General features: G+C 52.5%; 1 protein-coding gene across 1 annotated transcript; it reads left to right on the forward strand.

Moving 5' to 3' along the window:
* The first annotated feature begins 21,746 nt into the window (after positions 1–21,746).
* Positions 21,747–93,202, forward strand: LOC122369671 (roundabout homolog 2-like). Its single transcript, XM_043344577.1, has 13 exons — positions 21,747–22,098; positions 67,658–67,954; positions 82,489–82,642; positions 83,054–83,187; positions 84,908–85,174; positions 85,675–86,160; positions 86,501–87,060; positions 87,408–87,639; positions 88,038–88,514; positions 88,999–89,231; positions 90,288–90,441; positions 90,802–91,623; positions 91,890–93,202. Exons 1-13 carry the CDS (start codon positions 22,014–22,016, stop codon positions 92,000–92,002), a joined length of 4,014 nt encoding a protein of 1,337 aa, XP_043200512.1. The 5' UTR covers positions 21,747–22,013; the 3' UTR covers positions 92,003–93,202.
* The last annotated feature ends 8,560 nt before the right edge of the window (positions 93,203–101,762 follow it).

Consider the following 101,762-nt stretch of genomic DNA (forward strand, 5'->3'; position numbering starts at 1 on the left):
TATCTTTGAGTGTCTCCCATCTAAAGTATTTATGTGGGTTAGGAATCCTTCGCAAGCTTAGGTCTCCTTTTGTGTCAAAGGCAGACGACCGTCCAGTCTAGGGGACCAGACCATGGGGCAGTGTCTAGAGGCCGGAGATGTCTTGTGTTCAGTTTCAGATGGACTCTGAAAGAGTGTCCCGTCCAGATGTCGACCGTATCTACATATTACGGATGCTTCCCAGTTCTGGGCGATGCCTTTAGCGACAGTCCCAACTCTGACCGTGAGTCTGGCCTGGGTGACCGTCCAGTCGGACCGCTGGCCTGGTCTCAAGAGCGACCGTCCAGCCCCGGGACCGGGACCGGACCGAGCGGACCACTCCGGGACCATTTGTCACAGCTCGTTACCGATAGTGTCAGACGACGTGGGCCGGCAGCCGGCGAGATTCTGATTTATCGACAACACGCCAGCACAAAAACGCAGACACAGTTCCTGGCCGGTCGAGCGGACGGCCGCCGCCACCGCCACTTTGTTCTCGTTAATGGACACGCTCGAGACGGCTTCTAATTAAAACAATAACGCTGATAAATACCCCGACAGTGGATTGGATGGTGTGAAAAAATGCCGCCTGCCTGTGAGCCGCGGGATAAATGCGACTGTGATGGGTGCCAAGGGGTTGGGTTGCCATATGGGCTCGTTTTTGCTCCTAAATGACCGATGACGAACGTTCATTTCATGGACACAACAAACATGACGCAAAGCTAAAAGGTACCGTTTCTGATTCATGCTAAATTCTACAAAAGACGTCAATTTCTCTAAACCCACGAAACCTACTAATTAGAACAGCAACGACTCCCCACGTCTTCCCAATGTCACATTTATTCACGAACAACAAATCCAACCTCGGGTCGTGAGTGAGCGGAGGGATCAGGGACAGGGGGATGGGCGGTGCTATATAAACACCTCGTTTTTGCGGCTGTCTTCTTGCGCCGTGACTATGAAAGGTGTTAGAGGGTGTATGGCTCCATTGAGCGTTCATAGCGCTGGGGCTATGGTGAGAGGCCATCAAGGTGCGGCGCTGAGGAGCGCTCCAATTAGGGTCACCTGAGCTGGTGATTTACAACAGGCGCTATTGGTACGCACCGCACACCACGCGCGGTCATAGGAGGCGTCAGAGCGAGAGAGAGAGAGAGAGAGAGAGAGAGAGAGAGAGAGGAGAGAGAGAGAGAGAGAGAGAGAGAGAGAGAGAGAGAGAGAGAGAGAGAGAGAGAGAGAGAGAGAGAGAGAGAGAGACAGAGAGAGAGAGAGACAGAGAGAGAGAGAGACAGAGAGAGAGAGAAAGGAAGAATTGAGAGAAGGAGAAGAGACAAAGAAGAGAGGTGAAGAGGGAACAACGAAAAAGAGATGAAGGGGCCAGGGGAGAACGAGAAGAGAGATCGAGAGAGAAAAGAGGGAGAGAGGAAGAAGAAGAAGAAGAAGGAGCAGAAGAAGAAGAAGAAGAAGAAGAAGAAGAAGAAGAAGAAGAAGAAGAAGAAGAGAGAGAGAGAGAGAGAGAGAGAGAGAGAGAGAGAGAGAGAGAGAGAGAGAGAGAGAGAGAGAAGAGAGAAGAGAGAAGAGAGAGAGAGAGAGAGAGAGAGAGAGAGAGAGAGAGAGAGAGAGAGAGAGAGAGAGAGAGAGAGAGAGAGAGAGAGAGAGAGAGAGAGAGAGGAGAGAGAGAGAGAGAGAGAGAGAACTCATAGGCTTTTTCGTGATGTTTTGAGTTTGGTTCATTATTTATATATGCACTGATACGACTCTCCCGGTTAGTGCGCACTGCGCGCGCCCTTTCATCGATCTCCTTACTCACCACTACAGCGCTGGTGTTGTGTGATTTGACTACTCACATTTCATCTCATTGGCTTATGGATGAAGAGGTGAGATAAAGGAAAACGATTAGTCTGCGCCCAAGTGCGAGAGTCACCAATCAATAATCAATCATCTCGCTGCAGATAACCCTGACAGAACAATAATTACTTTCTTTGTGGTGATGTCTAGCTATCATTAGACGCTGTATCTGAGACACCCATAATGAAAAGGTCCCGCCGCGTATAGCATCTGGAGGCTCAACAGAAGCAATTACAGTCGGAGTGGGCACGCATATAGCCGCCGATGATCTGATACCCGATGGTCCAAGTGGAATAGTGAGTAGCGCACGCCGTAAACGCTGATGGTATAGGAGATAAAAGGGTTGCTTGCACTTGAAATGACCTGTGCTTTGAGATAAGAGATCACTGCATTTAATTGTCAATAAAAAATAATTTAGAAATGGCTATTGCAAATTTATAAAACTGCCTTTTCCTAACCAAAGAGCGCTTTCTTTTCACTGTCGTTTTCTAAAAGTTTTTTTTTTACACCTTATTATAAACGGCGCAGAATCTTCCTTATTATAAACGGCGCAGAATCTTCTGAGGCGATTATGCTTTGTTTGATACAGGTACAGCATTATTCACTGCATCAAATTAAAGTGACTTTTTGTTGACGAAAACAGTTTTTGTGAAGTTCCAAAACAACGGAGTTCCATCAAAGCTATTAGCTTCATGCCGCCACCATGCCAAGCTCACCACCAGCCCGAACGTTGAAGCAAAATCACTCATCAGTGAGCACTGAGCGATTGTCCCTCTGAGTCATCGTCCCCGATTTCCATCCCCTCGACTCGGGTCCAACTGCACCGCTGCGGAGCAGGGACGCACTCTGCCGGCCGTAATCAGGCAATGTGCTGGAAGAGAACATGATAGAGCCTCAACTCTCGGTCTGCGGGATAGTCCTCTGCTGGATCGCCGTCGGACGATCCATCGACGACCTCCGTCGGACGCTGACGAGCGCCTTTGTGATGGAGATGTGGGTTGAATGGATGGAGGAAAACATGGGATAGAGGTACGCATTCATTTGCTGCGTTACAATGACCGAGAATGAGAACGTCAGGTATTACAGCAGCGACGTGAAGGACGTGACGTGACGACGTAAAGTCTTTACGGCATCGAAGTCTTTGACTGTCATTGATTTGCTTTGCAATATGAGGTATAGTTTGTGCACGACAGCGTCTGACGAAGCAGACCGACCCCCCCCCCCCCCCCTACACCTTAGAAGCTGGCAAACGCCGCACACATGCGAGGGTTAATGTCTGATAACTTGTGATCTTTTCTGCCATTTGTGCTCGGTTGCCATCTGCTCCTTTGCCACCCCTTGAAACCACCGCTGTCAACCATTCTAAGCTCTGACACTCTGTGAGTGCCATTCACAATTTGCACGGGCCCCAGACCATGCCCCTGAGAGACCCCACGTCTGTCCGCGTGGGCCGGGGGTCCTGCTCTGAGCGTCTGGGGGTGATACCATCTCTGACAACCCCCCCCCGAGCTTGACCAGGCCGGGGCTGATGGTATCGGCGATGGCGTCTGTTTGGAAGGGGTTCCACCGCCGCCATCCGTCATTAGACTGCGCCGAGCGCGTCCGGCCAGACGCACGCGCGCGCACGAACGTGCGTGGCGGCGGCGCACGCACGTCCGGTGAAAGGGCGCGGGCGCGCGGCATGGGACGGTGACCTGTGACAAATGCCAGTACGGAGAGACGACAGACGTCCGCCGGAAGGATTGGCACATGTGGGGATATACGTGGAGACTGTCAGGGGCACCAACAGCGCATCGCATGGCTGGGGACAGGTGTTACAGACTAATGACACGGATAAAAATGATCAAGCGGTTGGAGTTGAAAATAGGCTATTTTGACCAAAACCAAGAAAAAGAGCAAATGACAAATGACATTTAGTTCTCTAGAAAGTTTGCAAAAAATCAATTTGAATGCAATCCAATAAAATGGGAAGATTATAAGCTAGACACCTATGGAAGTTCAAGAGATTTGTTTTCCTTTCCAAAATAGTTGCAAATTTTAGTGAGCAGTGTTTCATAAGTACTCAGCTTCATGTTTTTCTAGCGCATTTATCCCACCTTTTTCTTCCGTCTGCAGTCAGCCAGACCGAAAAGTCACTTCTCTGACCTCTATCACAGTTCCCCGTGCTCCACCGACCGCTCCCGCCGACCTCTCACGGTCCATCTCTTCTTCCAACCGTTCACAGACCATCTCTCCCGGCGCGGCGCCGGCAGACGCCACTAGTCCCCTACATGTCTGTGAGTGCTGGATGCACGGTCGCCCCGCGGCGCCCGCCGTCGACCGACCGCCCTCCGGAGCCATGTGTCACAGGGATGGGTCGCGGGCCGTCTGCCCGGCCCAGACGGGTCCACGGAGGTCCCCAAAATCGAGCCGGCGTCTGGCCGGTGAGCGATGGCGGCAATTGACACCGTCGTGACGAGCTCCGATGATCGTCGAGCGTCGGCCGCCGTCCGCGACGATGGTCTGTTCGAGATGACTGAGCAGTGATGCTCTGGGGTGAGCTTCGAGTGAGCAGTATAGTTAGTTGGTGAGGAGCAAGGTCTTCGTGGCGTTCGGGAGGCCACTGGCGGGTCTCGGAGGGCATTTGGGCAAACGAATCCCTCCCCTCCGCCTCGGAGGCACCTGTATTCGCGAAATAAATCACGCGGGTAGACTGCATCTTATAATTTCTCTTTAGGCTCCATCAGTCACATCCCTATAGGGCTATAGGCTTGCCGAATTCGCTTTTCATCATCTGCGACTGCAGATCATGTCAAGCCTGCACTGAACACACAGTCCTGTCTGGTTTCGTTCTGGTGATGTGTTTGTAATCTGCAGGACAAAGACCGAGCCGGGCCCATGATTCAAAGCAGCTGCATAGAGTCCCAGTGCTTCACCTTAAAACCTTTGTTTCGCATTATTAGATGATTTCATCACGAAAAAGACAGCCGTCTGAAGAAAACAACTTACGGATGGTTTTCAGAACAGCAGTCAGAAGTCAGAATTGTGCTACGTAAACATGAAGACAGGAAGAAGTGAGACTTGAGAGCGACTACCTATGCTAGCAAATCGCAGCACTTCTGAGATCTCAGTGTTGATGACAATTCAGTGTGAAGGAGTGAGGTAAAACAGCATTGAAAGCAAAACAGTGAACACAGGCACAAAGAGGCAGAAAAAGGGCAAGATTGATTACACAACCTTGAACCTGCCGTAACGCTAACAGACTGCGTAGATGACGGACGTGACGTTTATTTGTAAGCATGCGGATCCGGTTAATTTTGACGTTTGCTATATGTCTCTGTCTGCATGGGGAAGATGTGAGCGACTTGAAACCCGCTGCCATTATTTCATAAGACTTGTAAACAAGACAGACCGTCAAAAATCATTCTAACCTCTGACTGATGTGACGTGCTCGACAGTCTGCATTCGGAGAAATGTTGATTTTGAATTCAGACGTGCCTCGGTGGCTTTGTCAGTTTGCTTCTTTGACCCCTTTAGTCTACCCACAAAGGAGACTGAATAGTCGCATCATCTCCACTTCCGCTCACACAAAGCCAGACCGCAGCAGCCCTTGTCAAAACACTTGATGAAAAGACATAGCTGCTCTCCGTGCTCTCCTCGGCTCTCCCCCTCTCCCCCGGGAGGTTGGGAAGCCACTGACCCCTCCCCTGACCCCAAGGGTCCTTTTGCGGGCGAGCTGCACTCTCAGGCACTCACCGCCTCAGCAGACACCCTCTCGGCACTCCATCCATCGGCCGCGGAGACACCCCTCGGCACATGACCCCTCGGTGGAGCTCTATCCTCACAGCCGCCGCCTCGGCCCTCTCCAGGCCGTTTAATCGCCCCCATAGATCAGAGGAGCGCCAGGCGTCACCGCCAGCTCCGCCGCCCGCCCACTCAGCCTCCTCCAGTGGCTGTTTGTCCGCGGAAGTTTGGCCTCCCCCTCCACCCCCCTCCCGAGAGCGGCGCCCCGTCCCCCGGGGGGAGAGCACACTAATGGTGCTCTCGCGGGCTTTATGTGCCAACTTTCGCCGGTTCCCCCGAGCCGTGGCGGCACCACGACGACGGCCAAAGAACGAGTGACTCATTTATTAGTGAGACGGATCAATTCCACCAGGATTGTGTCTGACGGATGCTGCGCGCTTGTTGACTGCGGCAGTTGCGGCGACGGCGACGCGGTGCGCTGAGGCGGTGACAAACGCGGCGCAACTGCGGCGCCGCCTGGGGCTGTGCTGATTTGTGGCGCTGGGAAGCGGAGGGGTCGGCTGTCTGAGGCGGGACGGGCGGCCGGCTGTCTGTGGGGTGTGTTTTCATGACGTCTGAGACAGGCCGGAAGCCACTTTAAATGTTGCTTGCCCCAACGACATAGCACCGTCGGTTCTGTTAGAAAATTGAAGATGGGAAGGTCTGCAAAAGCAATCAAAATGGCGGAAAATAGGAGCGTTTTTAAACAGTAGCGCAGTACCTGAGCCGATGATTCCAGGTCAGGTAAGACTTCTAAAAGTCTGCTTACTATTTTTCAGTGAAAATATTTAAAATTTAACATTTTACAGCACCACAAAAAAATGCTAAAATTGCTGCCATGGATGCAAAGGATCCGACCGATTCCGTTGCCATTCAACCACATTATCTAGCGCGGTAACCACTGCCCATCTTCGTGCTTTCGACCAGCGGCAGTCCCCAGATTTGGCCCATTCCAGTGGAGTCATATGGGGACGTGTCATCAGAAGCTCTAGCAGTTCACCAATAGCCGACTGTGCCGGGCTGCCTCCGTGTGCGGAATGTGGCTCAGCGGGAGCCCTGCTCGCCTCTGATTGCTGTCAGGACCCCCCTCGAAGGAATTCCGAGATGGCATCGCCGTCATGGCGGACTTTCTGGAAAATCTGGACATGTTTGCATGCAATGTCGGCATTTTCAGGCTCCAAGGCCGCACGAGCGCTCAAAAGTGTTAATATTTGAGCCAATTTGTTTCAAGTTGAGCAAATCAATTGAGGCCACATGTTTTGCCGTCGATGGCTTGGCGAGGAATTGTGCTCACGCCAACAGGCCAGCTTTCAAAGGCGAACGGGGCTATGTTTTCCTCCTCTCGTTGATGCTTCCGCGCGCACTGGCTGATTGCGGTTGGCTCGGAGGATTTCCTGCCACGCAGTAAGGCGTGTCAGTCCTACCCGGAGCGCAGGGGCCCCAGGCTCCCTCGGCAGGGGGGGGGGGGGGGGGAGGCTGCCTTAGGCTGGACCGTGTTCATCTGAGATTGCCGGCTGTGGGCTGCGGGTGGCCGCATGGCATCGCTGCTGGACTGTGATGTCCTGACGGCCAGACTGGGCTTCCAGGTCTGGAGAATTTGCAGATATCAGCAGGAAGATCACTCGCGGTATCGGACCGGACAGCTCACTTCAAATACTGACCTTTGAAAACAAAAGTTAAAAAATCAAAATTGGGGATGCCTCCTAGAAAAGCAGACCCAAATTCAGCAGTGAGGTCGCACTAGTCACAGTATGTATGCCCCGGCACTCCAACCCTAGCGGTATGATTTAGTGGCGGTATCTGCCAGCTATCTCGTTGGTATGCGGCGCACCGCGCGGCGGTGTTGCTCCGTGGCAACTGTGGGCCGCGGTTCCTACTATACATACGATGGGCCCCGGTCCCGACTCAAATGGGGTGTGATAGGTGAGTCAGAGCTGACGAGGAGGTCTGTCCTGCACTCACTTGCTGTGCTGACCGTGGTGCTGTGGAGAGACACACCCCAACACTCCCACCTAACTGGCCACCGGGCTCATCGGAGAAGCGTTATACCATACCGCCTAAATCTCACCAGTTTGACTGACAGAAAAACAAGGAAACATTTATTGAAGGAATGCTGAGCTATATGTTACTGCTGTGCTCGTATGCATCTGCATATGTGGGATTAGTGGCGCGACACGAGATAGCTACAGGGCGACACGTGAGACGGAGATAGTGGCACTGTATGCAGGTGTGAGGGGGGACACTGTCAGTTTGGGCGCAGTGGGGATGGGAGGGGGCGGGAAGAGGGGAGGGCGGTGTGTGCGTAGGGATAGCGAGTGAACGATGTTTACGAGGGACGGGCGCGGGAGACGGTGACGGGAGGGGGCTGACCAGTGTGAGCAGCGACGGCCATGGTGACGGACGTAGAGTGAAAATGGTCATCATTTGGTGTTCGTGCTTATAACTATTTATGGTGACAGTGATGGTGGGTTGGTGACAGCGCCCGATACCTGAGGTGTGGCCGTGACCTTATAGCACTAGCGGGCGCCATACTACAAGCGTGTAGCTGCGTGCACGCTGAGGTTTGCCGCATCACCGACTGCAGCGACATGACAGGTGGGTGCGACTGACGTCGGCAGTGGTTCCCCTCAGTATGATGTGCGTGTATGTCGGCCTGTTGTCGACGCGTCGGAGCCAAGGTACGGGGCAGTTCGAAGGCACACGAGAGGCCTGGTTTTGATGGAGATAGAGAGGGAATGGGAGAGAGAGAGAGAGAGAGAGAGAGAGAGAGAGAGAGAGAGAGAGAGAGAGAGAGAGAGAGAGAGAGAGAGAGAGAGAGAGAGAGAGAGTGGGGGCGAGGTTGGTAACCGGCGTGGTGCATGTGTGTGGGCGCTCGGGCCGAGCCGAGACTTCCGTCTATAGACAAAGAAATATTCACAGCTTGCCTGGTATGCTGCTGCGCTCAGGTTGAGAGGGAAGAGTGGCTTGCCTGGTATGCTGCTGCGCTCAGGTTGAGAGGGAAGAGTGGCTTGCCTGGTATGCTGCTGCGCTCAGGCTGAGAAGGAAGGGCGCCTGGCTCTTACCCGGTAGCCGTGTGGCCGAGGGACTCGTATCCGGGACTTGCCTGGTATGCTGCTGCGCTCAGGTTGAGAAGGAAGGGCGCCTGGCTCTGTTAAACGTTACCCACCAGCATCGTACCTTGGGTGAGTTGGGTCGGAGTGGTGGTGTGATGTAAACTCGCTCAGCAGTCCAATAAGGGCATGTCACGGGGCTGTCGCAGGTAACGATCAGCGGAGCGGCAGCGGCACCGCGTCCCACTCGCTAGCAGGCGGCCGGCTGTGTTGGGGAGGTGGCGCACAGCTGTGCGGCCCGGGGCGCCGGGAATTAGACCGGGGAAGTGTTTACACAGGCGCCGAGTGGGCACTCTGGCCACCAACACCCGGGTTCGGTTACACGAGGACGGCCGTTGCCGGGGAGGGGAGGGTGGGGAGACACGCACGCAGAGGTCGGATACCGGGGGGAGGGGGAGGGGGGAGGGCGAGATGGGGAGGGGTGCGGAGGGCGGGGCGCCGGGCGCATGTGAAATCAGGGCAGTGTGCGGCTAGCGGTGACAGTGCTCGCTGGGTGACAGTGACATTGGTCCAGCATGGGCAGTGAATGTCCGGGTTTTCCGCGTGGCGGTGGACACCCGTGCGAAGGCGACTACCAGTTACTTAACGTCACGCAGGCCCTGCTGCGCAACAGCATTGCACCGGGCACACGCAGGGCGTACCGGACGGGGCAGACGTGTTTCATTGAGTTTTGTGAGCGGTACGGCTTGAGTGTCGTGCCGGCGACGGAAGCCACCCTCACGTTTTTTGTGGGACATATGCGACTGATGGGTTTATCGTTGGCCAGCGCGCGACAGTATCTCGCCGCGGTCCGACGCCTGCACCTTCAATCTGGCTGGCCGATGGCCGATGCCCTGCCGCCTTACGTCACAGCGGCATTAAGGGGCTTTGAGCCGCGAGGCGCACAGCCGGCCGTGCGTGCGCGTCATGCGCTCACCGTGCAACATTTACGCCGGTTGAAAATACGGCTGGCGGCGACACTGGCGTCTCCATGGGACCAGCGATGCGTGTGGGCGGCGTGCACGCTGGGGTTTTATGGTGGCCTGCGCAGCAGTGAATACCTGGTCACCGGCCTGGGGCGTGGTGCGCGCCGGGAGGACGTGCTGTTTACCGCGACCGGGTGCCGTATCCGTGTCGCTATTCAGAAGAACCGGCAGCATGGTCCCGCGGTGTACATCGACTTGCCGGCCACCGACACATCTACTTGTCCGGTGAGAGCCTTGTGGTATTTTTGCCAGGCTCATGACGGGACAAGGTCGGCTAGCTCTGCTCTGTTCCGGCTGGAGTCGGGGGCGCCTCTCACACGGCGGCGGCTTAACAGTCTGCTTCGACAAGCCCTGGGACCTGGTTTCTCATCGCACTCACTGCGCATAGGCCTGGTTACCACCGCGGCGGCAGCGGGCGTCGGGGACGACGTGCTGCAGCGGCTCGGACGCTGGCGTAGCGGAGCCTATGAGGGCTACGTGCGGGGACAGCGGCACACTGTGACGGCGGCGCTACTGGCCGTCGCGAGGTGTTAATTGGCAAAATCGACCCGGCGAGCGGTGTAGGGCAAGTGACAAGTCCCAGGGACACGAGACGACGGTTCGCTGACGATTGTGCTCTTTGTTCACACAGACATTCGACCTCTCAGCGGGGCCAGCGACGAGCAAGCTCGCATCGACGCACGTCTACGCGCTGAGCTCGACGGCGTCCAGCCGGGAAGCGCGGCGCCGGTGCACCCACACGGACCGCCTGTGGCCGGCAACAACAGGGCACCGAGCAGCTGGGCCCCACCGGCAGCTGCTCTACAACAGACGGCTGGCAGCGCCTGGTGGCCCCACGACCCGGCGGGCTTGGGACCGCCGGGACCAGGGCCCGCCGCCGGGCAGTACGGGTCGGGCCACCACGTGGCGGCACTGCAGACCGGTAGCCAATGGGTCCCAGTCCCAGGAGGAGTTGGAGCCGACAGGGCTGTTAAAGGCCGTACGTTCCCGTCGCGTGTGCTCATCCTCCTTGCGGGCGTCTTACCATAACCGCCGCCCGCAGCAAACACGCTAAGGGAAACGACGACAGGAGAGGTAGGATTTAGGTCAAAAGGGGGAAGCTGGGGATGGCGGGCGGGGACATGATGACCATTTTCACTCTACGTCCGTCACCATGGCCGTCGCTGCTCACACTGGTCAGCCCCCTCCCGTCACCGTCTCCCGCGCCCGTCCCTCGTAAACATCGTTCACTCGCTATCCCTACGCACACACCGCCCTCCCCTCTTCCCGCCCCCTCCCATCCCCACTGCGCCCAAACTGACAGTGTCCCCCCTCACACCTGCATACAGTGCCACTATCTCCGTCTCACGTGTCGCCCTGTAGCTATCTCGTGTCGCGCCACTAATCCCACAATAGGATACCCTATCGCTGATTAGTGCGCGTTCCACTCGTTCGCTCCATCATTGCTTACGAACCTCACCTTTTGGCTGTTAAAGGCCGTACGTTCCCGTCGCGTGTGCTCATCCTCCTTGCGGGCGGTTATGGTAAGACGCCCGCAAGGAGGATGAGCACACGCGACGGGAACGTACGGCCTTTAACAGCCAAAAGGTGAGGTTCGTAAGCAATGATGGAGCGAACGAGTGGAACGCGCACTAATCAGCGATAGGGTATCCTATAAGGGTAATGAATGTTGGAACAAAATAAAAATGTACAAGACACCAGCGACCACTCGCCAATCTGAGACACCAGCGACTATACGCATACAGGGATATAATTGAATATTTAAGGCTGTGTTAACCCTATTCCTGGCGGGCTCCGCCGGGACAAGAAACTGGCGGGGGGGGGGGCCGATTCGGCCCCCCTTCAGATCTCAAAAACTACACATCGCAGCGACAAACGGTAAACGGCATCGGATACGCACGGTCAAGATCTACAATTTTTACAAAGGTCATTTTCAGGTCAGGTCAAAGATGACGTCACAGGGGTCGAAAAAGTCAAAATGGCGGCGCTAGATATGGAGAGAGTTTTTTTCTCGAATAACTTTCGAATTAGTCAAGATAGGAACAAACTAAGGGCATCATCGTGATCCTCTCGTCAATCCGCATCGAATGATTATATATGTTGACCTCGAAAGGTCAAGGTCAAAGGTTGACCTCAGGTCACGTGACCTCGAGGTCATCATGTATATCATTCGATGCGTCTTGACGAGCTGAACACAATGAGACCATCCACGCGTCTGTATCTTGTTCCTGTACGGAGTTATTGGCCAAAAACCTTTGGTGACCTTTGATGACGTCACATGACCTCACAGCTGCCCAACAGCAAAACAGACCTCAAGGTAGTGAAGGTTGATCGTATATGAAGTCATGTATGGTATATGGGGCCATTCCGACCCGTTTAAGTGGTAAAAACAGGGAGTTGATTTTCCCCCATTGACTTATAATGGGGAGGTCGCGAAACTGACCTGACCTTAGGTCACCGATATCAAAATTCCGAGATTTACAAATTGCACATACAGGGTGGACCAAAAAGGATGGAAACATTTTAAACTCTCATAAAACATGCAATATTGCATGCAGGTGACTGAAAATGATACCAAACGAGAGTATATTTTGTGGGAATTCATAATGACATCATGCTCAGCTGCTTTCTCTCGTTTTCAGTCTCTCACAGCAAATGTTCAAGGAGACCACCTTTGCGAGACAGGCACAGAGCGGCCCGCCTGACGACTAACCCGATAGCCCGACGACACATGTCCTCTGGGTATGACTCGCACAGCCTTGATGATCGCTCTCTTCAGGCCACAGAAGCTTGCTGGACCTTCTTTGTAGACCTGGCCCTTGAGATGACGCCACAGGAAAAAAATCCATAGGGGTCAAGTCAAGTGAGCAGACGGGCCAGTTCCGACTGGCACCGCGGGATATCAGCCGGTCACCAGAGTGGTTCTCGATCCACTTGAGCATTGTTTTGCTATGCGAGGAGAAGCATCGCCTTGCTGGAACCACATGAGGTCCAAGATACTGCCATACGTCGCTTGATCTCACTTCAAGAACTTCTTTAGCGTCGCTTGGTAGGTCAGCCACGTCGCACCCTGGAACCGAAGTGGAACTGGCCTGTCTGCTCAACCGACCTGACCCTATGGATTTTTTTCCTGTACGGTCATCTCAAGGGTCACCGGTCGTGAAAATTCACTAAAGCTTAAAGAAGGTTCTGTAAGCTTTAGTGACCTGAAGAGAGCGATCACCAAGGCTGTGCGAGTCATACCAGAGGACATGTGTCGTCGGGCTATCGCGTCAGCCGCGAGGCGGGCCGATCTGTGCCTGTCTCGCAAAGGTGGTCTCCTTGAACATTTGCTGTGAGAGACTGAAAACGAGAGAAAGCAGCTGAGCATGATGTCATTATGAATTTCCACAAAATGTACTGTCGTTTGGTATCATTTTCAGTCACCTGCATGCAATATTGCATGTTTTATACGAGTTTAAAATGTTTCCATCCTTTTTGGTCCACCCTGTACTGGTACCCTAACTAAAGCCTGAAGAGAAGAAATTGATCGGTCAAAAACTCTAGCTCTGGCGTGATTGCAAACTTTTCTGAGGTAGGGTCACCAAACCGCCTCTGGTGACCTGACCTGAGGTCAGATCAACTCAAAATTTTCAGACATGTTGCGTAGAAGCCTTTTAGGAAAAGTCAGAAAATTTGAGCTTCCTAGCTCAACGCGTTTGGGAGAAATAACCAAAAAACCTCAGGGGGGGGCTCCTGAGGCCCCCCCCGCCAGGAATAGGGTTAAAATCAAACTGAACGCTACAAAACCTGGAGACTGGAGTGATGCCCAATGTCACATGCAGCTTCCCTGGTGCAGTCGAATAATGCCACTTCTCTCAACTTTCACGTAGCTCTCATGTCTTTTGGACAAGTCAAATAATCGCTGCGAGGAATCTGTCATAACTCAGCCCAACTACTTCCCAGCAGGACTCGGCTACCGGAACGGCATAAATATTGCGGCCGCACCGAGCTCGCTCGTAAAGCGGCGGGACATTTCTCTTCACCGGCAGTGACGCAAACAAAGCGTCCAAACTGAGCGCCAGCGGCTAAAGTATGGCCCGGCAGGCTACAAATTGAATCAGGACCGCTTCAGTCAATCGGAAACGCTTCCTCGCTGCAGAGAACGAGGGAATGAATGGAGACGAAGGAACGGGTACGGCGGGTGCAGTTCAGTGCCTGGAGGGCGAACGGGAAGCATGTGTACTTTTTATTTTTTTTATGTCAAAACGGTGCACAATCCTTCATATAAGGCCTACAAGAGTGTCAGATCCATGTAGGGGTCAGTCAAACATAGGTCAGGTTCAAGGTCAGGTCAACCAGGTAGGCACACATCCCCGAAAATCAAAGCATGTGTACAAAGCATGTGTACTTACCTACAAACTACAAATACCACGGGGGTGACAGATGTCTGCTATGGGAGGGTGCCTGGTGATGTTTAGAATGTGTGTAGCATGCTCGAGTGTGAGCTGCTACCGTGCTGCTGGGTTGATGTGTGCTGATGGATGGGTGTTCCGATCAATAAACGTGGAAAAAAAAACTACAAATACCGAATCGTTTGTGTATCTAGTCGTTGTAAGATCCAATTGTTATTTGTTTATAGGCTTATGTTGAGGCTTGAGAGCATCTAACTGAACACGCCACACAAACAGCAAACATTAAGTAGGCAGAGCCAGGAAAAGACCCAACAGCAGGTAGCGATGACGATACTTTCCGTCCGCTCTCCGTTTCTTCCGTCCTCTCTCTCTCTCTCTCTCTCCTCTCTCTCTCTCTCTCTCTCTCTCTCTCTCTCTCTCTCTCTCTCTCTCTCTCTCTCTCTCTCTCTCTCTCTCTCTCTCTCTCTCTCTCTCTCTCTCTCTCTCTCTATCTCTCTCTCTCTCTCTCTCTCTCCTCTCTCTCTCTCTCTCTCTCTCTCTCTCTCTCTCTCTCTCTCTCTCTCTCTCTCTCTCTCTCTCTCTCTCCCACCACTTCATCCCACTCCTATCCAGCCGGCGTACCTACCCGATCTGTTTGTCCTGTGTGGCGATGAATCGGCGCCGCAAGGCAGACGAAACGCTCTAAAGCGGGCCATTAGAACACCGCCATCAATATCCATCAGAGGATTAGGCAAAAACTCGCCGAGTGGAGATTCGTTAGGTGCTGTAAAGAGATCTGAAGAGGGTGTTAAGTGGCCGATGTGCGTCCTCCGCCGGCTATCACAGGCGATGCGGGATAACTCGGAGCCGCTTCGCAAGGTGGGCCAAACATCCAATTGATGGAAAGTCGTATATTTGTATCTAGAGAGAGGTTTTCAGAACAGACGCAAATGAGATGGAAATGAAAATGGAAATTGGACCAGCGAGATGAGCAAAGTCCCGATTGTCTCGCCTCTCTTACTCACACCTTGCACCAGCAGTGCGACTGGAGCATTCCGTGCTGCCGGAGGCGGACAGCACTGCCGGAGGCGGCTATATTGTCTTTGGTGGTCTGTCTCTGCAGACATCTTTGTTATAGCGCTCGTGTCCCACTGGATCTGCACAGTAGAGTAGAGCGAAGTGTCGAGTCAAGAGGCAGCCCTCTGTCATTGCCGGCTGCCCGTCTCGGACGCAATAACACGCAATGCGAACGCGCTATGGGGAAGCCACGGGAAGATAAATGTTGTGATTAGGTGACCCGGCCGACCGCTCTGCTGGCCACGGGCACAAGATAATAGTTTTACAACTGATAATGTGTCCTGTGCTTAGCAGGGGCGTCGTTTTGTATAGGCCTGGGAGTGCCCGAGCACTACCAATGTTCAGCTGAGCACTACCAATGTGTTGTTGAGCACTACCAACATTTTTCTTCACTTATTGAGAAAATTGCATTCAAACATGTCATACAAATAAAATGAATGAGGTTCTTATGTATAAAATCAACATGATAGCAAGTAACTTCAATGGTAAGTGGTAACTATTGATGAAAATTAAGCAAGTAACTTCAAAGTAACTATTGATGAAAATTGATGAAAATCTATAGACTTACTCCACAAGTAGATTGAATTTGAATTGGTTGACCAATTCAATCTTCTTGTAGCGTACCTATAGGTACGCTACAAGAAGATAATTTATGGACTTATAAGTCCATAAATTTCCATCAATACCTAGGTATCATTTTCACTTTCCACATCATGTCATTACGTCAAGTAATTTCAAGTTATGTGGTACCTACCTACCTACCTACCTACCAAGTTTCACAATAGACGCTTAGTGCCAGAGGCAGGTTCCAACACTAAAACAGTTTCAAAACTGTCTGGAATTCGTCACGTGAGGAGAGTGAATTGACTGGCTACAGTCAAAGCAATGCTTATAGAATTGGCGACAACAAAACTATTAGGCAGTTGCACAATGTGACGCTGTAGAAATTGCGCATACAACTGGAGTTTTACCTGCAATGATCGAAGTAATGGGCGAATCATAAAATCAGACATCGAGGAATGAAGAAGAGAATAGATGAACATAAAAGAGACGTTCGAAACCACAAAGATACAAGCTCTTTCGTTATTCATATAGAGGAACAAAACCATTTACCAAAGTGGAAAGACGCAAGAATTCTATGGAGCGGAAAAGGGAAAAATCGACGAAAACTGATCGAGGCTGCGGTGATTGAATGTTTGCCAAACATCAACTCAAAAAGAGGAGATTACTCATTGGCACCAATTTTGGGTAGAATTTTATGGAGGGAACAGAAAGTTTTGCCACGTGAATAGGTCATAACGTTTGAAATATCAATCTCATCGCTCGCGTTCACCCCACTGAACTCTAATATATACTGGAAGGAGCATTGGTGACTTGTTTTTGTCTATCGATTTCCGCCATATTGTGTATACCAGAAATATAAATTGCATGTACGGTAGCAGAGGTGCAGTTAAGTGAGAGGTACATTACTCAAAAGTGCTGCTGCTTCATGCTTGCAGTTTGATTGCAGTGATCAACTTTTCAAGACTTTGGTATACACAACATGGCGGAAATCGTTAGACATTCTGGCCCATATACGGCCAAGGCGAGTGCCTCCCCCTGGTTCACCCACATTGAATCGTGTGTGTTCATTATCTGTATTGTATCAATGTATTGATAAAGAAATAATCGAAACGCGTTTACATTGAATACAGATAAGAATTTGATATTGTTTTTCATTAAAGTAAACAATTATCGAGGTGCAGAAACCAATGCGGATTTTACAACCTCAGCAGCATGCAGCGGCTATGCCCAAATAGTCGCTGCTCGATGCGGTAAAAGAATTACTGATGACGCTCAATGTTGTTCAGCAACCAATCTTGGCACCGTGTTGTCTCGGGTGCCGTCCAGGAGATGATTCTGGCGACTGCTGGTCCGTATTGGTCCGGTGCCTGGCGACTGTTGGTCCGGTGCCTGGTGACTGGTGGTCCTTGTTGGTCCGGTGCCCAATCATCGTCCTCGTAGACCATTCACCACTGATAGAGTCTCCGCATCACAGACGCCATTCTTTGAGTCCATTCAGGCTCGACACGCCACCAGCCGCGCCCATTGGGAAGCACGCCAGCCGTCCTGCGTCACAAGGTCAAATAGTGTTTAGGGCTGAGAGATGATGCATTTCGTTTTTTCTTCAATAGGTATGCGGGCTATAAAAAAAAAACAGAAAAATGTCAACATATTAAGAGTATATAAATTGGCAATCTAAATTTTCTGGGAAAGTTCTCAGTCTGTCAAAACCTGGGCACTAATGACTATAAAATAGGCCTTTTTACTCCTGAAACAAATTAAACTACTTCTAATAATTTTAGTGTACCCAGAAGTTGACAACTTCACATGGGAATAGAAGTATCTTCTTTTTGTATTCAGCGCAAACCAAATGGTTATCGCGGCTCTAAATTCAGAAATACACAGCGTATTTAACCCTATTAGTGGCAGGGGGGGGGGGGTTGTTTTTATCCACCCCTCAGGTTTTTCGGGAATATCTCCGAAACCGCTGAAGCTACGATGCTGACATTTTCTGACTTTTCCTAAAACTAAATTAGGCACATTCTCTGAAAATTTCAAGTTCATAACTTTCCCAGGGGCGGCTCCAGAGCACTGGGAATTGGGGGGGTCCTATTCGTGAAGCGAGTCATTTGGGCGAAGATCACGATGCTGCACCAGTTTTACGAACAGTGAATGAAATGTATCATGTGATAACATATACAAAGTTATTGTGCATCCTCTTTTGACACGTTTTTGCTATAATAGGCGGATCCAGGCGTCCAAAAAGGGGGGTTATTTTTTACCTCCCAACATAGGTGCCCTGACACCGCCTATGCATGACCAATACAATTTTAGTCGTTCTCTCATAAGAAAATTGTAACATAACAAGACCATTGCCACCCTTTTTAGAAACAGTACCAACAAAAACCTTATTTACTATACTTTTTGTGTACCCCCAATCTCAATGATCTGTATCCGCCTATGATTTTTGAAAATGCATATTTTTAGGATCCATGTGAATTCCTGGTTCATTCTCTATCGATCGGCAAAAGTTGCGTTAAGATTGGTTCAGAAACTTGGCCGTGATAAACAGTCTAAAATATATCTGCAATTTGCCCGTTTTTACCCCCCTCTACCCCCTATTAACATTTTTTTTTTTTAAGAAATGTAGATCTCGTTGAGCCACATCGAATGCCGTTTGAATTTTGAAAATCGGCTCGTTAGATCTCGAGATATCAAGGGGGGGGGGGTCGTAAACAGCCCCCCCCCCCTGCCACTAATATGGGGTAGCCAGGAGCCTGCCACTAATAGGGTTAAAGACTTTTATTCATGACAGACAAAGTTTGAACCCTCCGAATCCTGTACAGGTATAGCTCCTGCCAAGAGGCACACATCAGCACCGCCGCAGGGCAACTACCAGCTATGAATTGTAGGCCGCGCCTTTCGCTACTAACTCCCCAACTGACATTGCAGGCAGTGCGTGCCATTTTCAAACAGCGCTGCGAATCGTAAATAACCGGTGTTGGGCGCGGCCGTGTGTCATCTCTGCCGGTAGCCGCCGTCCGAGGGGCCATTAGTGGGCTAATTGACTCCTTTCTGGGTCGGTGGGTGACTGGCCAGTGGTGGATCGGGCGCCGAAACGGTCCGTCACCTCTGCGTAAGAAGCGCCGACCGCCTCTGCATAGTAATTACATGGTGCGGCCGCCGATATACATGAGTCCACCTCTCACCGCCGGCGGCTCTTACACAGATCTGCAGCGCCGCTCTGGTGCCGATGGTGCTGGTGGTGCTACTGTCGCTGGCTACTGGCACTGGTACTGCTGGTGCTGCACTGGTGCCACTGGTGATGCTGGTGCGGCGGGCACTAATACTGATCATTGATGGTGTTGCTGGTTCTCCCACTACACGAGGTTTCAGCTATGCTGACGTCACTATCTTAGAATTATTATGGCAGCTGATATTGTTCCACTGCTCCCAACTCAACTACCATCTATGCGCATGCTGTCTATAAGTCACTCTTACAAGTCTTACACAATATATGGTATGCGGACCTTTTTGTAGGCAGGTGCCGAGTCGGCACTTGCAACATGTGAAAAGCCGAACAAGATCAGGGCCGGTAAAATATTGCCAATTTTAGCCTAATGACTATCATTCTGCATACATCTAATGACCGTCATTAATTATGGTAGAAAGCGCAAATACGCAGGTTCTCCAAGGAACGTGATTGGACCTTGTGAGAGCATGTTTTCTGTGTGTGTAGGTGGATAAGATCGCTTATAGACTGCTGGTAGTTTCCCTCATAGATCAGGCCATGTCTTGATAATTTGACCCTAAAATTAGCACAATTATCTGTCTAAGAGATGCCTACAGCTCAAGCAATAACCCTGGTCTAAGTAGGCTGATCACAAAGGATTCAAAAGTTCATTTACGTGCCTGCAAAGTTCAGGGAAGGTTGCTAGTTATTTTCATTGACACAGAGCTATTTCTATATCCGCGATATCTGTCGCGCTATTCCAGTCCATTCACGGGTGGGTGCGTTTCACGTTCACGGACTGGCTGGGCGCACATTTTTCCTCCCAGTGTGCTAATCACGCCATGAATTACAGTCCCCGCCGGGTGATCAGGTACCCACGCGCACCCTCGACAGCGATTTGGATGGGTGGAGAGTCGCCGACGGGGGTAGTGTGGTCCTCCGGGCAGAATTACAACTTACGAGTTACGACGCACTTCTAATTAAAACTGCGCCCAGGAGTTAGGAATTCATGGCCTGGCAGTCAGATCTGGTGTGTTGCATACAGCGCTTCTGCGAGGGATTTACAAAAGAAGAAAAAGAAGAATGAATAGCTCGAATGTTAGGATTGACGGATTGACAGAGCTGGAGCCCGCGCCAAGTAGATAGGATAGTTGTTTTTTGTTGAAACTGCTCGAAATTGAAATGTGTGCAAACGATAGGTAAGTGCAAATAATGCAAGGCAAAATTGATCGCGCAGGCGCTGTCTGAATATTATTTTGCCTAAATCTGACCACCGATTTAACATCGTCCACATAACCATAATTTCTTAATTTCAAGAATAGCATAGTATTAAAAAATCCGTCTCCCCGATCTCCCACTGTCCAGACATAATCCAGGCTCTGTCGTTCCCGCGGTGTCCTTCCTCTGAGGTCTACACAGAGCCATTTCGGCTGTCCAGTGGTCCGAACTGGCCCCAAGTGGACCAGAAAATCCCCCTTAGACCGGCTCGGTGGGCAGACCTGCCGAGTTGGCGGCACTTGGCCGGGCCTTCGACAACAAACTGTCGTGGAGCTTCGAGAAGAGCTGCAGCTAGCCAGCCGGACTGAACGGCAGCCGACCGAGCAAACTTGGGATCAGCAGCACAACGGTCGGGGATGAGGGTTTGGCGCAGGGCCGCGTGGTCTTCCGCTACTGCTAAAACAACTGTGATAGAAGTTATGAATTGTTTTACACCATGCGTACATCAGGCCAGGCCTTGTCGAATCTGCTTCATTTCGCCTCAGATGCATCTTTTTTATTTATTGTACATATTTTATACACTGGCAAAGCCGCCCGACATATTTTTCATTCACTTTCCAATTGATCATTGTCGTCAATTTCTCAATTCACCAAGAACACGTAGGCCCTCTTCCCATTTAATTTCCACGTTTCTCACATTTCACTTCGCCTAAAATAAGAGTTAGCATTATTAGCAAGAGATAAATAAATTTACCAATTTATTGAACAGTAGCAGAATCTAGCCCGAATCAATGGATCTGACGGTTCATATGAATCGGCTCCCAAATTAGCGACATTGTGAGATATTTCTCTGAAAACCATCCCGGGGCGCAGCCAAGAAATCGGGCCGGGTCCACAGCAGTGGACCCAATCGGCCGGACCTTGACCACAAGAGGTGCCGGCTGACAGCCGTGGCCACCCCACAGAGACTAAATTAGCCCGCTTGTTGGTCCACGAGGAATTTCCAGGGTAGCCCCGCGAGAGAAAATGTTACAACATGGGCCGTGATGAAACGGTGGTGCCTGGCAATGCCGTCCCCAGAGATTGAGGACTTGACTTGTGGTTTGTGAAAAGATGAATATTTAGGAGAAGATTCTAGGATAGATAGGCACAACAAGCGTTCAACAGTTGACGATGTTATTTTATCCATATGCGTAATAACGTTTATCCCTTCGGCGCTGGTAAACGATCATATTTTCATTGATTTTAAATAGCAGCAGATTTTCTTCTCTTTTAGGTAGCCATACGCTGTTGTCATCACGTTTTCATGAGGGCATATTTGGTCACACTTGGACTTGGTGCGATTTGGTCAAATTAAATTGCAATTGGCAGTTAGTTTTCAGGTTGGGTTGCACTAGTTGCTTATAAATCTGACGAGAGAATCGATGAACACAAATGAATGGCTCGGAAGGACACGAGTAATCCCAAGTCTCATTCAACTTCTAGCTCTTCGTATCTAACGACCCCCGTCCCCCTCCCCCCGAAACCATTCAGTCACCGACCGTCCCGATCGAGTTGGCCCAGTAGTTCCTCCGTCTGCCGCTGGGCGGCGCTGGCGGTTTCCAGTCGCCGTCGGAGTGCCAGTCGGTGTTGTGGTCGCCGGCCGCCAGTCGGTCTTCGAGTGCCTGTGGGGACCGCATGTACTCCTGTACCGCGGGTGATCAGTGTGGGATACCTCTGGGAGTGTGCGGGAGTGCTGTCCAGTCACGGACCGGCAGTGAACTCAGTCTGACTGACTGAGCAGTGACTGAGGACTGATCGGTGTTAGCTCGGTCACCAGGCGAGTTTCCCACCGGTAGCCGGACGGTGATGTCCGATCAGTGACTCCAAAATGACGTCGGCTGGAAGTATCGACGACCGTCCACGCCGGTGGCTGGTGACGTTCGTCCTGCTAACGCTGGGATCCTCCGTACAAGGTAGGTCAGAGTTGCTGGCAAATGGGAAGGGGTTCCTGTTTTGGAGCCTGAAACACGACCGTTTGACTTTCGATCCCAGAAATCAGAGACGCCGGTGAAAACAGGGCGCCGGAGGGCATATTAGTCACGTGACATTTGGAGCTTCTCCTCCTTCGTGGGCCTTCTACATGCTAAACGTTACGTGTGAATTTCACGAACCTTGATCAAATCGCCCCAGGCGCCCTGTTTTCACCGTCGTCCGAAATCAAATCAGAATGACGCAAATATCCAACTGGAAATCAAACAATTTTTTTTTCTGGACCCACAATCAGGAAATGCATGTAGAAGAGCTCAATCACCTGTATCGAAGATGACAATCGACAGAGCCGCGATATCGTTATGCAGAATGCCTCTGAGAATCGAGAACACAATAGATTCGTTATGGACTATAGGTACTGTCTGACAATAGACATTGATTAGATAAGAGACGTCCTTGGCATCTTGCATGCGTTATTCCAAACCATTTTCAAGCTGATTTTTGTCACAAAACATACCATGTCAGCTTTGTAGAATTTGTGTCTTTGAAGGTCCTAAAACGACCGATTCCACCAATTTGTGTCTGATCGATTTCAGTCCCAACTCCCAGCTTCTCGGAATAAGGTCCTTATCGACAACGGATAGCATTTTATGTTTATGGACATATTTGAATTTTTGTAAATGTCTATTTTATGTCAACTTGACTTTTAGCATATTTTACAACTTGCAGCACATACCTCCCCTATTTTTCTTCTGTGATTACTTGCATAAGCAAACCGACAAGATATCACAGTTTTGACGTTACTACACAAGTCAAAACATGATCCGTTGTTACCTGTCACCCCGGCTGACACCTGTCACAACCAGTCACAACTGTGACTCGTAAACAACGTCCGAGCACCGTCCCGGCCGTCGTCCTGTGTCCGTCGTGTCTCAGCTCCTGTCGCGCATTTAACCAACATAGCTTGGAGGCTATTCAGACTGCCAAGCGCTAAGTCACTGCTTCTTCTGCGAGAGCTGCCAAGTTGCTTAGAGCGCCGGGCGTGGTTAGTGCAGGTTAGTGCTGCAGCGTTCGCTCCAGGTGTCCGGGTGAGTGTCCGTTGCTGTCCAGTGGTGTCAGACATTGTCCGGCGGAGGCGGTTACTCTGGATTAGAGGGACCCACCGCAGAGCTCGGCTTTGAACCGCTCGAGGACTTCGAGTACGTCAGTGCGTCAGTCCCAGGCGGGCGGTTAGTGGTGGCCACTCGTAAGATCCGGATGTATGTAAGAGGGTGGACGGGGGCCGTGTCAGTCATTCACAGATGCGTTCGGCTGATCGGGACACGGACTGGGGCACAAGGTTGCTGTGGCTGAGAAGATAGTTCTTTGACGAGCGACAACGAAATGGGGATAATGGGATGAATCGCTTGGCAGGGATATTTGAGCGTCCGGGCGGTTGAAGAGTGATTGTGAGCTGACCGGAAACAAAGCACTTGAATCAAAGCGTTGGAAACAATGTCATTTAAATATTCAATATTTAAAAGAATAGAAAGGTCGAAATTGTGCCACATGCTTCATGGTTATGCAACGTCTTGAACATGAGCCCAATGCATGCATTACATTATGCATAGTAGTGTGGCCGTCTGATGACACATAGCTCCAATTATCGTCGTCTGTTTCCATTGCTCACGCACATTGGACCGATCGAGTGCATCGCCAGAGCAGCGATGGCCAGCCCAGCACCCCAGTCGGCGAACTTGGCGCCCGTCTGGGAGGGAGAGGTGCCCATTTCACAAATGACATCGATCGACGCAGGCCGGACCGGGCCGGGCATCGATTCCTCGCGCGACCGACGCGGCCGGCCCGACGGGGTGTCGACGGGTGCCGCCGGGGTGCCGGGGGTGCCTCCGGGGTGCCGGGGTGCCGCCGGGGTCAGGCGGCCGATGACTGCACGAGTATCGCCCATGGCCGGAGCAGAAATATCGCCGGTCGATACTCGGAGCATTTGTGGTGCCTCTGGCGTATCACTAGCTGAGGTGGCGAACACGCTGTGGCCTTTGTGTGCGGTGAAAAACGGCCGGATTCCAGTGATGCTATCGGCTTTGTTTAGTTGTTAAACATGGCGCACTGATAAACATCTTTTAAAGGTTTGAATTAATTGGACCTTCTTTATGGGACTTTTGAAATCAAACATGCAGCTTGTTTCGGCTTTCTGTACAATCTACATTATACAACATCATTTCGTGTTGTAATTTACCATCAATGTTGACAAATTGCCTTTTTAGCTATACCTTCTTCATCTTTCATTCCTTTCGCAGTATTCAAGCATAAATAATTACCTTTTGGGCGCTGCAGAACATATACCGAGTGCTATATAAAGCACAGCAGCAGCCCAATAAGACGGCTATTTCTGGAAGAATGGGACCTTTCCTAACGCATTACTTCCATCACGGCCTCCCATATGCAGTGACCGAAATATCCGCACGCGGCAGCCGTCTCTGTGGGTTCCGTGTACCGCTAATGAGGTGCACAGTGGGAGGGAGGCACCGAATGAATGAAAACGCGCCGTAATTAGGCCGGGGTCGTTAGTTTTCCGAGAGTGGGACATGGCGTCAGGCATCTGCGCTACCATGTAGGTGTCTTGGTGATGTAAAGGTGAACGTCGAACGTGTCAGCGGGTACGTGGAGGTATGAACGTGACCTATACCTACGGGAACGTGACCTATACCTACGTGCAAAGGTTGAATCGAGCAGGTGTATATTGTGCAGCATGGTCACGTCTTACACGACAAATTGAAGGAAAAATGGCGTGCAAACTTTTCGATAGAGGAAAAGGAATACAATTTTGGAATGCACTTCTTTATAATAGGGCCATTCTGCTTGAAAATGCTATTGAAAATAATATGAAGTCTCTTCTTCAAAAGGATGAAGTAGTTTCATTCCAAACCCCTTCCATCTCCCTTTTGTTGGCGGCTGGTGCCCGCTCCTATATATTGAACAGTCTGTTTATTTTTCCCAGCTGCCGGCTCAATAATCGCCCGCGGTGGCCCATGCCGGTGAGGTCTGTCTCACACTCACCTCTCGCTGTGTTGTGTCTGCACTCCCCGACTCCCTCCCTTGTTGGTGCGGTGGATGGCTGGAGTCGGAGGGAGGGCGAGCCTGGCCGCGTGGCCGACGCCGACTGCTCCTCAGTCAATACATCCATTTCCGGTGCTCCCCTCCCCCTGCGGGTCACAGACGTAGCCCTCCCCAGCGGTCATAGACCCTGCCGATGGAGGAGGGCTGGTGATGGTTTGGTGTGCTGTGTGCGCCTATCACCGTTGCAGTCTCCAAAGTGTTTGACTGGTGTGCGCCGCTTCAACTCCGCTAAATCGCCCGAACTCTGTCACTAGCACCAAGACAATTCAATCAGCGCGAAATCAGAGCCGCTGCGGCCGTTTATGTTACTGCAACCGTGGAATCTCTCAAAGTCACCACTCGGCCCACAGTTTTCCGCATCCGTCATCGCCGCCTGCCGGCCGTCATCCGTCATTGATATCTGTTCCGTGAAGGCAGACCCATCGCCCTTAGATGCCCAGTCCGTCCCCTGTGTAAACGGTGATCCCGCGTGGGGCAATGGTCCGTGTCATACGGGAATCGGTCGCTGGCGCCGCTGGCAATGGGAAGAGAAACGGGCACGATGCCTGAGGAAAATTGCCTGCGGAACTCCTGTTTGATTGGAACTGGGCATCAGATTGCTTCACAGATTACGAGATGGTGCATGGTGCGAACGGTATTTTGATTAATTTTAGTTGCCCATGTCCTTTTTACGGAGCGAGCGAAGCGAGCGTAGTCTTTCCTTAGATTAACGGAAATTTCTGAGTATGAGCGGCCGGCCGGCCGGCCGGCCGGCCGTGGTCACGCTTTTGCGAAGCTTATATCTCAGCAACCACTTGACCGATTTACACGCGGTAATTTTTGTAGGGTAGCTTCATTCCTTCTACCAAGTATTGGACTATTCCCGATGCATGTGGGTGACCCCTTATGCACGTGCCACGTGCAAAACGAAGAGGTGTCACTTTTGTAATTTTTGCAATATCTCGGTAACTACTTGGCCGATTGCGCTGAAAGTTGGCATGTAGGTAGGCACCCACTAGGCACTGCATATACATGTGCCAGAGTTGGGGTGCTGCTGCACGTGCGCACGTGCAGGGGTCGATTCCAGATCTCGAGAACGGCTGGAGCGATGGCGCTCAAATTTGGTACACGGTTAGGGACCGGTTAGTAGGGTGCCGTGCACAAGTCAGTTGGGACCCATTTTGCACGTGCGCACGTGCAGGGTGCCGCTTCCAGACCTCGAGAACGGCTGGGCCGATTGTGCTCAAATTTGGCACATCGCTAGGGACCGGTTAGTAGGGTGCCGTGCACAAGTCAGTTGGAGGTACCCCCTCGCAATTTCGCACGTGCAAGGCCCACCCTCTCGCTCGCTCCGTTAGTCGCCCCAAAAGGCGTTATACTGGTATTAGATGGTGTGGCCACATTTTTAGGCAGTCGTACTAAAAAAGAAGGAACCTATTTTGTTAAATTCTGATGTCAAAAGTGATTTAGGTGCTTCGCTGTAAAAAAACGAAAATTTCATCCAAAGCCGCTCGCGCGTTCGGTCTCCATTTCACCGTGCACACCATGCATATCATTCCTATCATTTAGTTTTATTTATCCGCGTGTTTCGTTTTATTGTGCAGTACCGGTGCCGTATAATTTCCCGGGGCGCCGGTGCCTGCCATGTCTGAGCCTGCCGAGTGCTCCACGGGTCTCACACCTGCTTATTAGTTGACATGACGCGCGCCACAGAGCCTCGGGACACGCCACTGAATCGGCCTTCCGCCGGCCAATGAAGCTATTTCCGAGCGCACTGGTCCGTACCGAAACCGGAGTTAGTGGACATGAATTTGCTGCGCACTGAGTTAGTGGACAGGGCGTTACCGGATAGTGAGTTGTGAGCTCGTGAGTCCTGGTGAGTTACCGGTCCGTGCGCGGTGCTGAGTGGCGCACTCGGCACCCGGACTGGTTAACTGCGAGTTACTGGCCGTTGAGTCAGCTTGTGAGGTACTGACCCACGAGTTATCGAGTGGGGAGTGGGGAGTTGAGGTGTTGGGTAGTTCTGTGGCCCAGGGTGTAACGGCACGTCTTCTATATCGTCAAATGCCGTAATTCCACCGTCACATATGTAGTCAATGTCACCCACAGCTGCTTATGGGTCGCTGGCCGCTGCAGTGTTGTTATACAGAAGCATGCTAGAGAAGGCCGTGTGGGAGTGGTCAATATGGTATACCAACTGTATTTTATCCTTTGGTGACAATTCAGCAAATAACTCGTTGAATCTTTGAAAAAAATTATCCTCTGACTGAAAGACAACAGTTCTTGGCTCGTCTCCCTTATTTCATTATTTACGTTCTATCATTCTCGACCGAGCCTTATGTCAAAGGCCTCTTTGTCCCCAGCCAGCTGATCCCCGTGCCTACGGCGTCGTGGCTCGGCCTTTGAGACAGCGACCAGCGACCCCAGCTCCTGCTGTGAGCCTAGCCAGAGTCGATCCGGCCTCTCTCCCTCTCTCCATAACAAAGGAGCGCTCCCCGCTCTGCCCGACGGCTGGTCGGACCGAGTGGCGACCCGCCCGGTCACAGCCGAGGTCCCACACACGGGCCACTACCCGAGAAAAATCGGCCACGCCGCGCCGGCAGTCATTAATCACCAATTATCAGGCTTACCGTACGGCGTGTCACCATCGTACTCGCCTGCAATTGATTTCATCGGCCGCCACCGCGCCCGGGCCTGGACGGGGGCGGGGGCGGGGGCGGCGGCGGGGGCGGCGGAAGGTCTCTCAAAGTGGGGCGGGGCGCCGCCCGTCCGTGGCTGAACCCCGAGCAGCTCGATACTGGTCTGTGCTGATATCAGGGAGCGCTTCACATCTGCACCTTATTACCCCATCGCCAGCGGAGCAGCTGGGAAGTTACGCAGCGTATCAAAACACCGCGGAGGAGGCTGAGATATGCCGGTTTGGAGCAAGCCTCTCATCCCACCCACACGGACCCTCATCCCCGCCCACCCGGCTCTCTTCCCTGTTCACTCGGCTGTCTTCCTTGTCCCTCTTCACTTCTCAGTGTTCCGCAAGGCTTCAATGCCGTCACTAGCTCCACTTCAACGCCATTTTTAGTTACATTGCACGCCCACGGGCATCGATTCCTCGTCTCCACCCTGACTGTTGCTGCAGCATCACCAGCAGAGACTACCGGGAGCTGTCGACGACCTCTTCCTCTTGTCAACCAACTCCGCCTGCACGTTCCACCGACGCGTCGATGTCGGCGCGTCGTTTTTGTCCCCGCCGCGGCGTATTTGGCGCATTGTCGCGCGTCAGGCGGCTCGCGGCTCGCGCGGCAGCCGGCAGTCGTCGCTGTGTGGCGTGCGCCGGTGGCGACAGTTGACACGTCGTCTGCTTGTTGGCGTCATTACTGGAGGAGTCCTCCCCTCCCCTCCACCCAGCTCTCCGTGCTCTCTCCGTGCCACCCTCCGCCGCTCTACCAGCCTCCCCTGCCGGGGTCTGCTGAGATGGCAGCGAAAAACGCCGCCGAAATTATCCGAAATGGGGGATGCCGGCTCTGCTAACGAGGCGCAGCTGTCTCTGGTAGGGGAGCAGCGCTAAACAGCCTGGACAGCTAACAGGAGCGGCGCAGACACCGCGAATTAACAAGTGATGTCGCCTGGGGTGGAAACTAGAGCGAAAGGAGAGGAATTGGTGGAATTGGGATACATATCAGGGAAATGCATCTCCTCACCATGAGCACATTTGGGGGAAATTAAATGTGTGAAACTGATAATGTTTGGCTATGTTTTGGTGCATTTTTTTGTGTTTGGCATGTACGCCTCACTATATGCAGATATAACCTCCAGCAGCTTGAACCGATGCTCTGCCGCCTCGCTTAGTGTGGACTTATCTGATGATGCATCGTATCCCATCTCCAGACTTTTTCCTTATGCCTCGCCGCGGTGCACCATGATTGTATTCAGCGGCGCCGGTCGCCGCGGGGCGCTGCGCCGTTTTTGCCGTCGGCACCTTCTCTGCGCCACGATGGCACAATCCGGCGCGCGATAGCCGGTCACGAAAATAAACTTGGACCAGGGCAAAAACCCTGCTGGCCGCCGCGTGGCGCCAGACGATCCCGGGCGGCCGACACGTGTGAATGCCACGTGCCACGTGACACGGCATGGGGTTGACTGGGGTGCCGGCGTGGTCCAACAGGCTGGGTAAGGAAGGAGAAGAAGGTGGTAGCTGCTAAGCATGCTTTCGTGGAAAACAGGGGAAATGGGCGGGCTGGATGGTGGACGGTGGCAGTTATTTATGTGTAGTAGAGGTATGAGTTTGTGTTGACATTTTTGAAGCATTTGACAGCGCTGTTGACAGAACCAAGTGACAGCATTGGTGACAGCACCATGTGAGAGTGGTGACAGCAGCCCTCATAACACTGCCATTGTCTGACAGCGCCGCCGCCACGTCTAGACAGCGCCGCAGTCTGCCGCAGTCCGCTGAGTTTACTGATCAGTCCCAGCAGCTTCCGCATGTCATAGACTGCCTCTTCTGTCAGAAACGGAGGTCTCCTGATCTCAACCTCGACCTGACTGAATAATCCGAATAGGTACGCAAGCCCAAGTCAGCTGCATCCAGCATTCGCATGCCATGAGGTGACGCTATTCCGCCGGATATTAGGACAGTTCGCGCCCGCGCTCTATCCTCAGCAGCTCGATCGGAATGTCGCCCCCCCCCCCCCGATCACCAGCTGCGCCTGCTGCCGTGTTTCGACGACTGTGGCTAATTCGAATGGACACTCTCATTTCCGGTAATCGTTTCCGGTCAATTGTTGCACCGGAAACACGGTCGGAGGTGCGCTTTTTACGCCTGTTCAGGACCGGGAGGTTTTGTTTATCATGAACACTGGACTGCCAATCATATGACACGCATCTGTCATGATGATGACGGTGAACAGAGCTGACGCGAAAACGAACAGATATGCCTAGAGTGATTTATTGCGAGTTGGCTTGTTTTTATATTGGAAATACGTCATGGCATCATGCCAATCCAGAAGTCTTGGCGAAGGTATTTTTAGGTAGGTTTTTTAGCTTTGACGGAACACTTATTAAGTTCGGGAGAGCATCTATGAAATTAAACATTGCGTTGCATCAACGCTAGTTCGCCGGAAGTCTCGCCGCCAATATATGCAGAACCATTACATTGGAATTTTCGTCGGGCGAGCGCTGGCGTCTAAAGGGCGCCGTTCGACACTGATGGCCGATGGCCTGTCAGCCGGTGCCGAATTTGGCGTGCCGACAATGCAGCCTTCAGCTGCTCTCAGATCACAGTGGAGCTCCGACACGAGATCGACAGATCACTCTGATCATATCGCAGAGCCATGCACGGCGGCGGCTTGTGCCGGACCGGAGTCTGAGTTAGTCTGTCACTCATAAGTCATAACCTCGCCAGTCGCCAGCCCCAATATAGTTAGCCATTGCGCTATCCAGTCACTGTCAGTGAGTCACAGTCAGTCACAGTTAAAGGTAGTGTGCCACCTTTGAAAGATTTCCCATTTTATTTTTCCTAGGATAAGAAGCTTCTGTTTTTACCTAATATCGCAAAAAAATCAAAAATGGGCCTGGAATAGTGCCTTTTTCGCCTAAAAGTTTATCGGTTTTTCGATATCTATAACAACTGTAGTGGACTGACCTGCAAACAGGCGTCGGCAACAATCGCGAATGCGGCGCACATGTGACAATAAGCAAAGGTCATTATAGAGTTGCGACGTACGGGAATGAGTTATCAGCTGTCTAATCGTAGACAACACAATGTCGAGCCTTTAACTGTATGCCTGTATTGGTATTGTTTCTTTTATTTGGCTGTCGAACATTATTTATGGTTTGAAATATGATTTTATGTAAAATAATTGCTATGAAAAAGCCGTAAAATAATTGATATGACCCCATTTCACCACACGCAAGTGGCAGAAATGACAATGATCAGCTGACGCATTTTTCTTGGCCGAAGTCAGAGCGCGCGGCCCGACGCACCACCACCGCACCACAAAGTATGAGCAGAAGCCGCGCCCAAAGCCAGGGCCCCGGTAACGTGAGGTAGCCGAGTCGGGGCAGCGTGCGCTGACCCAAGCCGGGGCCGCAGCTTTGGGCGCGGTCTACCGCATCCCCGCGGGCAGCCCCGGGCTATCACATGACACCGGGAGGACGCGCGGCCCCGGCTTGGGTCAGCGCACGCTGCCCCGACTCGGCTACCTCACGTTACCGGGTCCCTGGCTTTGGGCGCAGTCTACCGCACCACCTAACAGGCGTGTTCGAAACCGCAGGAGATGATGATGAACGGGTTTATCGAAACTTGATTGGATGAGCATATCGGTAATAGCGATTTCAGTGTGTGCATTTATTGTTCATAGTGGTGTGAAATGTGGTTGGGGTACGACCGACAACCCGTCGGGGCGAATTTCGCACTGGGGTACTCAAAATTTGAAGAATTTAAGACGTTTCCATGAGTTTTGAAGGTATGGATAAGTTCTAAAAATCCGGTTCTCCTTATCTGGGCCATTAACTCCATACGGTCCAGGAAAGCTGGCACACTACCTTTAACGCAGTCAACCGGTAGTCAGTCAGCTATTCCACCGCACAACCAGTCAGTTACTTCGCTACTACCCAGCCAGTCGTCGCTGAGCAAAGTCCTTCCGCTGGTATTGATCTTTCGCGTACAAGCCTTGCCCCTCGCTGCAGCAAGTAAAGAAGCAATTAACGCGGTCCAAGTGGTGTGTACCTTGTTCAACTGCAACTATCCAACAGCTTAGGTCCCAGAACCTGGGTTCTACCCTTCGCGCAGTCCAGTGAGTGGGTGGGTCGTAAACTGTAGGCACCGAACGGTTGTTTATTTTTGGCCTGACCCTGCACCGTCGCGGGCCGGTCACTCCGAGTGCAGCACGGTAATGCCGAGTTGTGTAACCGCCGCGGTGCTGCTTCTAAGCCGCAGTTACTGCCTCTGAGTCACCCATTTGGGCCCTGTGACGCAGATGGGTACCTATACTGCTAGATCTGAGCTGAGCTGGGCTTTTTGTGTAGATCAGAGTCGTTATAGGGTCTGGGCCTCTGGGGTGGAAGGGATAGAACTGTGCACTGGCAGCGTCGTTTAGCTGATGCCCTGCCCGATGGACACATCGGGTATCGCTGGTGTAACCATACCTATAGCTATGACTGAGCCTGGTCATCCCCCTCCCCCCCCCGCCCCCCTGCGGCTACCGTACTGCATTTCTCAGCTCCTGCCTGACCATCCTACAGTAAAAAGGCCGACCGCCCCGGCGCCGTCTTCTGCGCGGCGGCGGCGGCGGCGGGCGGGGCAGTCGATCCTCCCCGGTGGCCCTAATGGTATAACGTGCAGCCCCGGCCGCCGGCGGCGGAGCGGAGTGGAAGCCCGCCTGCTCGCCGCTCCGTATTTTCCCATTTCCTGCAGCGGTCGCCAGCGGAGACTGATGTCGCCATCTCTGTCCAGTTTTCGGCGCGCTGCGGCGAAAATGGCGCGCGGATCGGCCCCTGTTTGTGATGGACGGAAATGGAGGCGTCCCCGCCTCTGCCGCCTCCTGTGTTTGTGAGTTTCGTCCGGTCCCCGGTCCCGGCTAAACACTCGCCGAGCCAACTCCATAAATTGTGCCAAAGTCGCACCTCTCGACACTGGATTGTTTCTGGCTAAATTTATTGCAGGAACTTGTTAAATAAGGACCAGTTCTGCCGGGAAGAATTAAAAACATGAAAAAATGCTTCGTTTATAAAATGCAGAGTTTTTACACCTAGCATATTTTTTGCTTACATTTTAACTCTTATATGGACGGTGATGGCGGCGGTCTAATGTGATTCCTTATAACGTTCCACCCCACTGCTTGCATCTGGCTGCCTACAGCTACCTACCACCATGTCGTCCAGTGGGCTGCTTGGCAGCTCAGAACTCGCCTCGGCACTGACCGCTCCCATATTGCGCCATCGCCGCTACCGCCACTGCGTCGGCCGGTTGGCCGCGAGACGCATAGGAATCAGTGCGGCAGGGCTGCTGTTCTCGCGGCGACGGTAGACGGTAAACAGGGATGGCTGGAGCAAGTGAGATAAGTGGAAGGTTAAGGCTAGGTAGGTAGAAACGTGCCGATTGACCAGCATTTCACGCTAAGGTTAGCTCGAGAACCCAGGCCTTGCTGAGCATGAAGAGAAGACGACTCGGTATGATTTTAAAACCGCCAAGCTAACGAGTGCAATGTCAAATCCAAAGCGCATTTAATTTCACTCTCATTACCCACGATGGTAAACATTTCCCCAAATGTTTTCCATCCCATTCCGATTCCAACCATCCGGCTCTCTGCGTCCCGGTGCCAAAGTTGGACGCCGCGTGTGTCGTCGGTCGATGGCGCCTCCCCGGACGCCGCGGGTGTCATTTGGCTCGGCTCGGGACGCGGCTCTCTGGCTCGGCTCTGGACGTGGTACGTCGCCCGGCCAACCTCTGTGCAGGCGACAGCGTGGCCCGGGCCCGTTCAGTGGGTTACTCAGTACCAAGGCGTCGGTACTGAACGGGTCGTATGCTCATATAGCGCCTTGGTGGTAGTGTGGTATACCGGTACGGGATCGAAGGCAATGGCGGAAAAACTGTGGACTGGCAGAACGGCGTTCAGCTTTCAGGGCTCAGGGCTGCTTGGATAGCTTTTCTTCGGTGCTTTTTCTGTTTTCCTCTTATTTTTTTTTTCGCAGGCCTTCGGTGACGATGTTCCAGACGTAGGCACAAGGCTGCAGGCGTATGGTGCAGGTCTTCTTTGTTTTCCCCTTTCTTTTATTATTTTCCTTTGACTTTCCTTTAATCTTTTCTTTCATTTTTTTTAAATAATATTTTTGATAAAAGAACAATGCTGCTCCGCCGGTACCAGCACATGACAATGGCATAGCGTACACAACTGATTAACTGAATGTGCTGCTTTGTCTAATAAGCACGAGCGCTGCTGGCGGTATCCCTTGCCTTATGCTGCGTAAACAGAAGACAGCTTTGCTGATAACTACCACCGCATAGTGATTGCCATTCACGGGATGTCACCACCGCTCACCATGATATTATGCTGAAAACTCGCAAGGACATCTTGTCCACGCTTCATTGGCGCCTGTCAGATGAGTGGAATGTCTTCAGAGCTTTCAAGGAAAGCTTTTCCACTTAGCTGTAAAGCATTTCACTCAAGCCCATGCTCGGCAGAAATAGCATCTTCATGAGTTGCTGTCAAGAACGAGAAGTATGCTCCCCGAGGTGCCCCCGAAAACTAATTGTATCGCAGCGGCTCAGAACTTTTCCGCGCAGAACTTCTCCGAAGCATTCATGCGCAGCGCGAGCGATGCTGCCCGCTTTCCGATAAAGCGCTGAGGATGGTTCGGGGAATCCAGCGATCCAGTTCTGGTCCCGCGCTGACCGTTTTCACGCCAAAAGAGCTTGGTCGTGGATGAAAATCGAACGACCCAATAGGACTTTCATTCGAAGGAGCCCTGTACTTGCAGCTGCGAGCAGTTTACCTTCGTGGGGCCCAAGTCAGGATCATCTTGCTTCTACACATGGAAAATTCCAACTCCGGTGACTCGGATGCTGATGCTGACTCGACCGACAAAACCTCGCTGTCTCGGTTGATACGACTCGAGTGCTGACTGGTGCTCGCCCTGGGTCGAGTTGACTGTCGACAGCGGGTGTCAGTGCTGACACAGACACCGCGACAGCATGACCTCGACTGACCTGAGGCTGAGCAACTGGACGTAGTGACCAGAGATCTTTGTGCTCACTGCTCAATGATGATCTAACGCACGGCTGCAGTGTGCGATCACACATTCATTGCCAAAACTTGAAGTGGTAAACATGTCCGACGGAATGCTTCTGTCGTGCGTGATGTGTAACATGAATGACTCGCAAACACAGCACTTCATAAGTGACAGGTGGATCTACTCGAAATCATGTCAAGCGTATCCCAAGTGGCAGCTTTCATCGCTCAGGCGTAACTTTTCCAGCTGAAAGTGGCTAAAATATCCACTTCTAATAGACACGCCATGAGTTGGCTAATTTCGAGGTGTGGGATTCCTAAATCGCGGCTTTCGTCGCCTGTCGCGGTGCGTCGGACTGGACGGGCGGTTCTCAGGGCGCCAGTTTCGCCGCGCCCGGCGGATTGAGAGGTAATGGCAGGCCTCGGAGCCATCGGCTCATTATTTTCGGCCGGCCGACACCCGAGCGTGGTGATTAGGGCCTCTCGCACAGACAGACGAACCACGGCTGGCGCACCGCGCGCCGCCGCGCTGGGGCAAGTCCCGCAAGCGGAAGGCGCCGCGCTGGTCAAAGCCGTGAAAGACGGGAGGCGCCGGTCAGTAGCTGATGGAGGAGTTTACATGCATGTTCCTAAAAATGAGGCTTTATTTCTTATCATAGGCTTGATTTATTATTTTGCCGGGTAAAGCCGTTATGTATAGAACGAGAAAAGCTTCTGATAATAAATTAACAGGAATTGAACACGGAGGCGAATACGAGTGCTGTTTTGATGATAAATGGATTGTTTGAACGTTCGCTAAGGATCAGCATTAGGCTTTGAACAGTTCATAGTTCCTGAAAGATTAACAACAAAATCAGGGAGACAGGCGACCGCCAAATGATCACAGAGAAAGGCTTTGGAGGAGTCCTGGAACAGTTTCTCTCGGGACCGTGGCGCTACTACGCTGTCGTCCGGTACACGCCCACGGTTTTATCGTGCAGGCACCGGGGCGCGGCATCTCTCTGATGAGTTTATTTTGTCGAGGCATCTGACTCCGCCCCGTGTAATGACAGCTACGACCTCAGCGGCTGGGCTGTCGGCTCACCCCGCCTGGGCCCTCCCCAGCGACCGGCGCCGTCTCACACTCACCTTCTCCTCTCTGAGACGCCTGGAACGCCTCATCTGCTGCTCTGCTCCCCTCGGGTACCACGGGCGGCCGTATGTAAAATTAGCCGCATCTCTGCCGCTCGCCGCCGTGACGCCCGCAGCGGGCGGGGGCGGGGGCGGCCGTGCTCACCGTGCTCCGACCCGGGTCCTCCGGGTCGCCGCCTGTGGAGAAGAGTGGCATTCTTACCGGCCGATGCTGGTCCTGAGGATCGGACCCGACACACCATCCTGGTCTGAAAGGCTGGTTCCGTACAAAGTCCCGCTGTCTCGGGAAGCTCGGGGAACAGAGGGACGGGCTACTCAGCAGCCCAGTGTAACCGACAAAGAACGCCATGTCTCACGCGGCTCGTGTGTGTGTGTGGGGGGGGGGGGGGGTGCGTCTCGGGTTTCCTATGGTTCTGTGTCTTCATTGGCTTCGTCGGCTCGGTTTTGAAGTTTTTCTTTGGCGTTTTTTGTGGGGGAGGAGGGGGGCCTGATTTTTGTGATTTACATCCCTTCACTTCACACGCTTCGCACCTACGGAGGGCCTTTATCCCGCGCCGTGCTGGTGGCCTGAACTTTCCGCCGAGTGCTGGGGGGGGGGGGGCGTTTTCACGCCCCCCCGTCTAACTCGGCTCCTGGGCCACGTAGCGACACGCGGTAAGCGGCAATCGAAAGAGCGTCAAAAATAAGGACGAAAACACTTCGGTCATTTTTTGGGTCAGGTCAAAGGTCAGGTCACCAGAGGTCACCAAAGGTAAAATGTTGACTATTTCAACATTTTGGAAACTGCCAACGGCTATCTCGGGAACCGATAGAGCTACAGCGCCGCGGAAAAGCGCATTCGATAGCCCTTTTACAGACCTTTCTGAGTAATGTTCTCAGATTTGACCTCAGGTCAACGGTTTAGCCTCCAGAGGGCAAAAACTCCAAAAATAGCCGTTTTTACGAAAAACGTTTTTTCGTCAATAACTTTTGACTCATAAGCGCCATGACATTACTTTTGCCAGCATCGTGTTCCTCTCGTCGAGACGCGTCGAATGAACTATTTGTTGACCTTGAAAGGTCATTTTGAAAATTTGACCTCAGGTCAAGGTCATGACCTGACCGAAAAGGGTCATGTTGCATATCAGTCGATCCGTATCGTCGAGCTGAACACATCTGACGTGTTTTCACCGCTCTAGCACGTCTCTATCAAAAGTTATAGCCAAAAAACTGCTGGCGACCGTTCATGACCTGAGATGACCTCAGAGGCACACAGAGGGGTCACCGGTGCATTTTTCCTATTCAGTGTGTCATGTTTACCTATGAACCGATGTTTGAGAGCGTTTTGAACGATATTCGTCCAAAAGAGGCGCATTTCAATTTTCTCCCATTGACTTATAATGGAGAGGTCGCAAAATTGACCTGACCTTAGGTCACAGATATCAAAAATCCGAGATATACATTTTATACATACTGTTACTCATATCAATCGCTGAAAGTTTCAAAGTGATCGTTCAGTCGGTGTAGCTATAGCGAGCCTTTGAACTTTTTCTGAGGTAAGGTCACTTGACGTGACCTGGTGACCTGACCTTGAACGGCCTAGGTCTGAAATTTTCACAACATGTGCGGAAATGATGTAGGAACACGTGTACCAAAAACGGCGGCGCTGCGCGCCGCCGTTTTTGAGATATTCGCGAAAAACCTGAGGGGGGGGGGCGTAAAAACGCCCCCCCCAGCACGGCGCGGGTTATGCCGTCGATTCCGCTCAATGGCTCTCCATTTCGTCGGATGGCACTCCTCGTTCCGACGACGGCGTCCATCAATCTCGCGTCGCTGCCGTATCGGCTGCGCGGGACTCGGACCACCCCACTTTGTCTCCGGCGCGGCTGGGTATCACCCCGCATCACCACGTCGGCGGGTATCGGTGCCCGTCCATCTCCGGACACCCGGTGTATCTCCGGAGCCACTCAGCCGACCCGAGCCTGCTGATCGGAGCCGACACGGGTCTGACGCCCCCGACAGCACGCCGGCCAGTGAAGCGCGCACTTACACGAGCCGTCGACACCGGCGGCCTTGGTCTGCGGTAAACAGCGCACAAAACCGGCCAGTCGATGGGCTAGCGGCGGCGCCGCGTCGGTGCCGATGGACGGCTCGACGGCTCGACGTGAGGCGCGGTGAGGCGTGGAGCCGTCGGTTTGGATCGCGGGCCGTGCGCTTCAGTGGCCGCGGGCTGCTGCAGGGTCGCTGGGTATGGATGGGGGGTGGGGGGGGGGAGGGGGCTAGGATTGGGGTGGAGCTAGGAGCAGTGTTTATCACACCCCTGTCTGGTTTGGAGGTCAGCCGAGTGTACCGATAGTTCAGGCTTTGCTTACGTAAACAGGATCCGTGCTGCGGGAGGTGATGAGGTCAGGCTGTTGCCGATGATGGCGGTCATGATAACGATAACGTCATGAGGTGTAAACGGGTGCCTACCTTTGAATTGTTCATGGCCCCTCCGTCCAAAATATTTTCTTTTCGATTTCATGTTTGTTCACATGTACTGCTCATGTCCGTTCGCCTCTACATATCCCGCCCGGTGTCTTCTCAGCCCGATCTATACCTTTGTCCACTTCGCATTCTTCCAGTTCGGGACCGGGTCACTGCTCCAATCAGTCTCCTCGTCTATTTACGAGGCCCTCCGTCTCTGTCCTGTCCCGTCTCTGTCCTGCCCCGTCTCTGTCCTGGCCCGTCTCTCACCACTGCCCCGATCGGATCTCTGATCTATAGACGGGAAGCTCCGCCGATCGACCGCGCCTGTTCCGGCGGCCGCTCCGTCCCTGTTCCCGGACCATTGTCTTCGAGGTGCCGTGGGGACGGGCGGCGTCCCCCTCTCTCACTGACCATTAGAGGGCGGAATGCGGCGCGGCCGGCGCACAGTCGTCTGCTCTCAATGGCACGCCATTTGCGGCGGCGGCTCCGTCGCCAGCGGCGGCGCGGTGTGGAATGCGATCGGCGCGCACCGAATTGTTGCGGTATTTATGACGCCGATGCGCCTCGCGCGTCCATCTCTGGCGGCGCTAGTTGGCAGCTCCATTATACGATGATTGGGCCGAATTAATAACCTGGCGCGGCGGAGATAGCGGGGCGATTGGGCCGATCTAAGGCGCTCGAGGCGCGTTGTTTTGGTTTGTCTCTGATGGATGTGGGAGGTGTTTGCCGGAGTGAGAACGTGCGTCCCGCGCTGTTTCTGATCTGGGTGCTGATTCGGCTTATCGCCGAGGGAATGCTGCCGGGGACCGAGGGAGGCAAATTTGTGAGATAAATGCCGCCCCGCTCTGGAGCGGGCTGACCTTATCTTGCTGATGAAATCAAATCGATTCTACCCGAAAACACCCTATTATGGCCTCTGGGGCACAACAACATTCGGGCCGGCCATTTTGAGTCAAATGCGCTTCTATTTTTGGGCATAGGGATCGCCGATCTGCTATAGTGACAAATTGCGCTCATTTGTATATTCGTATACGGTTGCATGAATTGGACTAAGCGATATCATATATAATATAACTTGCGTAAAATGTCGGTCTGCTAGCCTTCCCCGCTAGTAAATGCAGTACCAATGCCTCAGTAAACCACTGAGCTGGAGGCAGGCATTCAACCTTTCACTTTTGCCGACCACCGCGCTTCCACCCCGCACCATCGCGCTAATCAGATGTAAACTGCCTGCATTAGACCTAACCAGATCCCCTCACGCGCTGCTGACCTCGTTTCGCCGGTATAGTGCGTCCGTCCTGGGGCTATGTAAGTTTTAAACTCCCTCCGTCCAGCGTCCCCCTGCACCATCGCCGCGTCTGTCGCGATGAAAGCGAGCGCTCTCCAACGGCAAAAACCGAGCTCCTGCCCTGCCGGCGGAGAGCGGGGCTGGAGGAGCGCCTGGGCAGTCTCGGGAGAGCGGCCAGCGGCCACCGCGTCGTCCGGCCCGAAGATTGGACGTCAGATGGGCGCGGATTGCGATTGGACGCCAGATTAGGGCTGATTGATGGAAATGCCGCCGAGAGGTGACCTGAACGACGGCGAGACGGGAGGGGACGTCAGTGGCTCGGTGGGAGGGACGTCAGTGGGATGGTGGAAAAGTAGGAAGTGACAAGTTGACGTTAGTGACATCAGTTACAAGGTTTTACGTGCCTACTCAAATGATAGATTTTCAATAACTCCCGTGGCACCACCAGAAAGAAAGAGGAGGTCGAACCATCTGTACATCCTAAAATCGTCTGCATAATACGCCACTCCCCGCCACCAACATCATGGTTCTTATCGATCGGCGTTCGATGATCTCACCTATCCTTCCATGCGCCACACTGTAATATATGTCTGATTTGACATGCTGAGGCTGATATACATATATTTCCCGAGCGTCTTCATAGCAGCACGTACCGGCTCATGCACCAGTTATGTTCTGTGTTCACTGATTAGGGCGCACGGGCGTGCACGGGCGCATACAAAACACCGGTTTGATGAGCGACATCTCTTGGCGGCCCGTATCAACAGCCCGGGGTGACGGCTGATGGCGGCTTCAGAGATGGTCTGACAAGGCTGCAGACGAGTGTCTGCGAGCTCTGGCACATACAACCGTATCGGCAGGTGGCGGGGATGGGAGGGAGAGAAGAGGGAGGTGAGGGTAATCCTAGCAGTTAGCGGCCAGTGTCTGTCTAGACATCAGGAACTAGAGAGCGCTGCTGACCTAATGCTTGGGTTATCCGCTTGAATAGCAATAGTCACGTAGCATTGTTGGATGCCGTGTGGGTGGATCATGCTAGCACGTACCGGAAACTAATATATTGAGCTCCGATTACCTATGCAAATGTATGAAGCTAATCACATGTATTTCATGATTGCGTGCCGAGCTATGTGCGTGAATGTGCGTGTCGCCTGCTCTGATAGGTCCCCGCACGTGTCTATGGGGAGTACTAAGGGGCGTTGCCGGGCCGTGAGACCCCCTGTGTGCGTCACCATCCGGTGCCAGTCGCTCCCTCCTCGGTGCACCGCCCTCTGATGACTCGCTGGCACGCCACGCCGCCGGGCCGGTCACACCGCGGTGCCCCGGGCGATTTGTCACGTGTCCTGTGACGTCACTGAGGCCCGCGGGCGGTGCGGCCGGGTCACTGCACGCTGCGGGCTCGGTTGGCACAGAGCGGTCAGCGCCGGAGGCCCCTTGTTCAGAGCAGCGGCGTTGCGTTATCGATGACACTACCGCGGGCCACTGTTCGCGAGCTCCCGCAGCGAGGCGAGCCGTGTCCGCTGCTTCTAACGGCCATTCCGCAGCTGTTTTCAGCACTCGCGAAGGCGCGCCTCTGCGATTTATTGATGCATAAATATTAACGCAATTTGCCGCTTGGGCCGACGGTGCCTCGCGGCGTCACGGTCTTTGATTTGCTGCGCGACACGTGCTACAAATGGAGCCATCTCACGCGACGGCGACGGGACAGGGGACATCGGAGCCAGGCGACGGTCAGGGGTTGGTCAAAGACAAAGAGCAATAAACATGAAATCGATCAGAGGACAGTTGAGGTGGCAGACGTGGACAGCTATTATTTAATTTTGCATCCATCGCTTCAGGCGCGGATACAAGGGGGGGGGGGGCATGGGGGCCATGCCCCCCCCCCCTTGGCCGATTTTTTTCAAAAATAAAATAAAAAGTTAAAAAGTTAAAAAGCTGAAAAGGGGGCCTCCTGAAAATAAAGTGGCCGAAATCCGATGAGTTTTTTTTTAACCTACCCACTTAGTTATTTCTCAGAAGACTAGCTGAGAAGACTTCTTTGTTAGAAGATTGGTAAAGCTTTTCATAACTTGGAGGTGTCTTATACTCACAGAGATGACCACTTTTACAGGACCTCCTAACCTGCACAGAGGGCCTCCAAGCCTGCACAGATGTTGAGATGTTGCCTGAACAGCTAGATAAGCTCAATAGACGCAGTTTTTTTGGGGGGGGCCAACAAGTGGGAAGATGGGGCCTCCAACAGGTGGGATTATGGGGGGGGGCCTCCTGGTTTCTAATGGCCCCTCCCTTGGAGATTTTCTGGATCCGCCCCTGCATCGCTTTGTCCTTGTGTCAACAGATGTTTGCTATCCTTTGTTGTTTGTTGTCCTTTTGCCTGTAATTATTCTCGTGCTGTCTGTTGTCAGTTCTTGTGCTGTCCGAACTTATCACAATTGCTAACGGAGCCAGAGCGACACTTACGAACAGGCGCGGCCCTCTCCGTCCCATTACTGAAACTGCTCGCGATCATCGGCATCACTCTCACAGCCCTTCCCTGTCCCTTCCCTCTTCCTTCCGACACTGCACCCCTATCTCTGCCTGTCCGCGATATCCGCCCCAACCCAACCCTCTCCAGAGGCGCCCTAGAGCATCCCTGTCACACGGAGCCTGCTTGTCAGGTTCGCTAAACGCCTCGCTCGTAAACAGGGCGGGTACAGCACGCCGCCTCGCCGTCCGCGCGCGACCATTCTGACGCGCCGCTGACAGACGGCGACGAATCCGGCGCGGGAATGCGCGGCGGAAGCGACGCACGTGCGGCGTGACGGCGCGCGACCGTCGACGGGGCGGGGCGGGGCGGGCCCTCTCGTCCGCTGCGGTTTCTGTTAGCCACACGCGCTGCGTGCGGTGCCGGATAGGCGACAGCAGGCAGAAAGCTGGCCGCCGCGCGCACAGGTGTAGAATTTCACAAGTAGCGGCGACTGATCGAAGACGCTCCCCAGTGATTGATTCGAAACGAATTGTTTTTAAATTGCCTGTCTGAGCGGTGATTACACGCGTTGGGCATCGGAATGATGCCTCCCATGGCACCGGCTGATCGACAGAAAGTGTGTCAGCTGGCCGGCGATTCAATGAGCCGTGCCCATACATCTCTGACGCCGGCCAATTGTCGTAAATTCAGCGAGATGGGAGAAAATGAATGTTCAAGTAAGGCTAGACACATTGAAATGCATTGAGACATGTGAGGGTGATGCATCGGAGCATTGCAGCGTGGTTGCTGCAAGGACGCAGATGTCAGTTGGGCGCATGAATGCATTTGTTGCATGCGTGCTCAATGCTCATGGATGCTGGTCCAAGCTATGTATGGGCCAATGAATGCGAACACAAGGCCAAATAAATTGCGGTCCTGATGGTTGTATGACAGGACATGGCGCAGCTCTCTGCGCTGTCCGCGTCTTATGAATTCATACAGCTCGTACGAATGCATAAATCATGTTTCACACGTGCTGCCATCAGCTTCGTCTGTTAGCCTGAACCGTGTCCGTGGAGCAATACAAACAGATGCTACTTGTTTATGTGCCTTTGCTTGGATTAAAAAAGAAAACAAGAGCTTTTTTAAAGATTAACATCAGGTTTATGATAATAATAATAATATAATCAACCCTCGTAGAAAGTTTTCCTTAATATCGTTCGTCGCCATGGACCCAAACAAACTACAAGTAGGTATGTGGGATGCCAATGTTAGGGAAGATCCTATAAAACACTTTTGTAATCGAATGTCTATTCATGTTTCAGTGATGTTTGGCTATGTTGCACATACATTTGCACCTTTTGTACGACACCAGCTCAGGCTGCATAATTCACCAACCTGTCATACATAAACACATCACCATGCGTACTTTGATTCATGTAAATGTAACAAGACCACCGGTGCCGGTCTTTTCATCAGCCGTTTCTCTAAGGCTCCTTTTCGAGCTGAATGTCATCGATGTCATCATGTTTTCCGATCCCCTGGCATAGGTACATATCCTAGGGCCAAATAATCTTTCGCCGGCAAGTTGAGTCTTATAATGCAGCCCCTGACCGAGTCCCCTTCTCTTTATTTCCAGGTAAGACCGCGTCTGAGGTGGGCAATTCTGAGGAATCTGCTCCATCTTGTCTGTACTCTACTGATCAGCTCGGTCTATCACAACCCCCTCATCGAGCCTGCAGCCTGCCTCAGACCATGTTTGGCAGTCTCGACCGGCTAGCAACGCGCCCGGTAAGGCTATAGATAGTCCAGCCGCCTGTTTACGATCTGATACTTACTGTTTGCCGCGGCAATGTTTGGACAATGGGCCATAATGATGTATGGCCATACTTTCGACTATCACGCGATGTCTATCGCACATAACTCTCGGCACCGTCGACATCAATGAGGCGCTGAATATGGTCAACAATGCCATTTCACTGGCCTTCTGCAGCAAAATCACTAGGGATATCTGCAGTCTAACGGTACGAGCTGTTTTTAGCCGCCTGTCCACTGCCCATGTGGGTTCTTCAGACAAATCTCGATGGCTCTCACCAGATTCTGGTCAGGTGCCACCAATCACGGCACTGACTCCGACGACCAGTGATGGAAATCCAATCTCACTCCAATGGTGGCACGCGATTGACGAGCGGTCATTCATTCTGCGGCGCGGCGCCTTCGATGAAGTCAGCGGTAGCTTGGCCTCGGGGTGGGGCCCGGTCGGAGCAATATTCCGGGGTCTATCGTGCCACAATCGAGCCGTAGTCGTTGTTCGTCGAAGTTCAAACATAATGCACTCGTATATAAATGTTAGCTTGATTGTTGGTTACAATTTGCTCATATCTCGATCCATAGACCTCTGTATACCGTACAAAGGCCCATGCTCGATCTTAAATGTAACCGTATCTCGACCACAGCAACCCAAACTCGGTCGCAGCGCAAGTCTAATTTAAATGCATCTTCCTCATTGCATCATCGCTTAGCATACCTCTTGCATGAAACCACGGTATTGCCTGTAGTGCGATAAGTCTGAACTTTTGTGCTAGTGAACTTGTAGAACTCCTCTGCTCCGACCGCGTCTCCTGGTGACAATCTCTGCTGGACTGATGGGTAGGTGTTCTTGTCTGGTAGGAGGATGGTCGAGTTACCGTGGTCGCTTTCTGTCGCCCTCTCTTGTCCCCCGCTATCATTAATTCCTGCCAGGTCAGACGGCGGATGCTGCGCACTGGTGACGTATTCGGCGCGGTGCACTGTCGACAAATTCGGCGCGCGTCAGCTCCACAAATGGCGCCGCCGCCCTGCGCCGTCATTGCCGCGCTGTGCGCGCGGCGGCTTTTGTGGCGCACCGTCAGCGGCCGGCGGCGTAAGCGGCGCGCGCCCACCGCCGGCTGTCCTTTCAGCGTGCGGCCCAAATTAATAGATCTAGTAATTGTTGGAGCGTTCGGCAATTACGGCGCGGCCATTACGGCGGTCCACAGGAATCTGCGTATCACGGGCCGACCATCTCCGGGGGCTCGGAGGGACGCCCGCCCGCCCCGCGTGGAGGTGGCACGTGCCGCTCTCCTGGGCGCCACGCTCTCGGTGTGGGGCGAGCGGCTGGCGGTCCGAGTCGAATCAGCTAGATTTCGCCAGCTGTTCCGCGTTTTTGTGTTTACCGAATTATGAATAAACGAACAAAACTTGTTGGTCTTCAATCAAATCTACCTACCCATATCACACCTAGGCACTGATAAGCAGAGGCACACTAGAGATTAGAGAACCGGTGGTCTTGCTTGTCTTGATTATCTTGCTGTCCCCTCCGCTGACGGTGGTCCGGACAGTCGCGGCGGGCCGATCAGGTAATGGTCTCTGCGCTAGTTCTGTCCCTCACTGCTGACGACGAGCCAACGGTCGCAGGCTGACCAGTTGATGAGATCCCTGTCACATGCTGTCTCTCTCTCTCTTCCGCTGACTGCGGCCCGGACGGTCGCGGCGGGCCGGCCAGGTGATGGTCCCCGCTAGTGATGTCAATTACGGAAAATCGGAATACCGATACCAAACCAAATACCAACCAAAACCACGGGAAAATACCGAAACCAAACCAACTTGGGGAAATGAGGGAAATACGAACTTTTTACCGATTTCTTAGCCTCTAATACATTAGTGAGGGTTTATGATACCAACAAAATACCGAACACATTACGATTGAAATACCAAATACCAAGTTGGTATCGGTTTGGTATCGGTATACCAAAAAGTTGGTATCCGATTGACATCTGTAGTCCCCGCCAGTGCTGTCTCTCTCCGGTCCGATCGCGACGGGCCGACTGGTCCCTGCCAGTGCTGTCTCTCTCTCTCTCTCCGGACCATCGCGTCGCGGCGGGCCGACCAGGTGGTCCGACGTCAGAGTGACGGCCGGCGCCCACCGCTGGCCGCCGCTCCAGATTGATTGCTCTATGATGACCAGTCGGTGTGGCAGCGGACCGCCATCCATTCCGCCGTCCTGACAGCGTCCGGCGCCGGTGGGACACGCTCCCAGCCGCCGCCGCTGTGAACGGTGCACCACTCTCACCTGCAGGAGATTCAGCCGCGGCTGGGGGGAGGGATCTCCTGCCAACCATCCGTAGGCCATCCGTCGGTCTTTTCGTCCGCTGCTTGTCTGTCTTTTTTGCCTTTCGTCTGTCTTATGATTATCCTTCGCACGATCTCAGCTTGTTCTGCTCTTCGACTGGCGTTCGCCCTCCGTTTCTTTTCCATCCTTCCTTCCTTCTCTCTTTTTCCCTCCACCTTCTCTCCAGTTTCCCTCCGCCTTCCGTTCAGTTTTCCCTCTGCCTTGCCTCCCTTTTCCTCCGTCTGCCCTCCCTGAACCTCTACCTGCACTCGCTTTTCCATCCGTCTTCCCTTCTTCTTCCCTCCGCCTGTCCTCCCTTCCCTCCGCCTGTCCTTCCCCTCCCTCTGCTCGCCCTTCCGTGACCTCTGCACCTCCATACGTTGCCCTGTTGCTGGGTGCACTCAGTCAGCACACTGGGCAAAGTTGCTGACGGTGGCACCGTAAAAAGACGAGCGGCTGGGCTCTGACTCACGGCTGCAGCGAGAAAGGAGGTATTGCAGACGTGCGAGAAACATTTCTGATGCCAAACGGGCATGACGAAGCAGAAGCCGGTGGTCCTTTCGTGCTAGTCATCGCCCATCAAAGTGAGATAGGTATTATGTTTTTTTTCGAGATCATGTGGCATTTGTCTGCTTTCGAATATATGTATTCACCGGTAATCTGTTTTGTCATTCAAAATCGGTCTAGAAAGGAAACTACAGGGTGTCTCAAAAGTTCGCTTACAGGTACCAGCCATGCTTTGTTGTCAATAATTCTGAATCAACATGAAATTAACAGTCGAAATTTTGCATGGGCATTGGTAACAACCTTCCTCAAGCAGCTTCATTGTTTTCAAGCGCATTCGACCCTTCATGAGCTCACAAAAAGGGTTCACCTCTGACCATGGATCAGGCATGAAAATGGAGGTCGCATACTCGGGTCGGCTGAGAAACTCTCTGCTTCACGAGTAATGGGAATGGTTAGGTCGGAAATGACACATGGCAAAGTGTCGGCGAGGATGAGTACAACATGATGGTCATCTAATAAAAACGGTGGCTAAAATTTTTGAAGGACAAAACCATGCGAGACTAACAACGCTTTGAACGACCCTTGTACCGCAGCAGACTCGTGCTCCGGAAAGCAGCTGAAAATGCAGTCCTAACTATTGAAAACTGACTAGAAGCTCACAGACAGAGGTTACCCAGTTTCAAAAATTGCAGGTCATCATAAAATAAAGACAAAATATCATTTAAAATTGTTTATAATATCTATAACGCTAAATTTTGAGGGAAAATAATGCGAAAATCGTCAATGCCGAGGACAAGTGACCCTCCAAAAGTGTCAATTAATGTAAAGTTTTATCTAACGAAGTTTCAAGAGGCAGATCTGGAGCAAATAGCTTTCTTTTACACACAAAATCCGGACAAAACCGCACGATGGACAGGTTTTGGCCGTTTACAAAGCAGAACCTCTCCTGAGGAAAACACTCCGGAACCCAGCGAAGGTCTTGGCATTGGGAATGACGAGCGTTCGGGATTTGCAAATTTTGCAAAATGTGTCTAAGAAACAGATGGCCGACACATTCTGCTACGATATGCTGCGAAAAATTTGCCCCTGGCACTTCCCATTTGTTCAGGAATGGGGTTGTTTTGAAAAGGAAAATGGTGCTTGGGAGGTCGGCGCCAGTCATTCATGAAGGAGTTAGCGCCAGAGAAGACCTACAAAATACTCACGGATGATGTCGATGCAAGCTATCGGCTTTCAGGGAGAAGCGGATGTTGCCGGGGAGCTCGTCAAACCTAAATCCGACGCAGAAACTGCGGGTGATTCCCCTACAAGAGCTAGAAAGCTGGTAACCTTTTATCAGCCTCCAGCAGCTGACGGAGTGACGAAAATCGGTATGGGCAAATATTTTTGGAGATACAGCAAAGGGTTTGGTTTCCAACCTTCCGAATCAGTTGTCAAAGCATGCATATTTGTCTAGTGTACACACGGACACCAAAACCTTAGATTTTTGGCCGGTTCTTATATGCTTTATTGACATGGGAAATGTGTAAACGAACTTTTGAGACACCCTGTAGTTAGCCCATCCTCAGCTCCCAAAATTCATCGGCGTCGGCGACGCGATCTCTTCATACTTTGACGCTATTCTCGCCACATCTCTCCACACGACAGCCGGGTCCCGACAAGGCTCTGAGCTCCACTGGACCGCGTCAGGCCCCGTCTGACTGCTCTGAATGGCTGGTCCGCCGCCCGCCCGTCCACGCCCGTCCCGACCCCGACCCCGCTCCGCGCGAGGGTCACCGGTAGCTGCCATTGTCTGCCTGCTCCTCCAGCTGGTCTGATCCGGACTGCTCAGAGAGTTGCTGGTGCGAACCTAATCAGAAAGCCGACACGCTCGACGGCGCCCCGTGGAGGTGGGACGGGCCGTGAACTCGTGGGGACGCTGGAGAGGTCTACGGAACACCTGCGTTTTTGATAGAACAGAGACGGGAAACATCTCTCATCTCACCCGGGGACTTTGCTGCGTGAATGGAGAACTTCCAGACCTCTCTTCGTTCTTCCCTCCTCTTCTTTCTTCCCTCTTCTTTCTTCCCCTCTTCTTTCTTCTTCTCCCTTCTTTCTTCTCTCTTTTCTCCTTCTCACTTCTCTCTTCTCTCTTCTCTCTTCTCTCTTCTCTCTTCTCTCTTCTCTCTCTCTCTTCTCTCTTCTCTCTTCTCTCTTCTCTCTTCTCTCTTCTCTCTTCTCTCTTCTCCTTCTCTCTTCTCTCTTCTCTCTTCTCTCTTCTCTCTTCTCTCTTCTCTCTTCTCTCTCTTCTCTCTTCTCTCTTCTCTTCTCTCTTCTCTCTTCTCTCTTCTCTCTTCTCTCTTCTCTCTTTCTCTCTTCTCTCTTCTCTCTCTTCTCTCTTCTCTCTTCTCTCTTCTCTCTTCTCTCTTCTCTCTCTCTCTCTTCTCTCTTATCTCTTCTCTCTTCTCTCTTCTCCCTTCTCTCTTCTCTCTCTTCTCTCTTCTCTCTTCTCTCTTTCTCTCTCTCTCTTCTCTCTTCTCTCTTCTCTCTTCTCTCTCTTCTCTCCTCTCTCCTCTCCTCTCCTGTCCTCTCCTGGTCCTCTCCTGTTCCTGTCCCTCTCCTCTCCTCTCCTCTCCTCTCCTCTTCTCTCCTCTCCTCTCCTCTCCTCTCCTCTCCTCTCCTCTCCTCTCCTCTCCTTTCCTCTCCTCTCCTCTCCTCTCCTCTCCTCTCCTCTCATCTCCTCTCCTTTCCTCCCCTCTCCTCCCTCTCCTCTCTTCCCTCGCTTCCACTCTTTCTCAACCCCTCGGACCTGTCTCCCTCTCCCCGTCGCCGCTGTCACCTCCGACATCCGACAAACGGCCGACACGTGCCGTTGTCAGACCGAGAGGCGCCTCCGAGCCGCCGGCCGCTGACTTATCGTCCCTCCAAATTGCACACGTGCACCCCGTGCAATTAGTGCTGGCCGCCGCGGTGTTTTGGTGGCGGCGGGAGGCGGAGTGGGCGCGTCTCCTCCGCCCTTTGTTGTTCTCGGCTGAGGTGGATTTCTGTGCAGCCGTGCAGGGCGCGTCACAGGTCTGCTGTCTGCTGTCGCGAATGTCTTACTTGCTAGACAATTACATAATCTCACCACAGCAGTATGCCTACAGGCCCCACCATTGTACCGAGGACGCCGTGATCGATGCTGTCGAGTGGATATCTCAGCAGATAGATCGCGGCCAACTGGCATCGGTAACGACGATTGACTTAAGTAAGGCCTTTGACAGCGTCGATCACGGTGTCCTCGTATCCAAACTTGGTTGGTACGGCGTTCGATCAACTGAGTGGTTCAGAAGCTACTTGTGCGATCGCAAGCAGACAGTGACTGGCGGCTCATCCATCCTCTCCTTGACCCATGGAGTGGCCCAAGGGTCCATCCTAGGGCCCATCCTCTTCCTTGTCTTCATTAACGATCTCCCTTGCTTCCTTCCTCATGGCCGCATCCTATCCTACGCCGATGATACCCAGATCCTTGACCACTCCCCTCCTGACGTCACCGGGTTATCTGCTCTGAAGGCACGGGTCGAGGTTTCCCTGAACGAGCTTAAAAATTGGTTCTCTGCGAACAGTCTGAAAATGAATGCTGACAAAACTCACTTCATCTTGCTTGGTACCAGAGATTCCATAAAAAAGACAGCCAACTTCCATATCGACTTCTCTGGCTCAAAAATCACCCCCAGTCCGACCGTTACAGTTCTGGGCGTTGTTCTCGACCAGTGCCTCTCATGGGAATCCCACATTTCCATGGTTGTGCAGAGATGCAATCACATCACAGCATCCCTACACAAAATCCGTCACTTTCTTTCCAGAGACATCCTGAAACTCCTCGTCCAGCATCACATATTTCCCCACATCCAATACTGCCTATCCGTTTGGGGAGGAGCTGCCAAGGTCCACATGCACCGTATCCAGAAATGTATAAATTTCGCAGCGAGATTGGTCACTGGTGTACGACGCCACGAGCACATCGCACCAGCCCTTGAATCACTAGGATGGGGCAGAGTGCACGACTGGGTGAGGGATCATGACTGTATGCACGTGTACAGAGCGCTTAACTCCACGGTCTGTCCCGAGTCGCTCCGTGCAATGTTTGTCCCTCGAGGGAGTGTGTCCGAGCGGATGACGCGAGCGGTAACGGCGGGACTTCTAGAGCTGCCAAAGCGACGCCTCGCTCGGTCTCAGCACTGTTTTTGTTACCGGGCTGCCAGTGCATGGAACAAATTGGATTCACAGACAAGACAAGCGCCTAGCCGCGCTGCCTTTACCAGAGCTTTGTCGCGTGCCCCTCGTCAGTGAATCACTTTTATATATTTCCACGCTTTTAACTTTATTTGCGCAGCACTCTAAACTCAACTTTTTACCCTTCATCGCATTCATCCTCAGCTATTCGCAGCTTACGTGTCATGATAAAATGCATATATGTGTACCTGAGCGGTGGGTGTCAATTTTAATGCTGTATTATGTTCCATTGACTGGACACATAATAACCACATCGTGGACGTGTCTTTAATAAATGACTTTGACTTTGACTTTGCTGCCACGGGCTCGGCGTTATGGCCGCTGTGCTTGCGCTGGTTGGTCTGGTTCCGATCCAGGTTGTTGAATGTTGATACTTCCTTTGCAGTTTACATCCCCGGAACAGTCGACACTGTTGATGGCATTTTCAGTCGTTTAACGTTTGACTTTCTTTGAGTTGTTTGCTGAGGTTTAGATGCTCGGGCTAGCGTCACTCTCACTGCCCAGGCTCATGCCTTGCGACCGGAAGAAACTATGTTTATAGCATTGCCTCGTCATTTTATCTTGATTTCGTGATAAAGGATTTGTAAATCCGCTTTTTGTGTTATATACGTAATAGGACAAATTTAGAATAAAATATCTTCACTATGCGATGCCCCAACTATGGTGCTAATATTCTCGCGATTCGTTCCACTCAGTGCCAGAAATGCATTCAATTCACATTCGTTTGTTCAGCTCTATCGAGAATAACGTTTCCAATCGAAAATGGAACTCAATTGGATCTGGATGGCGCCACCAAACACTGTGTGTATTTTCTGTCTCGGCTCCCGGCTCGAACTGAGAGGGGACCGTCCCGCCGGGGAGGGGGAGGGTCGTCTGGCGGCAGCTGGCTCGAACGGCCCGGCCAGCTGGCTCTCCTTTTGTCCCGTCGGCAGCGATGATGAACGATGTGTGAACCGCCCTCTGGCGGCCAAAATACCGCCGGCCCGCCGCCGAACGAATCCGGCCCCGCACCGTCGCTTTGTACGAACCACCCGTAAACGGTATTGGTGCTGCACTGCTGTTCGTTGGTTTTAGAGATCCCCGCGGCTCCGTGCGGTTTTGTGCGCTTGCTGCTGTGCTCGAGGCCTGAGCGCTTGCTGCTCAGAGGCCTGAGCACAGTTCGGTAGCGCTCTCTTTTCTGAAAGCTAAAGGGAGGTATATGCGTAACTCTCATGATAGCCTGCCTCTAGGACCAACGCAAATCCTTAGCTTTCGTTCAGCCCGGCTGGTCCGGCTCGAAAATTGCGGACTACAGGGAGTGAAGTGTCTTCCGTGGACCACTGAATGACGGATGGCGTCCTTAACTGGCTTTTAAGGCGTCAGAGTTTTTGGACGCCGCCGTGATGGAGGACTGTAGTCAGAGAAATTGTTTAGTCTCGGAAATGGATATTTTGTGTCGCGCGCCAATGCTGGAAAGCGTGACGGCTTCCATGACTGAAAATAGCACTGGGTTTTTTCTGTTCCCGAGATAGCGTGAGATGCGAGATTGAGCGAAAAATGGTGCACCTTCGGCGTCTTTCCGTAAGGATATTCATGTACTGATAGATGAAAGGAGGATTGTATGTTATCACGATGGTATATATCATATATATCATATATCATATATACACGATGGTACATATTGTACCTATATATTTGCCAATTTCGTTTGAGAGACATTGTTTTTGCCTTCCCAATGCTCTTTTAACCCGCGCCCTGATGGGGGGGGGGGCCATTTTGGCCCCCCCCCCTGTGGTTTTTCTTAAATACCGAGAAAACGGCGGCGCGCAGCGCCGCCAAATTTTGGGTACCTTACCGGGCATCAATTTGACACCTTCACACAAAATTTCAAGTCACAGGTCACCTCAGGTCAGGAGTTATTGAGGTCAAACTGAGGTCATGTTCGAGCAAAAATGAGCAAAAAACATGACATCTTGAAACGCTCACCAATTCTACAGTTAACAAGCAATTTTAAAGTTCTTTATGTGGTTGTGTAGAGAAAAGACGGCGCTACAAAACTGCTATCTCGGATTTTCGAAATTTTGGGATTTTGACCCCCAAAAATCAAAAAAATTGATTTTTTTAGAAACACTCAAGAAATTTCCAAAAAATTTTCGAATTTCGAAAAAAACCGGAATATATGTGATAGTCCCTACGCTCTTCGATATACATACCAAATTTTAGATCGACACCTCTTTTTTTGGCCAGGTTATAGCAAAAAAACTGTTAAAAATTGATGACGTCAAATTTTTGAACTCAATTTTTAGCAATTCTAGACCTCGTAGCGCAAAACGGAGACCACCATTGAACTCCCCGTGACAAGCTGCATCGAATCGATACCCATTTTATGCAAAAATATCAACTTTGAAATTTGACCTAATTTGACCTGACCTTGACCTGACCTTGACCTGACCTTGACCAAAACGTGACCTAAGCTGGCCCTAAAGTCTGTCTGACCCACATAATCGCATTTGTCATGTAAAATGGACCATAAAACATGTATCACACGACACTTTCATATTGTGACCCCCCAGTGACCTGACCTCTGTGACCTGACCTGGTATCAGTGACCTCAAATAGCAAAATATGTGTTTGAAGAACATTTCTCCAACGATGATTTTCAATGAAATGCATTTTACTCGATTTTACAACGCATTTCTTGAAATGCCTGTAAACGGTGAAAATTCGACCTTTGACCTGACCTGTGACGTCATCGGTTTGACCGAGGTCAATGAAATTGGGTCACAAGGTAGTTCCCCGTTGGGGCTATCCAACACCGTTTACCGCTTGTCGCTATGTTGCGTGGTTCTCGAGATCTGAGGGGGGGGGGCCAAAATGCCCCCCCCCCCCATCAGACCGCGTTGCTCGGCAGACCCCATCTGGGCGCGGGTTAATTGTTTGGGGCCTTTTCCAGTTCCTTGTGGGTGTAATTGATATCTTATGACAATTAGGCCGTAATGAAACAACCCAACTCAATTATTGCCCTCCCTGCAAACACGTTGCTTAGCCCCAATCCCAAAATACAGGGCAGTGCGCGATAGCTTCGCCTATCAATAACCGCTTCAGTGACCAGTAACCAACGTGACTCTTAGCAACAGTGGCATGCTGACACTGCAGCAGCAGAAAGGACAGCGCTCCATTTGTCGATGTCGATTGTTTTATTATTTATGGTCACCTCTGTCGTCGCTCTTGAAATAAATTCAATCGGATACGCTGTCTGCGGCGTTTTATCTGTTTGATTGTGTAGGTTGTTATTGAATGACAGTACCATGACTTACGGAACAACTTATGCTGTAATATAATAAGCATCTCATCGTTGTCTTCTGGCTCTAATCTCAGCCAACTTTCCTTAAGCCACAATCTTGGCCCAGATCGATACACGTGGGCCCTCTCTGTTCCATGATTAGATTAACTACTCTCCCTCCGGCTTTGTTGTGTCGAGATTTTTCTTTGATTCTTTCATGCTCCATCGGCCTCGGCCTCCACACGGTCTTTTATTGTTCCAATGTCCGATCTGTGCCAATTTTGGACGAGATGTGTCATTAAGAGCGAAACAAACTTTGCTGTGTCGTGCCAATTCGGCCCATGTTGTGGCCAGGCTATATTGGATCGTGCCATGCCGAGTGGCATGGAGCTGTGCTCTGCCTCGTAGCGTTGTGGCGAGCCGTGTCATGTCGTATCTTGCTTTATGGGCCCGTGCTCAGCCGTGCCGAGCCGTGCCCAGCCGTAACGAGCCGTGTCGGGCCGTGACCAGACCTTGTCCTGCTGCGCCGTAGGGCCGTTCTCTCAGCTCTGCAGGGACGTAGTCGGGCCCTTCTCCGCTGCGCCGTAGTCGGGCTGTTCTCTCAGCTCTGCAGGGGCGTAGTCGGGCCCTTCTTCGCTGCGCCGTAGTCGGGCCGTTCTCTCAGCTCTGCAGGGACGTAGTCGGGCCGTTCTCCGCTGCGCCGTAGTCGCGGTCATTTCCGGGGGTCCTTCGCCATCGATTGGGGTGCCGCGGCGCCCACCGCCCTCTGTCGTCTTCACCGCCGCTCTCTGTCCATGCCACAGTGCCACACTCTCTGTCTGTGCTGCATAACTCTTGTCCGCTCTCTGTCTGTTCTGATAGAAGTCCTGTCCCCGGCTCTCTGTCTGTTTTGGGTAGAGGTAATGTCCGCTCTCTGTCTGTGGTGATAGGAAGTAGAAGTCTTGTTCGCTCTCGATCTGTGCTGGTAGAGGTCCTATCCGCTTTCGGTCTGTTCTTAGAGGTCCTGCCCGCTCTCTGTCTGTAGGTAGAAACCCTGCCCGTCCTCGGTCTGTGCCGGCAGAAGTCCTGTCCGCTCTGTCTGTGCCTCGCCCTCAGTCTGACCTGTCAGTAGTGGACAGGCGGTGTCTATGGTCCACGGGGTACTGTCCAATATCCCACATTGCTGTCGAATGCAAGATGGACTTCCGGGATGAGCATTTGAACGGTTTTGTCGGCCTGAAGGAGAGCTATAAAAGACCAGATACTAGAATCAGAACCAGTGACCACAGGACCAGGACCATAGGACCAGGGACCATAGGACCAGGGACCATAGGACCAGGGACCATAGGACCAGGGACCACGGGCCACGGCACCGACAGGAACCAGGGACCAGGGACCACAGGACCAGGGACCACACACCAGGGACCACAGGACCAGGGACCACAGGACCAGGGACCACAGGACCAGGGACCACAGGACCAGGGACCACAGGACCAGGGACCACAGGACCAGGGACCACAGGACCAGGGACCACAGGACCAGGGGTCACAGGACCAGGAACACAGGACCACAGACCACAGGACCTGTGGTCTGTGGTCCTGTGTTCCTGGTCCTGTGACCCCTGGTCACAGGACCGCCGCTGTTTGAGATGGCGGTATGAGCACGACCGCCCGATCGCTGCCCGGCCCATCGATCGCCGAAACTCGGACACGGACCGCCGGTCGTCATGGCAACGGTCGCTGCGCCGGAACCGCCGGTCGGCCCGGGCCGCTCCGGGTCCGGGCTGGGCGCCGCTGAATGGCTTGCAGGGCCATGATGAATACAGCACTCCGGGGCCGAGTGGCTATCTGATGGCTGGCGACGCGTGGGCGGCTGGTCCCAGTCCGGTCTGGTCTTGGACCGAGGACCGTGCTGGTGCCGTGCTGGGTGCCGTGCTCTTGACTCAGAGCACGGCAAACCGCTGCTAACTCACGCCTGGAACTTGCCCGGCGAGTTGGCGCACCAAAGGGACGCATCTGAAACTGATAGCCGTTGCCGCCGCCGCCGTCCGTCGGCCACTTGACAATCATGAGCGCGGCTGTCCCTCTTGGACGGCGGCCTTTGAAAGGCCGGGCCGAACTTACGGCTGTGCCGGGCGTCGGCATATTGATGGGCGGAGGACGCTGGTGGAGTGGACGGCCAGAGACCGACCGACACGCCCTGAATCGGCCTTTATCCGGCGGCGCCCGGTCGATGGGCCTTCCCCGGAGGAGATGCTCTTTGTGAACGATCCTGCAGACCGCACCGAGGGCTTAGCATGTCTGGCGGCTGATGTTCTGATTTTCAGTGTTCAGACAACCACGACCGATGCTGGCAACTGAGGCTCAAAAGCACCCAAAGTACCACTGACGTCCACTTGATGCCGGGTCATGTCCCGGACAATGTCGAAAAGCTCACTGAGGTCAGTTACTGTGGAGAATCGAGGCCAGGAGGCAGCTGAAATGGAGCCTGCGTAACACTTTTCTCCTTTCAGTTGTGCGCTGTAACTGCACCCATTGGCGTCCTGGTAACCGAAATGGAGTCTGGGTAACACTTTTCTCCTTGCAGTTGTGCGCCGTAACTGCACCCTTTGGCATCCTGGGCAATCCGCACGTTATTTTTCGCTTTATTGCCCTGTCATTACTAGCACAGAGCTGCACATAATTAACTGACGATGGCCGTTTTCGGTGGAATTACGAGCCGTTGATAATGCATCCATTTGCAGACATGCATTCTTTTCATAAGAGCCCCTCATTGACACCTTGTAGCGTGACGCAAGGATGAATGTGAGCCGTATAAGTGTGAGTCAGCTTCAGCGTCGAGCTGTGAACCGGTGACCCAGCGTTGGTCATAGCCGCCGGCATCTGATGCCGGCAGGGCCGAGTTACACCCTGCAAGTAGCTGGGCCGGGCATGACGTATGGGAGCATGATTGGCTGGTTATGATGTGAGATATATGACGTATGACAGCGCGATTGGTTGGTGATGATGTGAGATGTGTGTCTGCGAGCTGTGGATGTGCCAGGAGGGGGATTGTGAGTTTAGTTGGCTGGAAGGTGTAGAGGAGAGCAGAATAGATCTTCTTCTTGTGCTGGACGGTGACTTTTAAGTCAGTACGACAAGCTATTTCGGCCTTCTCGACTAAGTGTTGTGATTATGTCTGACGTAGAAGAGGGCAGTGGTGCACCGGTAGCTGGTACCAATACCATGGAACCAGAGTTTCCTGCGCCTGCATTCGATCTGCGGGCAATACCGGAGTTCGACGGCAGCGGTGACGTCGTCAGATGGCTGGAGCAGGCGACACAGCTGTGTGCCCTGCGTCGTGTGTCACTGGCCGCTGTCATACCCACACGCCTGAGGGACCAGGCGTACGAGGTGTGGGCCACCCTCTCCTCCACCGAGCAGCGGGATGCTGCAATCGTCCGCCAAAAACTGCATCGTGCATTTGCATTGGGACCCGACGCGGCTATGTATGAGCTGTATCACCGACGTCTACAACCGGGCGAGTCTGTGGATGCCTACCTGGGATCAGTCAAGCGGCTGATATCCCTCATAGGTTCAGTGTCCAACGAAGTGATGACGACGCACTTCCTGCAAGGTCTGCCGCCGGAGGTGCGGCTAACAGTACGTAACAGTGCTGGAGATGAAACTCTCTCCTTGGAGCGAGCCGTCGCCGTCGCTAGGTCAACGTTGGCGATGGCGGCCAGGGAGAGAGCGACTGCATCGGTGGCTGTCGTCCAGCCGCCGCCATCATATGTACAGCAGCAGCGGGGAGCCAGAGGGACGGGTCGCCGTCCACCACTGCGGTGTTGGACCTGTAACCAGGTAGGCCACATCGCCCGGCTCTGCCCAAACGGGCACGGCGACGGCGCTACATCAGCGCCACGGGCTCCGCCGTCGCCAGCTGCCGCAGTGACCCAAGAGCCCCCATCATCGACATCAATGTAAATGGGCGCAAGTGCCGAGCACTCGTCGACACAGGGTGCAGCGAGACAGTGGTGTGGAAGGGCATGGTGTCCTGCTGGGAGCGGAGTGACGCCAGCTTGGTCGCTGTCAACGACAGCCCGGTGCTGTGCTGTGGGCGGGCTGTGGTCAGCCTTGGAGTGCGCGGGGCGACAGTGAGTGTGCGGGCGGTCGTCGTACCGGCCCGGTTGCTGGGCGTAGACGTGTTGCTGGGCATGACCGGCATTGACGCCCTGAAGGGCGTGAGTGTAAGTGGAGGATCCGTTCGCTTCGGGAGCGACAACCCAGTTGCGAGCGTCGACACGGCTGCTGTGGTGCAGCGTGAGGCCCCGCCGGAGCGGGAGGTGTGTCGAGCGGTCGACACGGCTGCTGTGGTGCAGCGTGAGGCCCCGCCGGAGCGGGAGGTGTGTCGAGCGGTTGACACGGCTGCTGTGGTGCAGCGTGAGGTCCCGCCGGAGCGGGAGGTGTGTCGAGCGGTCGACACGGCTACTGTGGTGCAGCGTGAGGCCCCGCCGGAGCGGGAGGTGTGTCGTGCGGTCGACACGGCTGCTGTGGTGCAGCGTGAGGTCCCGCCGGAGCGGGAGGTGTGTCGAGCGGTCGACACGGAGCCGGAGCTAAGGATTGACGAGACTGACTTCACGGCTGTGTTCGATGATGTGTGGACAGTCCGTTGGAAATGGGCCGGTGGCGTGGCTCCGCCCCCGCTTGGAAACTCGATAGCTCAGTACGGTGTGCCGAGTTGTGCGCGTGAAAAATTCGATGCAGAGCTGGCGCTGTGGATTAGTGAGGGCTGGCTGCGCGAATACGATGAGACGATGTACGGTCCCGCACAGGGATTGATCCCGTTGATGGTGGTTACTCAGGCAGCGAAGGACAAGGTGCGGCCGGTGTTAGATTATCGGGAACTCAATCAACACCTGACACGTCACACATCCGACGCTGACGTCTGCGTGGAAGAGCTGCGAAGGTGGCGACGTCACGGACGCCGGGTCGCTGTCCTGGATCTGAAGAAAGCTTTTCTTCAGCTTCGTGTGGACCCGGCCCTGTGGCCGTACCAGACAGTCATCGTGCAAGGGCGGCGGTACTGCCTGACCAGGGTCGGCTTTGGGCTCAGTATCGCGCCTCTGATCATGAAGGCTGTGGTCAGGAAGGTGCTCGCACAGAGCCCCGGGTTGGCAGAGGCAGTGCTGCCTTACGCCGATGATCTGCTGGTCAACGAAGCGGTGGTCTCGGCTGATGAGGTTGCCGAGCACTTCGCTCGATTCGGGCTCACATGCAAGCCGCCGGAGCGGGTCGCGACCGGTGCACGTATGCTGGGCCTTCGTGTCGCCGAGAGCGACGGGCCGGCACTCCAGTGGAGTAGGGACGGGGAGTCACCAACGCAGGCTCCACCCGTGCTAACGCGGCGATCTGTCTTCGCGTGGGCCGGCCAGCTGACATCTCATGTGCCGGTCGCAGGCTGGCTGCGGCCGGCCGCTGCATGGATGAAGCGGACTGCCAACCGCCTCAGCCCGGACTGGGACACTCCGATCGTCAGCGAGGAACTACAACGTGAGGTGGATGAGGTGTCACGGCGGTTTCGAGCATGTGACCCGGCACGCGGCCAGTGGTGTGTGACAGGGACGAGCGTCGTGGTGTGGACCGACGCCAGCTCCATCGCCCGCGGTGTCGTGCTCACTGACCCTGACACGGGCGCCATCATCGAGGACGCGTCCTGGCTGCGTGCCGAATCGGAGAGGGACGTGCACATCAATATCTCAGAACTGGATGCCGCTCTCAACGGTGTCAACCTGGCGGTAGCATGGGGCTTCCGTCGCCTGACGCTCCGGACAGACTCGGTGACGGTGCACCGCTGGCTGAGTGACGCGCTGTCGGGTAAGGCAAGGCTGCGAACCAAGGCGCAGTCCGAAATGCTTATCCGACGGCGCGTGGCTGTTTTCCGTCAGCTCGTCATCGAGTACGAACTGGAGGTCACTATCGAGCTGGTCGCGTCAGCGGTCAACCGTGCTGATGAGGTGACGCGGGTGCCCAACGCCTGGCTGCAGACTGCCGACCAGCCAACCACTGATTCGTCCAAAGCACAACCGGTGGCTGTCGCTGCCATCACAAGTGCCTCAGCGAGTGACATCCGCACCATCCACGAAAACATCGGTCACCAAGGAGTGAGGAGAACGTTGTGGTACGCCCGACGTGAGCTGGGGGTGAGGCGGGTATCAAAACCAGCTGTGCGAGACGTGGTCAGACGATGCCAGACGTGTGCCTCGATTGACCCGGCGCCGGAGCGCTGGCCCGGTGGGTCACTCGGAACAGAACGCACGTGGGATCGCCTGGCCATGGATGTCACCCACGTGCACGGCCACCCATACCTGACGCTGGTGGACTGCGGGCCGTCGAGGTACGCCATATGGCGACGGCTTCGCCGGGCAGGAGCTCTGGAGATTGTGAGTGAGCTGGAGAACGTGTTTCTAGAGCGTGGAGCCCCGGCGGAAATACTCACGGACAATGCGACAGAGTTCCGTGGCCGGGTCATGTTAGCGTTCGCGGCTCGCTGGGACGTATCCATCCGGTTCCGCGCTGCCTACGAGCCCGGCGGGAACGGCATCGTCGAGCGCCATCATCGTACCATCAAAGTGATGGTGGCCCGGCAGTCCTGCTCCGTTGCTGAAGCAGTCCATCGATACAACGTGACACCGAAGGATGGCAGTGACCCGGCCACAGCTCCAATCAACGGGGTGCTTCGACACCCTGGCCGAGACGTTGACGTGACGCCCCGCAGAACCTCAGACGAGCCTGGTGACGCCCTGCCGCTGAAGAAACCCGGTGTATACCAGGTAGGGGACAAGGTGTGGGTTCGGCGGCGGGGCGACCGATGTTTTGTAAAGTCAGACGAGGGTATTGTGACAGGCGTCGTTTCGGCCCAGACAATCGAAGTCGATAATGTCCCACGACATGTGCGAAACCTCCGACATCGGTTGACCGTCCCTGAATGTCCGAGGCCAGGGGCTCTGCGAGCGCCAACGGTGGAGTGGTCTGATGACAGCGAGTGTGATGGCGTGTGTGTGTCGCCAGCTCCGAGTGATGTGACGGAGTCGGACACGCGGCCGCCCAGCGTCGCTCAGTCCCCGGACCCCGATCCACCGACCGGGTCCGATGTGTCCGCAGACGAGAGTGAAACGTTCGTGCCTGCGACGCTGCGGCGTGGTACGCGTGTTCGAAGAGAGCCGGAAAGATATGGCGATGGTGTGCCAGAGGATGTAGTTGATGCGTTGATTGAATGACATGTAACATGTAGAGTAATGTGGTTCTTCAGAACCAGGGGGTGATGTAGCGTGACGCAAGGATGAATGTGAGCCGTATAAGTGTGAGTCAGCTTCAGCGTCGAGCTGTGAACCGGTGACCCAGCGTTGGTCATAGCCGCCGGCATCTGATGCCGGCAGGGCCGAGTTACACCCTGCAAGTAGCTGGGCCGGGCATGACGTATGGGAGCATGATTGGCTGGTTATGATGTGAGATATATGACGTATGACAGCGCGATTGGTTGGTGATGATGTGAGATGTGTGTCTGCGAGCTGTGGATGTGCCAGGAGGGGGATTGTGAGTTTAGTTGGCTGGAAGGTGTAGAGGAGAGCAGAATAGATCTTCTTCTTGTGCTGGACGGTGACTTTTAAGTCAGTACGACACACCTGTCTGTGCACGGTGGAACGCCTGAACAACTTTCGCTGTCGAAACGGAGAGCATGAAACCCTGTTATCACTTGCTCACTGTATCACAGTATAAACGGAGTATCAGTCACTCCCCGACACTCAGAAAGTCCTGTTACATGGACCACCGCTCTGGAGAAGCCCCACGGACCGCCGGAGCCTCCCCCGCCCGCTCCTTTCAGCTGGTTTCGTCTGTGGTCGTTCGACGGCTCGAGCCCTCGTCATCACTTCCGGTCGCCGTCGGCCGCCGGAAGTGACAACCCCCGGGGCATCAAATCTGGCACGCGCTCCGCGACTGGAGAGTAAACAGGGCGCGAAATACGGCCCGCGCGCGCGGCCCGGGATTAGCACGGCTCGGCACCGCTTCTGTTGACTGATATCGGGTCCACTTCCGGCTGCTGAGGGTACTCAGGGCGACCGGTGACCTCAGGCTGTGGCCGTCCAATATTTTTACGGTCGGCAGCCTTTTCAGACTTCATTTCGCAGCAACTAGCAACAGCATAGCAGTTCGGACAGGTGCTTCACAAGGCACACGGCTGCTACCCAGTCTCTTTTCATGCGGCAACCAATTTTTGTATACCGCTCAACAAAGCCTGGGTAGGCCCTATTTCTCCACATGACTCTTCTAACAAGGTATTTTGGCCAACTAGAGCCGACCATCTGAGCCGCTGTGGCCCTCACTGGCTCATCTGAACCTCATGCTCGGTCATGAAGCGGCGGCGGCGGCTGTATTCTGTCCGGCAATGGTCGGGTACGACGGGCTGGCCTCCTAATCCCATCAGCTCGGCGACTGTACCGGCCACCAGCTCCGACACTGAGCGCAATCGATCATACTAGTGAGGCGCGGACTGTCCGCGGGGGCAGCTGCTGATAGGCGGACTGCAGGCTGCTGAGAGGTGGGGCTGGGCTGCTGATAGGCGAATTGAGCTGCTGAGCGGCGGGTCTGAGCTGCTGAGAGGCGGACTGCGGCTGCTGAGCGCAGGTCTGGGCTGTTGAGCGCCGGTCTAGACTGCTGAGAGGTGCAGGACAGGGCTGAATGAGTGAACAGTCATGGGGCTGAGCTGGGCTGGACTGCTGGGCAGTGGAGCTGAGCTGCTGAGCTGCTGAGCAGTGGGGCTGAGCTGCTGAGCTGCGGGACTGGGCGTCTGATTCGCGGAACTGAGCTGCTGAGCTGCAAGCCTTAGTTGCTGAGCAGCGGGACTGAGTTGCTGAGCGGCGGTCTGAGCTGCTGACCGGCGGAGCTCCTATTGCTGAGTAGCATCGTCATTAATCCGGCGCCATGGTTTATCGCGTTACAGCTCATACCGATCGCGGGCCGCATTCAGCGCTGTGGACCGACCGATTCGAAACGAGGCCATTCGTCTGTGTGCCGACACTGGGCTTATTGGCAACATGGCGGCTTTGGCCTCAACTCGTGTGTCGGTCGCCAACGGAATATCGCCCTCGACACGACCGGTTGTTGGCCCAGTCGATATGTTTGGTCTGCGGGCCGTGTGTGGTCGGCCGGTCGGTCGGCAGGCGGGGCGGACGCTCTGTTACACATTAAGGCACATATGTGTGTCAAAACAGTCGAGCGAATATGCAGCTGAACGTGACGAATGGCGATGCTAGCTGACCTACCTGCCGTGGACGACTCCGCTTGGCGCACTACCGGGACACATACCTGTCCTGGAGTGCCCCCTTGAGTGTCCTCGTTGAGTGTTCTCATTGAACGTCTTCGTTGAGTGCCTGCGTAAAGTGGCTCCCTGAAGAGCCGCCCGCCCCGAAGAACCAGCGGCATCTCCCACGCACTCCTTCCGTGTTGTCGTACTCGCGCGTCGGTAACCGGCTCACCACGCAGGCGCTAATGAAAATATGTCGTGCCGGGCGGTCGGTGGGGTCGAGGGTCGCTCATTACCAGGGTTCCCAGCTGCTGCCGCACGTCTGGGCAGTACCTGGTATACACTCTCCCACAGCGAGAGTCGAGGGCTAAGGGAGACCTGAGGCTGGACGACGAAAGGCTTAGGAAGTCACATCTCTGGGCTTACTGGTGCGAAGAAGGCTTGCTGCTACAATGTAGGAAGGCTGTGCTAGGCTGACTCTTTTGATCCAAAAGAGGTTTAGTCCACTCTTTTAATCAGAGAAGACCCCAAGTACCGCGGGAGGGCTGTTGGAGTCATCGTTGGCGCAGGAGACGGCAAAGGTGAGAGGAAATATAACGAAGAATTCGGGTAAGCCAGTCGCAGGGACTATAGCTCAGCGACTGCAATGAAATCCTGCGGAAAGTATAAGTGACAGGCACTTACGAAAGATAAGACAAGAAGTTGCTGGGGACGGGGACGAAGGCAGGCATCAGCTCGAAAGGACGAATCTCAGAATAGCTATAGCAGGTCGCGGATCCTCTTTTCCCAAGAGACCTCGGTATAATTCCTGACGCGTATAGATGGTTAGGAGTTACGATGCACGAGAGCGTTAAGAGTTCCCTGAACCAGCGATTACGAAGCGGGACTCACCAGCTGTATGGGACATCAGACTGGACAGATTGCCCACCTCACATCGAGCGTGGTCCCTGAAAGGCCATTGCCGTCGGAACTGAACCGCCTGCAATGTCGTCAGAGCCTCAAATGAACATTTACTGCGGGCTTACCGCACTAACTGCCCGGTCTGCCGGGACAGCTCGGCAGCAGAGATTTACTGGTGTGCGTTGAAAGGGTGCTTGGAGATAATCGAGCGGCGCAGCGCTTCACGAAATTCAAACGGGTTTTCGGTTGTCATTCTTTGCACACAGAACGATAAAATGATAATTTTATTCGGGCCGAAACGTTCCTCACAAGCAAAACAGACTTAAAAGCTGATATCATCATTCATTGAAATTGGGTGGGCCATCCTATTCCTTTCGGCTATCGTAGTTGCGGCTTTCGAGCTCAGCGAGCAATAAAAAACCGTTGTCTCGCAACTATTTTTGTTTCGAAAATCTACACCTCATCACTTGTTTCTCTTTAGTTTTTGCTGTCGTCTTTGAACTAAGCCATCAGTATATAATATTTAGTGTACCTACGGAGGTGCCAATGACGCCATATTCATTAGTGTCATCGAAAAAGGACCAACACCCGAATCATTTCCCTTACTGCGCTCCCACATTTGTTCAGCACTGACAGTTGTTTAGGCCGCGCGTCTAAAAGCGGAGTGACATTTCCGAGACGGTCGGAAATCGATGAGTCGGCCGGGAAATGGGCAGTCCGATTCGGGCCACTGACGTCACCAAAGTGGTGTGTGACGTCACCGGGTGATTGCCGATCCGCCCATTGAGCGACAGACCGGCGCGCCGGCTGGCCTGGACGCGACTCCTGATTGCTCGTTACAGTGACACGGCTCTGATTAACGCTAATTATTGGGAACGTCAAGTGCAGAGCAACTAATGAAAGAGGAATTTCGTCATAAATATGGAGCTCTCGTTGGGCATTGACAGAAGCCACTGGCGGATCCAGGGGGAGGGGGCATTTAGGGCCATGCCCCCAAAGCCCGTTCCCCCCCAAAAACTGAGTTTTAGCATTACGCCTATGACGGTGCATGGAAAGAAAGAGCCGTTTCGGCCATTTGCCCCCTCTCCCACCCCCGCCCCCAAACGTCCGGCTAGATCCGTCAAGGACAGAAGCTCTTTATTTTATAGATAAGCACGTTGCCAGGAAATAAACTCCGCAACAATATTACTAGACACACTGCTTGCAAAAATTAATGACTAAATTTATACGACGATTTATACGATTTATACGACGATTTATACGATTAATACCTAAATTTATGCGACTTATGTTGTCTGTGATGTTGTCATTTGCTCAACACCCCTACAAAAGTATCATCATTTGTACCGCACCTCTACGACCATCCAGTAACACCGGCAGTGCACGCATTGTCGTGACGACATGTCCTCGACCTAATGAGCCTTCACCAAGCAGGTAATGTCCTCAGGCGAGTCACGTGACCTGTCATGGGCGGTGGTGATGCGCTCACAGAGTCAGTCACGTGATGCGCGAGCATTGGTGTCACGAAGCTGCGACGGTCACCTCGCACCAGGTGGTGGTGTCAGTCAGGGTGACAGGTGGATGACAGTTAAGACATGCTGGTGACAGGCAGATGACAGTGGGACAATATTAGTGGCATTGACGCTTGACTGGTGAAGGCCATGAGATGACAGTTTCCACATTTCCACATTTCTCCACATTTCTTTTTTACATCCCTGTGTACTTCGCTGAAGAATGTAACCAAGGTGCACTTTGCTTCGACGCAGAAGTTCAATTGAACTTTTAGGTCCGTTTGAAGTTTTGACGTCATTCTATTTCTATCTTTTTTTCCTCAAGTACAGAGCGGTATGCAGAAACACGCATCTACAATCCGTATCTGAAACGGATTTCTTGCAACATTGACAGGCCAGGGTATTTCTTACATTGTGACGTTGCAAGTGTAGCTGTGATTCTGCTTTTCATCTACATATTAAACATTCTGTCAATATCTTGTCATATCTTCATCTATGCTTTCCCAATTTGGACGGGCAATGCTAATTCTAATGCATGCCTGTCTGGGGTAACACTAAGGAGGGTATGACAATGCACCCCTGCGTTAATGGTCGGCTTTACTTGCATTGGCCGAAGGGGAGCGTGATGATAAATGACAGTGGTCGCCCCTTTCCATAAATATTATAAGTCACTTTGTGGAAACCCCTCGCTTGATGGTATATCCCACAGCTGGGCTATGGGCCGGGGATTAGTGTCCATTATCGCCTGATGTAAATATGAGATCCAGATTAGCACCACAGCGGTCCCTGTATCCATGATACCACAATGGAAGGTGTTTACTCGGTCTGCAGCGTATGCGTAACAGAGCACGGATAATATCAAGATAGCCAAAAATCGGCCCGGGATCTGAATGTCATATACATATTGTGATTATGGACGCCGTAGCAAATTTATCATGGCGATCTGCAAGTTAATGCAGACAACTTCTGGGGACAAACTTAGCTTGATGGAAGCATGTGATTAAGCATGATTTTTATGTGCATTTAATATGCTAGGTTATCAACCGCCTATCTCATTGCCGGCTGCAAAATTGCCTTTTCGTGCGTTTTTTGCTTTTACACTTACTTTATTTATATCATACATGCCGTATGATTCTCAATCAAAGATGGATCGTATTACACGAATCCCGCCAATCCCGTCATGCCAGCCAGTAGCATCCCATATAGCATCAAAACAGCCAGCATTCCCGTTGAAAATAATGTAGTAAAATGTACATTTTAAAAATGTGTAACGTAGTTTTGAAAATCGGAATATCAGTGCAGCATAGGTACACTAGGCGTCGGGTGGTCCGGGTTTTCAATAATGCCTATTATCTTAATAAAATATGTTAAGATAGCGCATAGTTTGAGACTGTGTAGTTGCCTAACTGATCTCAATAATTCGTCCAACCTCGAAAATGCTTATTGTTGTAATGACTAATGATGGTGCATCGAATTTTTAGATGAAAATTGTTCACTCCCATTTCCACTCAAACGTTTCAGCCAGGGGCGAGGTCTGCCAATGGGTATTATCAACATAAAACTAACCCTGTATCCTCTGTTCTGCTCTCAGGCCAGTACCGGTCGCCGCGCATCTCGGAGCACCCGTCGGACACGATCGTACCCAGGAACGACCCGGTCACCCTCAACTGCAAGGCCGAGGGCCGTCCGCCACCCGAGATCCTCTGGTTCAAGGACGGCCAGATGCTCAACTTCAGCTCGTCACACCGGGTCACCCTGCCCGAGGGGGCGCTCTTCTTCCTCACCGTGCAGCAGAACAGCAAGGAGAACGACGCGGGCGTGTACTGGTGCGTGGCGCGCAACGAGGCAGGCCAGGCGCGCAGTCACAACGCCACACTCAAAGTTGCAGGTGAGTGCCGCCGGCCGCAGCTGCAGTGTCACACACAGAGCTAAGAGACGTATAGGTGTGTGAGATAAGAAAATATTGCAATTACATGAGTTCAAACAGAGAATAGAGCATGGACCTCGCTGTGAACGCTTCGCACACTCTTATGCTTTTTGGCCTAGTGGATGTCATAAATCTTATGCTGCTTGATATAATAACATTTCAGCTAGTACGAAAACTTCACTTATTCCCGCATCTATACGGCTCAGTCATGATTCCAAACCTCTCTCTGCCCTTCCCCGCACCTTCCCGACCGCTCAGTCTCCTCCGACGGCTCGTGATGATATCCCGTGCGCTGCTGTTCATTTCAATTCAGTGGACGGCGGTTTTTGCGGCTTTCTCTCCGTCTAAAGCCGTCGCCCGCGGGGTGCTTTCGGCGATACCTGATGCTATCTGTCCGACGGGCCGACACCTTATGCCGTGATCGGTAATTGCTGATTAACCCTCGCATGTGTGCGGCGTTTGCCAGCTTCTAATGTGTAGGGGGGGGGGGGTCGGTTGGACCCCCCTCTTGCCGTTTGGCCCCTGATCGAGCTAGAGCTTCGCGGAAAAAACGAGCGTGTTGCCCGTGACGAGAGGAAGCCGATGATACCCAATTTTAAGGTCCTAGGTCATTGGTTGACCTTCCAGGTCAGGTCAATGACCCAAAGTCGGGAAAATCGGGACCTGTTAGAAAGTCGTAAAGTGTGGCTGCTAAGGGGTTTTTCGGGGTGCTGATCACGAAAATCGTGTTAGTTTTGATCACAGATGATGTCTTGAAGCATTTAGACCAGGTCGGGTCAGGTCAGGTCAGGTCAACCAGTAGGCGTCGTGACGGGTATTCGTAGTACGTGTCAACCGCCTCTGACAGCTTCGTAACATGTTACGAAGTCACCAAAACTACTTTGTAAATGTTCAAATGGTTGCTAAATTCGAATTCAGCTCCAAAAACTAGCCTAGAAACATGTAAAACTCGAAAAAGTGACCCGAGGTCACCCGAGGTCACCAAAGGTCAATGACCTGACCTGACCTTCAGGTGACCTTGACAAACACGGGAGTAACATCTAATCACATGTTTGAACGTTTGAAACCACGAAAAGCTTGCAAACACGCGGCTAGTGCGAGCCGACATACGCGAAATAGCGATTCCGGCCAAACATGGTCTCGGAAAAGAGGTCACAGGTCAAAGGTCATTTGGGTCAGGGTCATGAAATTTTCAGGGTAGGTGTAAAATTGATCAATGCGAGGGTACTGAAAGTTTCGTCGCGATCGGCCGCTTTTTACGCGAGTTATTCGCGAAATACCATGGGGGGGGGGTCCATCCGACCCCCCCCCCCTACACATGCGAGGGTTAACATGCGGTGGTCTATAGCTCAGTTAGTCTCAGTGTGCACTGTGCAGCACAAATACTGGTTGTTTACGTCCTATTCCTACTTTTGTTTTCTTTGCATACTTACTTTGCATACTTTCTTTGCATATGTAGGGGTAAATTTTGTCCTTATATAACTCAGGGCTTTGTGTTGCCGATCGATGCAATACATAGATCCATAATCATTAGCGGGGTGGCGAAAATTCGATATCATTCTAGTTCTTTGGAATATCGAAGATAAAAAACGTTGGTTATTAGTGTTTCTGTAGTTGGTGATGTTTGCATACCAGGACAGTGCGCGACATGTTATGCACTATAAATTGCGAAGTAAGTTGCTTTGCCAAAGAAGCCATGTTTCCAGCCCCTAATGACATTCCCATTCATGTCGCACGAATGCACCGTGAAGTCCGTAACAACCGTCACGGTGTCATAGTGTGGTCAGGCTGGCTCGTTCCGCAAACCATTCGGGGACACCATGCGCCACAAAGTCGTCATTCCGCCCTGGCACAACACACACCAAGGCTGTAGGTAGTGGGACGATCAATCGTATACCGCGCGCTGGCCGGGAGCGATCACGTGACTGGACGGTGCGGTCACGTGACCGGCCGATGCCTGAGGCGGTGTGGGTCGCGGCAGGTCGCTGTCACCCAGCTGCCGTGGTCGCCGTAGAGGCACTATAGAAGGGGCTCGCAGACGGCAGCTCTCAAGGCGGATAGAGGGCCGGTGTCGCACGTCACTCACGAGACGAGATCAAACGAGCCGACCGGCGAGATCGCCCTCGCCTCGAGACCGTCTGTCGTCTTTAGAGCCCTCTGCGCTGAGCGGGTGGGCCGGCCGTCTTCAGTTCGCCCACACAACCCTGCAGAGGGATTGAAGAGATATGCTAGACTCCTAAATGACAGCCATGAATATTCTACAGCGGTGTTAAATATTCATCTTTCGTGCGAGCATTTCACTTGATTAGACCACATTTACTTTATTGAAGTGCTGATCGGAGTTTTACGTGACCATGATGAACGTGACGTGGTACCTAAGTCTAAATTCAGCTCATTTGCTGAATGTCCAGACATTGATGCCATAACATTTACGGTTGCAAAACTACTCGAGGCGCCTCTGAGTCCATTCAATCAATACAAATGTGCTGGAGTGCCGCCGCGAAGACCCCCGCAGTCTATTGATGGGGCACTTGGGACGGCCCTGAGGGCGCTGACCTTGACATGAGCGGGCTCTGCAATTAATCCGACTCACGCTACTGAAACTGCCGGTGGCAACATACAGCTGTTTGAGTAGATCCATGACTGGCTGGAGTGGCATCATTCAGAGACTTTCTCAGAGTGAAAGGGCTTTGCAGACCTCCTTTTCAGTGCGCAAGAAATAAGCAATAATCAGAGATGGCTGCTGGAAAGGAAGAGCGGTAGGCATTACCGGTACCTTTAAGTTTTCTGATGTTGTTGCTGCTCATGGGACACAAAGGAGATATGCATTTTCATAGCCAGATTAATTACTGATGATTGATTATCGATTATCGGCGCGGAGATGAATGATGACCGGGTGAAAGGTGTCGGCTGACAGCATCACCTTAGCTCGGTGCAGCATATCGGACGGACGTGCCGCTCGTGGTCCAACTCCGCTCCAAATTGAAGGTCGGTCGTCACTGACCCGCGGTTGAGTCCACTAACCCTACTGTACCGAATGATTTATGACGTTTCGGTAAATAGAGGTCGGCATGTTGATGTGCCCGTCGATAGGATAATGGCACATGTCGTGCATTATCACAATCACGGGCTGGTCCGTGCATTATAGTCTTCCTACGCTTGAAGTAGGTCATGTCGTATATTTCGCAGACTAAATTGAGATTAGAATGATTCTCAGCAGATAAGTGAAAAGTTTTTTTTGGGTGCATCATAGGGCTGCCCTTTAAGTGATCGAATTTTTCTCAGAAACAGTTAAATGTCACTGATTGTCCGCGACGATGAACCTCCCAGTGTTCACAGAAATCCACCTCGATGTGTATTTTGCTCAAGTAAAGCAATTGGATGAAATGAAACTAAGAGTAATATTTAATGGAGGACATTGTGGCTTTAGTGGTGAGACGTAAAACTGCAATACTTTTCACTGCAATGCAATGGTTATCATCAGCCGCGTTACAGCCATTGTCTTCAGCTGCAGTCTTATATCCCTCCCATGCAATCTGCATTCGGTCTTTATACCCCGGCTTGTCTGTGCATTGGTGATTCGTGGCGATTCTGTCCATTGTTTAGTCGACTTTTCGCCGCGATGCGCCAAAAGACGCCGCAAAGCGCCACAAAAGGCACGTGTGCCAGGGCATATTTTAACAAATTTTTACTGCGTCCCAAAGTTGAGCAGAGGGCACGTGCTGTCGTGCTACGACTAAGGGCACAGGGCAAGGAACAGAGTAGGGCACTGAGGAGGGCAGAAAGTAGGGCATGGCAGGCTACAGGGCATGGCACAGGACATTTTAGAGGGAAGGGTACAGGTCAGGGCACACAGCAGGGCACAGGTCAGGGAACCGGACAGGGCACAGGGCAAGGACACAGTGGGTCAAATCAGCAGGGGCTACGTCCCAAGGCGAGGGGGCTGCGTCCCAGAATGGGACGCAGTAGGTGCCTTAAAATATGTCCTGACGTGTGCGCCACATCTAGTCATCGACAGTGGCGTTCGCCAGAGCAGCGTGTTGGCGACTGTGAGATAGTGCTAGATGTTCCAACATGTAGGGCACCCAAAAACAGAACGCTACAGAACACATCTCATTTGATCTGACCTGAACAGCGGGCTCATTCGACTTCACACATACGCAACTCAATGTTCGGACCTTTCCCCTGAGCTCTGCTGCGTTACAGCTCCCTAGCATGAGCTTATCGATTCTAGAACAGAGCTGTAACTATCCCAGTCGGTTATTGACCGTTGGTTCTGTTTGCTTTGGTCATCCGGCAAAGCTGCCTGACCCGATGGACCGTACTGAAGGTCCTTATCATCAAAGAACAACAGATTCAGACGCCCTATCGATCACTGCATTCCTCTAACCCACGTGGCTTCAAAGATTTGCTCTGTGATAGTCGTGTACATGAACGTGAATGAACGTAGACGTTGTGTGCACAAATATGGCCAGTTACAGACCACTTGAGGAGCACAGGGTCATCCTGTCTGGTATCCGTCCTTTGAACTGCTATCCATTGTTTGTGACGAACAAACATGCATGCTTTCCGGCCTGCATTGTGATCCCTGGTCCTGCAGGCTTCTGGCAATGGCTGAGCTCAAGGGGATTGAGTGATAAGATATTGCTCTGTGTCAAGGAGTAACTTAATTCCGGAATGTCACGTTTGAATTCTTAAACTAAACAAGAATCTTTTTTTTTTTTGCTTTTGTTGACCGCAACACGCGGTATTTCCGATGAGGTTGCAATCTCATGCGACTCAATACAGCTTTGAGTGTGCCCAGGGAAGTTTGTGGAACACCACAAACTCCCCCATCAACTTATCCATTTATAATGCGTTATTATATCTTACTTTACCTTAAAACTATGTAATCAATAAAAATGGTAAAATTTACCTTATGCTCATAATATCGGGTAAATTAATTGAAAAGTTCGAAAACATATTCTGGACCTTTTTTCAATTAATTTATCCGATATTATGAGCATAAGGTCAATTTTACCATTTTTATTTACAATCATTACAATCATGCTCAAAGAAACGTTGTACCATATGAAAATATGTGAACACTATGTTTCAGAACGAGATTTGCTTTCAGCATTTTTCTTTTTTCGCAAGCAAAGAATTCACATTGTTTCGGAACTTTCCCCAATCGACTTGGGGCTATTACAGTTCCAAAAGGATCGGTAACAGCGAAAAACAGTGGCGTCATCACATCATACATAGTGAGCACAACACAAATGCCGCAGCCTTAATCAACATAACGAAAAGTGATAATAATAATAATTGCTAACAATGAAATTGCAGGTTGCACGTTGAATGTAACATACAATGGGATGGTTGTTCGAGATGTTCACAGCCACATTCAAGTACACTAACATACATGTCATCAAGAACGCAGGTATTTAGATTATGTCTGTACAGGTCGGTCACATATATGGCTCACTAACTTGCTAGCAAACGTTGGTATTGGCAGTAGTGTCAGATCATGAGGCAGAGCATTATATTGTCGGGGTGCGCGACTACAAAAACGTCTCCGGCCCATTTCTGTACAGGACATAGGTACCTGCAGATTGTTATTCTGCCTAGTATCGCGGTCGCGAATGTCCGACCTCAAAATGAGGTTGTCGGCAAGCGTTTTAGGCACTCCCGTGCGACGCACTTTGTGAGCCATACACAGAGTATGGTATTCGACAAGCTCACTGGCTTTAAGCCAGCCTGATTTATGTAATAAGTCAGACACGTGATCAAATTTCTTGCGTCCAAAAATGACTTTAGCCGCATAGTTTATGACTTTTTGGATGCGATTAATATTTTTGCGCGTACCATTACCATAAACAGACAAACAATAACGGATATGTGAAATGACTAACGCATCAACCAGTATCGAGATTACTGACGGCGGCAGGTGACCCCTCAGTTGCGCTAATCCGATGAGGATACCAAAACAACGCTGAGCGATTGATGAGACGTGCGCATCCCAGCTGAGAGTACAGTCAAACTGGACTCCAAGGTTTCTGGTCTCCGAGACGGGAATCAGAGTACAACCATGAAATCTAACAGTGCCATTAGGGGGATCGCGCATGTTCTTAGGACTTCCAAGTAGCATCAACTGTGTTTTACCAGCGTTTAGTTTGAGTCCGTTGGCACGAAACCACAGCCCTATGCATTCTAGTATTCGTTCTAATTTGCAGGTTACTTTTTCGAATTCGTCTTTTCTGCCACTGACCAAAATCTGCGTGTCATCCGCATACTGAACAATCACTGCATCTTCAGCAAACAAACTTAGATCATTAGCAAAAATACAATACAGAAGTGGACCTAAGGCCGAGCCCTGGAATACACCGATATCATTAGGGAGGGGTTTGGAACACTGGACAATTCCTTTGCTGTCGGTAAAACGAACACTTTGAGTGTGACCACAGAGGTAGCTAGAAAACCAGGAAATTTCGATCCCATGCAACTGCAGCTTTGTTAGAAGTTTAGAGTGATCAATCACGTCAAAGCATTTACTTAAGTCGAGCATGCAGAGAAGTGAAAATTCTCCCTTGTCCTTAGCAGAAAGGATGTGATCAGAAATGGTAAGGAGAGCTGTTTCGGTTGAGTGCCGAGGACGAAAGCCGTGTTGCGAGGGAGAAAGAAGATGGTTATAAGACAGGTACCTGTACACTTGTTGGTGAACAGCGCGTTCAACAATTTTTGCGATGACGGGAACTATCGAAATCGGCCGGTAATTACAAGGCTTTGACGACTCTCCAGATTTATAAACAGGAAAAACAAGAGAGTGTTTCCAGGAGGATGGCACCTCGGAAAGGGAAATGCTAGAGTTAACTAAATGAAGAAGCACATAGCCGATTGCATCGAAAGCCATGCGGATCATTTGAATATTGATGCCATCTTGGCCACATGCGTTTGATCCATTCATATGAAAAACAATATCTCTCAGCTCAGAAAGTGTTAATAAACTTGGTTTGAAGGCGCAAGCCCCGACTCGAGGTAAACGGCATGGTATGTCAGTGGCCGGCCCCTCATTCCTCACCTCGTTGGCCACACGAGGGCCCACACTAACAAAATACTCGTTAAGCTGATCGGCCGTCAGGTCGGGTAGTATGCGCTCAGCTTTTTTAGAGCTCACAACAGATCTAATTTCCCGCCAAGTGGAATGGGGACCCTGGTCGCAGATGCGTTGTTTAATGTCAAGGCGTTTATCACGTCTGATGGCTGACCGTACTGACCGGTTCAATGCCTTATACTCGGCCGAGCTGTGACCGCCGGCGTTTAGTGCCACTCGACGGCGAGTCATAAGCTGTTTCGTCTGATCACTAACTGGAGGTGCATTCGAATCATTTCAGGATGAAATTTGCCTTCAGTTTTTCCTTTTTTCGCAAGCAAAGAATCAAGGAAATTAAAAGTAAGTAGAGCTAGTATAAGTAGATGGCTGGTCCCCGTGTTTCGAAGGTTAAACGTTCCTCTGAATATGCACGGCACGACGTAATGGCGTGTGCGAGGGCGTAGCCGGCTAGCTGCGCTTTATATACGCAGCATATGTCGACTGCTATCTCACTACGAGCCGCAGCCGATGTAATGGCGGACGAACGGGCGGCGCCCATTCTACCGATTGCAGGTTTAATTAGTGTAAATAGTGCTGGTGAATTTCGCCGCGGCGCGCTCGTAGGCTAGCTGCCGCTGACAACAGATGAGAGCTGCCAGTTTATGCATGGACAGGCCCACATTAAACTGCAGGCTCTGCATTATATGCGCCGCTCAGGCTTTGATGGTTGGGAGGGGCGGCCGGCTGGGCCAGGCGGTATGCCAGGGAAGCACGAACCGTGGCGCTCTGCAGAAACCAGGGGCGTGCGTCAGAGAGCCTGTGGAGCTGCTAATAGGTACCGCTAGCTGCGTGAAGGTTACTGAGAAATAGAGATTCGGAAACAGCGCCATTGAAACCAATAAATGAGAACAATCACCCTTAAACGCCCAAAACATATACCTAACGCAGTAACGCTGTTTTTGTAGCTCGGGAATTAAATGTCACGAGTCACGACTACTTTTCGTAGCATATCCAACGTCAGGATTGTTTATGTATAAATATAAGTTACCTACCTGCTTTGATCTCCCAGTAGCTTCACTACTCAACATCCCTTGCACTCCACGCAACATTCCGCTCCTTTTCCATAGCTCCACTCACCCTTCTCATAGTGGCGATCCCCACCCCGTCTCCTCCGACCCCGTTCATGCCCCGGGGCGACCGTTTACGACCGGTCCCAGACGGTGGCGGCCGTCACGACAGCACGCAATGAGGTCCAACGCGGCCCGCGTTAGGAGACCAGTTGCTGATCCCCAGTGCCGCCGCCTGGTGCACTCAACTGGACAATCCTCATAGCGATTTTCAAACGAGTCCTCGAGAGGGGCTGAGTTATTAGCTGCGGGTGCCTCTGAGTGGCCCCATCGATGTGTGGTCTTAGGCTGACTCATGAGTCTTGGGTTGACTACGCCAGCTGACTCATGAGTCTGAGTTAGAGGTGGCAAAAGATGAAAATTTTTGGAACCAGACTCGAACCAGACCCGGCTGGACATTTCTGGAACCAGTCAGACCCGGTCTTAGTTGGAATCGGAACCAGTTGGACCCGTTCCCCAAAAGTCATTTAATACAAACTACTTGTAGGTATCATTAGTTGCATCAAGTAAAACAGCCTATTTCCCACTGGGAATACTCACGAGCTATTGTGTGCAAAGAAACATTCACTTCATTCATTTAATATTTTGCAATAATCATGTAGTGTGCAATATGTATAGTTTATGGAAGGACCCGGTTGGACCCGTCAGAAAAGTTCCAGGAACCGGTCTGGACCCATATGGGTCCAGACTGGTTCTTGGGACCGGGTCCTCGGGTCCACATTTTGCCACCTCTAGTCTGAGTCGTCTCTCCCCTCCGGCGGTGGCGGGACAGAGAACCCACAAAAAAGTGTGTAACCATAAGCGTTTATGCCGTGTAATTTGATCGTCCGGTCTGAAGGCGGGTGTTCAGCATGGGGAGGAGACGGAGCGAGGCGAGGAAAGGGTGACGACATGGTGGGAAGACGGAGAGAATTGAGGCGATTCACTCCCGCCCCAACTGTATCGTGTCAGACAAGCCTCTCCCTCGCCATGTTGCTCTTCCGTGGTTTCATTTCCTTTCTCTCTCCTCTTTCTAATCTCTCTCTCTCTCTCTCTCTCTCTCTCTCTCTCTCTCTCTCTCTCTCTCTCTCTCTCTCTCTCTCTCTCTCTCTCTCTCTCTCTCTCTCTCTCTCTCTCTCTCTCTCTCTCTCTCTCTCTCTCTCTCGCTCTCGCTCTCGCTCTCGCTCTCGCTCTCGCTCTCGCTCTCGCTCTCTCTCTCTCTCTCTCGCTCTCGCTCTCGCTCTCTCTCTCTCTCTCTCTCTCTCTCTCTCTCTCTCTCTCTCTCTCTCTCTCTCTCTCTCTCTCTCGCTCTCTCTCGTTCTCACTCTCCCTGGGTATTTTTAACCTTCATACTTTGTAAAAACTTTTATTTTCATTTGGTATTCCCAAAAATGAGTTAATTCGTTGAAATTCCACCTACTGGATACGCCAGACAGCACACGTGCTATATTTCCTTCCGCGCTAATTGGTGCTGGCTGACCGGCGTTTATGAATGCAGGGGACTCCGTGACCCGAGAGACCACGGTGACCTCAGAGAGTCAGAGACTCCGGTGACCCCAGAGACCTCGGTGACCCCAAAGGCCACGGTGACCTCAGAGACTCCGGTGACCCCAGAGCAGGGGCGGCACGCACAGTGATGCAAATGGGGCTCACGAGTGGCCTTAAATACCGAAAAGGCCCAAATTTCAAGTTCACCTAATTGAATAAATCGTAGTATGGCCAGTCAGGCAAATGTTTGGAGTGTCTGAAAAAACATGTCTTTCATGTTTTTGTCAAAACCGGCCTCGTGTATGATTGTCAGAAGTCGTGACATTTTCTATGTCGTAAAATGACTGTCAGATACTCGCAACTTCAAACGCCGCTAGCGTGCGGCCAATTCATACAAATGACAAAAATTATACATGGCAATTATCCCCAAGGTCTGTTGCTTCTAATGCAGGGTAACAAAAAGCCGCATCTCTTTTGGTTTGGCGTTGATCTAACTATTTGTCATCATGTTGCAATCGCAGTATTTTACTTAAAAATATTTGCTTTCGTTTCACCTAGAGCAGTTTACACAGTGTGTCCCCGTTAGTGCACCATACCATAGCATTCCGTACTCATTTCTGAGCCACACTGTGAAAGAATGAAGGCGCTAGCACAGGGTTGAACGGCGCTACTAAAGTTTTCGTCCGTTGCGGTCGGGTGCCGCGGCGCGGTGGGCAGCCCGGGCGACCGCGCCGCGGGCGGCCGGCCTCAGCGGGGGTTCGTCGATGCATCCCTCTGCTGTTCCTAAACGAAGTGTCCAATCGCCTCACGACAAAAACCAATGGATTGCTCTTGACAAGATCTCGTGAGTGAGCATATTACTTTTGACTTAAGGTCAATATTTGACCTACTTAGTACTTATAGCAGTTCAAAGTTAAACGTCTGTCGAAATTGCGATCCGCGGTGAAAGCAATCCGCCCCGACCGCGACACCCGACCGCGCCGGACAAAAACTTCAATAGCGCCGGTCTGCCCTGTGCTAGCGCCTTAATCCTTTCACAGTGTGACTCAGAAATGGTTAGGGAATGATATGGTATGGTGCACTAACGGGCACACACTGTGTAAACTGCTGTAGGTGAAACGAAAGCAAATATTTCTTAGTAAAAAACTGCGATTGCAACATGATGACAAATGATTAGATCACCGCCAAACCAAAAATGATGCGGCTTTTTTTTTGTGATCCGGCATGAGAAGCAGCAGGCTTTAGAGATCATTACCGTGTATAATTTTTGTCATTTGTATGAAATGAACGCACGCTAGCGGCGTTTGAAGTTGCGGGTATCTGACAAGTCATTTTACGACATAGAAAATGTCACGACTTCTGACAATCATACACGAGGCCAATTTTGACAAAAATATGAAAACTATGTGAATTCAGATGCGCCAAACATTTCTTTGGTTAGCCATATAGCGATTTACTCGGTTTGGTAAACTTGACTTTTTGGTATTTATGGCCACTCGTGAACCCCATTTGCATCACTGTGGCACGTCGTGGTGTGACCTTGGTGACCCAGGCAGGCCGCAGGGACGGCCGATCGTCGTTGGCTGAGGATCAGTGACCTGTCACGGATTGTGACCCCGCTGACCCAGACAAAGCCGCCACGGGCTGAGGACATGCTGTAACTCTGGTGACCCAGACGAATTTGTCTCGGGTTAGGGACTGTGAGACTCCCGGCCTGCAATCGTGGGGTCCCAGACAGGGCCACGATCATGGGCCTAAGACAATGTGACCCCGGCCGTCGTGTGCTGAGGACATGCTGTGAACCTGGCACTCAGACAAGGCCGTTTTATGCTGAGGATATACTGTCACCCTGGTGACAATACAATTCCAAACCGGGCTGGAGATATGATGTGACCCCGCGGACCCAGACAAGGCCGTGGTGTGCTAAGGATTAAGTGAGACCCAGGGACCCAGACAAGGCCGCCGCTGGCTGCCGGCGGGCTGCAGTGTGACGCCGGCGATCCAGACCAGGTCGCCGCTGGCCGGGTACAGACACTGTGACCCGGGTGACCCAGACAAGGACGGCCGGCCGGTCGATATAGCACCGCGGTCTCCAGATCGGCGACAGAGTGGGGAGAGGATCCTGGATCGTTAGCCTCTAACGGACAATTACGGTGGTCATCAGCCGTCAGCACTGAGCTGCCATCAGCCAGAGGCGTCATGAGCTGTCAATAATAAGCTGTCAACAGCGCGAGGCGTCATTAGCTGTCAACAATGAGCTGTCAATAGCCAGAGGCGTCATGAGCGCCCAGAGGCGTCATATGAAAACACGGGATCTGTCAACGAAGAACTGTAAGGAGAAGAATCTAACCAGAAAAAAATCCGCCATAACTTTCAACCAGCGTATCCCACCGTAGCTGTCAAATGCGAGCAGCAGAGCTGTCAGCACCATAGCTGTCAGAGGCAGTTATTGAGGGTCAGACGGCGTGCCTCACTCGGGCCCATAATTTCTGCTGACTGTTGTTGGGGGTTTAGGGATTTCTGTTTCAACATCAAACTCAATGTATCATCGAATAAAGCTTGCAATTAGTCAGTAGCGGCGGAAAGCCTTCAATCAAGAGGGGGGGGGGGGGGCACTGCCGACTTTTGGTCCCAATGTTAGAATGCCTAAATCAAAAGGGGGCACGGTGTCCCCATGCCCCCCCCCCCCCGTTCCGCCGCCTATGCAATCAGTCGCATCTATACATTAAACTCGTTGGATTCTCAATAAATTTCGGGATCGAGGCACATACAATGGACACTGCCATCAAATATCGTCAGCGTTGCCTACCACCATTTTATAACTCGTCTTCAGTGTAGAACAAACCGCAATGGGTGCTGACAGGGAGCAGGGAGCTAACAATTGTCCCTTCCCCGGCGAAGACTGGTCACAAGGGTGCCGACATCTCCGGAACGACAGGAACGCCATTTCCCTAACAAACGTGCCCATTAGTTATTTGGTCGAGTTTTTATGGGTGAAACAAGAGCCTCGAGAGACCATACCTGCCAGCCGCGCTACACTGCGTGCCGCAAAAACTCCGCAAACGAGGCACACGGCGACAAATTGGATGGTGACGTCATTATTCTGCCCTTATTTACTGACGTCTCCATTCGTTGTCGGCTCGTTTTTTTTTTTTTGTGCGGAATGTTGGATAGGAAAACACACTGGTACAATACCAGGGTAGAGATGGTGAAAGGAGCAGGAAAATGTTAGTGCCGAAAGATGCTTTTGATGCTTTTCGGCTGCATTCTTTCCACGGCTTTTGATATTTTCGCCTCTTTGGAAAATGGCAAATTAACCTAGCTCTAAGCAGGACATAATTTATGTTTTTTCTTCTTTATTTTGTATCACTCCGCTGTTCATGGTTGGGTTGTGCCTCCTTGTGCGGTTGACATTTGCCTTTGGGCCTCTTGGCTCCTCAGTCTCCATGCACGTCGCTTGCTTTTACATGAATATGTTCGTCGGCCGACCTCTTTTCTGCTCTCTGCAGAGTGCCTGTCATGCTCGCTGTCTCCATTCTTTGTCTGAAGGTGTGGGCAGACTGAGCCCTCTCCTGCTGCTGTCTGCGGGTCGCACAGAGACAGACGCGGCCCGCACAACGACCCCAGAGGGCAGAGCAGAGCAGAGGAGAGGGGAGAGGCGCGCTGCCACCGTTCCTCGGAGCCGTGTCCCTGCGGTGGCTGCCCGCCTAATGGGGGACGGCTGCCCTAACGAACCGTGCTGATAAAATGATTCCTTTATCGCCCCCCAGCCGGCCGGAAACCGCCGCGGCGCGTTTTGTGCTGACTGCACCGAGTCGGTCGGACGGGTCTGCCCGCCGCCCCGCCGGCGCTCTATTGATTCGGCCGCCCCCGCCCCCGCCCTGGCCGCCGCCGCCGCCGCCGCCGCCATCATCCGCAGCGGTGCTGAGCCTTCCTCGGCGCCATGAAAATCGCCCTCATGCATCCGACGGCGGCGCGGAGAGCAGCGGCCATTTTTATCCTGCCGAGCCCGGCCCACACCTTCCGCCTCTGCCCGTCAGCTGAATAGATCAGCTGCTCGTGCGTTATGTAATCTCCCTGTTTCTTTTTTATTATATCTATGTCCGTTTCTTCGGCCGCTCTGTTCTGGATTCGTGTGAGAAATTCGAAAAATGAAGTGTTTCTTATGAGCCGTTTCCAGAATAAATTTCTCTGGCCAGATTAGATTGAGCCCCGCCCCTTTCTGTCGCTGTTCACCGGCTTCTTTTGCGCACTGACCCGACCCTCCTGGCCCGGTGAAGCCCACCAATAGCATTTCCCAGCCGTGCTACCACCCCTCCCGCTCTCCTTCCCTACCAAGCGGCCTCAGACATTAATACCGAGCGGGAGCTGTTGCGTGAGACACTCGGGACTAAGGCAATTCCTGCATGATTATTTTAGTTTTCCATTTGGGAATGCTGATTGTCTTTGGATCAGCTGCCGGACAATCACAATTCGGTCTTACTATTTCCATCAAGATTCCTCATCACTAGCTAGAAGGTGAACAGCTGCTGTGCATATCGTTTCCTTCCCCCCCCCCCCCCCCAACGTCCGATTAATAGTTGACATGTCTTCCGACACCAGCAAAGTATCACCTTTTGTTATTGGCCACTTTGGATGTACGAAGCTACATACAAAGTTTCTTCGTAATTCAACTGACCTTTGATCTGCATCTCGCGGTATGCTTCCGAATTCCAATCATCTTTCAGGGATCTCTCACCCCAGACCTCAGTCAACCCTAACCTCTGACCTTTCCCCTGATCTCCGACTGATCACTGCTGACCTTTGACCATTCTGTATCGTTTCTGCCTCAGTTTTGAAGGACGAGTTCAAGATGATCCCTGTGGACACCAAGGTGGCGGTCGGGGGACAGGCCCTTCTGCGCTGCTCGCCGCCCAAGGGGGACCCGCCGCCGACCGTGCGGTGGAAACTGAACGGAAAAACGGTGGACATCTCCACCACCGACCGGTAAGAGCATAACGGTGGACAAGGTGGTGTGGGTGGAAGGCGAGTGGACAGTAGAAAACGTGCTGGTGTGTCAGCTTCTTCCTTTGTTATGTATTATGTATTATGTATGGCTGATTAATTGTAGTGGGGATGTTTTCGCTTCTTTGTACTGAGTTTGTAAGAATAAGGCATCTGCACTGCAACATGCAAGTCAGATTACCTAAATGTTTTTTTTTACCATTTGATTTCAATTCAGTTACGAGGTCTTAATAATTTTATTCAACATTTCACACTAGAAAAACCAGACTCCAGAGTAGATGCAGAGTGCTAGTTCATATGACACATTGATTTCCATCGAGTGTCGCCCACCATGGGCGATGTCTGATGTTCATTAGCCCGATGGTCTGGTGACTCGTGTGTCTCTGGCGGCAGGCTGAAGATACAGAATGAGGGCGACCTGCTGATAGACGGCGCCACCGTCGAGGATGCTGGGAAGTACGTCTGCGAGGCACACAATTACGCCGGGATGCACCGACAGACTCCCTCCGCCGTCCTGTCCGTTCATGGTGAGACATCGAGAGTTGTAGCTGATTAACACCCTGCGATGTGTTTGTCGTAGTCAGACCCTGTCTGCTATGCCTAGGCAGGGCTGGAGAGCTAAATCTTCTATCCTAAATTTAAAGTAACTAAATTGAGCCGGGTTCCTAATTCATCCCTGAGTATCAAAACCTCCCGAGCCTTCTTAGACCGGCGTGAGATTCTCTTACACTAGCTAATATGAAGGCATCAGACACCAGCCGCGTAGGCCGTCTGAGGCTGACAGGTGACGTTCTTTCACGGGAAGAGTTTGATCACTCTGATCGGTTTGCGCAACCCTGATGGTCGGTTGTAGGCCTTCGCATATAGGGTATCAAGCATGGGACCCGGGATATGTGCGGTACCATTTATTCACGCCTCAACTTGACTAATTGTATTTTCGAGCTAGCAGGGTTGGCCGTTGACCTTGTTTGTCAATCTCTCAAAGGATTTTCTACAGTTCGGTGACATATTGTTGTTTTCGGAAGCCCGTCTCAATTTGCCGTTCAGGGTCAGCGACGTCAACATTCTCGGCTTCGGCCCAATATCAGGCCGTTTCCGAATGTCGCAGTTCTGATAGCACGTCTCGGCCGAGAAATATCGTCAGTTCAGACGGCACCGTATTGGAATGGCGTCTGTTTTCTTCGGCAGTGCTCTGATCCGCTTTTTATCGTCATATCGACTGAAGGTAGTCCAATAGCGATATCCCCGGGATACGCCGATATTGGGTTACCTCGGCAGCTGATTCCCTTCGCGGCCCTAGGGACCGGAAGCTGGTGGGTTCCGGTGGGTCCGTGGGGCCGACCCGTGCTCCCCCTCCCCCTTCCCCACCGCTGGGTCTTATCCACCACCATCCGTGGTCTCTCTCTGTGTCTTTTTATCGTAGCCATTTCGTTGCTAGCGTCCTTTTATTACGGAGAGGATTCGGCCATCCGTCTCTGAGCCGAGAAATGGCCGCCCGGCTCGCATTGTAGACGGATGGCGCCGGATGGAGGCGGCCTCGGTCCAAAACCGGCCGCGCCCGCCAGACCCATGGGCGGGCTTTATTGCAACAGGAAACTGGCGAGAAGGAGCCGAATCCATTACGGTTCGCCGAACATTTGGAACAGCCGCGGCTGCAAAACGGCGGTCCGACTGGGAATCATGTGTTGGTAACGTCGCCATCCGAATCGCGTTTGGAGAAAGTTAGCTTGTAAGCCAGTTGTAAAATAAGATCATGTTTGAAGTGCGGTACGTTGAACATGGGTTTTCAAGAGCGCTAAGCGTCGCTTTGCCTGCTGTAAAAAAAAAAAACTTTCTATAACACTAAAAACTGTCTTTAAAAAAAACTAAAAAAACTAAAAAACTAAAAACTTTCGAAGTCCTTCGTCATTTTGTGGTGTTAAAACGTAGGTCGTAGCAGCCTTTAAAACGTTTACGTTCCCTTACTCTTCGGCACATAGCCTGCAGTATGTTTCAAATGTGAAATGGTGGCCGATTTTTCTTATTTTAGAGACATGTGCATCTGTCATATATAAGTAATGCAAGTCGCTGAGCATTTCATAATTATTTTCCCATGATCCACTTAGCCACGTAATAATTAAGAGTAATCTGAGGAAGTTTGCATCCGTTAGAATCGCTTTATGATGTTTACCTAGCATGACCGAATTACCCAAAGCGATCTCCCGATGTCCCTCTAACCCTCCCTGCCTCTGGCTGTCTGGCCGGCAGTGCGTCCGCACCTGGTCGACGCGCCCGCAAACGCCACGGTCCTGGCCGGTGAGTCGGTGGATCTGGTCTGCCGGGTGGCCGGTGACCCGACTCCAGCCGTCTACTGGAGCCGCCAGAACGGACGCATGCCCGTCGGAAGAATCGACCTGCTGCCTGACAAGACACTGCGTATTGAGAATGTGCAGCCGCAGGACGAGGGCCTCTACGTCTGCGAGGCGGAGAATCCTGTGGGAAATGTCACCGCCTCGGCCACCGTCACCGTACACTGTGAGTTGACATGCATAGAGTTCCCGTACTGCCGTCACGGTATGTGGTTTAGGTTCAGTTTCATCACTACCGTAACGCCAATAGTTATTTGTGTTATTTTCTACCTTCACTGTCTGTGTGCTACTTAGCTCTCGGTTGTTTGCTTTGCGGCACAGTCTACCTTCAGGCGCTGACGTCGCCTGCCATCTAGTGGCAAGAATTTAAGCTGCACTGCAGTTTCGTTATGTTGGATAGCGTGTGCGTGCAGACTGCAGCGGAAGATATTTGCTGACGCTTTGCAGCAGCCTAGCTTTTTAACAGGGTGCTATAACGCTAACAGATTGATGGAAAATTATAAAATTGGGTTTGTTGGAAAATTACAAACAGAATTGACAGAACGTTTTAACGCTTGCTGGTATGGGAGCACTGAGTCGCCGCCGTTTCGAGTTAATCTTCTGTCTCAGACACTCCATTTCCACTCTGCTCCCGGAGTCTGACCCCTCCCCTCTCTCTGCCCGCAGCGCCGCCGTCTTTCGAGCGGCCCCCGAGTGACCACCGCGCGGCGCTGGGTGACTCTGTGACCCTCGAGTGCGGCACCACCGGCCGACCGCCGCCCGTGCTCTTCTGGTCACGCGCCGGCTCCGATGACGCTCTGTTCTCCGGCGATACCCGCGGCCGCTTCAGCGTCGGTGTCGACGGCAGCCTGCACATCGCTACCTGTCAGGCGGGCGATCGGGGTCATTACTCCTGTACAGCGGTGAACGCGGTGGGGTCGCTGGTAGCTCGGGCGCACCTGGAGGTGGCGGAGAGCGGGGCTGTACGCCCGCCTCCCGTCCTAGCCGTACTGCCGGCGAATCAGACGCTGCCACTCAACTCTCCTGCCCTGGTGCCGTGTCGGCCGGCCGACAGCACGGCTACTGTGAGCTGGATGAAGGACGGTCGACCGATCACCCCCGGTCAGCCCCGGGTTCAGCTGGACACAGATGGGACGTCGCTCAAAGTGGACGGTGAGGCAACGCAGCGGGAGGGCGAGGGGATTTTTTTATGTGGAATACCTGGTCGGTGTTTCATTTTTATAAAATGCGTGCACAATGTAGTGCTCTTTTTTATATACTGAAATAGACGAATCAGCTACAAATAAGATAGTATTGAATAATTATGCTCCACTGTTAAGAGTCATGTTCATTTGTTTTACTTTCAATATGGCTTATGCAGAGCTGCATAATTATTGTATAGTCCTGCAATCATATGTGCTGTGTAGATCGTATATTTTGTCTGTAAGCTGACTTGACTCTCATCAGGCATGTATCTTCTCCCCTTAAACCGTCCGTCCATGTGTTTTCACAGACCTGCAGCTGTCGGACAGTGGCCTCTACACCTGTACCGTGACCTCAGTGACCGGAGTCAGCACATCGGCCTCCGCACGGCTCACCGTCGCCAACCCGACCAACCCCAACATCCAGTTTCATCGTCTGGCCGGGCCGGGGTCGTACCCGTCGGCTCCGCAGCGTCCGCGGCTGGTTGGCCGCAACACCACCTCAGTGGAGCTGTCGTGGAGACCAGGCAGGCAGCTGGGCGGCTCAGCGCTACAGGGGTACAGAGTGGAGCGCTACAGCCCGGATACGGATGACGGATGGGTGACAGCCGTACAGAGAGTGGCAGCCGAGACAGTGACGGTCACCGGACTCCGGCCCGACACCACGTATGTGTTTGGAGTGAGGGCGGAGAACGGTCAGGGATTGTCACCGCTCTCCGAGCTCTCTGTGCCGGTTCACACCCTGCCGGCGCCGGCAGAGGGGGCGGAGGGAAGGAGGATGGCGGAGGCCAGCCGCGCGCTCCAGGAGTTTACCGTCAAACTGGAGTCGGCCACCGCGGTGTCAGCCACGGCCGTGAATCTGCAGTGGAAGGTGGGTGTGGTAGTAGTAGTAGTTTATATTGTGCTGATTACTGGGCAACCAGGGCTTGTTTGCTGGTATATCGGGCGATCAGCTTTTGTTTGCTATTATCATATGGACCTGAAACTGGAATTGTATTCATTTCTCCTTTTGCGGGTGCTAGTTGGATAATATTACCTATAGAAACAGGAGCAGTTGAAAGAATAACTTAACCTCCTAAAGTAATGACTACACTTTAGAGCGTCAGTTAAAATGTAAAACATGAGCAGATTCAGGATTTTTGTTTTGCCTCTCTGAATTCAGCGCAGTCTCCACCACCACCCCTATCGCTCCCTGACGTCTCTCCGCTCTCGTTTCAGATCGTCTCCGGCGCCGACTGGGTGCAGGGTCTGGTAATCCGCTACCGTCACACCGACTCGGACTCGGACCAGCCCTTCCAGTCTCTCAGCATCCACAGCTCGGGGGCCGCCGGATCCTACGTGGTCGCCAGCCTGCTCAAGTTCGCCTCGTACCAGTTTTTCGTGGTGCCCTTCTTCCAGTCGGTGTACGGCCGGCCTTCCAACTCGCGGACCGTGCGGACACTGCAGGATGGTGAGAGAGGATGGGAGGGGCTGGAGAGAGGGATGGGAGGAGCGGAGAGAGGGATGGGAGGGTCTGGAGAGAGGGATGGGGTCGGGACAGAGGGATGGGAAGGCCCTGGGATAGTCAGTGGAATGATAAAACGGCTACCTGGTTGTTATGGTAGCTTGTGTCATTAGACATCGATGTGTAATGTGTGAGATTGTGCAGAAAGGAAATGCCGTTAAAAGTCACATCCTCACCTGCATTCAGCTACAAGCACAAGTGGACAAAATCAGCTATGAGAAATAATGCTCATAGCCGTTTCGTTATTCTTAGAAATTCTATAGTTGGAAGTTGTATGTACCGGCCTGCGATAATGCGCGACATTAAAGTGTCTCCCAAATAACCGACCGTTTGTGCGGTTACAGCCCCCAGCGGGCCGCCCCTGGAGCTGGAGGTGCGGCCGCTCAACTCGACTGCAGCCGTGGTCTCCTGGTTACCGCCCTCCTCGTCCGAGCGGAACGGCATCACCCGCGGCTACCGGCTGCAGCTGAGCCAGCAGCGCGCCAGCTTCCGCTTCAACGTCACCGTCAACAGCTCCACCACCCAGGTGATCCTGAAGAACCTCACGGCCGGCGCCGGCTTCTCCATCCAGCTGGCGGCGGTGAACGAGATCGGCACGGGGCCCCTCTCCGAGCCGGTACACTTCCAGATGGCGCCCGACGCCAGCGCCCCTGGCGGCGGCGGTGTGAACTCGCGCCAGGTGCCGGCCGCCGGCGGACTCTTCAGCCAGGCGTGGTTCATAGCGACCATTGGGGGCCTGCTGTTTGTTCTTCTCACGACTCTGGTGGCGGTCATATGCTGGCGCAGGAGGCGAGAGAAGAAGGCGCTCGGAAATCTGACCGGTGAGAGCCGCTAATGGTGAGGGGTCTATTCTTAGGGAAGGTAGGCTCAGAAGCAGTGGAGGAGTGTTGTTGAATAAGTCGGCATGACAATACTTTTACCAATTCTCTTTCTATGCATAAATCTCACACTCGTGAGTCAGCATTGCCATTGCGCGCGTTGTAAAAAGCTAAGCTTTTGGTCTCCCCAATAGATGTCGGTAGTAGTAAACCCCTGGAAGTTATGCTGTTCCGCACGTCACGGGTTGATCAATTGAATAAATAAGTTTTGGCGTATCGAGATGTTTTATGAACGAAAATCCAGACCGTTCGCTGCGTTGATTCGCAACGTCACTATGAACTCTTCTCGATGCAATTACAAGAGTGAACGTTATGAGATATTCCCGTGCTTGTATGTGTCTGACCACACTCTCCCCTCCCTCTGTGTCTCTAGTGCACATTCCCCTCCTAACCCCTCTGACCTGCCCCTCCCTCCCTCCATCTCCAGTACCGTCCGGGAAGCCGGACGACATCTCGCTCCTACCTCTACAAACGGAGCGTGGCCCTCTCTGGATCGACCCCGGCTACGATCGCGGCTGGCGCGGCGACTTCCAGAAGCCGTCCGAGGCCAAGCTGCTCAACTGTGAGCTGCCCGCGCTGGTACCGGCCGAGTATGCTGAGCTCGACCAGCGCGGCATGAGGACGTTCTACGGCCAAACGGGTGGACTTAGAGACGATCAGGTGAGGGATGGGGACTTTAGTGTGAGGGAAGGATCATGATGGGAGGATACCGGTGATGCCTTGCAGTTTGCTCTAGTGTCAAATATTAGGTGATTCGATGTCTATTTGTATTTCAGGTGAATAAAGAAAAGCAACGGCTTCATTTGGATAGGTATAAGTGCAACTTGTTCCTTCAGAACTTCTTTCTTGATATTACAAAACTTCTGCACTGTGCTCTCCATTTCGGGAGAACTCGGCCGTCATATGTAGATTTCCCAGCCGTTCTTTGTGAGCGCTGCCGCGGAGATCTGTTCCGGGTCCGGCTCCGGCCCGGTCCGCCGCTCCGGGCTCCAGTAATGGCCGGGCGGCGCGGCGACTCGGCTGACGAACGACCTCCCATCCCGTCCAATGTCTCATGCATGCGGATTTATTCGGTTCCTCTCCAGACGGCTGTAGGAATTTTCACAAGTTATGGCCCGCCCCGATCCGACAATATTCGCTGTCATATGTCACATACATCATCAAGTTGTTCTTTCGCCGAGCTATCCATCGTCAAGGATGCAATTTCGGCGACTGTTTTATGACGAAGTCCCGGAATCCCTCATCGCTATGCAGTTTCAAGCAGACAGAAACTGCCGCTCGGGTCCGTTTTGATAGGACGCGACCAATCACGGCTCCTTTTTTCAGACACCGCCTGTCGTCATAAAGTCTTTCTTGCTCTCATATTAGCCTACGTTAGAATAGACTCAACATACCCGTTCGTCCTTGTCTTATCCACATCAACGCATTGACCTTCTCACTCCAAATCATGACCTCGCTGACTCTGACTAAAAACTGACTCATTATCGAGTCTCTTCGCCCCAGACCGTAACCTTTCTGCTCGAATAACCATGACCTCCATGACCCAAGGTGACCCGAAACCCCTGCCCTCTCATAAAGTGACATACCCGCTCACAAATCACACCCTCAAAGCTTCGTTGTTGCATGATGTTAACTCTTCTACTACCCGTGAGCTTCCCTACGTCTACCCTACCTCTGTTCTGGCAGCCTATCGATAACACCCTGCCCTCCCCCCAGGAACCGGCCCCCTACGCCACGACGATGCTGGTGGGCGGCGCGGGCCGGCGGCCGCTGGTACGCACCTGTGGCTCTGATGAGCCCGTGCTGCGACACTCGGGCTCCGATGGAGGGCCCGTCTACGGGTCCAGCTCCGGCGGCAGCTACTCCAGAGGTGCGTGATATGGGTTAGAGGAGGGACAGAGATGGGTGGTGTGGCAAGAGGTGGGTTTGAAGAACAGACGATGAGAGGTTAACTAATGATGACATTGAAGTGTGTAAAAAATAACTCGTTGTTTGTCTGGATTAGTATGCCAATTTCCAAATACTCGTGCTACGGTTACATTTATTCCACATTAAAACGTGCTAATAGGCATGCAAATAAATCCGTGACGTATTTATTTGCATGCCTATTAGCACGTTTTAATGTGGAATAAATGTAATTGTAGCACGATGTGTCTCTTGTAATTTCTGTTAGGATGTTTCAATGTTGTTTGACATGCATGACTAACGAATTCGACGCATTCTTTTACAGCTCCGCGGACTCCTGGCTACGACACGCAGCCCAACCTGCCGTACAGGGACGACAACATCTCTCCGAACCTACCTTACCTGACCGGAGCTCACTCTCCCAACCCGCCCTACCTGTACGAGGACAACTACCCACCGGAGAGCTACCACCGGCCCGATATCAACGAGTTCGTGCCACCGCCGCCGCCTTGCCCGCCTCCGGATCTCACATCCACCCCGTCCCACTCTGCGCACTTCTCTCACCTGCCACACGCCGGCTCATCCGGCTCCGTCCGTGGGCTGGGCTCGCCGCGCGCGCAGCGTCGCCACCCGGCCGGGACTGGAACTACTGGTTCGCGGTCGGGCCGCGCGGGGCGCCAGCCGCTGTATAACCTGACGCCGCGTTGTGAGTCCGGTCCGGAGAGTGACCTGCCGGGGAGGAGGGCTGGCGAGCCTCGGCTGCAGCTCCAGGAGCGCTCCGGCGCGCCGCAGCTGCAGCTGTTTGGAGCCGCTGAGGAATCCGAGCTGTCGGAGCGCGAGCTGAGCCCCGAGTCGTCGGTGAACGGCGAGGCGGGCGGCAGCTGGGAGCCCACCTCCTGCGACGAGGACAGTGACGCCGTCGGCGCCGGGGATGAGGCCAGTTTCAGCGAGTCGGTGCTGCGCGCGGCGCGCCTGGCCGGAGTGACGGTCACGGCGGGTACCGGGCCTCCCCGTCAGGTCTCTCGCTACCGCCCGCCGCCCCCGGTGGAGGGTGGCGGAGGTAGCCTGCAGGCCCGGCCGACCAGAGCCGGCAGGAAGAGGGGTCACAGCGGAGCGAACACCCTCGACAGGACGACCGCCACTGCAGGTGAGTGGTGGGGAGATGGCGTCCGGGGGATGGAGGGAGATAGAGTAGATGACCTATCAAATTATTACAGCTTGGTTAATGGATCATTTTTAAACACCGTCACAGTAAAACGGTTTGTGTTTAACATTGTTTGAGTTTCTCGGTGAACAATTTTATATGAATGTAATCATATCAAATAGCCGAACTTGTACACGTCATTCGCAGTCGCCCCTCTTACATGATTTCGAAGCGTTGAATGACGAATATCTCTCTCCTTTCTTTCCCAGCGGGCATTCCGGAGCAGTACCCTCCGAACAACCTGAACCAGAGGAACTACCGGACTGAGGACGACGTCCATAGCGAGGAACGAGGCCCACTTCTGGCTACAGGACCCTCGTGAACGATGGGGGCCACAGAGCCTCGAGAACGACCGGGGTCCAATCCTGGCCATAATGCTCTAGTGAGTGGTCGGGGCCCACTCATGGTCACAATGCTCTCGCAAACGACCGGGGCCGGATGATGGAGTCACCTACCGCTGGTCAGTCGTCTAATGTCAACCGTCAGCAGTCAGTCACTCGTCAGTCAACCGTCAGCGTCAGTCGCCAGTCAATCGTCAGTCATCACCATCAGTCAGTAGTGAGTCAGGCTTCTGAGCTGGACCCATAGCTGATTGGCGTGGATTAAAGTGATCTCCCAGCGTGCGCCGATGGATTTCTACCAGTGATCACCGCTAAGCCGTGTTTACAGTACCGGGTATGACTGGAAGACATCCTCGTGTCTGTCACAGCACGTAAGCTGGGATTTCTGGTCACTGACCGAACTAGCACGATGCATTGATATTGGCGGAAGTCAACCACGGCCTTGAGTTATTGGTTAGACTTTCAACGCGGGAGCCACGAGGTCTCTTCTTACGAGGAGGATGCTTTTGTTATCGGGGAGAGTACCTTGTGTGTTTGGTACACACTTCACACGCGCACTGCATTGGATTTGACCTATGGATTCTTAACGCGGTCAGTGAGGTCGCCTGGCCCGGTCAGGTCGCGTTGACCGCGTCTGGCTCCCACGCACAACGTGTCTGAGGAGCAAGGCACGTGACTGCTAAGAGACTGAGCTGGCACGGCCCGTCTGAGATTGGTCTGACGTGACCTACGCTAGTGATGTCGGAGAGCACATAGGCGCAACATATGCTGACGCTCAGGACATTGGAGCTCTTTGTCAAGTGTGCGACTGTTGGCTATGCGTAGACACAATCGTGCCAGATCACAGTCATGTGTGTCGAACTCTATCGAATCCGTGGATGTGCCGCGGCGCGACTCTGTACCGTGGACTAAGCTATAGAGAGTGAACGGCTGTGATATTTATATATAAACGATAGCTGCAGTGTCCTGTGTCGCCGCAATAACTTCCTCTGTGATGGAGAGGATGATTGGGAGAGCGGCGCTGTTAGAAATCAGGGTCCGGTGCGCGACGACTTTGTAGAAACAGGGATAGGGGGAGGGCGGGAGAGGTAGAATGGCGAGCGGTGGACAACTAGTCACATAAATGGCTCCACAACTTGCCATATCTCAATCGATAATGCCAATAAACAGTTGACAATGCCAAAGTGTTTATGTTTTCTTTCGCCGATCATAAACTGTGTTACCTACCCCGGCGGTCTTACCTTTCCCCCGACTGTTTGCGGTATGATGTGAGCGATTTACCTAAATGTCATTGAAATTTGACAAACCTTGACCTGACACTGACCCATTGCTAAACACAGCGTCGTGCTTGCAGAATCATTCAGTGGTGTGTCTTACTTTGGGTACATGTATTGTCATGATTACAGCCCGCGGTCATAATTCGAATGAATTAGATCGTTAAATGCATTAAATTGCACATCTAGTTGCATGATACTTCTCCATTTCCATAAGGTGCATGTAGCCATCATTAGCCTCCTGCTGCATTCCATAAAATATTTACGTAACTGTTGGAGTTAGTTATTCTCGCCGCTTGTTTTCGGCGATGGTCGGCAGTGTCGCTTATTTCACACACTCTTCTCTATTTATATCTTCATTGCAAAACTCATTACCCTCCCTGCCTCAGATAGGTCCATACTCCGGCGACTGAGGGTGACTCTCCAGACAGTAAATCACGGACTGTCTCGTCAACAGCCGTGTAATGACGGACTGACAGTGCCCACTCGTCTTCATTACCAATCTGCCGGGGGTGACCGGACCGTCACCGCGTCACCCCCCCCCCCCCCCCTGGGACGGTGGGACGCCCCCTTCCCAGGCGGGCCATCAGCGAGCGCGACCCTGCCGAGAGGCGTGTGGTCGGCCCACCTCAGACGCGACCGACATCCCACCGCACACGGGCTCCGACCGTTTCGACACCCGGCGCGCGACCCCGAGCGCCGCCGCGGCTAACCGCCAACCGCCGACCGCGGCGGTGTGTGGGCGGTGGGCGGGACACTGTGCGAACTGTGCACCATCCGTGCACAGTGCGCAGCCCCCGCTCTGGGTCAGAGGTGCCCCACCGTGGGCTGATTACTGCGACTGATGGATGAGATCACGACAGGCGCGCGTGCACCGCGCGCGGGGACGTGCCCTGCGGTCAGTGAAGATGTCGCGCATGGCATTGGCGGTGACAGCCAGCGACCGTCGTAATTAAATTATGGCGTACGTAAATGCGGATTTATACGCTCGAAGTATAATACATTGATAACGGTCGTCAAAAGCGTATGCATTCTGGTATGCCATCAAATTTGTTAGATCTAGAGCATAGACCTAGGCATATGCTCCACATTTAGGTAATGTGAGAGCAGAAGTAAGTAATATGGTTAAGTAATGACATAGACCACTATATACCCAGTGGTATATAGTGGTCTGTGGTAATGATTATCCTGTAGGCTGTAGGTATAACTATATGCCTACAGCTACTTAGGCGGCGGAACGGGGAGGACACCGGGGCGCCGTGCCCCCTTTGATTTTGGCATTTTAACCCTCGCCCGTAAACCAGGGCCTATTTTAACATGTTAACTGGGGGGGCAAATGCCCCCGCACTCAACAGAATTGCCCCCCTAGTCGTCGAGATTTGCCCACTATAAAAATGGGCATAAAGGAACAGGGTGACAAACAAACTACGTAACTACTGTGACTTGTTTTGCAATGGGTGTCAAATGAGTCAGTCTGTAAGTAATGACCAGTGGTGTATCTAAGGGTGGGTCATCATATGGGTCATGACCCCCCACCCTCTTGGGGCCCGGGGACACCACAGGCCTGCCAGGGGCACCACCGGCCTGTCAGGGGCACCACAGGCCTGTTGGGAGCACCATCAACCTAGCAAGAGCACCATAGGTCTGCCAGGGGCACCACAGACCTGCCAGGGGCCCCACCGGCCTCGCAGGGGCACCACCTTGGGCCTGTCAGGGGTACCACCACAGGCCCGCCAGGGGCACCATAGGCCTGCCAGAGGCACCATAGGCCTAGCAAGGGCGCCACGGACCTGTCAGGGGCACCAGAGTTCTAGTATGGACACCACATGCCTGGCAGGGACACCACCGGCCTCGCAGGGACTGGGACACCTTGGGCTTGTTAGTGGCACCACGTGCCTGTCGGGGACACTCCAGGCTTGTCAGGAGCACCACAGTCCTGTCAGGGCCCAGGGGCACCACCGGCCTCACGTGGACACCACCGGCCTCGCAAAGGCATCATGGGCCTGTCAGGGGCACCACGGGCCTGTCGTTGGAACTTCAGGCTTGTCAGGGGCACCACAGTTCTTTCAGATGCACCGGCGGCCTAGCACCATGGCACCATGTTTGGCCGAGGTCGCGATTCGGCGTATGTCGCCTCGCATTAGCCGCGCGTTTGCAGTCTTTTCGTGGTTTCAAACGTTCAAACATGGGATATGATGTTGCTCCCATGCATTAGGGTGGGTGTCAAGATCACCGGAAGGTCAGGTCAGGTCATTGACCTTTGATGACCTCGGTACACTTTTTCGAGTTTTACATGTTTCTAGGCCAGTTTTTGCAGCTGAATTCGAATTTAGCAACCATTTGAACATTTACGAAGTAGTTTTGGTGCCTTCGTAACATGCTACGAAGCTATCAGAGGCGGTTGACACCTACTAGGAATACCCGGCAGGACCCCTACTGGTTGACCTGACCTGACCTGACCCGACCTGGACTAAATGCATGAAGACATCATCTGTGATCAAAACTAACATGATATTCGTGATCAGCACCCCGAAAAACCATAGCAGCCACTCTTTACGACGCTCTAACATGTCCCGATTTTCCCGACTTTTGGGTCAATGACCTGACCTGGAAGGTCAACCGATGACCTAGGACCTTAAAATTGGGTATAATCGGCTTCCTTTCATCACGGGCAACACGGTCGTTTTTCCGCGAAGCTCTAGCTCGATCAGGGGCGAAACGGCAAGGGGGATGGTCCAACGGACCCCCCCCCCCCCCCTATACGCTCGCTACTGGAAACACCAATACGGGCGAGGGTTAATGGATTATTAAAGACAATTTTCCAGGTTGCCCCCCCCAGTCAAATTCCCTTAAAATAGGCTCTGCCGTAAACGGCGATCTGCCACCTTCGCCCATGCAGGGGGGGGGTTGGTGCGACCCCCCCCCCCCTTGGCGTTTGAAAACGGAGCGTCGTAGAGCTTAGCGGAAAAGACCAACGGATTGCTCTCGCCGAGATCTCGCGATTGGTGGTATATTTTTTGGTCCTAGGTCAACATTTGACCTACTTTTGACCGGTCAAAGGTCAAATTTTCGGAAAAATAGACTTTTTCAAATTTTCCGCGGCGATTGCGGCAAAACGGTGGGAGATATCGACTTGAAACTTTCACTATCGTGTTCCTTGATCAATTCTCTATCGTTTGGTATGTATTTCGTTTCCCTAGCTCTAAAAATGGCGCGTTGGGAGCGCCGGAAGTCGGCAAGGTCACAGTCGGCGGCAGAAATTCGAAAAATCAAAATTTAAATTTTTGAAATCTGATTGTATTTTTGGATTTGGGATGTCCATTTGCTCCCTATAGAAGCTAATATTGCTGCATATTCCCATTGAGGTGACAAGAATTAGCAAAATAGTGGTTCGGGCGCTTTTCAAAAATAGTACCGGATGCTGTTCCTCTTGTGACGTCATAGCTCCGTGACCTGACCTGACCCGGTCAAGTTTCTTATACCATATGATAGCCAATACTTGCCCCAACATGCATGGGAAGTTTCATCACGATCCATCAACCGATGTCCGTACCACCGGCAGGAAACCTCGGGCGTTGGCACTCAGTTTGTGAAAATCCGGCCGGAGGCTGTTCCCTTTGTGACGTCATAACTCCGTGACCTGACATGACCCGGTCAAATTTTTTTTATCAAAAGATGCGCAAGGTTTGCCCCATAAGGTACCCAAAATTTGGCGGCGCTGCGCGCCGCCGTTTTTGCACTATTTCCGAAAAACCTCAGGGGGGGGTTGCACCAACCCCCCCCCCTACATGGGCGAGGGTTAACATTAGCCCTATGGGCGTTGCATGGAAAGAATGAGACCAAAAGTCGACAGTGCCCCCCTTTAATTGAAGGTGCTCCGCCGCCACTGTACAGCTATGTCTAGTTTAAATATCCATTTGAGTAGGATTGCGGGTTTTTTGAATTGCTCAGTTTTTGCAGCGAGCTTTTTCTCTTAGGGCTTGCGAGATACCCGCGGAAACACATATCTCTTCAGCATTGCGCGCCACACAGGAATGCGGCTGAATCACGTGCTTTTGTGAGCGAGGTGCTTCCCTCCGGGAGAAATTCGCCGTCCCCATATGCTTAACACGGAGCCGAGCGGCGGCTGACAGGTGGCCGGCTCTCGGGAGATCGGCAGCCGACACTCGAAAAATCGACAAGCCGCCGCTGAATGCGCGTGCGAAGATGAGCGGGGTGCCGCCGTTCCGGAGAGACGGCTGGAAAATTCCACCGGCCGGCCCGGCGGCAGTGTGTTGGGCGGCGGGCGGCGGGGCGGGGTTTCCCCGTCCAGCGGCCGGCAGCGCTGAGCCGAGTCGTTCCCACGGTCTGGCGGCCAGCTGGGTGGGGGCGGGGTGGGGAGTGGGGCGGCCGATTGCCAGCCGCTTCTCCACGGGTAGGTGCTGCCACCTGCGCAGTAGTTCCAATGGCGGCCGCCAGGCCCGTGTGCGGGCCGTGCGCGGTAGTTCCGCCAGCGGCCGCCAGAGGTCACGCGCGTCGTGTCTAACCTGACGAAGCTACAAAAAGTTAGATAACTTTGATAAGAGGGACGGTAAAGCCACAATTCCAACGCTGAATGTTGGGCAAAAGCAAAGGGATCCAACACAGCCATCTGTATTTACTGTATTTACCCTTTTCTGTCAGCGATAAGCCCCAGCAATCGCACCGCTGTAAAACTCGCAAGCTGTTCACCGTGCAGGGTATTGCATTATAACCACCCACCGGCTCTCTCAACGTATGTGTAATCGCTTAATAGGTAGGACGCTAAAACAAGTTAGAAATGATAGGTAGGTGAAACAAAATACAAATTGGGAACAAGTATAATTCAAATTACAAATAATTCATTGGAACAAATCAAAATTATCTGAGACCAAGGCAAATTCGCAAAGTCTTTGATCGACTAAAGCCGTCTGATTTAAACGTCGGAAAGGAACAAGTTCTTTGCGGTATTTAGGCAAGTAAATACCAAGTACTTTGGCAGGTTTTCAGTACATTAGCAAGTTTTCAGTACATTACCAAGTAGCAGGTGATACAGCAAGCTGGCAGGTACTTTGGCAGGTTCAACAAGTTTTTCGTGAATATCTAAGCTTCTAGACGTCCGATTAACACGGGACGAACACCAATCGATCCCAAATTTTCTCCCTCATACTTTGATTGCCAAAGCGACGCGGAGCGAGCCAAGATATCTTGTTTAAATATCCATTTGAGTAGGATTTCGGGTTTTTTGAAGCGCTGAGTTTTTGCAGCGAGCTTTTTCTCTTAGGGCCTGCGAGATACCCGCGGAAACACATATCTCTTCAGCATTGCGCGCCACACAGGAATGCGGCTGAATCACGTGCGATTGTGAGTGAGGTACCCCCAGTTGGAAGATTCGGCTGTAGAATTGTAGTTTTAAATACGTAGTTTGACGTAGATCTCGGAAAAGTGAGATACGGCCAGAAATGAGTGTGGGTACCTCCGTCCTGAAGATTATGATCGGCGCCGATTGAAATAAGTCGCCGTGCATATCTCGGCTTATTGACGACCGATTGACACGGGACAAACACCGATCGATACCAAATGGCTCTGGGGGGGGGGGGGGATAGAGTGGCAAGTTTTTCTACCCGACGAACCCGGAATTATCCCGAGGGTGTAGGGGTGGGAGTAGAGTCGGGGGAACAAGGGGGGGGGGGCGAGTACAAGTACCAAGCAAGTACCAAGTACTTTCGCAAGTACCAAGTACTTTTACAAGTACCAAGCAAGTACCAAGTACTTATGCAAATACCAAGCAAGTACCAAGTACTTTGGCAAATACCGAGTACTTATGCAAATACCAAGCAAGTACCAAGTACTTTGGCAAGTACCGAGTACTTTGGCAAGTACCAATATCGAAGCTTCTAGACGTCCGATCGTCACCGGAAAAACACCATTCGATCCCAAATTTTCTCCCGAATCTTTTTATGGTCAAAGCGACGCGGAGCGAGCCAAGATATCTTGTTTAAATATCCATTTGAGTAGGATTGCGGGTTTTTTGAAGCGCTGAGTTTTTGCAGCGAGCTTTTCCTGTTAGGGCCTGCGAGATACCCGCGGAAACACATATCTCTTCAGCATTGCGCGCCACACAGGAATGCGGCTGAATCACGTGCGATTGTGAGTGAGGTACCCCCAGTTGGAAGATTCGGCTGTAGAATTGTAGTTTTAAATACGTAGTTTGACGTAGATCTCGGAAAAGTGAGATACGGCCAGAAATGAGTGTGGGTACCTCCGTCCTGAAGATTATGATCGGCGCCGATTGAAATAAGTCGCCGTGCATATCTCGGCTTATTGACGACCGATTGACACGGGACAAACACCGATCGATACCAAATGGCTCTGGGGGGGGGGGGGGGGGATAGAGTGGCAAGTTTTTCTACCCGACGAACCCGGAATTATCCCGAGGGTGTAGGGGTGGGAGTAGAGTCGGGGGAACAAGGGGGGGGGGCGAGTACAAGTACCAAGCAAGTACCAAGTACTTTCGCAAGTACCAAGTACTTTTACAAGTACCAAGCAAGTACCAAGTACTTATGCAAATACCAAGCAAGTACCAAGTACTTTGGCAAATACCGAGTACTTATGCAAATACCAAGCAAGTACCAAGTACTTTGGCAAGTACCGAGTACTTTGGCAAGTACCAAGTACTTTTGCAAGTTCAGCAAGTTTTTCGCCAATATCGAAGCTTCTAGACGTCCGATCGTCACCGGAAAAACACCATTCGATCCCAAATTTTCTCCCAAATCTTTTTATGGTCAAAGCGACGCGGAGCGAGCCAAGATATCTTGTTTATATATCCATTTGAGTAGGATTTCGGGTTTTTTGAAACGCTCAGTTTTTGCAGCGAGCTTTTTCTCTTAGGGCTTGCGAGATAGCTGCGTGCACACATATCTCTTCAACATTGCGCGCCTCACAGGAATGCGGGTGAATCACGTGCGATTGTGAGTGAGGTACCCTCAGTTTGAAGATTCGGCTGTAGAATATGTAGTTTTAAATACGTAGTTTGACGTAAATCTCGGAAAAGTGAGATACGGCCAGGAATGAGTGTGGGTACCTCCGTCCTGAAGATTCTGATCGGCGCCGATTGAAATAATTCGCCGTGCATATCCCGGCTTATTGACGACCGAACACCGATCGATACCAAATGGCTCTGGGGGGGGGGGGGGGAAGAGTGACAAGTTTTCCTACCCGACGAACCCGGAATTATCCCGAGGGGGTAGGGGTGGGAGTAGAGTCGGGGAACGGGGGGGCACGTACCAAGTACTTTCGCAAGTACCAAGCAAGTACCAAGTACTTTTACAAGTACAAAGCAAGTACCAAGTACTTATGCAAATACCAAGCAAGTACCAAGTACTTTAGCAAATACCGAGTACTTATGCAAATACCAAGCAAGTACCAAGTACTTTGGCAAGTACCGATACTTTGGCAAGTACCAAGCAAGTACCAAGTACTTTTGCAAGTTCAGCAAGTTTTTCGCCAATATCGAAGCTTCTAGACGTCCGATCGTCACCGGAAAAACACCATTCGATCCCAAATTTTCTCCCGAATCTTTTTATGGCCAAAGCGACGCGGAGCGAGCCAAGATATCTTGTTTAATTATTCATTTGAGTAGGATTGCGGGTTTTTTCAAGTGCTCAGTTTTTGCAGCGAGCTTTTTCTCTTAGGGCTTGCGAGATATCTGCGTGCACACATATCTCTTCAACATTGCGCGCCTCACAGGAATGCGGCTGATTCACGTGCTTTTGTGAGCGAGGTGCTTCCCTCCGGGAGAAATTCGCCGTCCCCATATGCTTAACACAGAGCCGAGCGGCGGCTGACAGGTGGCCGGCTCTCGGGAGATCGGCAGCCGACACTCGAAAAATCGACAAGCCGCCGCTGAATGCGCGTGCGGCAGTGCTGAGCCGAGTCGTTCCCACGGTCTGGCGGCCAGCTGGGTGGGGGCGGGGTGGGGAGTGGGGCGGCCGATTGCCAGCCGCTTCTCCACGGGCAGGTGCTGCCACCTGCGCAGTAGTTCCACTGGCGGCCGCCAGGCCTGTGTGGCAAGCGGGCCGTGCGCGGTAGTTCCGCCAGCGGCCGCCAGATGGATACCGCCGCGCGCGTCGTGTCTAACCTGACGAAGCTACAAAAAGTTAGATAACTTTAATAAGAGGGACGGTAAAGCCACAATTCCAACGCTGAATGTTGGGCAAAAGCAAAGGGATCCAACACAGCCATCTGTATTTACTGTATTTACCCTTTTCAGTCAGCGATAAGCCCCAGCAATCGCACCGCTGCAAAACTCGCAAGCTGTTCACCGTCCAGGGTATTGCATTATAACCACCCACCGGCTCTTTCAACGTAAGTGTAATCGCATAATAGGTAGGACGCAATAAACAAATGATCGATGATAGGTAGGTGAAACAAAATATGAAATGGAATTAAACAAAGCCAAATAGCAAAC

Source organism: Amphibalanus amphitrite, unplaced genomic scaffold (assembly GCF_019059575.1).
Source record: "Amphibalanus amphitrite isolate SeventyFive unplaced genomic scaffold, NRLGWU_Aamphi_draft 001060F_arrow, whole genome shotgun sequence".
Taxonomy (NCBI): Eukaryota; Metazoa; Arthropoda; class Thecostraca; order Balanomorpha; family Balanidae; genus Amphibalanus; species Amphibalanus amphitrite.

Coding starts and splice junctions, on each gene's coding strand:
- LOC122369671 (XM_043344577.1), top strand. CDS start 22,014: ATGACGTCGGCTGGAAGTATCGACGACCGTCCACGCCGGTGGCTGGTG. Junction 83,188..84,907: donor CGCCGTCCTGTCCGTTCATG/GTGAGACATCGA, acceptor TCTGGCCGGCAG/TGCGTCCGCACCTGGTCGAC. Junction 86,161..86,500: donor GACGTCGCTCAAAGTGGACG/GTGAGGCAACGC, acceptor GTGTTTTCACAG/ACCTGCAGCTGTCGGACAGT.